Source organism: Juglans microcarpa x Juglans regia, chromosome 2D (assembly GCF_004785595.1).
Source record: "Juglans microcarpa x Juglans regia isolate MS1-56 chromosome 2D, Jm3101_v1.0, whole genome shotgun sequence".
NCBI classification, from domain to species: Eukaryota; Viridiplantae; Streptophyta; class Magnoliopsida; order Fagales; family Juglandaceae; genus Juglans; species Juglans microcarpa x Juglans regia.
The window spans coordinates 11747391-11890428 of record NC_054596.1 but is presented as its reverse complement, the minus strand read 5'-3'; the positions used below and the strand labels follow the sequence as shown (position 1 = coordinate 11890428).

Below are 143038 nucleotides of genomic sequence, written 5' to 3'. Positions count from 1 at the left end.
ATCGTCGATGAAGAGGCATTACTAGTCTGGTCATGCTTTATGCTTTTTTTGAGTATAAATTAATCCTAGTTTTAATGTAGCGGCACAAATTAAGTGAAAACCACAAAAACTACGTGCACTCCGCACAACTTTAGTATAAATGCTAAAGATAATGGTCGTGATTAGTGTTGAAAAACTGACAAATTAATATTTGAGTTTTGCTATGTACAAGCAAGTTTGCGTACCAATCTGCGTACTAATGTTGTTGCCTTCATATTCTAAATTCAAATTAGCACTGTTTTCAATAAAATCTACTTTCTGACAAATCATATTAAATGAGTGCGCGTATTAGTGCGCAGAATCGCTTACAATTAGATTTTTTCTTAATATTTATGCTCCTGCAGCCTGCTTCTCATCATGTATACTGTATGTATAATCTGGACCAAACTTCAACTTGCCATGCATCCTCGATCTCAGACTGTAGTCTTAGATAAATTAATGCTAGCTCCAATTCCATGCATCCCATCTGATCAACTTGTGAGCTGCCACATATACAAGGAATCTCATGGGAATCCCACACGTTGACGTGGCATAATGCCATATACATCCCGCCTAGAGAAAAGTGAAGGCATAATGCCACGTCAATTTTTTTTTCCTCTCCAAAAAGTGATCTACCAGATACTAGTGAAAAGTGAAGGTGTTATACACGCGCTGTAGAGTTCGTAGCGTCCATGCCATCCTTTTTGTAGAGTTCCCTGCATCTTTCACAAGTTTTCATTCTCGCCTAATAACATCTTCTTCAGCAAACCAGGTTAGTAGGTAACTCTCTCTCTCTCTCTCTCTCTCTCAACCTTTCTCTGGTTTCCTGTTTCATCATTCTTTCTTTCTTTTTTCCTATTTGGTATCGCTGGCGTTGTCCCTAACGTTGCCGGAAGTTACATTTTAGATCGGAGACCTCGCGGGCAGGTATACACAAGATGGAATGTGAACAAAAATTTTTACACATTCCTTTTACACAAAGTTAGAAAATATTGAAAAAATGACATTTTTACACATCAAAATTTTACATATTCAGTATGTTATGGCCCTACATTTTTACACATTTAGTATCCTTCCCAGTCTTGTTATGGCCCTGCATTTTTTTTTTGTTATGGCCTTGTGTTTGTTTTCTAGTTTGAAGTAAGTATTTGTGTTCCAGTTTAAAGTGTGTTCTAGTCTGAAGTGCATTTTATGTCCGAAGTCTGAAGTGTGTTCTAGTATGAAACCATCTTTATAATACGAGTTTTAAAAAAAATTTTGATTATATAATTTTGGTTTTGTATAGAACTGTTTTATATATATTTTTATTATTTATTTTATAGCTATAATCAAGATGGAACTGCGTCAATTGATATTTTTCGAGAAAGAACACAACAATGACGGTCTTGACACCCAATGAGGTTAGATGTTAATTATTAAATTTTTAATGGCATTGTTTTATGGACTCTTTTAAATATTGATTATTTTATGACATGCTTAACGGATTCTAAATAAATCATGTTTTGCTTAATGTAGACCAACAATAGCAAGTTGGATCTTAGTATATCGAGAATCAAAATGTTGAAGAACCGAAGGTTGATATGATATTTGTGATTCAAGCAGATATTATTGAATACTACACAAAGTATGCTAAATAGGAGGGGTTTGGAGTCTCGAAAAGAATATTGACTACTGAAGATTATGGGAGATAAAATACTTCACCATAGTATGCAGTCGCCATAACAAGCCAATAAGCAAGTCATCAAAAATTAATCAGCCAAAGTTGGTAAGAGGGACACATTGCAAGGCTAAGATTAATGTAAAGCAAATAGCTGATGGAAGGTATTAGTTATCCAATGTCGTCCTCTAACACAATCATGCAATGAGCCATAGTAAGTCAAGACATATTGCTCGCCATAAAAAATTATCAAGTTGGTCGAGAAAAAGAATTGCGATGATGGATAAAGCTAGAATCCGTCACGCTAAAAATTACAAAACTATAATTGTTGAAGGGGGTGGATATGAGAATCTTACTTTCGAAGAGAAAGAGTGCTAGAATCATATCAACAAAATTCGTAATGAGTTGCTTGGAGAAGGAGATGCAGAGCCATTTCACAATTATTTGGTGTGACTGCAAGAGAAAAATAATGGTTTTTTTCTATACGATGGATCTAGATGAAGAATGGAGGTTGAGAAATGTGTTTTGGGCAGATGCCCGAAGTAAGGCAGCATTTAAGTCATTTGAAGAGTCATAAAATTTGTCATAATGTATTTGACAAATAAATATAAAATGCTATTTGCCCCTTTTGTGGGAGTCAACCACCACGGCTGATCGATACATTTTAGATGTGACCTTATATCGAATGAGGACACATATACATTTGTGTGGTTGTTCGACTCATGGTTAAGGTGTGTGTCAGGACGGGCTCCGAATGCAATTGTGAAATAGTTTTAGTTGCTTTAAAAGATTATGAAATCTACATAAAGTGGAAGAATCATATGCACAAGTTTAAGGAGGTAGAGTTGAGTCAGAACAGTACGAGTGAGTATGATGTGTGTTAGAATGGTCCAAGTGAAACAAAACAACAAAATCATGAGGTTCGTAGTTTTGTTGGTTTTAAAAGTAAGGGTAGAGTCTCTACAATGGAGAGAATACTGAAAAAGTAAAACTTAAAAAAAAAAAAAGATAGATAAGGTATCGTAAAATTCTGCAACTAGAAACGTTTTATTCATTGTCATATCTAAGCCTTTCCTTTAACACTCCACTAATAGTTTTTTTTTGTAATCCGTAGGTGAAAGACATATATGCTGGGGTAAGGAGTCAAGTAGTATACTTAACCAACCATGAGTATTTTGTAATCTTGGGGTTTTAATGTAATTAGGTGGTTGGACTGTAATTTGGTATTTGAATGTAACTTCGGGGTTTAAATGTAAATTTTAGTGATGACATTCCAAAAGTCGACATTGAATAGAAAACCAAGGAAATATATTTAGCTGTAGTGGAGACAACTTATTTTAGTATTTAAATACTGATTTTTGTTATTCATGAAAACAAGAAAATAATTCAACAAGCATAGTACAACTTCCATAGTACAAAATCTCATTTCTATTTAAGCATTACGAATTTTTGTACAACTTGCGTAGCTACAATTATGTCTGACATACTTATGAGCAAAGTACTTTGTCAACAACTTCTAACATTACAACTCAAAGTACTTGACAGCAAATACCCAGGACAACAAAATGCCTATCCTAGACTTTGTAATCTGTAACTTCTGTTTAAGGCCTTGATTTTTATTTTAGCTTTGTGATTCATCAACTTCTGCTCAAGATTCATTAAGACTGTCTTTGGAGAGACTTGCAGAGGTGATGGATTTGTTGGAAGACGGGTTTCATTGTTGGGCTGCGTGGTTTGCTCTAGAAGCCACTTTACATCCTAGATTTGCAACAACCAGATTTGCAACAACCAGGTCAATTTTGGTCTTAAGTTCATCAGATGAATTTAGCATTGCAGTAACAACAATTCCACTTGGTGCTTCAATGTGTATATGAATTTGCAAAAGAAATTTTTTCATTCAATTCTTTATTGATGATCAAATTTCAAAAAAATTAGAATGTACTTGAAATTAAACGCTGAACGAAAATGTGCAGGCAAATCTAACACAGACTTCAATGTATATGAATCCATAATCCTACTTGTTTCCAGAGAAGTTGAGAAAAACAAATAACCTGAAAACTAAAAAAGGATATATTTCATCAATTAATATATAAAAGATAACAAAGTTAATATACTCCTGAAACACGATGAGGATCCAATTGTTCTTTAATCATGAATTTTTTGATAGGCCTTTTAGGTACTCATCCAGATGGAGGGGAAAGTGTTATACCTGAGTGTCAATGAAAAGCATGTTTGAAAGAAGCATGTTTTTCATAAAATAGATCATTTCTAAAATTTTCAATAATATGAAAAACTGAATCCTATCAAACAACTTGTCCTGCTAATACCTTTTATTGTCAAACATTCAAATAGAGTTTTGTTTTTTCAAATTTTTATCTACCACAAAGAGCAACTAATTTTGTAGCAAGGTTGTCTTTGCATGCTAAGGAACCAACAGTGTAGAATCAACCAGGGGCATTCACCCACCAATCACACAGCAAAATCAAATAATCCAGAAACCACACACCAATATAAACCAATACGTTGACCCACGCAGCAACCACACACCAAAATCAAACAATCCAAAAACTAGGGCCATTGAAGTAATTGGAACCATACAGAAAGAACACTTTACAACCCTATCCTATACAAAATAAGCCATAGACAAATGTCCTCTTACCTTTATAGCGGGAATAGATAACTAATGCTAAAAGTGTGCTAGTTCCAATTTGTATATAGAAATCAACCAACTGAACACCTAAGTTTAATGTGGAAATTTGAAGTCCCTTTGTTTGTGTTCTGTGTTAGGGCAACTCAAATCGAACTGAGAGAGAGAGAGAGAGAGAGAGAGAGAGAGAGAGAGAGAGAGATACCTGGCATTGGTGGGATGTCGGTGACGGTGATGGATGTCAATGATGGTGATGGATTGGTCTTTGTGTAGGGGAAGGAAAATGGGGGAATGAAGAAAAAGGGAGGAGAGAGAGATAGGTGTATGGACAGTGGGGGAAGAGAGAGTTGGGTTGTAGGCAAGGGCAATGGTGGAGGAAGAGAGAGTTCGGATGTGGGCGGTTTATTCTGTCTCTGGTTTCTTCTAATTTAGTTTGGGGGAGGGGGGGAGAAGGGAGAGAGTGGGGCATCAGTTTCTTCTGAAGGAAAAGAAAAAAAAAAAAAAAAGCTGATGTGGCAGAATACCACATCAGTGTGTGGATCCCTCTGTATCCCTTTTAGTTTCTGATCAACGTACCTCCTCTTTAGCGGGCGCGCGCGCACACATATATATATATATATATATATATATATATATATGAGTATATATAGGATTCATTCTGCTGACCAAAAATCTTAGGCTTTAGACCCATGATTGTTTTATGGTTCTTGACGACTCCTGCCATTATTATCCTGGTTTTGTGCCAGTACTTACTCTTCTTCCCTCCCCTCATTATTATTTCTTTTTAGTACAATCATTCGTACCAAACAAGACCAAGTCACGGAGAATTAATTCCACCTGTATAATGAGATGTGATAAAAAAAAAATTTAAATCTTTCCCATAAGTTTTTAGATCTTTTCAAACACCTAAAACTTTTCTATTTTTAATTTTTAATTTTTTATATAATTATTATCTAATCATTATAACTTTTACAAACTTAAAAGTAAAATATATATAAAAATCGATACAACTTTTTTAAATTTTAAAATAAAAATTATATTTAAACAATTTTTTAATTTTATAATATTTTTAAACTTTTTATTTCTCATTCTCTAAAATTCAATAAAATATTTTAATTCCAACTATTTTACTATTATTCAAAAAATTCTGAGATATTCCAAATGTTCATATCAAATTGTTCGCACGGTAGCTTAAAGAAAGTTTGGTCCCAATTTGTAAAGAGATTGGTTTGGACACCATTGTTTTTATTTCCGTTTGTTCCGTCTGAAATTTGCTATGACAGAACAGTAACCGGCACAACTTAGGTGGATATTCCATTCCAGGTTAATTTTTGGTCATTTCGACTTGTTTCGGTCTATTCCAGATGGATTTCAATATTTCAGCCAGATTCTGGCCAGTCTCAGAATTATATGCAGCTTTCTGCTTGCAGAGCTCTTGAGTCTTGTTGTGCTTGGGTAGTGGAGTGATTTGAGATCACTGTACTACTATTCAATATTTTATTATTACATTTGACTTACTTTTCACTATTTTTTACTATTATTTAATATTTTATAATTATTTTTTTACCACATTTTCACTACTATTCACAGATCATCTAAAATTACCTAACCACCCAAACGTAGATTTAAAGTAATGATAATGAGTTGAGATAAGATGAGTTAAGATGAAAGTTGAAAAAATTATTGTTAAAAAATTATTTTTTAATATTATTATTATTTTAAAAGTTGAATTGTTTATTATATTTTGTGTGAATTTTTTTTTAAAATTTAATAATTAAATAAGATGAGATAAGATTAGTTGAGATTGAACTCTCATTCCAGAGTTTGTGGTTCTCATACATTTCTCCCACCACAATAGATTTTGACTATTGTGCAGATGAAACAGTCACAAAATATAAGCAAACCGAATGTTACATTAGAGTATCTTGTCTTTTATCCTCAAGCCGAATTCAGAACAAGCATTTTTTTACGAGCTTGTGTTTTCACTTGAACTTTGAATGATGTGCATGGTTAAATGTTGTGCCCATTATCCTTGTGGTTTAACTGTTTTAAGTATCCATTGCTTGAGACAACTAGGCTTGGAGTATGTGTTTCTCAAATGCTTGATTCAAAGTGTTTTTTTGTCCCCCTTCCATTGGATCATTTCTTAAGCATGCGCAACTGTTGAACTTCAATATAATTTATGTATTCTTTTTTCCTGTTGGACACATATGTCTATTACCCACATCCATCTAACTGAAATATAACTTTCACAACACATTCCAAGCAACTCAATTATACAAAAACTGCCAAGGGACCAGATGACATAAGGCCTGATCTCTAAATGGGAGAGCATCTCTTTGGACCTGTTTGGGATCAACTAGTAATGTACAATCTCGCTGAGAGATTAGGCTTGATTGGTTGGAGCTAGTCCTACACCCTCTTCTCGTGAATTTCATCAGTCACACACTTTGCATTAACCTTTTTTTCCCCTTTTTGTTGGGTATTACAATATACAAGTGTTCCTGATCTGCTCTATTTTGAACACATGATTCAAGTAGATATGTTTTGATTGAGACTTTCTAGAACCTTTTTGTTATGTAAGTTGATATTGAAGCCTTGCTTTATCGCAAGTAATTTCCTTAATTATAACTACACTATCGTATTTGTCGGCACCCAATTTTCAGTTTTCTTTTAACTTTAGGAGATCTTTTTCTGAGTGAAGAATAGACATTAATTTGTAAGATATATATTTGTGGCTATAGGCATATACCAACTTCAAAGTCGTTGTGGAAATAGCATAATCTTCTCCAAACGATCGAAAGTAATACATCAATTCAAACACATTAAAGTAACAGGGTTTCACAATCATTCAAGACAGTAATACACATTGGATATAGCTAGCAGAACGAAGCGTACTAGAATTGAAAGGGAACACACTAATTTCACGATTCAAATTTCAATGTGGCGGCTATCTACCACGACTGTAAACACTGCGGGGCGCATTTTTATTTTTATTGTTGGACCTAGAGATGCATGAAGAATATTGTGGGTTGTCCTGGGGTGTCCCACAAGAAATGGCTGGTTTATTAGGATCGCCGGGGTTGGTCTGAGGCTTACCATGACTAGCAAGGATCCGGCTTACGTAGGGGTTGATCAGGATCCCCAACTCCAACTCCAAGTCCTCCTCGATCAGGCATTCATCTAGGTGGCCGTCACTACATCGGAAACTGGTGTTGCTCTTAGCAAGGATAGCAGCACCACAACAATATGCGTTAAGGAGCATCATGATCATGATCATCAGCAGCAGCATTGCTGGGAATGCAGGAGCAGTTGTTCTCCCTCCCTTAGGATTACACAGCTCCATTTCAGTATTCCTTAATCTTTACTCACTCTTGCGTAGGTGATCTCCCTCCCTAGCCTTCTCCACTCACTCACAGAACACGACTGTGTATATGGAGAGGCCAGGTAGAATATTTATATATAGTTGAACATAAGGAAGAAAGTGAGGACCTGATGACGAGAGGGATTAACACTAGAGATGCGTCACAAAGGCATACATATATTTAGTTTACTTAATTCTTCCGTTTGCGATGGCTAATCACATGCCACCGACTGAAGATAATAATTGCAGATTGATAGCATATAGTGGTGGCCTTTTTGGAGGAGAAGCCAATAGAAAATTGTCGGCAGAAAAGGTGTTTGTCGCTGTGCATGTATATGCAGGCTTAGGTGTAAGGTGATCGTGATGAGGTCTCTCGCTCCAATAATTAATTATCTAGGTTCTAACAAATCATGAGTCCGGCTTGGGTGCTTTTCGATTTCATAAACTTTCTTTACTATTATTTTATCATCTACTTATTTTTTTTTTCTTTTGTTAATTGAATGTGGATAAAAAATCTCAAATCATAATATTTTTGTATAATTTAAAATAAATTCAATTTAATTAACTAATATAATCATATAAAGTCAATTTTTATAAAATTGAATTTATTTTTAATTAAATTATATAATTACATTAATTGATTAAATTTATTTTCTTTTAAATTATGAAAAAAGATCATGTTCTGAAATTTTTAATCTAAATTCAAATAAGTAAAGAAAAAAAATAAGTAGCTGAAGAAGAAAATGGTATTCACTATTCCTTTCCCCAGGAGCTGAGAAACAGTTTGAAAATAAAAAGATAAGAATTAGCCTGTCAAGGGAAGAGGTATAAATAATGGTGGTATTGGAAATTTTTTGTGGATAACACATTTAGGATGAATGAACTCAACCGACTCTAGTAAATCCATATACTCATCTCAGATACGAAAAATTTATAAGTTGGTGTGGATAACGTATTTAATAAAGTATTTACATGACATAATTTGATTTATAAGAAAAATCTTAAAATTTGAATCAAATAAATCAAATCTTACAATTTAAGTGATGTGGATGATATGTTTTACATACTGACGACACTACTGTTCATCTCTCTTCTGGGACTTCTTACGTAAAAATGTGCCCACCAGTATACTTTGGACATTCTAACCCTATCAACAAGCCCAAACCCCATCTCTCCTAAAACCCTTATCTCTCTTTCTCATCAATGCTAGGTGTGGTACTGAATAGAACAATTGCTAAAATGGTAATTGTTGACGACGTGTTTTGCACATCGGGAATGAGCCTCGGTCACTTGCAACATAGAGAATTTGGAGGGCTTGGGGTTGTTTTAGCAAACCTCCGATGCCAAAGTCAGTATATCTTCTTCACAGGAATTCTTTCAGTATAAAAGAATGGGTTTGTATGTTTACCTGGTGTTCGACTTTTATGCTAGGTATCTAGGAGACATTTCGTCCCTTGTGTCAGGGTTTAGCGTCTCGCGCACATGTACCAAGCCATAATCTTTAATGTGGTGTGGTTCCCTGGGTAGTGTCTTGACGGCAGGTTGGTGGAACGGTCACTTCCAGTGCACTTTGACAGGGGCAGGAGTGTCGTCCGCGATCTCCGTTCCCAGATCTAATCCTTGAATGCGAGACAGGGTCTTTCCACAAGGTGTTCCTGCACAGGGGTGTCAAGGTTGGCGAGTCTTGTCGGTCCACATCGACATGTTTCTCGCACAAGTATGACCCCTCATTCTTCTTGTGCAGATCGTGGGCCGGCTCTATTGATGGTTCTCGGGCCCATTGGATGGGCGAGACTCGGGCTGAGATGGGGCCTTAGTATCCTGATCAGGCCCAATCCAAAGGGGATGTGAATATCCCCACCAGTAATAGTCTCTCTCCCCGTTTATATATAGAGTTTTTTTTTTTTTTTTTTTTTCAAATTTTGGCGACTTGGATTTGCTGTTTGCACGTGGTTATATTTACGTGAAAGAACTACGTGTATTGATTAATTAGTAACGTGATTATATTTGAATTGTGTAGAATGTCACTGGATAATTTCACCATGCTCTTAGCCACTCGTGCATGATAATGGGTTTGGACCGAAAAAGTTATGGGTTTGTGTTCAACTTTCAATTTTAAAAAGTTTTCGAGACGAAAGTTATCATGGGTAGAATTGGTCTTTGGTGACTTCTTCTGTTTGCAATGCAGGCCGAGGACCATCTTCTTCTATGATCAAATCTGACTTTATATTGTTTTCGGAAGTGGCATTCTCTTTGCCTATACAGTTCATGTTATTCAAACATTTGTTTAAAGCCTTTTTATATTAAAGAGTAATATTAGGTACAATCTTATAATGTGTATGTCTTATATACTCTCTTGAATGTGTAAGACTTGCACACTTTATGATTGTAAATATCATTTTTTTTTAAATATTTCCTAGTAAAATTCTAAAATATTCTCCATAGGCGCGTACTTTTATTATAAAAAAGTAAAATCTATGTGCTTTTATTTTTTTAAAAAAAGTAATTTTTGAGCATAATTTCAGGGACCAAGAAGAAAAACTGTACAAATGAGTTTCCTTAGTTTCCTCCTAATTGAAAATGAACATAAATTATCCTCAATTGTCTACCAAATTAGATGATCCAATTTTAGAGAGAGAGACAATATTATGTGGACTCTACAAAATTTAATGCTACTAATATCAAGTTTTTGGACAACATGAATCTCACATAAGTATTTAATGTTATGTTTATCCTTATATACTACACTATTCAATTTGCCTAGATCCTTTGGACCATATGGCATAAGGTCTGGTCTCCAAATAGAAGAACCACATTTGAACCCCCCCACCTGCTTATAAAATAAAAAAGATTCAATTCGGCAAGCGATTGGAGAAGATCTCAATTGATTGAAAATTAAAAAAAAAAAAAAAAAGATAATAGTTTTAAAAAACTCCTGTATCCATTCTCGCCACAGGGAAATATTGAATAATCCCATACTCCCCAATTCCTTTGTTTGGTAGTAGTTTTGAACATTCCCTGATATAAATTGTTGTGTCCTCACTGAAGAGATACCAAGCACATCTTTCGATTCCAAAGTGGGGCCAAGATTATATAGCTCACGACAGAAATTCAAATGCCCAAACACAGCATGGAGAACAGAGCTTGCCAATAGGAGTGAGTCAATCTCACCTTATCCACACTCCCTCCACTATCCATTATCGCATTCATTATCATATCACTCCTTATCAAATATCCATAACCCCATAAACAACCACTAACCACCCTCTCTTCACCTTTGTTCAGTAGCTCATTGGAATGAAAAAGTGAACTTTGATTTCCTAGTGCAATCAGAGTTTGCAGCAATGGCAGCCATGAACTCTACTGTTTTGGCATGCAACTATGCCATCTCGGGCGCTGGATTGCCCGAGATTAATGCAAAGCTTGCTTCCATGCCTTCTGTGGCATCCCCAGTTGTGGCTGGTCACAAGTTGCCTGTGATCAGGGCCCAACAGGTTAGAGTTTCTGAACCAAAAGAATCCAGTGGGAGGTGAAGGAAGAAGGGCTGCACTGCTTGGCCTAACAGCCGCCCTTTTCACAACTGCTGCTGCCGCCTCCAATTCCTCTGCCAATGCAGGTGTCATCGAAGAATACCTTGAAAAGAGTAAAGCGAACAAGGTATATTATGCAGCTTGTTTTAGTGCTACTTATATTGGTTTCTAACACGAAACTTAAACTAAGCACGAATGTTGTAGTAGGAACTGAATGACAAGAAGAGATTGGCCACGAGTGGTGCAAACTTTGCACGAGCTTATACAGTTCAATTTGGCACATGCAAGTTCCCCGAGAACTTCACCGGCTGCCAAGATCTTGCCAAGCAAAAGGTTAGTCTCGTCAATGACTAGAATCATTTTTTTCTGGGTTTCCTTTTACTATGGGTTTTAACTTTTCTTTGACTGGTTCTCCTCCATTTGCTTGGGCTGATGCAGAAAGTGCCATTTCTTTCTGAGGATTTGGCGCTGGAATGTGAAGGGAAGGACAAATACAAGTGTGGTTCCAATGTTTTCTGGAAATGGTGAAGAGGAAAATCTTATTCCCTTCCGTACCATGTGCTTTCCTCTTAACATGTACCTAAATTTCTGTTAAAGAAACGCTACTACATTCGTGTCTTTTGCAATGTGCTTTCTCAAATTCAGATCTTTCCAAATACCCATTGTTTATTTTCATGAATGGACAGTAAAAATTAAAGCGATTTCGTGTCCATAATCAGATGCGTGATTGTTTTCTTTACCAACCCCAAGAGCCACTAATGGTTTAGCTGTTGGAAGATTATTTAGGGGCAGAGATTAGTCCACATGGAAATTTTAAAACGAATTACTCATCGAAGCGAGGTGAAGGTTAGAGCTATCATTCCAGATTGATTTCCAAATTATTTCCAAATTGTGTATGTAGGCATTTATCAATTTTTCTTTTCAATAAGCCTAATCCACTTGGTAAATTTTTATGTTCCTATCATGAAAAGTTTCCTCAAGTTTTATCTGCAGAAGCTGAGACAAATTTCTGATTAAGTTTTGTTGAGAAAATATACTTCTCAAAGTAGCTACAAGCCAAGAAGCATAAGACTATCTTTTGCTGCTCCTCTCCCCACATATCAGACTCCTTGGAAAGTGAACCAGAAGGAAATGAAATGGGCAACTTTTTTTTTTTTTTTGTTTTGTTGAGTGAGAGATGAAATGGGCAACTTCGAAATAATAACATGAACTTCGTATCAGTGAAAAGAATTATCAGTGCTATACATGTTACATTTCTTCTATGCATTTTCTGTACAAGTTCAGCCTAGCTCTCTCTATGTGTCTCTCTCAATGTTGAATGTGTAGTATGTGGGTAACAGCAAAACAACAATAGAATCCAAGAAGAAATTGCAATTGGAACTCGCCATAAAAAACCCAGATATCATCAGATAAAACCTTCGAAGGCTGACATTGAATCTTCAGTGCTCTATCAAACTCTTTAGTAAACCAGCAGGATATCTCACCGTACCCATATCAGGAAAACAAATTCATATGAACTGCACGATGCAAATGCAGTCATGCCCAAAATGAGATCGTTGATTTAAATCTCTCAACGCAGGATTGCTGAGTAGTTCAAGTGAAACCCCTTCAAATAAACCTAATTTTTCTGAATATACGAATCTGGAAGTATCCAAAAAAAGCTATGAGTATGAACACCAAGATGAAGATCCCTTGTGCTGCAACTGAGCACATGGCACTGGGAACACTTCACTGGCAAACCCTGAAACAAATTCACACTTCCATGCTGTGGACCGAGAGATACCAAGAAGCGTAACATTTGTTAAGCATATATCTTCAAATGATGCATGCTCAATGCCCTCCAGCACGGGGGCTTTTGTTGAATTTAAACTAACCATGTTACTTATGAAAATGCCCTTTACTTTAGGAACAGCTTTGGGATCCCATCCTTCACCAGGGTGGTCATTAGAGCCTCTGCTAAATCTAATGGGTATCTTGACTCTTTCCAGGATTATGTTACTAAAACTGACATTTGCTATATATCCCCTCTACCTTTGTCTGACTTTATACGCACTCCAGCAGCTGAATCCCAAACATGCAAATCCTCAACAATTACATTTGAAATTCCACCAGACATCTCACTACCTATTCCAACCCCAGAGCAGGTTGGTGTGGTGCCGGAAACTCTCCTGACAATGATGTTTGCGCTTGGACGGGCAATGGCGATTCCATATTGGTCCCAACCACTCTTCACTGCAACAAGATCATCCCCACTCTCAATGTAACAGTCTTCAATGCACACATTGTTGCTCGAGTCTGCAAATTGGATGTTAATGCTCAAGATAAATTTTTACGCCCTTTTGTTCTAAAAGGATCGGTAATCCACTGCATCAGGAATATAAGAAGGAATATAAGAGAATGAGGAAACGAGTAAGATACCTGGATCGATACCATCAGTATTTGGTGCGTTGAGAGGAGCCAAGATTGTCATGCCTTTGATAACAACATTACTGAAACAAATAGAATAAATAGTTAGCACATCTGAAGTATAACATATCAAAGTAGCAGGTCAGAAAACAAATCAATACTCTCTATTTTATATGAGATTACATCAGTGTTTCAAATTGCATCCAATATCCAAGTGTCCATATATCAAGCTCATAGTAAAGAAAGCCGGAGGGGATGAGCCATCTGGGACACTTGGTGAGATTTGAAATGAGTCTTATATAACCATATTTCTTATATAGAGAAAAATATAAACAACATGATAATAAGAAAACATATGGTGACATTGAACCTGCAGTAAACGGGATGAATGGTCCAAAATGGAGAATTGAGGAAGGTGAGATTTGAAATGAGAACGTTGTTAGAGTTCAATAGCTCAATGAGGTGGCCTCTTGTGTGCTCTAATGTTTTATTCCACCATAGGTCCCACCACATCTTCCCTTGGCCGTCAATTGTTCCATTTGCCCCTGCAAGAAAAAATAATCAAGTGGTCAGATACAAACAATCTGTTTGTTGGAGACACGAGATAGCATGCATTCAAAACTAAATAATGAATATATGAGGAAAAATTCTAATATATTTTATAACTTGCGATTGAATGAATGATGCTGCAAATTGTGCGCACACACTATTTCTAACCTGTAAATGTCAATAGCCCCTTGATGGAACAGAAGCAATTTTGAAGGAAACAAAGGATAGAAACGAAGAGTTTGGTTGCTACACTGACAACTTGAAAAAAAAAAAGATGACATAACACCTACCAACATTATATAGTAAATCGTTCTTTTCAAAAAAAAAAAAAAAGACATAAATTAAGAAAGGATAATGGTTCTTTAGATCCTCCATCACCACCGAAATTATATATAAATGGAAAATAAAACACTAGTTATTTAAACAAATAATTTATTTAAGAGTGATATCATTTCTTGGCAAGTTCTGCTGTTCATTAGACATATAGGCATTTTGCCATCTACTACCACAGAGACATGGAAACAAAACGACATGAAAATAATTACATTACATTTTCCCCCACAACGGTTTCGAGTGTTAGTAAATTACATAAATCTTAATCAGCTTCATAAATAGTAGATATTCAAAATGACTCGTTTTTTACTCAAAACACAAAATAAGTCCTACTTGTTTTATGCATGTACCAAATAAAATTAAGATAAATTATTTGCAAGAAAAAAGACGGGATTTCATTTTCATACATACTTCAAATATTACTGATAGCACCAGAATAATAAGAATTTCATCACAACAGGGAAAAGAAGAAAGGAGTTGTTCGTTACCTGTAATGACAACATTAGTGAGACCATCTCCATGTACGAGGCTTATATGTCTTCCTCCTAGTCGCTCTCTCCCTCTTCCATAAGAAGGCAATGGCGCTATTATAGGCCACTCTTCTGGGTCCTGTACAAATGAGAAATAAGCTGATTACCAACTTACTAAAATCCAGCCTGTTTGTTTTCATAATTCATCTCATCTTATCTAATCATTATAACTTTTCAAAATTTTATTACAAAATAAAATAAACAATTCAATTTTTTCAAATCTAAAAATAAAAATAATATTAAAAAAATATATTCTAATAATATTTTATTTAATTTTTAACTTTCATTTCAATTCATCTCATATCTAAAAACAAAACGAGACAATGCATTCGGTAGTAAGCATTTGAGCTTGATTAATTATTGTCCCCCCGTAGAAAATATTCCTTCGGTATTAGTACTAGAGGCTAGAGCCCACTTATTCTTTGGGTAATAATTACACGCATTAAGAACATGAGCACTAGACTCAAACTATAAAAAAAAATGGGGATACGTAGTACGTACGGTATCATAGAAAAAAATTATGGGCAGCTCCCTTTAGTTGCCCATTTCAACTTTCTCATGGAAAATAGTCTCCTTTTTTTCATGGAAAAACAGCCATTAGTAGACTACCTTTCTTTGGTCCTGGTCATTCTTAATCACCAAGTTACCACACAGGTCACAGAATATTCCATTTTTCATCTAAAAAAAAATAATAAAAAGAATAACCCTATTTGGTAATTATAAAGAATAACTGGAAGCTTTAATTGTTGAACTATTTACGTGCCTGGGAACCAAGAATTACAGCGCCCTCGTCGAGAAACAGCGTGAAATTGCTCGTGAGGTTGAAGCTCCCCGTAAGCCACCTCCCCTTCGGCACGTTCAGCTGGGACCCACCTTTGTTTCCGAAACCCTGCATGTACCGTACCGCCCTCCGAAACGATTCGGTGTTTGACGTTCTCCCATCGCCAACTCCCCCGAAATCCGCTATCGACATCACTACCTTTCTCCTCGGCACGGCTCCAAAAAACCCCACGCAGCTCCTCTCGTCACCCAAAACGTCACGGGGGCGGGACGATCCGTCGTCGGCTCCAGGCAATCCGGTTATCCACCGTACCGAAAAGACGGTGTCGGTCGAGAATATTTGAAGGGTCAGGATCGCAAGGAGACCGAACAACAGAAGCAACGGCGTCCATGGGGGCCTGATAAAGCTACCCTGAACACGCCGAATAACGGCTTTTCAGAGTTCATTTTTTTTCCCTAATCAAAAAAAAAAAAATCGAAATATAAACAAAGAAGAAGGAAGATGACGTGGGTGTATTGGAGATGGACAGAATAGTGAGTGGACGCACACCGGAGGTGGTGTTAGAAGGTGGTGGCGTGGCGTGGCGATGCGATATTATATGGAGAATACGCGGACGTCAAGGTGGAGAATTTAGCAAAGTGTGGGGTGGTCAAAGGCCCTAGGGGGCTAGGGTGGGGTTAGGGTGGGTGGTGCGCATCGCTCGTGCCGGCGTATTCTAGCGGTGGGGACATGGGATTTTTACGAAGTCGAAAATGTGTGGGGCCCAATTCGGAAAGTCCAACAAAGCCTCGATCCGGTTTGTCCGGTGTGGACAGATCGAGCGAGGAAGAGACCACGGTTATAGAATTATTCTATCTTGAAAGGTTGGTATGTTGATAACTTAATTAATACCGTGGCGGAAGTCTATTGGGTGAAGGGAGTTAAGAACGTGGTGTTGAAAGCAGAGGATTAATGTGGATGGAAATGCGGTGGAGGAAGAGGAGCCGCTCTTCACGGGAGACTTCTGCAAACTCCTCTTGAAAAAAAGAACAAAATAAATTAATGGGGTTCTGACAGGATGTGTGCGCTGCTGAATGGCTGAGTTTGCTGCATCACTGCCACGTGGGAGCTAAGTATCCGGCAAGGACAGCAGTCCAAGACTGCCCACATTTCGACTGTCATTTTTATGCTATTTTAGTTTTCACCAAATTACGTATTCTTATAAAAACATTTTATAGTTAAAACATTTTTTTATAGATAAAATTGTCATTTATCTTCTATAAAAGAAAATTATTACAGAAATTATATAAAAATAAATTTATAAATTAATGTTATTTTATAAGATTTGTTAGATATATTTTATAATAAAAATAATTTTATAATTTAATTTATCACATCTAAGCCTACGAATACATAGAAGTCTTTTCAATGAGAACTGACGTGGCATATAACGTATTAAAAAAAGTTAAACCTTCGATGGGAAGACAGGCACGGAATTTTGAAACCATTTGCTTGTATATATTTGTACGTATGCTTGCTCAATTTGGTCTCAAGTGAAGAGAGAAGGGAAAAGCTGAATCAATAAGAGAAGTTAGATATCTAAAAACGAGTCAAAGAAATTTTAGTTTTTTTAATAAAATTAAATTTATAAATTAATATAATTTATTGTAATATGTTATATATATATTATATTAAAAATAATTTTATAAATTGATGTGCTGTATTAAATCATATTATTTTATAAATTATTTTTGTAAAACTATTTTATAATTAAAAAATTTATCTATAAAAATTGTAGGGCTTAAATAGAATATATGTAGCCAAGCATTCTGCTGCATGGTCATGAGCTATAGAAATATGACTCAAAGAAGCAAGCAAGTACTCCTTCTAACTTTTCCCAACATGATCAGAGCAATTTAACTTTCGCATGAAGATTTATTATTTACTTAGACGTTGAGATGAGTTTAATTATAAATAATAATATTTTATAAATTTAATTAAAATGAGTGTAATTTTTTTAAGTTGAGATTTTTTTAACTTTTTAAATTGAAAAGTATGAAATAGATTAATATGAATTTAATTTTTTTTTATAAAAAGTTAAAAAAATAATATATTATATTAAAAATTAATTTTAAAATAAATTGATATGAGTTGAATTTTATTTGACAACCAAACACAACTTTTTAGAGTAGCACGTGGAACACCTTTAAAAGTTTTATGGACATAGAAGCAAAGTACTGAACCAGATTCTTTTAGTTTTTTTAATCGGCTTTGGACATCCATAAGTGATGCATGAGCTTTTATCACAGGCGTGCCGTGCGGCATGAGAAACGGGACCTTTCGTTTCAGCTGCATATTTAAACAAGATTAATATTAGATACAGTATATTTTTTTCAGAAATATGAAATTTTTTATTGAAAAAATAATTTTTTATTTATATAAAATAGTGGTGTGGAATTCAAAATCCCCTCCCCAAAATAAAAAATAATATATATATATATATTTATATAATTTTTCAGTAAAGAAAGAGGAGCACAGCACATGGATTAAAAGGACTACGTATATAGAGAGGCTTCAGCTTATCTGTTTTCCTTTTAACTGCAGCCTCATTTTTGGTATCTTACCATCTCAGAGGTTAAAATAATTTTAGGATATATATATATATATATATATATATATTTATAAAAATAGAAAAACTCTTTCTTGTATTAATGAGATTTTGGATTTTAAGTGATTTTGTCGCTTTTATCTGCACTCTGTTGTGGCTAAAAGAAAATTTAAACTCTTCAAGACGAGCAACTTAAATTTATCTATTTATGAAAAATACTCTAATCATAAAAAATTTGTATAGGCAGTTTAATATCATTCGATAAAATAAAGTTGATTTGTTATTTATTTTTAAAAAATTCTTCTCATCAGTTATTATTTACCAACCTACACCCTATAAAAAATACACTCGCACCTTATGAAAAAACTATAAATATTAAGTGTGAAATGTAAAAATAAATAGTAGCTGATGCATAACATTATTCTTTCCTTTTGTGCTTTTCTTGATCTTGAAATATTTATTTGTAATAAACTGATTGTTTATCGGTTAACAAAACAGTTGTTTGTGGTAATTTACGTAAAAGAAATAAAAGAAATTATTTTTTAGAAAAAAGAGAGATATATAATAAGGTATAATTTGGATAGTTAGTTGAGATGATACAAAAGTTGAATAAAATATTTTTATAATATTATTTTTATTTTGAGATTGAAAAAAGTTTAATTGTTTATTTATTTTATTTAGAATTTTGAAAAAATTGTAATAATTAGATGAGATGAGATGAATTGAGATTTTTGAAAGGTTTAGATAATGAGTTGATATGAGATGATATAAATTGAAAATTGAATAAAATATTATTAGAATATAATTTTTTAATATAATTTTTATTTTTGAATTTAAAAAAATTAAATTTTTTTTAAAAATTTAAAAAAATTATAATAAGGTGAGAGATAAACTCAAATGAGTTATTTTTTAATCCAAATAAGCCGCATTCAAACTAGGCCTATATGTTATTTTGTACGGGTACTGTTTTCACTCACGGCCCTTTCGGGGGAAAGACTGGCTCTACAGCCGCACATGGGGATGCCGACAGTGTAATTTTTGTTTTTTTTTGGTTGTTTTTGCTTTCTTTTTTTGCTTTAATATTTCTTTTTAAAAATATAATATTATTAAAGAATACTTTTTTAATTATTAAATAATAAAAACAAAAAACAAAAAAACCTGTAGAGAGCCCCACGTGGGTTTAGCATTTCTACTCGTGGAAAAGAGAAGAGGATGCGTAAAGACGTGGAAACATGGAAATATCAAAGGACAGAATGGTCAAACTTAGAGGGCTTTGATTTTTTACTTCCTCGAAGACCATGAAATTCCGAGTTTCTGTTCTTCTTCGTTTCTAAGGACAATTATTTATTTACCCCGTCCCTAATTTCATCCAGAAATTATTCATAAAAAGGCCTTTAATTAATAATAATAATAATAATAATAATAATAATAATAATAACATCAACAATAGAATAAAAAAAATGATAATAGTTATCTTATAAAGTATTTTTTTTTAGCTTCTGTATAATCAATAAATAATTAAATAGTTTTTAGTAATTCACATGAAGACCAAGGGTAGTTTGAGAATTCAAAGTCCACTCCCCATTCCCATCTCAAGTTCTCAACAACTTGAGAAGCTCCTGACCTTGATGTTATGTCTCTCATTGTTTTGTTTGCAGAGAAAGGGGGGGAAAAGAAAATCATGGACAGAGAACAAGAAGATCTCCAGTTTTTGGGCTTCTTTGGGATATTCAAGGAGTCCTTCAAGATCATCTTCTCATGGAGAAGAATCTTCAGCCGAATCACACTCTCCCTCATACTCCCTCTATCCATCATCTTCCTAGCTCACATCCAAATCTCCCACATCCTTTTCTTCAAAATCATGTATAACCAAGAAGCCCAGAACTACACCAGAAAAGATAGCCCAAGATATGCCCAGCTCTCCGATATCATCTCCTCCGAATGGGTAGCCTTTTGCCTCTTCAAATTCGTCTACTTCACCTTCCTGCTCATCCTCTCCCTGCTCTCCACCGCCGCAGTTGTCTACACAATCGCCTCCATATACACAGCAAAGGAAATCACCTTTAGAAAGGTCATGAGCGTTGTCCCAAAGGTCTGGAAGAGACTTATGGTCACTTTCTTATGGAGCTTCGCCATCGTTTTGGTCTACAACATCGCTTCCGGAGTGCTGTTCTTCTTATGGGCAATCAATTTTGGATTGTACGGGATTGGAATTGCCATCTTTGTTTTCCTCTTCATCTTATACTTGGTGGGTCTCGTGTATATAAGCATCGTTTGGCACTTGGCAAGCGTGGTGTCGGTGTTGGAGGATTTGTATGGGATCAAAGCCATGATCAAGAGCAAAGGCTTGATAAAGGGTAAGATGGGTGTTGCAGTCGCCATCTTTTTCATGCTTGTTGTGCTTTTCATAGGAGTTGAGTTATTATTTGAGAATTTGGTTGTGCTTAATTTGGCACGAAACATAGGAATTAGAATCGGAATCGGGATTCTGAGTGTGCTGTTGCTAGTCCAGGTGTTTCTCTTTGGTCTTGTCATCCAAACAGTGATATACTTCGTCTGCAAATCATATCACCATGAGAATATAGACAGGTCTTCTCTAGCAGATCATCTCGAGGTTTATCTTGGGGAGTATGTTCCTCTAACTGCCAAGGATGTGCAACTTGGTGAATTCCAAGTCTAGCAATAAATATACATAGTTGTTCTGATGATATTGGAAGTGCTTTAATGAGATACAATTGTAATTTTGGAGATTAAATTTCAATCAATATACCTATAAAAGTGTGTTTGCTGTTTGCAGTCTGAGGAAGATTGCATACACGATGTTCCTTAAATATTCACATACATGAAATAAATAGCTAGCTAGTTTTGCTTGCAAATCTCTCTATTTTGGTTGTTTATATCGTTTCCTTGACCATCGTCTTATACTTTCTACAACAGCTTAATTGACAATAAATCAATGGATGACTGAACAAGCAAAAGCAATTGAATGGTAGATTTTAATGCATATTGGACATGATGATGAGAGAATTGTATTAATTATTAAAGAGACTTACTTGTTAGTTGGTGGTGTGTCAATTCCAAACGACGTTTGCCCTGACGGCATCGATGACGATGAGGTTGCAAAATTTGTTGAATATCACCCCGCCCAGAATTGCTTTCTTAAAATAATATAAATTTACATCGAATACCTTAAGATCAACAAAAGGATCACGTCAGTCCATGTTTTTTTTTTTTTAATTAGAGTAACATTTCTGATTTATTGGCGAAGAAGGGATTACACATGGACAAACGTATGCTGGAGCCTTTTCAACCCAATTCAATACATCCCACCCAATATTCAAAGTGCTCATTTATACAGTTATAAAGAAATTCTACAAAAGTAATTGTAAATCTATAAATTAATATGGTTTCATATGATTCGTTAGATTTACTTTACAATAAAAATAATTTTACAAGTTAACGTACCATATCAAATCACATGAGTTTATGAATTTGTTTTAATGAAATTTTTGGTGAAAATAAACTATTAATCCTGCCTTATTTGGTAGAAAAAAAACTATTAAATATATCCTATTATGTCATTGAGAAAAAAATATTTTTTTTTCCATTGAAATTATTGGATTAAGAGCACTCTCATTGGATTAGTCAAAGTTAAATGATATTTTTTATAAATGTAAGAGAAATTTGAATTTTAGCTATTCCATTCACATAAATCTCCACATTGGAATAGCTATTTTTTCATTATATAATAATAAATAATATAAGATGAATATGGTTTTAGTTATTCACATCAAATCTTCACATTAAATTATACATTTATTCATTATATAGTAATGAATAATTAATAATTTCAAAAATATTTAATTTTTTAATTATTAATTTATTTTATTTTATCATATTTTACTATTCTATCTATTATATATTAATTAATAATCATATTCTTATTAAATTAATATATCGTTAAATCAAATTAATATATCAATTGTGATAAAATATGTGATAAAAAGAAAGGGAGAGAGAAATAATTAATAAAATATGTATTTGATGTATGTACAGTAACCTTCAAATTTAGAAAAAACTTTTGAAAGTCACTGTAACTAAATTCTAAATATTTAGAATTTGACTAATCTAATGTGAGCATATTTTGCTCTCTAATAACTAAATATTCATTGAATTTAACTTTTAGCTAATCTAATGAGAGTGCTCTTAGAGTTTGGCTTGAGTTGAGTTTAGAAAAAGAAAAAGAAAAAGATAATAATCAACTCATCATTATAATTTTTTTAAATTTCAATACAAAATATAATAAACAATTTAATTTTTTCAAATCTTAAAATAATAATAATATTAAAAAATAATATTTTAATAATATTTTATCATTTTAATTTAACTCAATTCAATTCAACATTTAAACGCAACCAAAAAGTACATAGTAGAATAGTATTTTATGTAACACCCAGGCTCAGGTGACAGAAAATCCAGCCCGTTGAAGTAAATGACACTATTTTGGTAAGAGTCATTCCTCCCTCAGTTTCCCTCTCCTCCCCGTCACTCTCTCTCCTGATTCCCTCTCCCTCTCCGTTACCTTCTTTGCCCATTTTCCCCGCTCTCACATATTCTCTCTCTCTCTCTCTCTGATTTCTGCGACCAAACTCACATAGTCCCACCCAGATTCTCTGGTTTCCCTCTCTCTCGCCGCTTTCTCTTCTATTTTCTCTTTCGGTGATTGGTTTTTCGTCGATGCTGCCAACCACCACGTCGCTCACACCATTTCCAGCCCTCAATCCCTACTTCTCCACTGCCGTCCTCCACGCTATGAGCTTCATCCTCCATGATAGAACCCACAAGAGCTCCTCTCCATGTCAATCCCGAAACTGCAAGCCACTGCACACACACATACATATAGAGAGAGACCTATGCACTACGCTTAGCCTCCGTTAACCAACCCCAGCAACAACTACCACCATCAAAGCACAAAGCCCCACTGTGCGCCACCATCCCTTCCCACAAAAAATCGCTGCACCATGAGATAACTGAGCACCCCAAGACACTGCAAGGAAAGTGCACCATGAAGCCTTATGTCTAACCTCCGTAGCCAACCTTGAATCACCATGAAAATAGCCCAGCAGCTGTGTCCCAACCGCCCAGCAAGCCTCCACGTCTCCTGTTTCAAGCACCTAAACCGGTTTCTCTTCCTCACCATGCACGGTGGTTCCACCCAAGCCACCCAGTCACTACCTTGCACCACCACGCACCCATTCCAATTGCATGCTCCTTCACATCAATTCCGTCGTGAACCACCATGGGAACAACTGACGGAAAACCACGAAAACAACCTCTGTATTTACACCACTGAAACAGAGAAAACTCCTTCGCTGCCGCCCAGTCAGTTCAAGCTCAAGACCCATAATGAATCAGATGTAAAACACCAAGTAGAGCCACGAAAACAACTGTACGTGCCACCTCTAGTCACCTCGTGCCAATTTGAAGCCCACGCCGATCCTTCCCCACAGTCTTCTCTCCATTCTCTCTCTCTCTCTCTCTCTCTCTCTCATCACTTTCTCTCTTACTCCCACAGTGCGTTGCCGCCGCTCCTAGTCGTGTCCCATCGATATTCACCCAGGCTGCCACCACTTATAGCTCTCTCGGTAAGGATCTGTCATACACCCCTTCTCTTCCTAGTGGAGTTTTGTTCAAAATGGGAAGTATGTACTATGTAGTCTCCCGTAAAGCATGTTAACATTAACTTTGGGTGGTATTACATCGGTACCCCTAATTTTTAAGGTGGGTTTGGACTCACATGGGCTTTGTATGATTGGGCTTGATTTTAATAGGAGTGGGGTTTTGTTAATGGATTGGGTTATATTTTATTTACATAACCATTTTATTATCTTATGAATTAATCGAATAAGTACCTTAGCTAGAAACTTTATTTTTACAAAAAATAATTTAGAATTGATGTATTATTTGGAGAAATTAAGTTGATATCAATGAATTTAGAAAGTGACGGTATCTTAGAGGTTACGAGAATTTTAGATTGTTAGGAAAAATAAATTATTTTAGTATTTCAAGATTTAATATCAAAATAGGTATTCAATTGAAAATTTACAGAAGTTATGTGACTATTTTATTGGTGACGACTGTTGTGAGAAAATTTAGAGAAATTAAAAAGTCCAAGAAAGCGAGATTCTTATACTAGACTTTGCATAAAAGAAATAAATTGATGTTAATTTTAGAAAATATGCATGTTTTGTTATGAAAAGAAATTTGAAACAACCTCAGTTATTTGTTCTACATTACTCATAAAATCTGTATGGAAGATAAAAATATTTTTGTCATGATTGGTGTAGATATGAACAAAGTTTTGACATTTTGTTTCTGAACAATGTGAAAATGAGCGAATATGAAAATTTGTATATGTGATGTGAAGATGTTCTGAATCTATTTTTGAATATGTGAAATGATCTGAATCTGTTCAATACTATGTTTGATATGATGTGATATCTAAAAACCTTTGGTATGACTTTCTGATTCTGTACTTGTATCTGATTCTGTACTGTTTCTAATCTATTCCGTTAAGGCCCTGACATGGGTAAAATAGTGGTATATGACCCTGCCACGGGTATAATAGTGGTATATGGTCTTGCCACGCGTGATAGCATTGATATACGGCCATGCCAAGAGAATAATAGTAGTATACAGCCCTACCACGGGTATAATAGTGGTTTATAACCTTACCATAGATGTTAAACATGGTCTTTATTCCAATATGATGCTCTGATATGATATGAAGATGATGTCTCAAATTTTACTATACCAAAGGATTTTTGAATGAGAATGTTTTTTGAAAGTTTTGCTCTGATATTTTGATAATATGTTTTGATTTTGCATTTTGAAAATAAATATTTGTTCTGCATTTTGAACTTTGTAAATGCTCATATTTACATACTAGTATATGTTCTTTACTTACTGAATTGTTGATAACTCACCCTTTACCTGCACAATATTTTTCAGATGATTCGAATGTTTAAGTTGAGGATCAAAATTATGGAGCATGTGTGAGATGATTTAAGCATAGTGGATTAAGCATAAAAAAGTTTCTATAAGTATTGGCAAATTTTATTAAGTAATTTGGTCTTGTTCTAATGACGTGCTATGTTGAGAGGTTGGCATTTATATTAAGACTTTGTGGTGTTTCTAGTTAATTATTTTGGAATAGTTGGATTAAAACATTGAGATTTATGTGTAATTGAGAATTGAGGGTTTATATCTATATGATGAGATATGATTTTAAGTAACAAAAGGTAACTCTCTGACCCATTCGGGACTAGGGCTTTACAGTTTGGATCACTTGAAATCATTGAAGTACAGACTTCATCCTTTAAAGAAATGCTCAGTTAAATATTATGTTTATTAATTTAATTTGATTTGAGATGAGTTGAGATGATTTTAGATGAGTTGAATAAAATATTTTTAGAATATTATTTTTAATATTATTATTGTTTTGGGATTTGAAAATGTTGAAATGTTTATTATATTTTGTGTGAAAATTTAAAAAAGTTGTAATGATAAGATGAGATGAGTTGAGGTAAATTCTGAATCCAAACAATGGCTTTGTCTTCATAGGTCGGCTCATAAGGTTATAAATTAGAATCTTTCTTAAATTTTCTCTTGTTCTTTGCCTCAGAAAAAAAGGAGAAAGGGTAGCTTGATGATTCCAAGTCCCTTCATTTATTTAAATGCCAGCATCCCACAAGCTGCATGCATCACTCACCCTCATTCGTGGTGAAGAAAATAAAAAAGATCAATGGAAAAGAACAGCATGAGCTTCAATTTCTGGGGTTCTTTTGCATCTTCAAAGAATCCATCAAACTTATACTTTCAGGGAGAAAGATCTTTAACAAAATGGCTCTAATGACCATTGTCATATTCTCTTTCATCATCCTTGCTTATATCCAAATCTCCCATCGCCAAATTTTAGGTATTCTAAAGGAGGAAGCCAGATAATTGTCTTAGAACTTAAATGACTAATTCCATGTATCAAGGGGTACGTTTCTGATGTCATCTGCCTTAAATGGACTGCTTATGCTCCTCAAAGCAACCCACTTTAGTTTCGCCTTTTTCCACTACTCCCTCCTGTCAACCTCTGCAATTGCCTATACCATAGCATGCATATACACAACCAAAGAAAGCACCATTACAATCGTTTTCCCAAAGACTGGGAGAAGACTAGCCACTTTTTTCACTGGCTATGCTATTATGTTGCTTTACTGCATTGTTGCAGTGGTACTCTTCCTGTGCACATATATTTTTGTACATGGTACCATTGGATATGAGGTTGCAGTAGCTCTTATGGTCTTATACGTTATCGGGTTCGCATATATAAGCATCATTTGGCTTTTCGCAAACGTGGTAACGGCGTTGGAGGATGTATATAATGGATTTCAATCCATGATTAAGAGCAACTTGCTAAGTTCTAGGCATTAAGGATTTCCTCTCAACTTGCTAAGTTTAATGTTTCTCTTAAGGCTATTGGAAGAGAAGGTAAGAATGAAATTTCAGATTCTGTATGATATATGTTTTATCAATTCTTCTTTGAGTTTGAGACTTATGTGATTCATGGTTTTGTTGAAGCATGAGACGACACCAAACCTCGTTGCTTTTTATAAAGAAACGCACTGGTTAAGGGTGAAGGACAGATTTATAAATGCAACAACAGCACACAATTATGTGAGTTTGGTATGAATTTCATTTCTTTTAGACTATCTATAAACATCTTAAGCATGGCTGAAATGATTTATTATGATTTTTAAAATCTTATGGTGGAAAAATTAAATGAGAAAGACCTCGAAGAGGAAGGTGATGATGCAACCGTGATTGTTTTCAAAGAAATTTTAGGATTTAGATCTGAGTATGCACAAGGGCAGGGACACTTAATCATTCCTAATCCATTTCCTTTGATGCAAAAGAAGAAGACATTTCTTCGCCTAGCTGAGGAGAATGAAAGGAAAAAGACCTGTGCAGAAATTTACATGACCAAGCTAGACCTGATGCAATGTGAAAGGAATTTCCTGAGTATGAGAAAGCAATGAACATTTGGGTCTGAGTTGGGGTCGAATAGTGAGTCTCATAAAGAGACTCAGTAGGATGCTAAGGCATCTTTCTTACACTGATTTTGGACCTTTTGTAAATATTTTGGTAGATTGTATCAATCTTGTTGCCATTGGGGTGTGAAGTTTGAAATGCCTCACTTTTTTTATGTGCAGTGTGAGAAGTGTTAAGGGTGTTAAACTAGAACAATAGGCAGTGGTTAGGGACTATATATTATATAGGTCATCATTTTTTAGGAAGTTTCATGATTGAAATTGTATGTGCTGGATGCTACAAAGAAAGGTGATGGACCATGTTACTTTCCATGAAGTTTGTGGTTGTTATAATGGGATGATTATCTCTTATATTATGGATGGTTTTTAGTGTTGATTATATATCTAACCAATTGGGAGTCCTATCTTTGATATAAGTAATAACTTCATTGATATAAAGTTATTTCATTTGATGCATATTTTAAATACACCTTGTGTAGTTCGTAGTGATATGCATTGTACTTATCATCCAAAAACGTTACAACCATTTCACGATGTCTATCTTTTGTCCAATCCAACACAACGTCCACCTGGAAATTCAAAATATTGTCCATGTTAGTTTTCATTAATTAAATATTAAGAGAAAGTCATAAAATGATAACTTCCGTCATATATAATAAATCTCTATTCTAACATGGTCAATAAGCTCTCGCTTCTTCTCCTTGATTACGACACTCCAACTTGCATGCCTCATTTCTGCATAAACTTTGATGATCCACGTTACTCGACTACTAAAGATGAAGGCATTTGTGGCGCCCTCAATCCCCCTTATATAAATACACAGGGATCGAGACGCCAGGATGGTGACAACACGGTCACGCATCCCAAGGAAGTGCCAGTGGGTGTACATGCAACGGTGTACAAAAGAAATAACGCAGCGGATAGTCAACTAAGTACCATAATTTATTTACAATCAAACATCAGTAAAAATTTGAATAGCAGTTATACAGTCATTCATAAAAATATATTACAATAGTTTTCATATAAACAAACGAGTGATCCCAGATCACTCCTCGGGCAGAGCCGTCTCCTCAGGCTCGCCCTCATCCTCCTCATCTGCATCAAAATCTGCGTTACCACAAAATGGTATCGCAGGTAAGTATGACCCCAAATAACAACGTAATATAAAATGCATTAAATGCAACTAACATGCATGCACATGAAAAATATGCATTTTACTCAACACATTATTTTCCCCGAAAATAATTATTTCAACACATGCCAAAATCCCATTTTGGCCCAAAATATCCGTAAAACATTTTCCCAGAAAATGATTTACCAAAAAATCCAACTCGCACTATTTTCCCAGAAAATAGTGCATTAATTCCATATGCACCAAGCATTAATTCCATATGCACCATGGCCTCCCCTATGGACCATCCGCACGTCCTGGCTTCGTAGCGGTGCTCAGTTCCGCGCCCGGCACGTACATGGCCAAGCACCCACACTACGCAACGAGCGATGCCCAGTTCCGCGCCCAGCGCGTACGTGGCCAGACATCCTCTAGTCCCCGCCAGTGGAAAGACCACGGAGTCGGCACGAGACCATCTCGTCCGATCCCATTGTCGCCAGGCGACAACCCAGGGGACGTTACTCAGTATATTCCGCTCCCGAGTAACCAGAGGAGCTCCACCGAGATAATAGCTCATCTCAGCTTAGGGTCGTGTTACACACGCACCCAAAATCCATTCTCACATGAAAACCCAGTTTTCATAAACACATGAACATGAATGCAATACACGAAAACCCAGTTTTCTTTACAAACATGATCATGCATGAAATAATTATATGAACATGCACCAACACTGATCCAACATCCATCCAGAACCAATCCCAACAAATCCAATCAAAACAACTCATCAACAACCAAACCAAATAAACCAAACCAACCAAACAACTCCAATCACAAATCCATCTGACCCCCGAACTCCTCGGACTCAGTCCGGCATGCCAAAAATACAGTGAAATGGGTTAGTGCAAAAATACATTTAAATTAAGAAAGTTCTTTGGAGAAATACTTACAATGCTATATAATAATTTTTCGAGGATCACGGGTGCGCTCGAAGTGGAAAAATAGCTGTCGAACAGTGTAAAATACACTGTGGCCGTGGGTCACAGATACCCACTTTTCAACGGTGACAAACGAAGACTCAAATTTGATAGAGTAGGGCCTAGGGAGGTCGGTGAAGCTAGTGGTGGTGAAGGTTGGCCGTGGGTGGCGGCGCAATGGGCGGTAGAAGACCAAAATACCCAAATCGGAAATGTAGATGGTGGAGCTTCACCGGTGGCGGATCAGAGCTGGGGTTGGGTCCAATGGGTTGCCAAGAGGTCGAGGATGATGTGGTAAGAAGATGGTGGGCAATGGTGGTGCGACGGCGGCGCAACGGCGGAAAGAGTGCCGCGGCTTTGAAGGGCTGGTGGTGGTTAACGGCGGCGCGAATGGAGGTGAGGTTGGAGGAGTGAGGTCGCCGGCGGCAGGGGAACACAATGGGGTGGGCGGTGAAGGCCACAGCTGGCTCACGGCGGTGCTGGCGTTGAAGGTGACGGACGCACGGGGAGAGAGAGGGAGGGGCTGGGCTTCACGCGCGGGAGAGAGGAAACCTAAGGAGAAATAAGGAAGAAAAGAAAAGAAAGGGAAAAGAAAATGAGGAAAGAAAAATAGAGGGAAAAGAAATGAGGTCCAATTCTCATAACTTTGGTCACAAAAATGATCCAACGGAGATGATTTTAAAACCATAAGTTCAATAAAATAATTCAAACGCAATGGTAAAGTCAAATTGAAATAATTAAATCCCACAGTAATTAATTAAATATGAAAAACAATTTAAATGCACAACAATAAATAAATATTAAGAAATCACATAAAAATTAATTTTCACCAATTAAAAATCCTAAAAATAATCCAATTAAAATCCAATAATTTTAAAACAAGAGAATAATTTTTGAATAAAATAAAAATAATACTTCAATAAAAATATACTAAAATACGGGGTGTTACATCCTCCTCCCTTAAAAAAAATTTCGTCCTCGAAATTAGCAAGGTCAACATTAAGACTAAGACAGGAATAAGATTCAACTAAGAGCAGACTTAAGAACATACCGCCAAAATAGTCCGGTAAGACCACTCTATAAGCAACCAGCCAAACCTTCCCTACGATCTAAAAAAAGGCCAACATATCTTAGGCTAAGTTTTCATTTCTTATCAAAGCGCTTAAAGGCTTTCATACGAGAGACTTTGAAATAAACCCAGTCATCTAATTCAAAGGATACGTCTATTCTTCTCGTATCTGCCTAACTCTTATGGCGACTTTGCGCTTCCGTCATTTCGTCCTTATAAACTGAACTTGATCATTCATTTCTTGAATTATCTCAGGCCCAAACAGTTTGCTCTCGCCAACTTTCATCCCAACATAAAGGCGATCTACACTTCCTTCCATACCCAGCTTCATATGGGGCCATCCGAATGGAGAAATGAAAATTGTCATTATAAGCAAACTCAAATAGCAGCAGATGATTCTCCCAACTTCCATGAATTTCTATGACACAAGACCGCAACATAACCTCAAGAGCTTGAATAGTATGCTTTGATTAACCGTCTGTTTATGGGTGATACATAGTACTAAACTTCAACTTAGTGCCTAAGGCTGCCTGCAAACTCTCACAAAAATGGGACGTAAACCGCGGGTCCCGATCCAACACGATATTCTTGAATACTCCATGCAAACGCACTATCTCCAAGACATACAACCGAGTCAACTTACCCAAAGAGTCAGTATTATTAATAAGCAAAAAAATGAGCACTCTTGGTCAACCGATCAACAATCACCCAAATTGAGTTCTTTCCACTACGGTTCCTCGGCAAACCCACTACAATAACTATAGAAATATCATCCCACTTCCACTCTGGAATAGGGAGAGGTTGAGGTCTACCTTGATGCTCAGCCTTAACTTGACGGCACGTGGCACATTCCTCAATGAACATGGCATTACCCAACATACTCATTTTAGTCCCCCAATGACACATCACGACCAGTATTCCTAGAGTGACTGCTATCCAAAAATCTCATTTCCTCGAGAACCTTAATACAACATCCAATAAATTCCAATGATCAAAAGCCCTTACAATAATATGTGCCAACTGCAATCAACTCCTATGCTCCAACTTCTAAACCTTCATTGAATTCTACTATTGGAAACCTAATAGCCACTTCCAATGTTAACCATCAGTAACAAATTTTGAACAACCAAATGATTAATCTCCAATTACAAGTATCTTCTCAAAATTCAAGTCACCATTAATTCTTCAAATCAGCACAATTTGAACTCCTGACTACAACAAAAATACCACGCTTCTGCTGCGCACTCTGATATTCGCCACATGCATAAAACTTACGTCCTCATGAAACTAACACCATCGAGTACAAGGTGGCTCCATTCCTACTAACCAAAACTCTTATCAAATTTGGTAGAAAAATACTCTCTCCCAAAACCACGAGTTATAACTCAAATTCCTCAATTAACTCCAGCTGCCTTGATCAAAATCAAATTCCATAAAATACACCCATGATCATTGACAGAAAATCAATATCAAACAACCTCAACATCTCAAATTGAAAATAAGCAACTTCAACCCAAAATACATTCATCTCATCTACAATAAGAAGCATACTTTAAAAGACTCAATTCCAACCTAGCGAACCAAAAAGAGTGCCTAGAGACTTCTACCTAACAACCTAAACCTGAAAGCTCATCACCTACATTCTGAACAACATCTAATCTAGAGGTGACTAAACTCATTACAAACCACCATCGACTACACCAAAACATTATCAAAACTTCCTTGGTAACTCGCCCACCTATTTCTACTCCAATAAGCTAATATTAATACAACTAGTTCCTTCAATAGCACATCACTATTAAACCTCAGGGCAAACCATACTGATCAAATCTTCAATCTACCAAAAGCCATTGCAAAGCACCCAAGGATCCTAATGCTTTATTACCCCACATACTTGATCATATTATCCACTGTTGATGCCTAAGCTTCAACTTCGAAGATCTTTTCATACACCATACATGACATCCCATCAATCTCTCTTCAAGTTAAATAACAATGTCCTTCATTCAACCAACTAGATGCTCAAACTCCAAAAGAAAGTATAGCCTCAAAAATTTAAATTCCTAGGTGACCTCAAGTCACAATTAATTCCTGAAGATAATCACAATAACTATTCCCAACCATGATTTCATTGAGTAACCCACTCGACTACACACTTCGATCAACTCACCAAAAACTTCAAGCCAAGGTCTCTTAAATTACTACTATTGTGTCGACTCCTCTTCCACACCTACCAAAACCACTTCTTTCAAACCAAAATGAGACTAGGACCTGAACTCTCCGAAATATGCATAAACACTCACCACTACCATGCATCGATCACATGCACCCTTAGCCAAAACCAAAAATGCTCCAAATGTGCAAGTGATCATCATTACCATTTCCATCACTAAACCTATATCCTCGAAATCAATAAGAATCATTTCTTAAATCATCACCATCTATTATCCTTAAAATTGATATAAATTAAATCCTCAACCTGACACTGTAACCTCAAGCTAAAAACAATTATTAACCGAACTAGATCAACATCTTCCATCTCCAAAGAAATTCTCCCCTAAAAAATTCTCATATCAGTAACTTAACTCAGATCAATCCTATTTTAATTCAGTCATTCAACTCTGCAATTCTAAAACCTTAACCCAGATATTAATCATTTCCTGAAATCCTCAAGATCGATGAACTCAAATCTAAAACATTCGCCTTATAAAACTTGTAAATTCTAAAACCCAAAATGTTATCAAATTGCTTATCGAGGTCGGCAAGATCAAAAACTTTTAATCTAAGTAATCCCTTAATTGCTTGTTGAACCTACCAGCTTAAATCCCATTAACTTATTTCCTAAAAACTATGGGACCACAAACCTTAGATGAACTTCTGATAAATCTAACATTGACATTCGTTGAACTTACAACCTCCTACCCATAGACTCACTACATAAATTCTATAGAACCTAAAACCCCAATTATTCTAAGCAATTAAAAACTATCCCCCTCCTTAGCAGCAACTTGAGTACCTAATCCAAAGAGTTCACCTAGACCCTGATGTTCAAGCCTTGATATTAAAACAACCAATCCCCAAGAGTTCAGACCTACTACACCAATGTTTAAGCCTAACAATGGCATTCTCAGTCGTACCATCTTCCGGTCATAACATAACCCTTAACCCGCCTTTCAATTTCGAACAAAACAAAATAAAATAAAATTCCATAAATAAAATAACATACGACAAAATGCATAAAACCAATGAAGTAGTTCACAATAAAATAAATAAAACAATAAAATAATCCGCCATAAAATAGAACAATTAAATTAAAATGACATACAATAAAATAAATAAACAACAAAATTATTATACAATAAAATAAATAAAGCCAATAAAACCGTACTCAACCAAAGGTAAACACTAATTAAAGCAATAAAATAAAATAAATCAAATAACATCAATTAACATAAAATAAAATAGCAATAAACTCATAATATAAAATAAATAACTTAACTTACACCACTTAAACAAAAATTTTATTATTTTAAAATAATAATAACAATAATTTTCTGGTACTATCCTAAGGGACATGTGGTTTTACCCAGAGCCGAACTACTCTGATACCACCTGTGGCACCCTCAATCCCCCTTATATAAATACACAGGGATCGAGACGCCAGGATGGTGACAACACGGTCACGCATCCCAAGGAAGTGCCAGTGGGTGTACATGCAACGGTGTACAAAAGAAATAACGCAGCGGATAGTCAACTAAGTACCATAATTTATTTACAATCAAACATCAGTAAAAATTTGAATAGCAGTTATACAGTCATCCATAAAAATATATTACAATAGTTTTCATATAAACAAACGAGTGATCCCAGATCACTCCTCGGGCGGAGCCGTCTCCTCAGGCTCGCCCTCATCCTCCTCATCTGCATCAAAATCTGCGTTACCACAAAATGGTATCGCAGGTAAGTATGACCCCAAATAACAACGTAATATAAAATGCATTAAATGCAACTAACATGCATGCACATGAAAAATATGCATTTTACTCAACACATTATTTTCCCCGAAAATAATTATTTCAACACATGCCAAAATCCCATTTTGGCCCAAAATATCCGTAAAACATTTTCCCAGAAAATGATTTACCCAAAAATCCAACTCGCACTATTTTCCCAGAAAATAGTGCATTAATTCCATATGCACCATGCATTAATTCCATATGCACCATGGCCTCCCCTATGGACCATCCGCACGTCCTGGCTTCGTAGCGGTGCTCAGTTCCGCGCCCGGCACGTACATGGCCAAGCACCCACACTATGCAACGAGCGATGCCCAGTTCCGCGCCCAGCGCGTACGTGGCCAGACATCCTCTAGTCCCCGCCAGCAGAAGGACCACGGAGTCGGCACGAGACCATCTCGTCCGATCCCATTGTCGCCCGGCGACAACCCAGGGGACGTTACTCAGTATATTCCGCTCCCGAGTAACCAGAGGAGCTCCACTGAGATAATACCCCATCTCGGCTTGGGGTCGTGTTACACACGCACCCAAAATCCATTCTCACATGAAAACCCAGTTTTCATAAACACATGAACATGAATGCAATACACGAAAACCCAGTTTTCTTTACAAACATGATCATGCATGAAATAATGATATGAACATGCACCAACACTGATCCAACATCCATCCAGAACCAATCCCAACAAATCCAATCAAAACAACTCATCAACAACCAAACCAAATAAACCAAACCAACCAAACAACTCCAATCACAAATCCATCCGACTCCCGAACTCCTCGGACTCAGTCCGGCATGTCAAAAATACAGTAAAATGGGTTAGTGCAAAAATACATTTAAATTACGAAAGTTCTTTGGAGAAATACTTACAATGCTATATAATAATTTTCTGAGGATCACGAGTACGCTCGAAGTGGAAAAATAGCTGTCGAACAGTGTAAAATACACTGTGGCCGTGGGTCACAGATACCCACTTTTCAACGGTGACAAACGAAGACTCAAATTTGATAGAGTAGGGCCTAGGGAGGTCGGTGAAGTTAGTGGTGGTGAAGGTTGGCCGTGGGTGGCGGCGTAATGGGCAATAGAAGACCAAAATACCCAAATCGGAAATGTAGATGGTGGAGCTTCACCGGTGGCGGATCGGAGCTGGGGTTGGGTCCAATGGGTTGCCAAGAGGTCGAGGATGATGTGGTAAGAAGATGGTGGCCAATGGTGGTGCGACGGCAGCGCAGCGGCGGAAAGAGTGCCGTAGCTTTGAAGGGCTGGTGGTGGTTAACGGCGGCGCGAATGGAGGTGAGGTTGGAGGAGTGAGGTCGCCGGCGGCAGGGGAACACAATGGGGTGGGCGGTGAAGGCCACCGCTGGCTCACGGCGGTGCTGGCGTTGAAGGTGACGGACGCACGGGGAGAGAGAGGGAGGGGCTGGGCTTCGCGCGCGGGAGAGAGGAAACCTAAGGAGAAATAAGGAAGAAAAGAAAAGAAAGGGAAAAGAAAATGAGGAAAGAAAAATAGAGAGAAAAGAAATGAGGTCCAATTCTCATAACTTTGGTCACAAAAATGATCCAACGGAGATGATTTTAAAACCATAAGTTCAATAAAATAATTCAAACGCAATGGTAAAGTCAAATTGAAATAATTAAATTCCACAGTAATTAATTAAATATGAAAAACAATTTAAATGCACAACAATAAATAAATATTAAGAAAGCACATAAAAATTAATTTTCACCAATTAAAAATCTTAAAAATAATCCAATTAAAATCCAATAATTTTAAAACAAGAGAATAATTTTTGAATAAAATAAAAATAATACTTCAATAAAAATACACTAAAATACGGGGTGTTACAGCATTCTCGCATGATGGACCTCTATGCCCATCCTTGATATGCAAAACAATCTTACCCAACTTTCTGAGCCATTCAAATTGTGTGTCCTTTCCTGGCCCTTGGCCCCCTTTCTTAGTGGGTGCAATTATATTGAAAAAATATTTACACAAACCATTATATTGCTCACAATAATAACATTATATGTTTCAACCATAATCACTTCTAAAAATTTGGAAATTAACCTAGATATTTATTCTAATAGCTTTCATACCCGTACTTATATTCCCCTTGGCAGCTTGTTCTACATCCATGTTTTCTGGTAGGCCCACATCTTATACTGCTTGAGTTGAATCATTAGAATCTGCGTCCTCATCTCGTAAATTCCTTGTCGGTGGTTGTTTTGCATCTAGGCCTCTACGTGCCAAGCTTGATCCTGCTCGACTGTGTCCAGCTCGTCACCTCCTTCCTCCCTTTACAGATTGCCACATCCTTTTTTTTTTTTTTTTTTTTGTAATATTCACTATACTTATGAAGGAAAGTGCAACCTACAACATAATATTTACAAGATTTATAACATTCTCCATGATAAATGTGTGCTATTAGGCAGTGCAAATAGAAGTTAATAAAACAATAGCAAACTGGATATATATGTGTAAAACCAGTTTATACAATAGCATACTGAATTTGTATTACAATAGTTAACTAACAGGTATTTAATATGGGATTTACTAACGTGGTCATGCCACTGGTTTGCATGAGAGATCTGAAATTTTTTTACCAAGGCTAATGCATACAATTGGTTTGGGCTAACAGCACAAGAGTTATCACATTGGTTGTATAAAATACAAATATTCCAGACTAGATATGTATGCATATCATAGACTTGCCAAATCACAAAAAAAAACCTACAATGCTTAGAATCTGCTAAAGCTATCACAGAGTGTTGTCCCAGGTTAACCATGTTATTCTAAGGGGTGTGATCACCAAACGGTGTACCCCTTGGAATTATATCCTCTAACATGGTGATGGTTCCCATGAGGGGTGATGTTTAAGGAAGTGTCAATAGCATAACCTTTTGATATAGTCAAAAGGTTGTATGTGATTGGTAAAGTATCAAGAGACACAACCTTTTGATTTAGTCAAAAGGTTGTGTCACTCCTTAAGGTTGTGGCCTTTGGGTTACCATTGGTTTACCAATGGTTGTGCCCTTTTCAATAGGTTGTGTCATTTCTTAAGGATGTGACCTTTGGGTTACCATTGATTAACCAATGGATGTGCCTTTTGCCAATCGGTGCATGATGGCCTATAAATAGGGGTCATTGGTGCACAAATGAAATCACTCAATTCCCTTTGTTCATCACCAACTTGTGGGACAAATACCCTCACAGGAGTGTCACCATATTGTTGTAATTCCGCTTCTATTTGTTGTTTAATTTCTCTACAGTGGTATCAGAGCCAGGTCATGTCAGAGGGAATTTTATCACGCATAACAAAGACGATAAATAGGCAAGTGCTTGGTTTGGCAACCACACTTGTATATTTTAATCATCTTCGTTTGCTTGAAAATCCGAGAGAGAAACTCTTTCAGATCACGGTGGGGGGTTTAGAATATACTGGTAATCTTCAAAATTTAGTCAATTGTTACTATTTTGAAGAAAATTATTGGTATTATTTTACACAAAGGAATAGTGAATTAAATAGCCCATTTGCACACAAAGTCACTGTCTCGGCCGGTCGCCGGAGCCTCTCACCGCCGCTAGACTTCGTTGACCTCGGGAGCACGTCGGATTCGTCGTCGCCGGCCATCATTTGGTCGGACGAAACTGAGGACAACGCACGCAGGGTCACTGCAGTGCGCCAGCGTGAGGTTGAAGACAACCCAGGACGAAACGGTACCTTTTCGTCCAACGGTCGTCCAATTCGAATTCGAGAGGGCTAAACGACAGTGTCGTTCAGCCCGTAGATCCAAACGACAACGTCGTTTTGTCCAACGGTAAGGAATTTGAAATTCCACCTGGACTAAACGACATTGTCGTTCAGCCCAAGGAGCAAAATGACAACGTCGTTTTCGGCACTGAAGAACAACAACAGACACCTCCAAACGACATCGTTTCACGCCCTTCGAGCCGAGCCGCAAGCCGAACTCTGAGCCGAGCCGATTACCGAGTCGTTGACCGAGCCGCCTCCAGAAGCCGATCTCCAGAATCCGGCTTGAACCGGCTGAACCGGTTTACCCGGTTTCTTGAACCGGTTCAGGGCAGTTTTGTACAATCGGGCCGTTCGAGATCATTTCAAGCCCGATTTGGTCCGTTCAAAACCCGTTGTGCTCCAAATTTCAAGCCAAAATATTACAAAGCCCCCGTTGGTCGAAATTATCACCATAAATTCTTTGAAAAAGGTGAAACATCAAGGAAAGGTCGTGGATATCCTCAATCGGGGCGTCACTTTCATTATTCTCCTTATATAAAATATAATAGGAGAATTTCTAGGCTGCCACCTTGGATTAAATCCAAGGGTTATTATTACTAATTAAGTTTGTAATAATTTTAATTTTTCACAGTTGAACTATTGTATTTAAATAGTACACATTTATTATTTCTACATTCTTCTTGTTGATTAATTTTTTAAGGTTTATTATTCATGGCACCGAAGAAAAGTATTGATCCCTCGGGGATAGAAAAATTGAATGGAAGAAATTTTCGGGCCTGGAAAAGGCATATAACTTTTCTTTTAACCCATGAAAAGACCTTATATACATTAACAACACCAAAACCATGGGAAGAAATTGTAGAAAATGATGAAAGTAAAAGTGGAAGCAGCGTTTCAAATGTAGATAAATGGATAGAACACAATGCATGGGCAAAAGCTTTAATTTTGCATTGCATGAGTGATCACATTATTCTTTTATTTGAAGACTATGAAACTGCTAAAGAAATTATGGATGCAGTTGAAGCAAAGTATGGTTTAAGGTCGGATACTTATATACAGTTATTATTGGATAAGTATAACCGGACTTGTATGAAAGAGAATGATGATATTGGCGATCATGTACTTCAAATGGAGTTGATGGCAAAAGAATTAAATGATGCCGGTCATCCTCTCACTGATAAAATGCAAGTTACAACCATATTAAATAGTCTTCCTTCATCTTGGGATCACATTATTACTTCTTTAACACACAGTGAAAATGAAGTAACAAAGATATCGCTTCCAGTACTTTTAGTACTTGAAAGAGAAAGGATGAAAAGAAGGAATAAAGATGGTGAATCATCCAATTTACTAATGGCTCAAGATAAGCGTTCTACACAGAATAAGATGAAGCCAAAACAGTTCAAGAAAAAGAAATGGTTAAAAAGAAAACAAAATAAACCATTTTCTGGAAACTGTTTTAAGTGTGGAAAAAAAGGGTCAATACAAATCACAATGTCCTAACAAAGAAAAGCACAAGAAAGGAAGGAAATTGTGATGACAATCTCAGAAGTAATGCTAGTGGAACCAGTGACAGATTCATGGTGGGTTGACTCTGTAGCTACAAGACATATATGTAGGAACAAAGATATGTTTATCAAACTTGAAGATAAACAAACTGGAGAGCACAAAGTCTATATGGGCAACAATACATATTGCGATGTCTTGGGGCAAGGTACATGTAAATTCAAAGTGAATGGTTCCATTATTTTACTTAGTGATGTTCTATATGTACCTAGTATTCGTAGGAATTTAGTATCTGTGCCTGTACTAGATCAGAAAGGCTACACAGTTGAGTTTAAGTCTGGAACCATTGTAATAAGTAAGGAAAATGTGTCAGTGAAAGGCGTGAAAGATCACAATATGTATGTACTGAATGTTGATATTAATAAAGTACTTATTTCTGAGTATTTGAATGTGTCTACAGATTGTGCATATTTATGGCATTTAAGATTAGGTCATATAAATAAAAATAAGATGATCAGAATGTATAAAAGTGGATTAATACCACAAATAAACTCAGATTATTTTGATATATGTGAACCATGTATCAAAGGAAAAATGAGTAGTAAATCTTTTTCAAAAAGTTGAAAATCCACAGATTTACTAGAAATTATACATTCTGATGTGTGTGGACATTTTAAAACAAAAACTCATAGAGGAATGGAGTACTTTATTACTTTCACTGATGATTATTCAAGATATGAGCATATCTGCTTACTCAAGCATAAATCTGAAGCAATTGAGAAATTTAAAGAATTTAAATTAGAAGTAGAAATCCAGTTGGGTAGACCCATTAAAAGTTTGAATAGTGATAGAGGAGGAGAATTTGAAGCTTTAGACAATTTCTGCAAATTGAATGGTATAAGACATATTTATACTATGCCATATAAACCTCAACAAAATGGCATTGCAGAAAGGAGAAATAGAACTCTATTGGATATGGTGCGATCGATGATGGCATATACTGATCTACTAATACATTTTTTGGGAGAAGCATTATCGACTGCTACATATATATTAAATAGAGTTGAAACTAAAGCGAAACCTCTTACACCTTACGAATTATGGACGGGACATAAACCAGACTTAAGTAAGCTCAAAGTGTGGGGTTGTAAGGCACAAGTGCTTATCCCAAGGCCACTAAGGGATAAATTAAAAAGTAAAACCTGAGAATGCAGGTTTATTGGATATGTAGAAAATGGAAGTGGCTACAGATTTTATCATTCTGAAAAAGGATTGGTGAAAGTAGGGATGCCGTTTTCTTGGAAAACACGAACCTTGTTACTCCTGTTGATCAAATAGATTTATTAAATGATTTAGAGAATCAACGGATCTCCACAGAATCTGACAATGAAAATAATGATATTATTCAAATCCAGAATAATAAAAGAAAGTCAGATGAAAATCAATCTTCAGGCATTGATGTTGGACACAGTGGGAGTAAAAGATCCAGAAGACCATCAATGTTATTTCAAGATCATTATGCACTAAATACCAGTTTGGAAAATTTAGATAATGATCCTGAAAATTTTTTTGAGGCAGTCAATAGTATTGATTCAGATAAATGGCTTGAGGCCATGAAAGATGAAATAGAATCAATAAACAAAAATAATGTTTGGGAGTTAATAGATCTTCCAAAAGATAGAAAAGCTATTGGCTGCAAATGGGTTCTCAGAAGAAAATTTAAAGTTGATAGCAGTTTGGAAAGGTACAAAGCAAGGTTAGTGTCCAAGGGATATACTCAACAACCAGGTGTAGACTTTGTGGATACATATTCGCCTATGGCGAAGTTCACATCCGTAAGGATCATCATGTCCATTGTTGCCAGGATGAATTTGGAATTACATCAGTTAGATGTAAAAACAGCTTTTCTCAATGGTGAATTAAAAGAGGATATCTTTATGATTCAACCAGAATGATTCCAAATTAAAGGACATGAAGAGAAAGTCTACAAGTTGAGAAAGTCACTGTATGGACTTAAGCAATCTTCAAGACAGTGGTACTTGAAATTTCACCAAGCCATTTTGGAAATGGGATATGAAATGAGTCCACTAGATCACTATGTATACATATGGAAAAATGATAATAAATTAACATTATTATCATTGTATGTTGATGATATATTACTGGCAAGTAATTGTCTAAATATGATGCATGCAACAAAGGAATTCTTGAAATCTAAATTTGAAATGAAAGACCTGGGTGAAGCCGCTTATATTCTTGGTATAAGAATTTCTAGGGATAGAAATTCAAATCTATTGTATTTAGATCAAGAAAAATATCTAAAAAAAAGTGCTTAAAAGATTTGGTATGGAAAATTGTAAATCTTTAAGTACGCCTGTTTGCAAAGCTCATATTTTAAATAAAAGTATGTGCCCAAAAGATGATGAGGAAATAAGTGAAATGCTTAAAGTTCTCTATGCTCAAGCTGTGGGAAGCCTCATGTATGCAATGACAAGTACCAGACCAGATATTTGTCATGCAGTTGGATTGGTAAGTAGATTTCAATCCAATCCAGGTAAAGAACATTGGCAAGCAGTGAAGCGTATATTAAGATATTTACAAGGTACCAAAAATTTGAAATTGTGCTTTGGAAACAGTGATCTAGAATTAATCGGCTATAGTGATGCTGATTTTGGAAGTGATGTTGATTTTGGAAGTGATGTAGATGATAGAAAATCTATAACTGGATATATATTTCTATTTGGTGGAACAGCAGTTTCTTGGTTAAGTAAGAAACAGGGCTGTGTTGCTAAGTCTACTATGGAAGCAGAGTATATTGCTTGTAGTACTGCAGTGAGTAATGCGGTGTGGATAAAACGCTTTGTTGAAAGCTTAAATTTGGGTACATCCACAGAACCAATCAATGTGTTTTGTGATAATCAGTCTGCCATTTCTTTGATAAAAAGTGGAACACAGAGTTCCAAGGGAAAACACATTGATGTGCATTATCACTATATTTTAGATATAGTGGAAAGAGGTGAGGTCAAGGTTAATTTTGTTTCCTCGACCGAGATGGTAGCAGATCCAATGACCAAAGGTTTATCTCTGGAGAAACTCAGAGAACATATGACTAGAATGGGATTGAAAGAAACCTAGGTGAAGAAATCTTATGGTCAACATGCATAACTCAACAAATTCTGGGGACGCCTAGAAAATTGGAGTTATGAAGATACCCAAAAATGAAAATTTTGGTCATTTGTAAAGTCACTGATAAGGTGATCAAGAAAAACCTTAGGAATGGCCTTAGGGTGAGTACTTGATAAAATTTCAGTGCAGATTGATTAATCAAGTAAAAGGTTGATCATGGTAAAGTCGCTGATAAGGTGATTAGGGAAAGACTCAAGTGAGTAAGTACTTAACGAATATTCAGTGCCATTCACTAAAGATTTAGTGAAATGTGATTTGATTACCCAAGTAAATGGTTAATCATTTGCAAAGTCGTTGATAAGGTGATTAGGGAAAAACCTCAGGAATAGCCTCTAGAGGAAGTACTTAACGAAAATTCAGCGCAGGTCGATACATGTGTTATGTATTCGGTTGAAGTCGTCAATTGTGACAGAGGTATGGATTGTTGATCCAGTCATGGAGAATTGATGCCGTTCACTAAAAAATTTTTTTTTGGTGAAATGTAGTCACTCCTAATATGTGATCAGTGGGAGCATATATGGTAAAGGGTGCGGTCAGATAAGGTAATGACAAAAATGTGTGCACGTAGAGGCTTGTTATGCTCTGACGCCGATCTGCAAGAGTTGCAGATGAGAGTTGAGTAGTGGAAAGCTCATATTGGTACCAAAGTAAAATACTCAACTGGATCATCACTGTTTTGTGTGATCAAGTGGGAGATGTTATTCTAAGGGGTGTGATCACCAAACGGTGTACCCCTTGGAATTATATCCTCTAACATGGTGATGGTTCCCATGAGGGGTGATGTTTAAGGAAGTGTCAATAGGCACAACCTTTTGATATAGTCAAAATGTTGTATGTGATTGGTAAAGTGTCAAGAGACACAACCTTTTGATTTAGTCAAAAGGTTGTGTCACTCCTTAAGGTTGTGGCCTTTGGGTTACCATTGGTTTACCAATGGTTGTGCCCTTTTCAATAGGTTGTGTCACTTCTTAAGGATGTGACATTTGGGTTACCATTGGTTAACCAATGGATGTGCCTTTTGCCAATCGGTGCATGATGGCCTATAAATAGGGGTCATTGGTGCACAAATGAAATCACTCAATTTCCTTTGTTCATCACCAACTTGTGGGACAAATACCCTCACGGGAGTGTCACCATATTGTTGTAATTCCGCTTTTATTTGTTGTTTAATTTCTCTACAAACCAGACTTGCACAGGCAGTTGGAGAATATACTAATCTGCTTTGAGAACTTTTTTAGTTTATTTGCAGGAGAGACCTCTATCTTTTTCCACTTTAAACCAGAAACTTGTTCTCTGGTTTTCTATTACAGCACAAGGCTATTCACATTTAATGTATAAAATCACTTTACAAAAACTCTGGCACCTCTACATTTTAGATCACCAACTAATCCTTACAACATAAAGTGGCTGAAAAACCCTCATACGATGCTAAAATTTCACCTCCCTGGGTGAAGCAAGCTAGAAAGAAGAATTCCACAACAAGAAGTGGCTGAAAAATCCTCCTAGAACTCTAAACTTTCATGTCGCTGGGTTAAGCAAGCTAGAAAGAAAATCCCCACCAACCACGACCTCGCTGAAGAACTTATGAGACTCTAAAATTTCATGTCCCTGGGCTAATCAAGCCTCATTAGAAAATTATTTTTCCATTTATACTAACTCTAGCACCGACAGTTTCTTTTTTAAACCCGTACTTTCCATTCCTGGCACATTTGTGTCTTTTTTTTTTTTTTATAAGTCTCAAGAAACCTTAAAAAAAATATTCTTGAAGCCCGCTGCATGTACCAGGAATTCCCAAGATAATAACAAGAAAATCATCCTAGCTTTTCAAAATGAAGGAGAGTAGTGGGAGAGCTCATCGTAAGTAAAAGCATACTGAAATGAAGCAGAAAACCAAGCTGCATGTCATCTGAACAATCTTACCCATGGTGTGGAAATTACCTGGATGTCTTTGGGTTGGGTGAGAGAGGTCAAAGTTTGCAGCTTGCAGCCCAGTTCTCGTGTCTCTATTCTCGGCTGTGGCCAGGGAAGCCCAGGTTCGAAAACTCTACAGGTTCCACTATGTGGAATCAGTCAAATGCTGAAGGACTCAAGGAAAGAGCGATCTTTCATCTTGCCAAGTGGGTACGATCAAATAAAATTAACCAAGTTCCATCCATAGTAACTGGGATAGGAGTGCTGGCGTTGTCTAATGTCCTATCTCCGACCATGCAATGTACTTTCAGTTGTCCATCACCCTTCCCTTAGCGCCATCTCACATTATTCCCACTAAACAATCTCCCGCCCTTATTATTCCATATTCCGCCCATGTTGTTGCGCATGTTGTCTAAGTTCCATCGATTTAGTTCCATCCATAAATCGTGCGTGCATTAATCTCAACTAATATGTCATCCATAATTAATGGCATACGTTTACGATTCTCTCCATAGAAGAAATCATTAATATTTGACATAGACGTACGATTCTCTCCACGCTCATCAATAATTCTGCTTCAACCTTCGACAGTCATGGGGTTGATTGAGGGCTGATGGAAACCACTCCATCTGCATACAATAGTAAAAGCTGATGAGTCACTAGCTAATTTTATCAAAGGCACATGACTACCAAGTTACTGTCACACTTATAAGCACTGCCACATTTATAAACACTAAGTTATAAATGTTATAGGCACATGTGTAATGTCCAAAGCTGGTAATTTATTCGTATCCACATTTATAAACACTAAAGTTTTAAATGTTATAGCTGGCACGTGCAATGTCAAAGACATGACAACTAAAAGTTTGATAACGCACATTCCAGATGTTTGTTTTCAGAGATGAGATTGAAATGAGATGAAATAAGTTGATATGAATGTTAAAAATTGAATAAAATATTGTTAGAATATATTTTTTTAGTCTTATTTTTCTTTTGGGATTTGAAAAAATTAAATTGTTTATTTTATTTTATATAAGAATTTGAGAAAATTGTAATAATTAGATGAGATGAGTTGAGAAATTTTGTGAAAACAAACGTGACCTTATCAAGAACTCCACATCCACTTCATGGCATCTGATAGTTGCATTATAATATATATGGACATTGTGCATTGTGCATTATCAAGTACTGTCATTTTTTTTAAAATATATATATAGAGAGAGAGAGAGAGCATCTCTAATTATGATAAAAAATTGGGAAGCAATGTCTTTCGAAGATAATTTATTGATAATGAATTCTGTGGATCATTCGTTGACAACTTATTTTTTGTAATTTCTATGTAATTCCCACAAAATATAATGCATTGTACCCAAAATGCTAGTTATGTCTCTGAGGGGGTTGTACCAAAGGCTTGGAATTCATTCCTTCATAGCTTGTTTGTTTGTTTGTTTGTTTGTATTTTTTTTTTTTTTTTTTTTTTAAGCAGCCACATATCATAAATGACAGACAACAGTAAAACCTACCACAAGCCAAAGGAATTTTCAAGATGAGAGGCCATGAGAGTCCTCCTTAACTCATCAAGATGGAAGATCTAAGATTCCATTAATTTGTTAAAGTCAACAAAGATGATGACAAGTCCATCTTCCTTTAAGCCAAAGAAAGAGGAAAATGTCTTGGTTGCTTCTTAATAAAAATGTGTTTTACCATTCAAAAATTATAATCGTAGTGCCACCCAAAGTCAAATTCTATGGCTTTCTTTTCTCATACTCTCTCAATTTCTATAAAAGATTTTTTTTTTCTTTCCAAGGTCATGAACTAGAAAGAAGAAAAACATCTCTCATGTGTTCAAGAGACGCATGTTAATTTGATAGAAAAACTCAATTCGAAGAAGAAGTCACTCCATCTTTGAATTATGAAAAGAAAACTCAAATTGTTGGTATTAATCAAACCTATGCAAAGAGCATTATTTTTTAAGGTATGTAAAGAGCATTAGTTGTTTGCTACTGTTATTTTGCAGTTTCTAATTATGATCTCGGGCGCATGCAACAGATCCTATTCCAAATTTTAATTTTTTGATAATTTGGACTTTTTTACGTAAGATTTCTACCTTATTATAAGATATCCAATTAAATATCTATTCAATATATAATAAGACAATTTCTGAGAGTCAAAAGGCTAATAGCAAATAATTAAGAAGTTCTCAAAAAACGAGACCCAACCCCAATGCATGCCCTTCAATAGCCAGCCCCTTCAATTTTCAAGTCCAAGAAGACTGATGCCAATGGTATCACACATTAACTGGATTTTTTGACTTATCTCTTTACTCTTATGTAAATATCCTGTTTAGGTGTGAAAAGCACTAAAATCAGCAAATTAAAAAAATAAACCAAACAAGCATGTGCAGGAGGATTTTGTTGGTATGACAGTTATATCTCTGAAGAAGATGAGAGCAATTGTGTTAGTTAATTGTCAATCCATGGACTTCTATGCCCTGGTTATTAGCCAACACTATATATGTCCTGAATAAGTAGGAGTAGGTCTCACATTCCAACCTTTGCTTACCAAAAGAGTTAACTCAATAATATAATCAGATATTACGTAAATCTATGCCCTAGTTAGTTAAGAGTATGGGGAACAAAAATCTCCAGAAATAAATTATGAGGGCCCACGCCACCAAGAAACCAGCATAAAACTTAGAATTCAGGATAACAGACAATACAATAAGAAAGGGTTCAGCTTCTGAAGCTGTAATGGTTAATGCAGAGCATTCACATGGTCTGGACAATGGACATGGAACAAAGTACACTTCAGAACTAATGCAGAAACTGATGGCCATTCCAAACTTCATTGACTCCCATCACGGTTAATTTAGAAGATGATTATTTCTTCTCAGAGAGGAAGTCACTGATTAATAAGGTTTTAAGAAGTTGACATTCTACCTGGAAAATTGCTCCTTTGTTGGCCAGCTTTTATATTTTCGTTGCATGGTTTATGTTAATTTATGACGAAGGATTGATTTATTTTTTATATCATTTATAAATGTAAACTAATTAGTAATGTAAACTCCCCTGCCCCACCCACCAAAACAAGACAGAGGAATACAATCCCATCGATTGGTCCCAACGGAGATCACTATCTTATCAAGGTAAATAACAAAAAACGGATCTCACCTCACAACTGAAGAAGAAATTCAGATTCTAAGCGACGAGTTTTTGCACTCCCTTCTATCTTCATCTTCTTCATCCTATGCACAAATTCACACCAACTATGCACAATCAGCATTTTGGAATCTTAGGCCGAGTCTTTTGGGGTTGATTGAGGTCGGACGATAGCCGTGGGACAAGATCCGACGGCCAGTGGACGCCGACGAGTTCCTCCGTGTCTCAATTATTTTCATTGACCAAGCACGAGTAACAGGGGAAGATTGGGGTTGAATGAGGGCCGTGGGCTGGATATCGGAGTTGGGCCAATAATGGGCTTAACGCTAGTAATATGATTTAGTAATGGATTCATGCATTAGTTATCATGTAAGACCCGTGGGCCAAGTCAGGTTTATTGTTAGTTGCATTTACATTTATGTCCTTTAAGTCTGTTAGTAGTTTGAATTACGATTTTGCCCTTTTGTTTGTTAGTCCAGTTTGTTACAAGTCTGTTAGTGGCAGGCATGCGTTAGTAGCAGGTTCCCTAAATAGGAATGAGACCATTTTCTGTAACTCATCTAAGAAATCACAAGAATATTCTCTCATCTCTCTCTTTTGTCTTCTTCCCCATTTTGGAGGACCTCACCCGCTAAGTGAGAATACTATTACGTAGTAGGCTACACTTGGGCATGTGACAAATCTGGTATTAGAGAAATCAATCCAGACGTGTGAAAATTTTCAAGTGCAATGGCTGAGGGAACAAAGATGAGTCAATTACAGGAGGGGATGGCACCCCTCAAGAAGGCCACAGATTCATAGTTTAAAACTACACAGACTGAGATCTTGGCCTTGAGAAGACAATTTGAGGCAGTGATTCAGCAACTGGCAACTCTCACAATTGAGGTGCAAAGAAGGAACCAAGAGGAAACTCTGGAGGAAAATAATCGACCACTGCAACATTATCAAAGAAGAGAAGAGCACCATGAACCTGTAGGAGATCAATTTCCAAAGTCAATAAGGATTGAATTTCCATGTTTTAAAGGGGAAGACCCAACAGGCTGGCTATATAAGGCCAACCATTTTTTTTTTCATACTATAACATTTTACCACAACATAAGTTGAGGCTAGCCTCTTTCCATATGGAGAGGTAAGCACTGGTGTGGTTCCAGGACCTAGAGGAATCCGGGAACTTGAGGAGTTGGGAGGAGTTTTCAGAAGTCTTCATAACTAGATTTGAACCAAGTTCCTATGATGACCCAATGGAGGCCCTAACCAGATTAAAACAAACTGGTTCTATTGAGGATTACAAGTCTAAGTTTGAAGCATTGTCTAATTGTCTCAGGAGGTTATGTGATTCCTATAAATTGAGTTATTTCCTAAGTGGCCTCAAGGATGATATTAGGCTGCCAGTCAGGATGTTTAAGCTTGATACACTCCTCACGACCTATAGTTTTGCTAAACTTTAGGAGGAATACTTGGGATTAACAAAGAAGGGGTGGAAGAGTCCTACTCCAACCATGGATTTAGGATTGCTTAAAACCCCAAACTGGCCCCCTTTGGCTAATCAGAAAGGGGGACCCAAGGCCTTTGTACCAACTTAGAAAATAAGCTCAATATAGATGAAACAAAGGAGGGATAAGGGGCTTTGTTACTGCTGTGATTTCAAATGGAATCCAGGGCATAAATGCTCTAATTCCAAGTATTTTTAATTGAGGATGTGGAGGAAGAGGCAGAAAAAGAGGTGGAGGAAGAGGAGGAACCCCAACTTGAAGATATAGTGGAGAATAAATTGAAAAATACCCAACCTGAGATCTCCCTCCATGCTTTGGTGGATTCTCAGGGACTTAGAGCTATGAGGGTACAGGGAAGAGTGGGAAGTCAGGAGGTTACTGTCCTGATTGATTCAGGCAGTACAGATAATTTTTAAAACCTTGCTGTAGTGAAGAGAGCCAATTTGCCTGTTGACAAATCTGAAAAAATTAGAGTGAAGGATGCTAATGGAGAGCACATAACTAGTGAGGGAAAATGTGAAGAGTTGAGGTTTAGAGTGCAGGGGAGTGTATTTACAACAGAATTACATTTCTTGGTACTTGTTGGTTGTGATATATTGTTGGGTGTGCAGTGGTTGAAAGGGTTGGAACCAATCCTATGGGACTTTGTGAATCTGTCCATTGAATTCCAGTACCAAGGCAAAACAATGAAGTTAAGGGGCCAAAATCCCAGCATGCAGATTGAAGAGAGAAATCTTAACAAGAACAATAAATTGGAGAAAAGAGAACTGCTATTGTAGTTAGTTGAGGAGGAAAGAAACACCTGGCCTAATGACCTGCCAAAACCCTTACTAGACCTTCTAAACCAATGTAGTGATGTGTTCAGAGAACCTAAAGGCCTACCCCCAAACAAAGACCAAGACTAGGCAATTAACCTACTCCTAAACACCCAAAAAAAAAAAAATTATGTCAGACCATATAGATACCCCTATTTCCAAAAAGATGAGATAGAAAAGATTGTGAGAATGCTCCTGAGTACTGGAGTGATTCAGCCTACCTAAAGCCCATATTCATCCCCCGTGTTGTTAGTAAGAAAGGCTAGTGGGTCTTGGAGAATATGTGTGGACTATAGGGCATTACATAAGGTGACAGTAAAAGACAAATACCCCATCCCTGTAATGGGGGAGCTACTGGATAAGTTAAATAGGGCTGAATGATTCTCTAAGCTTGACTTACGCTCTGGTTATCATCAAATCAGAGTCAAGGTTGAAGATATCCCCAAAACAGCATTTAGGACCCATGAGGGTTACTATGAATTTTTGGTTATGCTCTTTGGGCTAACCAATGCCCTATATACTTTCCAAAGTCTCATGAATGGGATTTTCAGGCCCTATTTGAGGAGGTTCATCCTAGTGTTTTTCAATGATATACTTATCTACAGTAGTACAATAGAATATCATTTTCAGCATCTACAAATAGCCTAGGAGGTGCTGAGACAGCACCAGCTTCTAGCAAAACCTTCTAAGTGTAGGTTTGATTGTAGAGAAGTGACCTACTTGGGGCATCTTATCTCAACTAAGGGAGTTAGGACTGATCTTGAAAAGTTGAAGGCCATGGAGGGTTGGCCCTTCCTAATAACCCTTAAGGCCTTGAGAGGGTTCTTACACTTAACTGGGTATTACAGAAGATTCATTAAGGGTTGAGTCATGCTATACAGAAGCCTCATATTTTGCATACTACTTAAAAACATGTGATTTTACTTTTTTATCCTCATATTTTATATTTCATATGTCATAAAATATGAAGATAAAATGGTAAAATTATATGTTTTTAACTAGTGTGCAGGAGTGTGGAGCTTATGTTTAGAATTTTTCTTAAGGGTTATGGAGGTATTGTTGGACCTCTTACTGCTATGCTAAAAAAGAATCAATTTATATGGACTCAAGAGGCAATGGAGGCTTTTTGTGAATTAAAGAAGACTGTTATAAACCCACCTGTCCTAATACTACCTGATTTTTCCCTACCATTTACAATAGAATGTGATGCCTTGGGGACAGCTGCAGGGGCCGTATTAATGCAGAAAAACAGGCCAATAGCACAGTCAAGCTTTTAAGGGCAGGGTCTTAACTTGGTCAACCTATGAGAATGAGCTTTATGGTCTGGTTGCTATTGTACAGAAGTGGAGACCCTATCTCTTGGGTCAACCATTTGTTGTGAGGACTGACCATCAAAGTTTAAAATACTTACTTGAACAAAAAGTGGGAATAACTTTACAACAATAGTGAGTTTCAAAACTTTTGGGGTATGATTTGGTGGTGGAGTTTAAGAAAGGACAAGAGAACAAGGTGGTTGATGCCTTTTCCATAAGAGATGAAGGAAGTAGTCCAGAGGCTGAGGTCAAACTTTTAGCCATCTCCATTGATATTATTGGGTGGCGGGAGAGAATTAAGGTAGATTATAGCGAAGAACCCTATACCTCTAAACTAATAACCAAGCAATTTGTGAGGACCCTACCTCAGCATTTCTCGAGTAAGGGGGACTACTACTCTATAAAAAGAGGATAGTAGTGCCTAACTCTAGAAATCTCAGAGTGGAACTTTTACAGCAGTTACACAGCAGTGTTGAAGGGGGACAATCAAGGTATGACAAAACTCTTCAAAGGGTGAAGAGCGAATTTTTCTGGCCAAGGTTGAAGGCAAACATTAAAGTATTTATAAGGGAGTGTGACATTTGTCAGTGTGTAAAATCTGATCAAACCAAGCCAAGTGGGCTCCTACAACCTCTTCCCATACCTTCCCTTCCATGGACCCATATCACTATGAATTTTGTGGAGGGTCTACCCACATCCCCTGGGTACAATAGTCTGTGGGTGATAATGGATAGACTAACAAAATATGCCCACTTTATACCTCTCACTCACCCTTTTACAGTCAAGTCAATGGTTCAATTATTTGTTAGAAATATTCTAAAATTACATGGAATGTCCCAATCCATAGTTTCAGATAGAGGAAGTATTTTCACAAGCTCTTTTTGGTAGGAACTTTTTAGGTCTCAAGGGACCCAATTGGACCTTAGCACATTGTACCATCCCCACACAGATGGCCAATCAGAGGCCGTGAACAAGTGTGTTGAGAACTACCTAAGGTCGTTTGTTGGTGATAAACCTAAAAGTTGGGCTCAGTGGGTTCCATGGGCTGAATGGTGGTATAACATCACCCAACATGCCTCTACTCGACTCACCCCATTTGAGACCTTATATGGCTACCCCCCACCACGGCTAACACCCTATTCTCCAGGAACAACTTAAATGGAAGTAGTAAAAGAAAATTTGAAGGTTCGGGATTAGATTTTACAGTTTATAAAACACAATTTATTAAGGGCCTAAGAATGCATGAAGAAGTACGCATATTTGAAGAGAAAGGAACAAACTTTTGAGATAGGGGAGTGGGTTTACTTGAAGTTGCAGCCATACAGCCAACTATCAGTGGCTCACCGAAAGGAGTTCAAGCTAGCACCACGGTTCTTTGGACCGTTTCAAATCACTAGCCGCATTAGGGCCGTGGCGTACTGCCTTAAGCTACCTCCATCATTGTCTATTCATCCAATATTCCACATCTCACAGCTGAAAATGAGAGTGAGTCAAAAGGTAGCAATCATCCCAACCTTCCTTCATGTTGATTCAGAAGGCGTAATGAAGCCCGAACCCGAGGAAATACTATCTAGAAGAATCGGGAAATGGCATAACAAACCTGTGGTGGAAGTTCTCATGAAATGGCAAGGGCAAAATCTTGAGGAGGCAACATGGGAACCGTACAACCAATTGAAGGAATCATACCCCCACCTTTAGGACAAGGTGTTCTAAGGGGAGGGGTTCTGTCATCTACCAAGAGCTAGGGCACAAGTAAGAGGGGAAGACTGGAGCTGGATGAGGGCCATGGGCTGGATATCAGAGTTGGGCCTGTAATGGGCTTACCGCTAGTAGTATGATTTAGTAATGGACTCATGCATTAGTTATCATGTAAGGCCCATGGGCCAATTCAGGTTTATTGCTAGTTGCATTTACATTTATGTCTTTTAAGTCTGTTAGTAGTTTAAATTACGATTATGCCCCTTTTGTTTGTTAGAAGTCTGTTAGTGGCAAGCATGCGTCAGTAGCAAGTTCCCTAAATAGGAATTGGAACATTTTCTGTAATTCATCTCAGAAATCACAAGAATATTTTCTCATCTCTCTCTTTTGTCTTCTTCCCCTTTCTAGAGGACTTAACCCTCTAAGTGAGGATATTATTGCGTACTGGGCCACACTTGGGCGTGTGACAATTATCTCTTAAAAAATAGAAGCCCTAATTTTTGCATACCCACGGAAGCGTTGATGAGAACGAGATGGAGCTATGCGCAGGGGTGAATTAACCACTGTATTTTGGATTTGCGGTCGATCTAATGAATTCCCCATCAACACCCAGATGTTTCAGAAAGCCTGCAGGAATGGTTTGTGTGAAATAACCAATCTCAGCAAAAGCCCTAATTCCCACCAAGAAATTCCATCCCAATTCATTATCGAGTTTTACTGAATGGGAATTTAGTGAAAAAAATTTTGCGGCGACTTATTCTCACCACAATAGGACTAATTTTTCAAATTAAGCCGTCGGTCGCTATGTCATGGCAACAAGTTCTATCTTTTCCTACAGATAGACTTGGTGCCATAAGCCAAGTAGTTCCCACCATGTAGGACTGTTCAATCGGGCCGGGTTTTTTTCCAGCCTGGTCTGGAACCCGGGTGTACCTAGTACCCTTTTATATATATATATATATATATATATATATATTCATTTGAATGTCTAATTCCTAAAAAGAACCTAGAATCTGCCACTACAATGCCAACTCTTTTTCAAGCATTAATCTATCACTAGCCTCCATCTGCAACGCCAAGAAGCGACAGAAGCTTGAAACAAGCACAAATTTTCCGCAAATATTCCATGACAACTTTGGATCTTACCATTTGCTTTCTTGTAGACTTCAGACAGACTAGTACTCTTATAGAGAAATAAGGCTTGCAAATATTGATCCCTTAAGTCAGAAGACGCGATGCTTCTATAGATGGAGAGAAAATAGCAGAAAAGGTAAGCTCGACAAGCTTACTTCGAACACGCTTGTATAGGTAGAATATTGCCTCTCGCATTGGTAGATCATTTCCCCTCTCCACAGCAACAGAGTAATTAAAAGCAAATACATAGATATTGAATTCCCACGTTGTGAAAAAAAAAAAAAGAGAAGGTGGTTGTAAATCTGGGTTCTGGGTTTTTCATCCGGGTTTCGGCTCGAGTCTGACTCGAGCTAACCTGGTCTGGGTTCCGGCTCGGGTTTGAAACCTAGGTTCCGGTCCAGGTATACCCTGGTTTCTGGGCTGGAACTCGGATGGACAGTCCTACCACCATGGTTGGCCTTAGGAAAGAATTTTGTGGGAAAAAGTCATATTTCTTATAGTGTAATTCAATACACATTTATTCAAGATGAAAACATTTATAGAATAATGCAAAAAAATGGCTTTCGAGTAAGCTTGGGGGGATGATATTGGAAGTGCCTGAGATACAATTTTTATTTTGGAGTTCATACTCCAATCAATACATAAAAAGTGTCTGCATTAATTCGAGTAGGGCTGAGCACCGACCCTTTCGGAGTGGGAGGGCCCATCCTCCGACTCCTACTCTAACTATGTTGGAGGTCTAATCCGACCTCCGACTCCAACTCCGAACTGTGCCAAATCCGCTCTGACTCTAACTCTGACTTGTCGGAGTCGGAGTCGGAGTTAGATTTCTGGACTTTTTTTTTTTTTTGTCTTTTCTAACTTCATATTTGACCCACTTTTTTTAAAAAAAAAAAAAATTGTGGGCTTTCAAATTTCAATTTTCTCAAAATTACAATCTAAACTTATTAAACTTTTGATTATAACAAAAAATACAACTAAATAAAACAAGTAATATATATTAATACTATATATTATACTAATAGTGATATTAATACTATATATAGTTATAGTGATTAGTATAACTATATTAGTATTAGTTCTAGTGATTTAGTATAACTATATTAGTATAAGTTATAGTGATTTAGTATAGGTATAATACTATAAGTTATAACTATAGTCTATATTAGTATTAGTATTAGTTATAGTGATTAGCATAACTACATATTAGTATTTGCTATAGTGATTTTAATTTAGTATAACTATATAATAGTACTAGTATAAATATTATACTAACTATATCACTGATGGTATTAGTATACTAGTAGTCTAATACTAGTATATCACTGATTCACTATAGTTAATAGTATCATATAGTAATATAGTATTAGTAATTAATACTATAGTGATTTATATAGTAATTTATATATAGACTTAAAGTGGATTACTAATAGTATTAGTATTAGGCCATAAATCTAATTATTATACTAATGTATAGTGTGTATTAGTATTACTAATATAGTATTACTAATATATTTATCAAAAGGAATATATTGAGAATTTATTAGGTCAAAAAATATAATTAATACAAGATATTGTTATATAAAATTTATATGAATAATACTTTAGTTATTATAATTTATACATTAGTATTATATGTTATTATAAATTTATAGATTAGTGTTTATCCATTAGTATTACATATTGATGTTATTATGCATCTTAGTGTTTATAGTATATTATATATACATTAGTATTACATGCTATTATATTTATACATTAGTAATTTAGTGTTACATGGTAGTAAATTAGTAATATTGTAAATTTGTAATAGTATGATATTTACATATAGTCATATACTAAACTATTATTAGTCAATTTAGTCTATATATTATAGTATAAATATATTATTTAACTAGTATATTATTGAGTTTAACTAACTATATAAGATATAGTTGTATAAAATTTAAATGATTAATATATAGAAAAACACATTTTTTTTTTATAAAATATGTATAAAATCGGAAGCGGAGTCGGAGGGCCAAGTCGGAGGAGGAGGCGGAGTCGGATTCGGAGGCGGAGGGTCGGAGTCGGATCGGAGCGGAGTCGGAGTCGGTTCATCAATGACTCCGACTCTGACTCCGACTTCTAAGAGGAAAAAAACTCTGACTCCGACTCTGACTAGTCGGAGTCAGAGCGGAGCCGGTGTGGAGCCTAAGCGGAGTTGGATTCGGAGTCGGATTGTCGGATTTTTGCTCAGCCTTAAATCCGAGGAAGATTACATACTCGATATTGTTCACATGCATGCGTATATACATGATGGCTAGTTGTGCACTCCAAATCTCTCTATTTTATTTGTTTTGGTTCTTTCCAGCTTGACCATGCATCATCTGACTTCCTGTCACACCCTAATCAACAATAAATCAATGGATGACTGAAGAAGCAAAAGCAATTAACCAGGAGTTGTCAATTATAAAAGAGACTTTTATATATAATTTGTTAGTTGGTGGTGTCAATTCCAAAGCCTTGCCCCCAAGGCACTGAGGTTGCACGACTTGTTGGATATCTCTTGGGCTCAAATTTCTATAGAACTAGCTTAGATTAGATTTAGATAGTAAATTGAGATGAGATGAATGAGTTGAGATGAAAGTTGAATAAAATATTATTTTTAATATTATTATTTTTTTAAAATTTGAAAAAGTTAAATTATTTATTATATTTTATGTGAGAACTTGTGAAAGTCATAATAATGAGATGAGATGAGATGACATGACATGACATGGGTTGAGAGTGTTTCTTTATGTGTGGTGGTTTTCATCAGGGTTAAGGATAAAGAAACAATATTTTTACTATCATTTTATAATTTTATTTTAAATTACAAGTACTTTTATAAAATAAATTATGAAATAATTATAGAAATATCATTATTTTACAAAAATGCATGTCCTCCATTCAAAACAAATTTATAAAAAGATCGTTGTAATAATATAAGTTAACTTTTAATAAATCCATCCATTCATTGCTTTTAAACTCAAGGTACAATTTTAAATCCAATACACTAAAAATGTAGAATCCATATTTGTTAATTTAGATATACTATACATCAACCACTATTCACCCCATACCCCATACCTGATGTGGTTTTTTTTATTATTTTATTATTTATTTTTTATGTTAGACCTATCATTATCTGATTTCAATCTCTTCTCAACTCTTTCACCGAACCCATCTCTCTCATCGACGTCTCTTTCTCTCATCAAGCTCCCTCTCACCAAGTCCTCTCTCTCTCTCAATTTTGGATTGGTTTGATTTTTATTTTATTTTTTTAATCAAATTTTCTACACGCAAGGCACTGGGGGGAGATGAAGGGGAGGGTTTCATGGAGGAGATGAAGGGGTTAGGGCAGAACCGTTTCATCTATTAGTGAACTCGGTTTGCCACGTAGGGTGCATGTAGAATAGTAAACCGGCTGATGGGTAGATTATTTCTTGTTAATTAGAGAGAAACATGTACGATTTATTGGTGGATAAAGGATGACTTGATAGACCGTGGTGATAAGTTACAAGATGTTGAGGTGTGCGATCAAGTAGAGAGACAAACGTATGATTGAGGCTCGAGCTTCTTCTACTCGAGACAATATATCCTAGTCACCTGATCAAACTGCTTAATAAATAAGATGCCATCATAGATTTAATACTACGACATAAAGCCCTGCCTTTTGGGCTGACATTCACTATATTATGGGTTTTGAGATTAAACTTGTACAGGACCTTGTGCCCACTCTCCAACTTTTTCTAATTTTTTGGCTCATGGGAAAACAAAGTTTTTGTAACAAATTTTTTTATAATTTACTTAACAAAGAGTCTACCCAGCCTTCGGTTCGTGGATCGCACACCACACACCTTATGTGGCGAACCCGATTCTTCACCCATGTCACAGTTCAGTCGCCCACTTCTCTCAGACTTCTCTCACTCGGCTCCCTACTTCTCCCTCTTCTTATAACCAAGATCTCCTAGATCTCCCGCATGCTGACGCCCCAACAGATCACTCATCCTCAACCTAGCCCCTTCATGTCTCTCACCCACGAAACCCTAGAAGATTTCGTCTTCACCTCTCACCCCAACCCCTTCTTCACGTCTCTCACCCTTGAAACCATCGATCTCGCTCTCAAACTCCATGCGGTGTGTTGAGCTTCTGTTGCAAACTCCAGACGTTGAACACCAACGCTCACTCCGTCCAGATCTGCCTCCTCACATCACGGTAACACATGTTAGCCATTTTTTCCAAAATATATTACACGAATTGGAGAGGGCTTACTTTTATATGATTATGTAGGTTGAGTATCGCTTCTTTTCCTCTCTTTTTTCGGGTTTTTATGGTTGCTGAGAAGGAAAAGGGCAAAATTTGGTGGTGGGTATTGTTGGAGCTTGGATTCGTGTAGGATGGAGTATATTAATTTTTTAATAAGTTAAGCCTTATTAACCATTGACAGAGGGTTGTTTAAATTATCACCATCTTCAATATCATTATCATTTGCATGTCGTGAATGGAAAATATTTAATTTTAAGGTGGCCTAAGTGTCTCTCTTCCTTTTGTTGGTTTATTTATTAGGTGAGAAATGAGGAAAATTTTGGTGACTGGAGACTTGGAGCTTAAATTATATGTTGAATAGATATAGGAGTTGATGAAAAGTTCACATTTTAGAGGTTAGTGTAATTGTTTGGTCTGAAGAGCTAAACTAATCTTTGGGTGTTTTGTTTGGATGCTTTGGAAGTGATGATATATTTTCTCAATTTTGTAATTTAAATTTAGTGACTGCTTTAAAGAGTTTGGTATAATAAGATCTCTACATTTTTCAAGAGTGCGCATGTGTTTTAGTATCTTGTAAATGGACTTTAAAACTCCGAGTTATGACTTTAAAACTCTACATTTTTTGTTTATATTCTTTTCATTGCATTCCTATTAGTAAGTTTGGTCTGTGAAGAAGGGGGGAGGTGTTTTGCAATGAAATTACTTCAGTTTTCAGAATGATTCATCACCCTCCCTTGATAAGAGACTTCATAATTGTTGCAACTTATTTCTTAAATGTTAGATTCCATGGCATATACTAACAAGCAGCATGTAGCAAGAATGATTAAGAATGAGGGTTCAATTCATTCCTATTCATGCTAGAAGATGAGAAAAAGCGGGAGTGGTGAATGAAGAATCAGAAGATAAAATTCAGATATATAGAATTTTTCTTATTTCGACTACCATGAAATTCTACTTTATTAATTTGTTAAACATATCAATTTACCTCTTCTCATGATATATTTTTTTTGTTTTTTGGTTCCATATTTGTGATCATTGTTATAATTTCTAATACCTTTTGTATCAATGCTGATTTGGTCTTTAATTTTGTGACAAAAACCAAAATAACATTCCAAGAATCTTTTTTTTTTTTTTTTTTTTTTATAAACAAACTTTTATTAATAAGAAATCAGTACATAGCAACTTGATCAAACTAAAGTGCATGATCCACAAATGCTGGGACATGTTCCCACCACATAAGAATATCATCAACATTCCAAGCAAAACGTGCCAAACTATGTGCTACCCTATTACCTTCCTTATAAACATGTTGAACATGCAAATCTGGAAAATGCATCATCAGTTCCTTAGAATCCTTTATCAGTTCCAAGAGTCTAATACCAAACATATCTAACAAATTTTTATCCAAAGAAAAAGAATTTTCATTCTCATTTGCTCACTTTCACAAAATATAAAAGTATACCGATGAATTTTAGTTATAGAATTATACAGTGCTCTCTATTTTACACTACACGATATAATTCATCTCACTTGCTAAGCGTTCAATCATATCCAAAATTTCAAGCGAAATGAAAATGAAAATAATCATGTTCCAGCTTGGCGACAATTGTATAAGAATTCATGCTTTTTATTTACTTAAAAGACAATATCAGCAACCATTAAAAGACAAAATTCCTTCAGAGGATGGAAACACAGACAATAAATATGAGCAATAGGTAACTCAAAGGAGCTATATCTGTATTAGACATATATAGCAAACACCAACACGTTATACAAGTTTAGACAGAAGCATAATACATGCCAAACACGTCCATATGCAGTAAAAAAAATGTTGAAGATAATTTGTAATTTTGGTTTTCTAGCTTACATGGTGGAGGCACTCCTATATACATACTGTGATGGGTTAAAATGAAAGTAATGAAACATTTGAGAACCAAAATGCATAGATATACTATAAAATGAGCTAGGCATGTGGGAGATTACATTGCAGAAAAGTGAATTATTGATATTTTTTGTTGGGTTAAATATTTACTTGAGTACCTGAATCTCACTCGCTTATAATTTTTAATACCATCTCGAAGTAGAATGACTGTAACATAAACACTAGGTTCAAATTGTTCAATAAATTCATTTTCTTCATTTCTCGTTGTTGAAGAAAGCATGAATCTCACCCAAAATCAGCAACCATTAAAAGACAAAAAAAACAAAGATCCAACAAACACAAAGCCGCAGATTCAAAAAACACAAAAACATACAATATACAGGGTGGTGGAAAACAGAAACGGAATGGAGAGAAAAATATAAACCCTTCGATGGGAATGGACCAATGTTGGCAACCTTAGACGGTGTCGTTCGAAAGATGAGCGGTGAGAAGCAACACTGTGGACAATGCGATGAAGCCTTAAGGAAGAGAACGCTAGGGGAGGGGGGACGATGGTGGGGAGGGAAGTTGCGGGGCATGGAATGCTGGGGGGTTGACGATGGTGGGGAGAAGCTGGGGGTGACGATGGGGGGGGGGGGGGGGGGGGGACGATGGGGAATTAATGCAAAAATTAAAAACCCACTTTTTATTTCATTAAAAATAACTAAAAACAAATTCCACTTAGGCAGTGTTCAGAGGTTGCGGGAGATGGGAGGTTGTATAGCAGAACTCTTTACTTAATATATCATAATCTGAATAAAACAATTTAATAGACAATTATCATGCTTTTTCTCTAAAAAAAATATGGTATTTTCTTTTCGTCTAGAGTTTAGATTTGTTGAAAAATGAATTATTGGATATATTTTATTATGTAAGTTCAATATATTAGGATTGCAACCCGACCAATCCAAGCTGGTTTTGTGCTCAACCCAATCCGAACCGTATACTCTTAATGCACCAAACTGACCCGACCCGACACTATGAAAGTGGGTCAAGCTCATTTTCTCTCTCTTCTTCTTCTTGTCCCTTTCTTTTCCTTCTTTTCCTTAGGGTTATACGCTTGAAATATCTCACAATTTTATGAATAGTAGTAAAATAGTTTGAATCAAAATTTTTTTTTAAGTTTTGGAAAATGAAAGAGAAAAAATTGAATAAAAATATTTATAATGATTAGATAATGATCAAATGAAACAGTTGAAGATTTGAAATTGAAAAATGTTATGTGTTAGAGTAATGTTTGAGAAGGAAATTGCATAAAGTTTTGAAATTTTTTCATCTCATCTCATTTACCAAGCATACCCAAATCTATGAATAGTAGTGAAAAAATTTGAGTTATGATGTTTTATGAGATTTTGGAAAATGAGGGAGAAAAAGTTGAATAAAAATATAATAAAGTTAACATATTATTACAATATAAGTTTTTAATATTATTCTTATTTTGAGATCTAAAAAAGTTGAATTGTTTTTTGTATTTTGTTTAGAAGTTTGGAAAAATTGTAATGATTAAGCAACAGTTAGATGAAAAAGTTAATTATTTGAAATTGAAAAATTATTGTATTTAAATGATGTTTAATGTGATGAGACAAGATGAAATGAGACAAAACCTTCCCATCTTCCAAACAAGCCTTAGAAAAATGTTTGGTCACTTGAAATCATCGTAGTGCAGACTTCATCCTTCTAGGAAATGCTTAGTTAAATATTATATTTATTAATTTAACTTAATCTGATAGATCGGCTCATAAGATTGTAATTTAGAATCTTTCTCGTGATCAATGTCTCCAGAAAAGTTTCTCTTGTTCTTTGCCTCGGGAAGAAATGACAAAGGGTAGCTTGATGATTCCAAAGTCACTCATTTTTACTATTTAATCAGCGGCGTTCCACAAGCTGCATGTACCACTCGGCACTCACACTCATTTGTGGTGAAGAAAATAAAAAAGATCATGGGAAAAGAACAGCTTGACCTTCAGTTTCTGGGTTTCTTTGGCATCTTCAAAGAATCCATTAAACTCATACTTTTAGGGAGAAAGATATATAACAAAATTGCTGTAACGAGCATCATCTTATTTTCTTTTACCATCCTTGCTTACATTCAATTCTTCGATCGCCAAATTTTCGGTGTTCTAAACGAGGAAGCCCGCTTGTCTCAGACCTCAAAGAATGATTCCAAGCATCGAGAGGTTTTTAGTGTCGCCTCCCTTGCATGGACTGCTATTTTGCTCCTCAAAGTAACCTACTTCAGTTTTGCCTTTTCGCCCTACTCCCTTTCAATACATGAAATTGCCTATACCATAGCATGCATATACACAGCCAAAGAAAGCACCATTACGAAGGTTACGATCGTTGTCCCAAAGATTGGGAGAAGACTTGCCACTTTTTTCTCTGGCTATGCCATTATGTTGCTTTACTGCATTGTTGCAGCAGTACTCTTCCTGTGCGTATATATTTTTGTAGATAATACCATTGGATATGCGATCGAAGTTGTTCTTATGGTCTTATACGTGATTGGGTTCATGTATATAAGGATCATTTGGGTTTTGGCGAACGTGCTAACAGTGTTGGAGGATGTATATGGATTTCAAGCCATGATTAAGAGCAAGGCCTTGATAAGGGGAAAGATGGCTGTTGCTATTGCTTTGTTCATCTTTCTTTCCATTTGCCTCGCAACAATTGTAGTGGTTTTTGAGGATTTTGTCGTGCTGAAGATGGCACCCTGTATGGCAATTAGACTTGGGGTTGCAAGTCTTTGCTTTTTGTTTCTGCTCATGGTGATTCTGTTTGGTCTTGTTGTCCAAACTGTGATCTATTTCGTTTGCAAATCATTTCACCAGGAAGACATTGATATGTCCTATTTAGCAGGTCATATTGTGGTTGATCTTGAAATGCATGTTCCTCTGAAGGCCAAGGATATCCAAGTAGGGGAGCTTCATGTGTAGCTAAACTTGTTTTGGTGAAGAACATCAGTCCATATTGTTCTTTGGAGCTTTATGCAGATTGTGACTATGTTTGCCTTCAATCGTCTGTATATTTCTTGCTCAAATCATAATAAATAAATGACTTTTCATCAAGTAGTTTATAATGTCAAACTTGGGATTTCTATTATTATATATAGAGTGATGCTAGGCTGCTGTTTAGCAGTGATCGCCTGACATGTTGTCTAGGCAAAATTTATCTTTTTTATTTTTTTTTATTTTTCCTTTTCACATTTTTCCAATATCTTTAAATATTTTTAAAAAAATAATTAAAAAATATCAATATACTAATAGTCACTTTCTTAATCAATAATTAAAAAAAATTAAATACATGAGCAGTCAAAATAAGGGGACAAAATGAGAGGGCATACTAGCATACATTATTCTTATATGTAATAGTTGAAGAGGATGACACCCAATTTATTTAATAAATCCACGTACAGTTGTGGTGATCAGTATATACATTTACAAGCTGTTTAAGAATCACAAAACTCCTAAAATCAAACTCTCGTATAAATAACTAGATTACAAAGTTTAACGCCTAAAACTAGGTAGTTTTGACTTCTCAAGAGATATATATTATACTTAATTACGAGTTGCTTAGGGAGTTGGGATACATTATATGAAAGAAGGAAAGAAAAGAAAAAAGACACGTGTCTTGTAATTGTTTTTAAGCACTTCAATACGCATTTATTGATCAAGATCACCAAAGCATTTATAGGGTAAAGTTAAGCGAAAATGGTCTCTCGAGTGAGCTTGGGGAATGAATTATTGAAAAATTGGTAGTTTCTTTTAGTCTTGAGTTTAAATTTGTTGAAAAATGAATTATTGAACATATTTTATTATATAAATGAAAGGAATCAAATCAATTAAGATGAGTAAATTAGGCCCACAACCCAACCAGTCCAAACCATTTGGGCCAAGCCAGTCCGAACCGTATAATCCTAGTGTACCAAACTAACCTGGCCCTATACTATGAAGTCAAATCAGGTTTGGGATCTGGGTTTTTTCTTTTTTCACCCACTCTTATTTTTCTTCTTCTCTTTTCCTTTTCTTAAAAACATTTGAAATATCTAAATATATTTTAAATAGTAGTGAGATAGTTTAAGTTAAAATATTTTATTAGGTCTTGGAAATGAGAGAAAAAGTCGTAGAAAAATATTATGAAGTTTAAAAACTAATTAAATCTATTTTTTGTTTTAGAATTTGAAAATGTTGTTTTAATTTGTGTGTTTTGTTTTGAAGTTTATTAAAAGGTAATAATTAAATAAAAAAGTTAAAAATTTGAAATTAAAATGTATTTTGTATTAGAGTAATGTTTGGGAAGGAAATTGGAAAAAGTTTTGACAATTCTCATCTCATTTATCAAATGTACCTTAGGCTTGTTTGGGAAGTGAGATGATCTCATCTTATATAAAAATTTATCATAATTTTATTTCCAAACATCACTCAAACATAAATACTTTTCAATTTTCAATCTTCAAAATTTTTATCTAATCATTACAAATTTTTTAAACTTTCAAACCAAACACAAAAAACATATAACATTTTCAAATTTCAAAATAAAAATAATATTAAAAAATAGTATTAAAACAATTTTTTAATTTTATAATATTTTTATTCAACTTTTTTATCTAATTTCCCAAAACCTAATAGAACTCCTTAACTCAAAATATTTAATTACTATTCATAAACTATTTCAATACTATTCACAAAAACCCTCATCTACTAAAAAAAAACATTAACATCATCTTTCCTTTCCTTAAGCTGTCTAAAAACCCACCAACCAGCAGCCACTTGTTCCTTTTGTCTCTCTCTTTACCGACCCTTCTCTTTTTTTCGTCCAGGTACTAATGGCATTGTTGCTACAAAGACAATTCAACCCATCTAATATTATGCTCTTAACAACTTGAATCCAGTGAATTTCGTAAAGAGAGAAGAAAGTGCCGCCATTTGTTGTAGAGTATATGAAGTCATGAAGTTGTTGCACAAAGTAAGGGAGTTTACAGGCTAAGGGTGACTTTCACGTAGCCCTTAAATATTTCACTCAGGTACCCACCTTGATTGTTTTCTGGGTTCTATTATGTTGCTAAAAAACATGTTGATAAACAAAGTGAACAGTTTTTGAAGCTAAAAAACTCGAAAGACAAAGGATAGAGTCTTGAACAACACAAAATGGAAGTGCGATTAGAAAAACACCTTACATTTCCTGAAAATTAGACAAGAGAGTTGCAAGTTGCAATGGATTATCTCTATATCTCACTTCTGGTGGTGGATTAATGCAAAAGACTTTGCCATTTCAGACCATGCAAGAATGGGGAGAGAATTGAAATTGGTAGTAGATGGTAGAGTTTGGCTTGAGTTGAGTTCACTAAAGAAAAAAGAGAAACATAGATCATATAGTAAAAGAATGTTTGGATCATCATAATGAAGACTTCATCCTCCAAGAAAATGCTCAGTTAAATATTATGTTTATTAATTTAATTTAATTTAACTGCATAGGTTAGCTCATAACGTTGTAATTAGAATTTTTCTCGTGATCAATGCCTTCGAAAAATCTTCTCTTGTTCTTTAAAGTAGAAAATAAATAAGGTGGTATCTTAGAATAATTCACAATTACACGTGAGAGTGAGAGTCTTCTATATTCGTAACAAACGTTTGTACAATTACAATCAATTACGCATGAGTTGCAGGATATACAAATATATAGTCTAAAATAGTATAGAGATATGAAGAAGGAAACTCTATTAAAGGAACTAGCTAGCTAGGTTGGTCTGTTATCAGCATCTTATGTAATCTTGGAGATCTTAGAGATTTGTGTGGTTGTTGTAATTGGATTGCTACCATCAGATTAGTCAACTCTGTACCACCTCGGGATCTTGTTTGGTTGTTGAGATGAGATGAGAAGAGAAGAAATAAGACAAGATGATAAATCTGTTGAGATAAGATGTTTTATTTGATTTTGATAAAAGAGAAAGAATAAGTTGAATATAAATATTATAAAGTTAAAATATTATTAAAATATAATTTTTGTAACATTTGAAAAAGTTGAATTGTTTTTTATGTTTTATTTAGAAGTTTGAGAAAGTTGTAATAATTAGACGATGAAGTTGAAGATTTGAAATTGAAAAATATTTATGTTTGAATAATATTTGAGATGGAAATGAGATGAGATGTGTTGAGAATAGTACCCAAACAAGGCATAAGTCGTGGGACAAGTCTAAGTTTGTCCATTAGTTGAAGAAGAAACGTGTTGAGTGTGTAATGCCTTCGTGAAGCTATCCGCAAGTTGGGAAGAAGAAGAAACATGTTGAGTGTGCAAGAGATCAAGAGCAACACACTCTCGTATATAATGGTAACCAAGCTCAATATGCTTGCTCTGATAATGAAAAATAGAATTAATGGTCTTGTAGAATGCACTTAAATTGTCACAATAGAGGGTTGGTGGAGAGTGCAAGGGAACTCTAAGATCCTAAAGTAAGAAAGTGAGCCCAGTTAATCTTAACAGCGGTGTGAGCTATGACACGATATTCAGCCTCAATGCTAGACCGAGACACACTTAGTTGCTTCTTGACATACAAAGAAATAAAATTGTTGCCTTGAAAAGTGCAATAACACATCAAAGAGCGACATGACATAGGGCAACTTATCCAATCTGCATCAAAGAAGGAATACAAATCCATAATACTTGAGGAATAAAGATGTATGCCTAAAGTGAGATTATCATGAAGATAATGAAAAATGCATTTGACCATTTCGAACTACTCATCAATGGGTTGTTGCATGAACTAAGAAACATAATTACCCTGAAAGCAAGATCGAGACTAGTAAGTGTAAGGTATTAGAGGACTCACACGAGATTGTGGTAGTGAGCTAGATTAGAATCAGGAGTAGTGTAGACTGACTTGCTCGTTTTGGGAGATAAATAGGTAGATAAAGGTTTACAATTAGTCATATGTGCCTGAGCAATAATTTTCATTGCGTATTTTGATTGTGATAAGAAAAAACTCTGATTAGTAGAAATCACCACAATACCCAAAAAATAATATAATGCCCCAAGTCCTTCATAGAAAACAAGGACAATGAAGTTGTCAAGTAAAGGATCACTAGACCACGTTTGGAGGATGTCGTCCACATAGAGGAGCACCATTGAGCTGTGAGATTGATGACAAATAAATAATGAGGGATCAGAAATGCTACAAAAGAATCCATAGTTAAGTAAGAACAAGCTAAAACGATCAAACTAAGCTCGTGGAGCTTGATTAAGGCCATACAAGGCCTTATGAAGCTTACAGACATGATTTGGTCAAGATTGGTTAATGAAAACAAGAGGTTGTTCCATGAAGACAATTTCAGACAAATGCCCATGCAAAAAGACATTTTTTACATCAAGTTATCGAATGCTCCATTTCTTTACCAATGCAAAATATAGAACAATCTGCATGGAACCAAGTTTAATGACTAGGGAGAATGTCTGTGAAAAATCAATTCCATCCACTTATAGATAGCTCTTGGCGACTAAGCAGGCCTTGAGGCATTCAACCAAGCCATCAGCTTTGAATTTGGTCTTAAAGACCCATTTGCACCCAATAACATGAATCTTAAGAGTTCGATGTACCAAATCCCAGATATGGTTAGCATGGAGAGCACTTAACTCCTTACGCATACCTTTGCACCACCCTTCATGTCGTATGGCAGTGCATGTTATCTTGTGTTCTTGAGGAATAAAAATGGATTGATGAAGGTCGGTATAGTTGGATTTTGGCTTATGAATCCCAACACCACTACGAGTGATCATAGGATGTGACAATGAAGAGTTATTACTGGGGTTAGGGACAACCACACGGTCGAGAGATGGAGATAAGTCAATGGGAGCACTTATGTCATTATATTTGATAGAGATGCTCAAAACCAAATCACAGGAGCCATCTAGAAGGTTCGTATCATGATCTAATTGTGATGGAAACAAGGCATAATCCAAGAAAGACAACAAGTCGTGGGTGCAAGCTGGAGCAGAGTTAGGCATTATAGATGGCATATCCGGAGTAGGAGAAGGTAAGCATGCATAATCGGTTTTAGGCAAATCATAATTATTAGCAAATGCATCACCATCTTGTACAAGTGGGAGACTAGATAGGAAACAACGGGAGATGGATCCAACCAATCATTAAAAGTTTTTAGTGTAGTCGAGTTGGATGTGGTGTAAAGACTTGTTGGATTCTTGAATGGAAAAATCTATTAATCAAACACAACATGACGTGAGAAAAAAGTACGTTGTGTGGGAGGATGATAACATTTGTATCCTTAAAAGTGTTCACTGTATCCAAAGAAAATAGAAGACAATGACTTTGGATCAAACTTATTCATCTTGACATCCCAAAGTGTAAGGAAAACACTTAGAGGCAAACAACATAAGGAATAATAATCTAGATGTTTTCCATGTAATGCAAAGTATGGAGAAATATTGTCAATTGGTCTTGACGGTAATTGGTTGATGAGAAAGGAAACTGGGGCAAAGGCCTCCACCGAAAATTGCTTGGGTGTTCCCCTGTGATACAACATTGTTAAGCCTAGCTCATGAATAATTCGATGATGATGCTAAATGAGGCCATTTTTCTCTAGTATGTATGGGCAAGATATGTGATGTAGTATGCCATTTTGATGAGGATGGTTTTTAAAGACATTACTAATAAATTCTCCTCCACCATCCGATTGGAAAAACTTTATTTTCTTGCTAAATTGTGACTCAACATACTTCTCAAACCGAACAAAATAAGTATAAAACTCATATTTGCACCGTAATGGAATGAGCCACATGAAGTTAAGCTAATAATTTGGATGAAGTTATAATTAGACTTCTAATCAAGCTGGCATTGAGATTTTACGACATGAGCTGGACCTGGAGAGTATGACTACGAATACTATATGTACAAATGTGAATACCTAGGAGAATAAGAGCTATGTGAGGCATCGGGCGAAAATATTAGATAGTTGGATAGTTAGAATACTAGGTTAGACATAATGATTGAGGATTAAAATAAATATGGAATGGATGAGATGGATAAATATTTTTAGACTTTGTTTTGGATGGAATAAATTTCGAGGACGATATTTTTTTAAGGGGGAGGAATGCAACACCTAACCCAAGCCCGTGGAAAAGCCCAGCCCACTTGAAGAAACCGCGTCGTTTTGGGATCAAAATTTAAGCTTTCTTTTTCTTTCCCTTTATATCTCTCCAACCAATCCCACGCAGAACAGCCTTTTCTTTCACAAGCCAGTGTGAATCAAGTCAACAACCACCTGCATCCCATGCTAGTGTGCACTTGTCGGAGAGAAACCATAGAACACACAACCCTGCTGAGACCCATAGAAAACCCACTCAACTACTCAATTTCTTCCCACAGCCCACGACAAACCAGTAGTTCCATGGTTTCTCTCTGACAAGTGCACACATGTTGCACATTCGTGAAGACACTTGCTTGCCACTATCTGTCACTATCTCTACACCACCAGACCCCAGGGTGGTTCATTGTTATTTTTTTTATATCTTACTCATTAATCTTCCAACTTACTGTATATATTATATAGTTGTTGTAATATTGGCATTGGTTTATCTATTTGTAAATGCAAATACATATTTGCATAACTAGACCATTAAATTGTCTATATTGAATTATGCATATGGAAATATTTACATAGCTATGAACAGTGTCACTACATCTTTGGAGATGCACCATTTACTCCTCAAATGCTATTTTATTGATTTTTTTCTCTCTCCTCCCACTCTCTCTCTCTCTCTCTCTCACAACCCTTTCATCTTCTCCCTCCCTCAACAACATAGAACTTTCACCTTCAACTTCATCTTCATTTTATTATTATAATATATTATATTTTTTATCTTTTTATTATATTTTTAATATAATATATAAACAAATTATATTTTATTATTATTATATTTATATTATTAATGACAAATGTATGTAATTAGTGCTAATTGCAAAAAATATATAAAAAATTAATAATAAAAAATAATAATATTTTATTATTATTCTAATTCAAAGATACATAATCCAATGTGAGAGATTTCTTGAATGGCAAAGACAATCTCCAAAATATGTGATTTTACATTTACATATAGGAAAACCAAAGCTCTTAGCATTGGCAATGTTAGAGCCAACTCCAAAATTTGACTAAAAGTTGAGGTTTTGACTTTTAACCAAAACCATTGGAGTGATTAATCCATATTGGACTATTCATCTAAAAGTTAAAATAATAATATAATATTAGATATTTAATAATAATTTTTTAATTTTTTTTTATATTTTGCAAATACACTCCATACATTAATTAATAATTTAATTTTTATTGAAAATTATTTTTTCTTAAATATTTTTTTCCTCAACCTAATTATCCAATAGTTGCCATTTGAAATATTTTAAAGTAAAATATTACTTTGGAGATGAATATTAGCTAACAAAATTTGGAGAAATTGATGAATTTACTGTAGTTCAAAAGTGGAGCATTGGAGTTTTGACTACTTCAATGCAGACCAATTTTTAGCTACTTAGCCAAAATTTGGTTAGTCACTATTCATCCCCACTCACTCCTCCTATATCATCATTTATTTTTAATACATATCCACTATTAAAAAAGGAAAAACTGAGTGCCACTAAAAAAAAAGAGAGAAATATAAAATGAGTCGTATAACACTTATTAAACATTTATTATTATTCAAAAAATTTAAAATGACAACAACAAATATTACAAAACCCGCCTCATATATCTATCTCTCACACTTGAGTCTTTAAATTTAAGGATGAACATCTAGCTAGTAAGTTGAATAGGAAATACTTGTTAGAAAGAAGATTCATAGTACTAGTGTCCTAGGTACCTGAAAATAATGATATCTCGGTAAATTATGTAAGTACAAGAGAATTGTAAGATATAAATAAAATTATTGTCAACAATATATTTTTATTTAAAGTTTCAATTGACATTACCAGAAGTAATGATGAAATTGAACCATAAACCGTTGGAGAATGTCGACGTATAAATGATTGATCAAAATGAAAAAATGTAATTAATGTATAATAGAATTTACTTGCAAAACGTGAAGTAATTGAATTTGTAATCCAAACATCTAAAGGTGTTACACCTGTTGGATATAAGTGGGTATTTGTACGAAAGTGTAATGAGAAAAATGAAATCGTGAGATATAAAGCACAGCTTGTTACACAAGGTTTCTGTAAAGAAACCTGGTATTGATTTTTCAAAAAACATATTCTCTTGTAATGGATTCAATTACATTTAAATTTTTTATTAGTTTGATAGTAATATAAAGTTTAGATGTGCGTTTAATGGATGTGGTTACCACATATTTATATGGATCACTGGATAATGATATATACATGAAAATCCCTAAAGGATATAAACTGGCCGAAGTATATAATTCAAGATCTAGAAGTATTTATTCAATTAAGCTACAAAAATCAATATATAGTTTAAAGCAATCTGAACGCATGTGGTACAATTGTCTTAATGAATATTTATTGAAAAAAGGATTTGAGAATAATCCAGTTCGTTCATGTGTTTTTATTCAGACGTCGGAGTCTAGATTTGCAATTATTGCAGTATATATGGATGATTTAATTCTTATTGGGACTTTAGAAGAGCTCACAAAAACTGCAACTTATTTGAAATGAAAGATTTTGAAAAAATCAAATTTTGTTTTGGTTTAAAAATTAAACATCTTTCAAATGGAATTTTAGTTCATCAGTCTACATATATAGAAAAAGTCCTAAAATACTTTTATATGGATAAAGCTCACCCTTTGAGCACTCCAATGGTTATTTGATCATTTGATGTTAAGAATGACCATTTTTGTCCTCAAAGGAAAGATGAAGAAATTCTTGGTCTTGAAATACTATATCTTAGTACAATTGGTGCTTTAATGTATCTTGTAAATTCTACAAAACCTGATATTGCATTTTCAGTTAACTTACTAGCAAGATATAGTTTTGCACCAACTTGAAGACATTAGAATGGAGTCAAACATGTTCTACATTACCTTCGTGGTGCGATCGACATGAGATTATTTTATTCAAAAGAATCAAGCACATAATTAATTGGATATACACATGCAAGTTATCTATCTGATCTGCATAAAAGACGTTCTCAAACAGGATACATATTTACATATGGAGGTACAACTATTTTATAGAAGTCTGTCAAACAAACAATAGTAGCTACTTCTTCCGATCACTCATAAATTATTGCAATAAATGAAACAAGTCGTGAATACATTTGATTCAGATCAGTAATTGAACATATTCAAAAAAAGTGTGGTTTACCCACAATCAAAGGTGGCCCAACAATATTATACGAAAATAATGCGACATATATTATGCAAATAAAAAGTGGCTACATCAAAAGTGATAGGACCAAGCATATTTTACCAAAATTCTTTTATACACACGAGTTTCAAAAAGGTGGTGACATTGATGTCAAGAAAATACAGTCAAGTGATAATTTAACAGACTTATTTATTAAAATTTTACCAACTGCAACATTCAAAAAGTTGGTTCACAATATTGAAATTTGACGGCTCAAGGATATTTCATCATGAATAATTGAAGATTTGCATACCTACGAGGGGAAGTCAATTATTATCTGTATTATACTTTTTCTCTTTTGCTATGGTTTTTTCCATAAGGTTTTCCTTTATAAGGTTTTAATAAGACATTCCTAAAGAATTCAAAAACACATTAGAATGTTATTTTTTCTATTAGGTTTTTTTTGGCAAGATTTTAACGAGACGTATTTTTTGTATATGGTCATTTAAGAGGAAGTGTTGTAAATACATGGAATGTATTTGATAGATGACTATTAGAATTCTCTCATATTCATGTATCCATATTTCTCATGTTCTTATATCCTTTTGATTCATGTATTGTCATTTCTTAAGTTCATATACTAATTTAATATCATATATCCTCTATGCCTATAAAAAGGTATATTGAAGAGTATTTATAGTAGACTTAAAATAAAGAAGTTGAGAAAAATAATATTTAATTACTGAAAAACTAATTTTATATATTGTAATCTTTTAATTCTATTATTATTTTTCTTTAGTTTTACAGCAGTAAGAAAATAATACATAATATTGTGTACTTTTACATATCTGGGAGGAAGTGTCATTTTGTTCTAATAAAGTATGGTCAACTTCGTCATGTTGCTATATATACATATCAAAGTAGCCAAAACGTGACGTCTACTCAACAATGTACACTTCATAGAAAAACTACAGACATATATATATATATATATATATATGAGAACAAATCCTTTTCGAAATATGTCAATAGTTTCTGCTGGCGTTTGCGTGCCGAAAGGTTTAAAATTTTCTTTTGGTCTCTTCTCAATCTTCCTCTGTATATCCGTGATCTCTTATTTTAAATCTTAAACTTTGAATAAAACAATTTTTATATAACCAATCTCACGGAGGAATTTTCAGGCGTTGCGATTTGGGCTTTTTTTTTTTTTTAAGTCTCATTAATATATAATATATAATAAATATTTAGAACATTTATCTTATCTCATTTTATTTTTTTCTTAAACATTATTCACACACAAATATTTTTTAATTTTAAATTCTTAACTTATTCGTCTAATTATTTTTTAATCTAAAATTGTTCCAAACAAGTCGTCTCTGGAGACCTACCCGGACGACCTGGCACGACTTTGCAGCAATCTTGACCCGTAGAGCGGTAGAGGTAAAGGGGTCCCATCTTTTATTGCCGGGCCCCAGGAAGAACATGGGTTTCATTACTAATTTACCCTCTTATTATATAGTTTTTTTTTTTTTTTACAATTAATTATATCTTCATATTTGTCATCAAAATCAAGGCGAGATTTACTAGTATTGAAGCACATAAAATATCAATATTTAATTTATTTTCAGGTTGATAATTGACACATTCCGACACATTTATTAATATTTGTGTGTATATATCCGGCTATAACGAATGAACAGAAATGAATAGTCTTTTTTTTTGACATTTTTGAGCCGCTTATGCCCTGTGTGACCTGCTGTAATTACGGTTGAGCCACTGACGATTCTACTTTCTGTTCTTTGGAGTACAGCCATCGGAGAAAGAGTCCCAGATTCATGGAACGCGGGTTTCGCTCTCAATGTGAGCGATCGGAGATTGGCGTTTTCGAGCCAAGCTTCATTTGACCAAGCGCGGGAGCCTCACACACCGGTTTCAATCAATCTGAACGACCCGACAAAGCCTCTGCTTGCTCGGAGCGTTTCGAGCATAGACATTCTGACTGGGCTCTCATACTCTTTAGATGAAAGCAATAAGTATTCTGGTGAAAGAAACGTATCGGCCCAAAAATTCTCGTTGTTGATGTTTGTATTTTCGATTTTGCAGATCATGAGGTCCGGAAATAGGTACATGAAGAGATTGTTCGTGATGATTTCGCTTAACGTGGCGTATGTATTCAACTGCAGAGTTAGTTATCGGGGTTGTTTACGGGCCGTGTAGGTGAGAACGCCTTTTTGCCTTCGTATTGCAATTTCTATATGATTATTCTGCGTTCCCTAGCAGATTATTTACACACTCGAGACGTGTATATCATGTTCCTATAAGGTATGATTTTCCCTTCGTCTGAAACTCCAGTTAGAAGACATAGGAGAAGTAAAATAAAAACACAATTTGGGTTCTTCTTCGGAGTATGAGGCTTCCCCATCAAGCGCCTATTAGCGCAGCTCTTTTTTATTTGGAGCGGTACGAGCAGACCACTTAAGCAGATACCTAGACTTCCATTTTGAACTACCAAGAAAGGTAGTTGTATAGGCGGAATTGAGTATCCGTCATCGAATCAGAACAAACTGAAGGAAGGAGACATGCAGCACCAGATCAGCTTTCAAGAGAAAGCAAGAACCACTGAAAGACCACTCCAAAAGGGACGAAGTGACTCTCTAATTGGAGAAGATTTGATAAAGTGACCAATGGCTAGCCGGATAAGATCTTTATTTGATTAGGACCGGTAGGGTGGATGGAAAGCCTTACTACTTGGGGGGTGAACGAAAGAGAAAAAAAGTAGATGGCTTGCTAGCTTTCCCAAGAAGATAATCCGCTATCCCCGCTTTTTTTTTTTTTTTTATACAAAGCATGTATATATTTTACAACAACTTTTCATTCAACCAGGCAAATGTGCCTTGCACATTGCCCACTACTGGTATATATATATACTAGTGCAGGACAAACGTGCTAAGCACGTTTGCCTAGTTTACTAAAATGATTAATTTTAAGAAATAATGTGATTTTTATAAAAAAAAAATATAGATTTCAATCAATAAACAATTTCAATTTCAATAAATAATTTCATTGATTTCTACACTGAACAATACAAGCAATCAAATTATCTATACTTTAAATAAAAAAGAATCTAACATGACACAATAACATATCAAATCAAAAAATATCAAGAAAATGAAACCTATAAAAGAATAGATCAACATTACATATGAGAATTCTTAAATAAAATATTTACTAAAATTTATTTATTCTTCAAAGCAAGGGGCGAATAAAAATTATAAGTAGACCAGCTTATTATATTTTTTAACAATAACAATAACAATACTTATTATAACATTTGATTAGCTGACATTTCATAATTTTAGAGTTATGCTAATAATTAACTAATTTTTATTTATGTATTCACAAGTATTGCATGAACTTTTTCTATTAGATAGACTTTTATGAAATCATATTCTCCTTATCAATTGATAATTTAGTCATTATATATATTGGTAATGGAAAAGTTAAAAGTCTAATTGTCTTAAAATATTGCTAAAAAAGAAGTATTGATAAAACAATTATTTGACTTAAAATATTCTCTCTTTTTTCCTTGACCCGTACTGCTTTCTTGGCCATTAGAGGCTTGGAGCATGTTCATGCAAGTGCTTGATAAGGGTGGTCTTGAAAAAAAAAAAAAAAAAGGAACCACATTGGTAGTGTTGCTCTGTCTCGCAGATAATTCTCGAAGACATACCTTGCTTTAATAGTTTTGCTCGCGACCCAAGAAAAACATCTCCCTATATTTAATGCTGCAGTGAAGAAACATGAGGGATACTCTAAAAGTCTGGCCACATTCGTGAACAATGATCGTACGATTTCAATCCAGAGCACACAAAATAATCATCACGATCTTGGAGATCCTACTATATCTTCTCCTCAAACGCCAACTGGTCTGCAACGAGATAATCACTCCTGCTCTTAGTGCCCGTCAATATCTTGTGTCGTTAATTTCAAAATCCTGGCCAACTTCATGATCATGTGGAGAATTTATTAGGGTGATATAATAATAGTATTCTTTGTTAATGGTCATGTTCATCTAGCTAGCTAGAATGTAAATCATCAGAAATTATATATAGACTTGTATATGAGAAAGACCATGATGGCTTGCAACTTGCTTGCCAGAGATCAATATCAACATCTATTATTAATTATAAAATAAAAAAACAATCAATCGTCATCAGTTGTGTCAGTGATAATTTGTCATCAATTGTGTCAGGCTAAGTGATTGATAGAGGACACTTTGTTTGTATGCTCGATCGCCTCTTAATGTGAATAGGTAGTAGCTGGCTAGAATTTTGGGCGAGTTTTTCCTATTAATTGAGATAAGTTTTTATTTTTTATTTTTTGTAGTAACATAAAACAATCAAATTATAAATAAATAATAAATGTCATTAAAATAAATAAATAAAAGTATGATTGACCTTTCTTGTGCTCAACCCGGGGAAAAGATTTTTTTTTTTTTAAAAAAAAAGAACAATTATGAAGCTAGTGTATATCTACTCCATTATATATAAGCTAAGAGTAAGATGATATTGGATTTGGCACAATGCAAGTCTACTCCATTATATATTTATATGTAATACATGTGTGTTGAGATTGAATTTGAATTTTTAATATAATTTCCGGTTAATTACATTTTATTTATTCCTCAAATTTTCATTCAATTCTGAAACTACTAATTGCATCAAAGTGAACCTTCGAATTTTTAAAACTTTTCAATCTTCCATTCTGTCTACCAGCAGCTTTAAATCTAACGAAAATTCACTGAACGTGCTGCTTATTAACATAATATTCACTATAAAGATATAATTCTTATCTAATTTATTATCATTGACTATATAAAATATAAAATAATATATACTATTAATTAATAATAAATCATAAATCATAAATCATTAAATAATTTTTTTTATTAATTTATATATAGTTAATGAATATCAAATAATTTCATTGTGTATATAGATTATTCATACTTACTTGCAACTCATGTATAAAATAATTTTATATATATGGTTAATGATTAATGATTTATTATTAATTGATAATATATATTTTTTATATTTTATATTGTCAATAATAATAAATTAGATAAAAATCACATCTTTATAATGAATTTTTGTTAGATTTAATGATGCTGGTATGCCGAAAGGGGATTGAAAGTTTTGAAAATTTGAGGGTCTACTTTAATACAATTAGTAGTTTCAGAGACATATTATGAATTGAGTGAAAACTCAAGGGAGTAAAGTGTAATTAATCTTATAATTCTGGTGAAGTTTTGTGCACTCAATTTCACATAAAATATTCACCAAGATTTTTTTATTTTTCTAATAATACATTTTGTCATAATATTAAAACGCTAGATATGAATCTGCCTAAAATTAACTAATTGAGGTTTATTGGACCATTGGTTCGAAAAACAAGAGAATTACAGAGTACTAGGGTAGTTTGGTAATTGGGGTCATAAACTTTTGCTCCGCGCTTTCCAGGAAAGAAGTTAGAACGAATGAATACTTCCGGTAATTCAAGCAAAGACAAAGGGTAGTCTGATAATTTCTCGTCAATTCATCCCTGCTATAAGATGAGAGGATGAATTCATTCTTGGTGTAGAAGAAAAACAAAATCATGGACAGAGAACAGCACGAGCTTCAATTTCTGGGGTTCTTTGGCATCTTCAAAGAATCCTTCAAAATCATATTTTCATGGAGAAAGATCTTCAGCAAAATCACCCTAGCTCTGATCGTCCCACTCTCCTTTATCTTCCTTGCTCAAATCAAAATCTCATACCTCCTCTTTTCCGATATTGTAGACGAGAAGTACAGCTTGGAAAACAACCCAAAGAATTCTTACGAGCATGATAATCTCTCTCGTATCATCTCCTCTGATTGGACTTATTTCTGGCTCTTCAGAGCAGCCTGCTTCATCTTCCTTGTTATCCTCTCCCTCCTTTCAACCGCCGCAATCGTCTATACCATCGCATGCATATTCACAGGCAAAGAAACTACCTTCAAGAAGGTCATGCGTATTGTCCCAAAGGTTTGGAAAAGGCTTCTGGTCACTTTCATATGGAGTTTTCTTTTTGTTGTAGTGTACCACATTGTTGCAGCAGTATTATTCATCTTGTGGGCGGCTTTTATTGGAGCTTCTACAGTTGGATTTGTGATCGTAATAGTTCTTTTGATCTTATACTTGATTGGGTTCGTGTATATAAGCATCGTTTGGGATTTGGCGAGCGTGGTATCCGTGTTGGAGGATGTTTATGGACTTAAAGCCATGATTAAGAGCAAAGCCTTAATAAAGGGAAAGATGGGAGTTGCAGTTGCCTTCTTTATCCTGATTTCTGTTTGCCTTGTTGCAATTGAAATGATATTTGAGTATTTTGTTGTGCTGGAAATGGTACCCAATATAGCAATTAGCATTATGGTTGGGATTCTTAGCTTCTTGTTTCTAGTCATGGTGAGTCTCTTTGGTTTCGTTGTCCAAACTGTTGTCTACTTGGTCTGCAAATCGTATCACCATGAAGACATCGACAAGCCCTCCTTAGCGGATCATCTTGAGGGTTACCTAGGGGAGTATGTTCGTCTAAGGGCACCCAAGGATAATTTCCAACTTGGGGAGGTTCAAGTCTAGCTAAACCTGTTCTAGTATTGTACTTTGGAACTGTATGAGTTCCTCACTTGCTCTCATGTATATGTTTCTGGCTTAAATTGTAATGAATACATGAAGCTGTACCAAGTATTTTATTGGGAAGATATTGTTACATATGATGACGTTTTGTTACTTTATTTATATTCTGAATATTAATTTTCTAGCTTAGGGGCTTATCTTGGTGATAGCATCAGCTTCATGTCGTTAAACATGAGCTGAAATTCTTGCCACAATGCCACAACATGATTGGCAATAATGGATGATTGAACGAGCTTGAAGAATTTGTAATATGTAATCATTTGTTTTAGTAACAAAGGAAAAAGAAAATCTACCCCTATACAAAGCTCATTTACATCTTAGTTAGGCAAAACCAACCCTTTCCAACCTTAAAAATCCTATCACCACTTTAAACATGTTGTGCATCTGCTACAAGTAAAGAAGAACCCCTAGCACACTTGTTTGAATGCTGGTTTTGCCTATCTAAAATGTGTGTGGTAAATGTGGATGGCAAGGCTTAGCTAATTTTGGTAAATGTGGATGGCAAAACCAACCCTTTCCAACCTTAAAAATCCTATCACAAACCATACATTTGTTTTTTAATTTTTTTTTTTTTTAGTTTTATTCTTCTTAAATTTGTTGAATTCTTCTATTTATCATCTATATATTACACATTTGATAAGAAGAAGAAGAAGAAAAAAAAAAAAAAAAAAAAAAAAAAAACGTGGTGTATTTGGTGATGAAGAACAGAATTTTTCAAGCCGAGAAAGTGAAACAGACGTGCTACTCTAGCTCTATAGGCGTTCACTTTCACTTCACCGTCGCTCTTTTGAGCAGTCTCAGGTGTCTTGACTCTTTACCACTCGAGAGACCTTTAACTTGAAGCCTCGACTGGAATATCTTCCTTTTTCTTTTTCTGGGTTTAAGTTTTGTATCTTTTGTGTTTCCTTTTCTGGGTTTGGATAGGGTACACTGTTTCTGGTGTGGTGTCGGTGGAAACCCTGTTCTCTCTGTTGGGTTAGGCTTTTCTTGAGAGTGAACCTGGAGGGTTCATCTTTAATCCATTACTTGTTCAAGTTGTCGATGATTGAGGACTCTAGGATTGCTTGATATTCCCCCTCGACGCCCTGTAAAGAGTTTCGTTGCAAGTGACCACGCCCCCAGCTCCCAACTTCAAACTCTTTGAAACCAAAATCCACCATGGAAAGCACTTCTGACAGTCACCTCGTTGAGACTCGGAGGGTCGTCGAGGGACTCGTCAGCCGGATGGATGAGCGGTCGGTGATTGAGCTACGGTTACAAAGCCAACCCAGCCGGGGAGAGGCTTGCATCTTCCGGAGTGATCGCGTCGCGAAGGGCCTGTGGCCTTGTCCTCGGATTGTCTCCATCGGGCCCTTGAGCGACTGCCTAATCAAGACGGAGGAGCAAAAATGGAGGTACCTCACTTCCTCCTTGAGCGATAATAAATATATAGCCTTAGAGGACATTGTAACCAGCATACGCCCACTTGAAACGAAAGCCAGAAAGTGTTATGAATCTGATGACTGGGAACACGACATGGAATCCGTTGATTTCCTCCAAGGTTTGGTTCTTGACGGTTGTTTTATAATAGAATTGTTTCTCAGGGTTAATTCTTTGAAACAGTTCGAAGCCGACGACCCTCTTTCCAGGATGTTATGGACATCTCCAGATCTCTACGGTGATCTTCTTCTGCTCCACAATCAGATCCCCTTCTTCGTTCTGGAGAAGTTGTACGACACTTCCGTTTACAGCAAGTACCGCGAGCCGTTGCCCTTTCTTGCTATGCGATTCTTCAACAAAGTGTTGCGCCGGCCTCAGAAAGTTGTAGATAGATATCGCAATTTCAAAGATAGTTGTTTGCACTTGCTGGACTTAGTTCGGTCAAGTTTTATCCCACCCGAACAAGAGCAGGCACGGAAGAAGGGCAGCGGACGGGACCTCCGTATTATTCCCTGCATCTCGAAGCTCGTCCGTTCGGGAATTAAGGTCAATCCGGTCAAAGAGGACAGCTTCTTATCGGTGAGATTCAAGCGCGGAGTGATTGAGATGCCCGACATAAGCGTCGACGATTTCATGATCAGTTTCTTGATTAACTGCATCGTATTCGAGGAGGAACGCAACAACACCACCAAGCACTTCATGTCGTACGCTCATTTCTTGAATTGCCTTGTGAACAGCGACAAGGACGTCGAGTACCTTAGCGAACGCAGAGTACTCGACAATTACGTTGGGTCGGACGGCGATCTTGAGAAATACGTCAGCCACTTGGGCAGGTCCTTGTTGTTTGGTTTTGATCAGTTTTATCTGTCCAATTTGTTCAATGGCGTGGAGGACTATTATAGGAAGGACTTCAATTGGCAGTGGGCGAGCTTCAAGAGTACGTATTTTAACACGCCATGGACGTTCATCTCAGCAATGGCTGGCTTTGTGCTCCTAGTGCTCACGTTTTTGCAGACCTTCTACACCATCTATGCCTATGTGCATCCTAAAACCTAAATTCTCCCCTTCGCTCCACCTCCCACTGCACTCAGTACAAGTTCTTGTAGTGATCTGTTGGGCAAATTTCAACTTGTTGTAAACAGGCCGCCATTGTCAAGGGGTTAGCTCAGCGCATGCAAGGCAAACATGAAGTGAAACTGGATATGCTGCAAGAAGATGCCAAATTCGTGGATGCATATGCTATTTGTGTTTTGATTTTCTCTACAAATTCTCGTCATTGTTATTGTCTTTTTATTTCCAAAATCTTGTTTTCAGTGCACTTTGATCTTAGGTCTTGGTGTGTGATTAGTGGATCTATTAAATGTTGACTTTTTAAACGAGCCAAAGATGAATTTATTTATTTGGACTGTAGATCCATGGACTGTTTAATTTTAGATCTGAAAAGGATGAAGGCCCTTTTTTTTTTTTTGTCAAAAACCTTCAATTGTTATTTTATTTTAATTCTGTAATCTTATTATGGAAATTTTCACTATCATTCCTCATTCGGAATTGTAGAAGTTGTGACAGGTCAGAAGGCCGACCATGGTGAAATGGATCCTCCAGTGGTAATAAAGGTCCCATAGAGTTCTGAGCGCTCAACAAAGCCATCTTTGGTAGAAAGGCTAGAAGCGACAAACCAATTCATTTGTAAAGTGCTTAATTTGTTCGAGGAACTGTAGAAAATTATCAACAAGAGAACAAGGCAAAATAGAGAAGGTCTTGTATGGGTTTTTCTTTTTTGGAAGAAACATGGAAATTTCTTAAGAGGAAAGAGCTATAGATTTTTTTACCCTCTTGTATTTTGGACGTTTATATTTAGTATTAATGGTGCCTTGAAAATTGCCCTCAATCTTATTTAGAATCATATGAATTTGCAGCTCTGCGATTTATTGCATATTACTAGAAATATTCTAGGAGCAGACATCTTAACTGTCATGTACGGAAGTATGTAGTCTTGAGTTACATATCTCGACACTTCAATCACCGTCTAATCTCAAGCAAGGGTTGGGGTTGTCATAAATGGTAATATCAGAGCAATTACGTCTTTGAGTAAACCCACAAATTATCCTAGCTAGAAGAGACATGGAAATTTCTTAAGAGGAAAGGGCTATAGATTTTTTTGCCCTCTTGTATTTTGGATGTTTAAATAATGAAGTTGTTTTGAGATATTTAATGGTACCATGAAATGATTTTGGTAAATTGCTCTCAATCTTACTTAGAATCATATCAATTTTCGTTGTGATTTATTACATACTTCTAGAAATATTCTAGGAGCATGCATCTTAACTGTTATGTACGGAGGTATATAACTTTGAATTACATGTCCCGACACTTCAGTCACGATCTAATCTCAAGCTTGGGCTAGAGGCTTCACAATGGGGCACCATTTTTCATGCTTACTTTGTGTTAAAATAGCTAGTGCAGTCACATTAGAGACCTCAATCTCCATCCTGCTGATGGTTGCACATAATGAGTGTCCAAGTCTCGTATGGCAAGACCACCTCTGCAAGATCATGACTACAAGCCTCCAAACAGCCAGCTTTACAAATCTGAAACCTCACACTCAAGTCAAAACATCAACCACATTTATGTCATCTTTACAAATATTACCACTCAAGTCAAGGCTTACAAATATTACCTTGTATAGAAGATATATAATGTATATATCTTGAGATTGTATTTTTCGATTTTTCATTGACTTATATCATCTACATAATGAATACACAATATATATTGATTTGGTGTGTAAGCCAAAATCATTTATCTGTAATTTTGTTCACTTCGAAGAATGCTAAATTAAGGATTTCTGAATTCATCCTCTTATTTTGTGCAAAATCGAAGATCAAAGTTCTATATGATGAGTATGAAGGGGCTTATGAGCAGAAACTCATGTCACAACTTAAGATCAAAAAATTATGGAGGAGGTTGAAAAATGTTACATATATGTTACATGGACGTTGATGATTATGGAATAGCAATGTTTGGCTAAATATATTCGATTTACTTGATGTCTTTGGTTACTCAAATTTCAGAGCTACCTCGTATATTTGTCCTTTTGTCTGTTTGTTTGTTGATTTGGTGCAATTACAAGATTCAATGCTGCTTCCCTATACCCGCAAAATCCGATTTTGATAAAGAAAAATGATAAATTTCTTATTAGTTTATAATTATTATATAATTCTATTTATAATAAACGATAAAAACTATTTTGTTAATGAAGTAGCATATTTATATTGATTAATTTAAATTGAATTGTAGTTTTGTAGTACAGTTGTAAAAAATTGTATATTTATTTTGATAAAAAGATTTTTTTAAAAAAATAGCAGTCAATAAAGGAAAAATAGGCAAAAAAAAAAAAAAAAAAAGTTCCGACTTGACTTCGGAGTTGAGAGAAGACCCGGAAATTCTGATTCAATTCCGCTTCTACCCCCAATTTTCTTGGTTTTCTACCGGCCTTTTCATCTCTCGCAATATTTGCCTTTTGCTCTCTGCTCTCTCAATCAATCACTCTTTTCTTCGAACTAACACCCCCTTACGATTTCCTCACATTTCAGGTATTAGAGTTACCTGCATACGTGGATATAGGCATTTTTGCATGCGATCTTCCTTTCCAAAAAGGTGTACTGCTACATTGAATTATTGAAGATTTTATATACAAGTTTACAACCCATCCTTTCAATTGATTGATGCAAATTCTTATATTTGATTTTAGGTCTCATGCTTTGACTTGTGTATGTGAAATCTGAATTTCGTTTTGTCTCTCTTTTGAGCAATATCTCTTCTTCTTAAGTTGAAAGACGTATTTGAATCCCATTTAATGTCTTAACTCAGCCATGATTTTCCTGTGTAGTGAGTACAATATTTTTTTTATTTGAATTTTTCTTAACTCGGTCTCTTTCTCTCTTCCCTTTTCCGGTTTAAAATTTGTGTCTTTTGTGTTTCATCTCTAGCGGGGATAGATATGGTTTTGATGTTATTTTTGTTCCCAGATTTCGATTAGGTACACGATTGCTGTTTGTGGTTTTGGTGGAAATCCGGTTCTATCCATTGGGTTGGGCATTGTTTAAGAGTAAACTTCCATGGGTTCATCTTTGAATCAGCCTGAGTTTGATTACTTGTTCAAGTTGTTGATGATTGGGGACTCTGGGGTTGGAAAGAGTAGTCTGCTTTTGAGTTTTACATCCGATACCTTTGAAGATATGTCTCCCACAATTGGTGAGTCATTTCAATCAAAACTTCATATTAGGTGTTGGATTTTGATATTTTTGACATTAAAGCTTATTTATGGAATAAGGAAATGTGTATTTGAAGTGTAATGGAACAATGGGTCAGCATTGCTTTTTTGCTTCAATATTGATGCGGAGAAACTGGAAATAGTATAATTTTGTTTTTGCTCAGTGTAAGGAAATGATAGCTTAGCTGGAATAAGGTGCCACCAAAGTGATAATTTTTACTTTATTTGGCATGATTTTGTTTTTGCTCAGTGAAATATGAATGCGTGATAGAAAATTTGCTTTTCTTATCTATTGGAAATCAAATGTACATACCATGGTTGACGGAAAAAGATTCAATCATCGTTGCCCATTTTATTTTGTTTCTCAGGTCATGACTAATATTCTCTGCTTGTGGAGAACAAGAACATAATTATTACATCATGTTTTATAATGACCCCAAACTCATTAATATAAAATCCACTTATTTTGCTGGTCACTTTTCCTTCTGTCTCTATATACATCTTCTTTGTTATCTTATTCAGGTGTTGATTTCAAGGTGAAATATGTTGATGTTGGTGGCAAAAAGCTGAAGCTTGCCATCTGGGATACAGGTAACTCCAAAATGTGTTCATGCGAATGGCCATTTATCTATTTATTGTGCAAAATCTATGGTTTTGATACACAGATACAGGTCTTTATCCTTTCAAATGTGCATATGGTTGAGCATTTGTGTTTTCATTTTAGACAAATTGTGTCAAGCTCTATTCTGCAAGTCACTACTAGTTTAGCTATATTAATAATGTTTTAAAATGCATTCACCAAATGGCTAATTTGCTATTATGTGAATCCAGAATGAAATAAAAATAAACGGTAGGCTCTTTCTTTATCTTTGACATTGAAGTTGCTGATCAAAAAATGTATTATAGTTAAGTTGGCGGAGGGAGCTCATCTGATAGTATAATTTTAGATTCCTTCACATTTATATATCCAAATATCTTGTAGACTGGAATTAGCATATGCATGCACAAGTCCATTCAGCCTGACATAAAGTTTTATAGAGCTACAGAAAATGAAAGAAGTTGTGGGTTATTATTACATCCCCCTCTTGCATCATTTTGCTTGTGCTTCTGATCAGAGTATTGATGCCTGGCCTTGAGGATCAGAAATATATAATTGCATTATTTACATCACTGTTATTAGAACTAATCTTATAGTTTCTAATAAGAGAACTTATCTGATCAATTAGGTAGGATGCATTATTCTTATCTTTTGTTCTTGTTTTTCCTTATACTATACCTTCGGGAAAGAATTTGGTTTATCACTTTCTCTCATAAGGGAGAAGAATGGGTTTGGCCAAATGTAACTGATGTAATTGTTCAATTACCCAGCTGGGCAGGAGAGATTCAGAACGTTAACAAGTTCATACTACCGAGGTGCACAAGGGGTCATTATGGGTAAGTATCATTTTCCCCATAAGTTCTATGTTATATTCTTTCCTAAAAATGTTTTGTGTTGGCTTTATATGGAGAACTTTCTGGCTAGTGCCTCTTCACAAGTTTGTTAACAGGAGATTGCTTCTAAAGCTCAAAAGTTGCATTGTAGTGTCTTCCTATAAAATGTGTATGTGAAAGAATGCTAGAAACTAAAATGCCAATACTTGTTAGAATGTAGTAGGTGTTTTCTTTTGTATACTCCCAGTGCACTTGGGCAACGCCTATTTCATTCTCATTAATAAAGTTATTTCCTATTAAAAAAGTGCCAATACTTGTTTGATGTGTCCTTGTGTTCAAATGCAATGGACTCAAAGAAAGTCTAGCCCTAGGGACCAAAAATTTGAAGCAGCAACAACATATTATAATTGTAAGATGTGTTCCGATGCAATGGCCTAGAAACTCTTTATTCATGTCATGGATGCTTTGAGTAGAATGATTGAAGCAGCTGTGAGTGGGAGTTTCTTGTCAGGTTTTTTGGTGAATGATGGCTCTCTTGGTAGCCTAAAGGTCGCACATCTCCTTTTTGTTGATGATTCCCTAATTTTCAGTGAGCCTAATCAAGATCATATTCTATCTTTGAGAGCCCTTTTGTTATGTTTTGAAGTTGTTTTTTGTCTAGAATCAATTTATAAAAGTCAAATAGTATCTGTGGGCCCTATTTTGAACACTATGGATTTGGTCGACATATTGGGTTGCAAGATCTCATTCCTCCCTTTGAGATATCTAGGCATTCCCTTGGGAGCTCCTTAAAAATCTTTGTCGATTTGGGATGGAGCAATCGAGAAAATTGAGAGGAGGTTGGCTGGATGGAAAATGATTTATTTATCTAAAGGGGGAAGAATTACTCTGATCAAAAGTATGTTGTCTAATCTTCCAACATATTTCTATCCCCTTTTCCTTTGTTCATTGGGGTGGCTAGTAGAACTGAGAGAATCTTCCTTTATTTTTTGTGGGGCGGTATTGGGGAAGAAAGAAAGTTCCATTTGGTAGGGTTGGGATAAAGTTTGTTCATTGGTTTCTTGTGGAGGTTTGGGGATTCACAATTTGAGGCTTTTCAACAAAGCTCTTCTTGGGAAATGACTTTTTAGGTATCATTTAGAGAGGGATGCATTGTGGAGGAATATTATTGTGTTAAATATGGGAGGGCTTGGGGGAGTTTGATGTGGAGCCTATGGCTGGAAAGGAATGGGCGGTGTTTTGATGATAGAGAATGTTCGTTGGGAGAATTCAGAGAGTTTTTCTTCCGTACTTTTTCTTTGGGCGAATGTTCTTGTATTGAATGCGAATAATCTTCATGATTTTCTTATAGCTTTTTCTGGCTCCTAGTTCCTAGCTTGTATTTAGGCGTTTCCACTTGTATACTTCTTGTATACTTGGGCTATGCCTATTTACTTGTCTTAATAAAACTTCTTATTACTTATCGAAAAAAAAAAAGCTACTCATTTTTGTAGATATATACTCACCTTTCCATGTCTCAAAGAACAAGGTTGCATTGGTATTGGATTAACTGCATTGACAACCAGCGTTTGTCACATAGGCAGAAAGTTGTAATCAATGTGATAGTTCTCTCTTACTTTTTTTTATGTAGTCTATAGTGTAAAGGCATTGCCAGCTACTTAAACATCACTGGTGGTGGTTGTGCAGGGGAATATAGTGGGTTTCATCCAATCTATTTAAAATTTATGCTGAAGAAGGGTGGTTATTCAAATTGAGCTTTAAGTTATATTTATGAATCATACTGGCTGATCATTTCAGACATAATGGCTATCTCTAGTTCTGTACCCTTATTTTATACTGATGGCCATATTGGGGAATGGATTAGGAATGAATACGAAGTGATGAGGAAAAATTGAATTGATACAAATTGGAGTTAGACAATTGTATAATATGAGAAAGATGACCCTGTTAATGGGATTTATATCTCCTTATCTGGGATCTGGTCGTAGATAGTAGAATATATCCTCTATACATTGTTCATTGACAAGCAGCTAAGAGCATGCTTGGCTTGAATGACCCTACCGTCAACTTTGGATTCATGCTTTTTTTACTTTTGCTTAATGTCCTCTCAATATATGGTTGACAGGTATACGCTTGGTTCAAATTTGGTAATATATACTTGGACATAACCTTTTTTTACCTGATTTTGACACATGACTAACTTCCCATCCCTTTTTCATTGTACAAAAATATAAAATACACAACAGGGGGTCTTCGAGATAAGGAATAGCCGACCTTATTGAAACGAAGGGTGACTCGGTTGTTTCGCAAGCCCATGGTGCCTTGCCAAACTAACGAATGGTATCTCATGATTAAGGGGCGGAAATAATTCAATCGTCAAAAGGAATATATGTGTTATTGCTAATGATAATAATAAAAAAGAAGCATGTGTAAAGGCCTTGGGCTTGGGGTTGGCTCCCCCTAGGTCTAAAGTTCAAATTCCTTTAGTTGCAAACAATCTCTAGGGACTATCGGACTGGATGATTTTTCCCTTGAATTACCTGAGTTACACTTGCGGGAAATTCCTTGTTGAGGGCCTATGCACCCCCGGGATTAGTTGGGATGCTGTTCCAGACGGGCCAATAAAAAAAGAAAAGCCTGTGTAAGTGGTGACAATAGCTAGTTAGAGAAGATGTTAATATGTTTTTTTTTTTTTTTTTCGGTAAGTATTCAGAAGATGTTAATATGTAAGCTCAGCAAGTTTAAAGTCGCATGGTTTCTTGGCCTGTCACAATGGCTATTATGACATTACTCTCATATATATATATATATATATATTTTTGATAAGTAGGAAACTTTATTGAACGAAACTAGGCGAAGTCCATGCACATAGGAAGTATACAAAAGAAGCACCTAATTACATTCTAGAAACCTGAAAAGAAAACAAAAACTCATGAGCATTCCCTCCCTTAAGAAACAATAGCCGAAAACCACTGCAGCAAAGAAGACACAAACAATTTCCAGATATCCTCAACAGTTTGCTCCTTGTCGTTGCAGCACCTTTCATTCCTTTCCTTCTTATTCTCTTATATGGTAACTGCTGTTTTTTAACCGTTCATCTGTTTGCGTAAATGCAACAGTTTATGATGTTACAAGGCGAGATACCTTTACAAACCTCTCTGAGGTATGGGCCAAGGAAGTAGACCTATACTCAACAAATCAAGACTGCATCAAGATGCTTGTTGGAAACAAGGTTGATAAGGTATTCATAGGAAGATCTATAGATTTAATTGTTCTTTATAATTTTCTTTCATTTTGCCATTATTCTTTCTCTACCTGAGTGTATTGGTATATCCAAAATTAGATATGGCAGGAAAAGTAGCTAGTAAAACTTTCAAGATAAATTTTTGCAGCAATTGAGGATATCATGCATATGTGGCTCATTTTCCTTCTACAGGAAAGTGACAGGGTTGTAACGAAGAAAGAAGGAATAAGCTTTGCAAGGGAATGCGGGTGTCTATTTATTGAATGCAGTGCTAAAACTCGAGTGAATGTACAGCAGTGCTTTGAAGAGCTTGTTTTAAAGGTATGGATGGTGATAAACTTGTTTTATCTTATTCTTGAAAAGAAATTGAAAGTTGGCGAGCTTGTTTGTTGTTTAGCTTTATTTTATGGTTGGTTAGTTGCATTTTATGTCCAAATATATAGGTAGGGGTGAGCACCGACTTAGTCGGAGTTGGATTCCTGTAAATCTAACTCCGACTCCGACTCCGACTCCGACTCCGACTCCGACTTGTCAGAAGGAGTTGGATTTAAGCTTTTAACTTTGGGCTTCTTCTTTTTTAGCTTCATATTTAGCCCATTTAAAAAAGAATTTTTTATGGGCTTTCAAATATCAATTTTTCAAAAAGATCAAAAACTAAAACTAAATCATTCACTGCTAATTTACCTCTATACTAAAATCTAATTTATTTTTATACTAGATTTATACTATAGTGTCTAATTACATGTTATCATACTATAGTATTGCATATTATTTTTAGTGTCTAATTATATGTTATTATATTATACTAGTGTCTAACTTATTTATAACTTATTTCTATACTAGACTTATAATATTTTAGTAAATTTGTATTATGCCTTATTAACTAATTATACTAGACTTATTAGTTATTTTATACTAGTGTCTAACTTATTTCTATACTTGATTATATATGGTAGTAAGACTATAATGTTTACATATACTAAACTATTGCTAGTCTATGTATAAGTATATTATTTTATAATAGTTAGCTCATACTAGTATGTTATTGAATTTAATTATATAAGTTCTAGTTATATAACTATATAACTATACTAGTAAATATGATAGATATATAGATAAATACATATTTTTATAACATATGTACAATATCGGAGTCGGATTTAGAGGAAAGAGTCGAAGTTGGAGTCAGAGGGCAAAGTCGAAGTCGGAGTCAAAGGATAAAGTCGGAGTCGGTCAAACGACACCTCCGACTAAAAAATTAAAAAGAAATCCGACTCCAGAGTCGGAAAGGAGCCAGATTCGAAGTCGGATTTTTGCTCAACCCTATATATATAGGACCAACGTATGATAGGCAAATTTCCTTTTTTTTTTTTTTTTGGGGGGGGGGGGGTGGAATAATATGTATTTATGATTTTTCTCGTTAACATAATGATTGACAGCATGAATGATGCAATCATATGTAGATATTGGATACACCTAGCCTCCTAGCTGAGGGTTCTAAAGGGATGAAAAAGAACATCTTTAAAGAGAAGCTGCCACAGTCCGATGCATCCACGAGCAGTTGTTGTTGAGACTGATTATGTCCCTAATTTCTCTAAATTCTGGATCTCTAACCTACTTGTTTCCTTTTTCAACTATTTAAAAAATTGTTTTGTTGTTATAATTATGGTCGATAATTTGAATTGCTTTCAAATTACATGTAAAGTAGCGAAGCTAGCATTGGAGACTATATTTCAATATTGAAGTATATTGAGCATATGATGTCTTGGCATGGTATATGATACGTCGATGTGATTCTATACCTTTTGTATCAAAGGGTTGTGATTTCGGTTGGTGACATTGGTTCCAGGTGAGAGGTTAGTTTCAAGGACGATGGCTATTTAATAATGTAGAATCTTAAACACCTCATTTGTACGGAATGTTGGCATACTCATTACCATATTCACCATTATCTGTACAATGAATATATATATTTTTTTGTTAAGCAAGCATTATATAATATAGCAAAAGCGGTACAATAGATCCTGTTTATATATTACAAGATCATGGGAGGGTCTTTCCCACTATGGAAGTTCAATAAACTAGGAGGGATAAAGATTAGAGGGATATTTTTAAAAGCTTGCGTTTAAGCTAGCCATTGCATCAAGTTGTGCGCGTATCGATTTACAGATAGATGAATTTTTACAACTTTCCAATCTTCAAAGTTGCAAAGTTGATGTTTGATATCTCTTATGATAGGCTGCATTTTTCAGTTCAGTGACTCAGTCGGATTGTTGATGGTCTGTGCTACCAAGCTAGAGTCACCTGCTACTAGAATTTTCTTCGAACCCATTGAGATGGCCTCCTCTATAATCATTCTTGCTGCAGATGCTTCTCCAACATTTGGATTAATACTAGGAATGCAAAAGTCAGTAAAGCAATATATGTAGAGCGCTGTATTACCTTATTTCACTCTCTCCAGCCAAACTCGTCAAGTCAAATAACAAGTTGCAGCTCTGCCTTGCCACAGAAAATTATAGAGAAAGTAAGAGAACGAAATAATCAAATTAAATTGCAACAAGTCCAAAATTTGCCTCCAAAACCCTGCAAACATGCACCCATGTGTCATCTTCTTCCTTCTCTTTCACCTCGAAACTCTGTTCTTCCTCTATTGTTCTGTATCTTCTTTTTCTTTTCTTGGGAGGTTGTGGGTGGTCGAAGGACAAGGTCCTTAGCTTCTCCATATCAATGATAACCAAAGACATTTTGCTTCTTTCTGTTTCTCTTTTCTCCTTTCTTTTGGCCCACAGGTGTCTGCCTATGTTTGCCAATAGCACGGTTACAGACTTACTGGTGAACTCAATGATGGAACCACCCAAGTAAAATACTAGTTGAAATTTTTTCCGCCGGGACCAATGGTACCAACAATATTAATTATGATAGAAGAAATTTACTTAGAATTTTCGCGACCCTGGTCCCTGGTTAATCATTCTCCATCTTTACCAACTTATGGTTCCACTCTGTTCATAATCTCTGCCGCCACCCGCCCCCAACCTTCTCTTTCTTCCCCATTTTTTCTTCTTCTTATTTTTTCCCTCTCTTTTAGTGGGGTGCGGGAGGTGGGGATAGGTCGGCTCCCCTGTTGTATATATCAATTAGGGAGTGTGCAGCTTCACTGGTCTGAAAGGCCATAGCTTTTGTCGTGTTGGGTGTGAGAGTTTTGTCTATTGCCACCAATCCTAGCGCGGCTTAACCAATCAGTGTGTATCAAGACAAATCTTTACGTCTGCTTTTGAGTAAAATAAATCGCTGCTTTTGTTATAAAATGAGTCAATGACCATACTTAATATGTCGTAGCAATTTCATTTGGTTGATCACGTGCCAAAATTACCTCAAGCTGGCCGTGTCTTTCCTCTTAAGTTCTAGCAGTACTTTTCACGTGGAAGACCTTTGCGCATGTCTGTAAGTAGCTTAGCCTAAGCTAGTGATCAAGCCCACCAATCAACTAATGTTAATGTTAGAACTTTAGAATTGACTGAAAACAGCAGCAGTGTACTTTTGACCCTAATCAAAAGGTACGACGGAACATCCATTTGGTGATGTACTAACACAGTCCAGTGCGGTGGTGCAAATTTCTTCAGTCTTCACCTTTCACCTTATTCTTGGGCAAAAGGAGGTGACATCTTGCCGAAAACATGGACCATTGTCACACTCGAGTGCATGCCTGTAACCTTTATTCTTAAAGCTAGAACACCCACAATTGGTTCTTGACTTGTATAGCCGTTTGTGGGGTCCTTACAAATGCAGATCAACTATTTTCTTCAGTTAGTCTGGCATACATGAACTATGTTCCAAAATCCAGATGGATTTTTTATGCGAAACAATGTGCGCAGGAATCAGCCTGTGATAGCTTGGTGACGGTAATTAGGAAAGAAAAGCTAGCATACCAATTACCAACCTCCCTCTCTGTGTACGTGTGACTGTAATCCTTCTAAATATCAACTGACAATTGGAATATCCAAAAGACCCAAAAGTCCCATCAACTACCGAAGGATCCGGACAAAGGTGCTGTTGCCAATTTGGTTCTGTTTAGAGAAAATGCCATCCCTACTAGGCAAGAAGAAACATCTTTTCCAGCAATATGGGCGGGTCAGGAGCATGTGCTTTGCTTTCTTGACCAGACATGTAATAATGGGATGAGCATTGAGCAGCAGCAGCCCTGTTCAGTCATGCAATGTCTATCATGATTCATAATCTGCATGTTTAGGTCATTTCTCGGGTAAAGTTGGCACTATTCAGTTTTCACTCCGCTGTACGAAGATGGAATATTGTTCTTTTTACTGTTTTAAAGGCACAAATACATGATTCCTAGGAATGAATATATGCAAGATATTCAGATCGTTACTTCCATAAATAATCGGAAGCTAGGCCTCTAATAACATCACGAAAGTACTACTCCTCATTTGCTTTCTCGAATCCATTTAATTTAATTCGATGAGACTGATACTTCTTGTTTAGTTTAATGAAGTTATTATGGAATGTGTTTTTCTTTGTTTACAGAGGAAAAGCAATAAAAATTTCAATCAAACGTACAGTTCCTTTGAGTTGGCTCGCATGAATATCCAATTTAAGTGGATGCTTTTAAAGTTATTGAATTTTCAATTATTGATGATATAACAGGAATTTGATTCTTCTATATATACACATATGTAAGTTTCAGAGAATCCAATACATGACCACATAGAATATAATTAAGACCCCACATGATAGGCGACAAACGTCGAGTACCCATATATAATTTTATCATGTAATCTAGACCCGATGTGAGTCTTCAGCCCACTTGGATCTAAGCAGCTTGAGCAGCATTCTCGCCTTTGTTTTGGTCCTACAACTGCACTGGCTTTGCAAAAGTAACAGCAGCTGAGTCAAAACTCCAGCACCAATTGCTTCTTCCCGTGCTCGCAAGGAATCATAACATATGATCATAAGCAAGCTAACTGCACTCTCACTGCCTTCGTGATCTGAAACCCTGAAAACCATCCTAACAAGAGCGTTCACCCCATCTGGGTTGTTAATCAATGCTTCTTTTGTACTCTCTATTCCTGCAAGCTTCTCTAGTGTTGCCATGGCCATTGGTGCCAAGTTATTTTCACGTCTTTCAGCACGCAAGATATATGTTATGAGTCCGTCTATGGCACCTTCTCTAACCAAGTTCTGTTGATTAGACTGCAAGGAAGATAATGCTGTTAAGGCTTTGATTCCAGCCTCAGAAGCCTCAGAACCATGGCTAACGAGAAGAACCAATCCATGCAAGAGTTCGCGGGTTCTTCCAAGCATTTCACGAAGCTCTTTTGTCTCCAAAGATGATGATGATGATATTAACTCTAAAAGATGGCACAAACTTATCTTGACCACGTCAGTGCCGTGCTCTAATAAATCTAGGAATGATGCTAACTTAGACTCTTCTTTTAGCATATTCAGAGACTCCAATCCACTCAGATGCAACAATCTTACAGCACAAGAAAGTGCAAGGTCAACAAACTTTATACAATCTTGGGAGAGTTTGGCTTTTACTCTTCCAAAAACTAGTTCTAGAAATAAAGGCAAGAAACCCAATTGGAGCAAACAAGAATTCCCAGAAGGTGATTGTTCGGATAATTCTCGAATCTTTTTGAGTGTTTGGAGCTTGTCTTCCAAGGTGCCTTCATGAGATTCAAGGCTGTATTTGAGAGAAGCTAAAGAATCAATCGTCGCCAAGTAATCGGGATCAAACTGGTCACCCATATGAAGCCACTGATCAATCAAATGGCGAAGAGTGTGATTGGGAACAATGGATGGATCATGGAGCTTCTGCATTGTGACAGGACAGGTGAGATTACCAGCAGCCAGCCATTTCTCTATGCTTGATCTGTCATATGTTTGGCCTGTACATAAAGTGACTGGATCTTTGAACAAGTCTAGACTAATTGGGCATCTGAACAAGTGGGGAATGGCCATGTCAGCAGCTTCTTTCATGAACGAAGAGTAATGGTTCAAGAACACATAAACGAACCCAGCTTGTGAAATGCAATGAATAATCGACTAAATATAGAATCTAACAAGTGGGTGCTACGGATACACAACAAATAGTACTTCTTAGAAAGCAAGAATATTGATATAGACTGCAATGGAAATGTGGGTTTTAAAGGACAAACCTTAATTTGGAAGTCCTTAAGAGAAAAGTTTCGAGTATGAATTATAGCATGAGATTGAGAAAGAGAGAGGAGTACGTAGCTAAAGAAATGCAAGCAGAGAAAAGTAGTGATGAAAAGGATAAGCAGCAAGCGCAGGATTTGCAGTCCATATACTGACAGAGAATGGGAGAAGTGGGAGAGGAAGGGAGTGGTGTCAACTTGCTTGTAGTCCAGACTGACAGACAGCACATGAGAAAGAAATTAAGGGGAAATAGCAAACCAAAGCAGGCAATCTTAGTTGGGAAGAAGCAGAAGAGAACAACAACATACAAACACTGGAAAGGGCCAAAGAATAGGCCTTATCCTATTCCTAGTGAAAGATAGTAAAAGGTTGCAGCTGATAATATAGAACGGTCCCCCCACCTCTCTCTCTCTCTCTCTCGTTCATATCAATTCAGTCAAAACTGGCCCACCATGAGAAAAATATAATCGTTGCTGTCTTTGAACTTTGAATCCACCCACACTAGTTTGAAAGAGAGAAAAAAATAAAACTAAAATCTAGAAGTGGGGAGTAATGATCGATTCTCACAAGGCTCATGAAATTAATATGAAATTGAAAGATCGGAACCACCCATGGCCATTGAAATCACTCCTAATTAGAATTATTTTTACGTGGTTCTCTTAATAATTAATATATAGCTTTTTAATCATTAAATATTACGTAAAATAATGATTAAAAAAATGATAAATAATATAATTTTTTTAAAAAATAATAATATAAGAGTGTTCATACAAGTCCATACAGTTATATTTAAAAAAATTAAAATTACAATAACATTATTTTCAAAATAAATTTTTTTTTATCTCTATTCATCAATAAGACTATACTCACAGTTCTTCACTTAAGACTATAAATAAAATTTCTCATAATATAATATTGTAAATTAACTAGAGTACTCTATTCATAATTCCTTTTACCTGGTCTAGTGATGAAGTCATTATAACTACAGTTTATAGGACTATTACATCACAAACCACTTTGAACACAGCTAGGAAAGAACACAAAATAAAAATGTTTAGGTACAGTACTTTTGAAAAGTCAGTCTCCATCATCCTCACAAAGATAGAAGATTGTTTACGTCTTGGCTATGTTTTTTTTTATCAACTCTTTATAATTTAATGATATATACATGAAATTCTTTGATTTTCTGATCTCTCCTCCATAAAATCATGTACAAGTACAACGTACCGAAACAAAGTACGTAAAACACTTCTTCATTGTTTTTAAAGAGTCAAGAGTTTCGTTTGATTACACAGTTAAGATGAAATGATATGATAAAATATTTTATTAAAAATTATATAAAATATTATTATAATATTATTTTTATTTTAAAATTTAAAAAAATTAAATTATTTATTATATTTTATATAAGAGTACTTTGATTTCGAGCTATTTCTAATTGGAGTATGATCATGATCGATCATCTTTTCCATATATTATTATTCAATATCTAGGGCATCATGCATCTCTGATATTATTGAATCAAGCCCCATAATTTCTTTTAAAAATAGCTATGTATGATTTTTTTTTATAAGGTGTTCGATCCAAAGTTTGGCTGCATCATCTGAACAGACTAATTAGGATACGTTTCAAATATATATTTTGCTAATTAAATACTCAATAATTCTAACGTCGTGTGCGTACTAGTTTTCTATAATAAACGGCTAGCTAGCCGAATTTCTGGTAAAGGTTGGTCCACTTTCTCTCCTAATCTTTTTTTTTTTTTTTTTTTTAGAATTTTGATCGAATCTGGCACTTTAATATATATTTGACTTGATCATGCAGTAGTAGTCTTTTTTTTTTTTTCATCTTTCCAATTTAGCGTGTAATTGAATGCATGCACGTACAAGGGAATTAATATGTGCATGAATCCAAATCATTCTAGGAGGGATTCCTTCCCAACTAAGCAAGCATATATCGAGTCTCGCCTCCATCTAGTTGCTAAAAATTCTTTGACTTTTGACTACGTACTGTTGCTAGCTAGCTAGTGCCAAACTTTAATATTACCATCCTAATTGGTCAATTTATAGCAGCTAGCTACCAGCTTGTGGGGTCAAAAGTCCTCCTACATCCAATATAATGACCATAGGGTCCACCCACAATGCATGTGATGAGCTATATATATATATATATATATATAAAACGAAAGACTTACTACTCTCCTACTATTTATTTATTATTATTTTTGTATTTAATTTTTTTAATTTTTATTTTATTTAATAATTAAGGAAGTGACTATTAATAAAATTATATATTTTTTAAAATTTTTTTTAATGATTAAGGATGTTAAAAAAATATTTAACAGAAAATAATAAAAAAATAAAAACTTCAAATACATTATAAATAATAAATGGATAGTAATTGGTGCCGAAACGAGGCCTATCACTTATAATATATACATCATGTAGTAGTACTTTTTTTTTTTTTTTTTAAATTTCAATGGAGGCCATTGATATTTAGATTTCCAATTAACTTCAATGATGAGCATATATATATATATATATATATATATATATAGGTTGAAATTTTTATATTTTTCTTAAAAGAAATAAATATATAATTAAGTCTCATTTTATTATTGCCATTATATATAGGTGGTTTGAGTCACCTAATTCCAAACCTAACAGAAGTACTGAAATTACAATTTAATATAGTTTATTGAATATCTACATGATATATACAAACACATGCTAATGTGGAAGAAAATGACTACCAAAATTTCTCTCTCTTCATTACATCATAACCCATTATATATAAATCTATATATATATATATATATATATATATATATATGTCAAATAAGTAGTCAAGGAACTAATTTGAGTAGTGTTCCCTCACTAATGTGTAACTTTAATTTGGCAAAAGGAAATTGTAAGGTCGACTATGATGCAGATGAGAGAGAGAGAGAGAGAAGAGTGAAGAGAGAAGAGAAAGAAGACAAAACAAAGTCCAAAAATGAAACTTTAAAACCGGCCATGCATTGATATATATGAAGAAATTCTGGCCTTTGAACACTATCTTGTCTGCCATTAGAACATTTCAACTTCCTCCATTAAATAATAGAGTTTAATTTGTTGGTAATTATCACAGTAAGATGGTGGTCAAATATCATAACCATCTTAAAATCATCGATCGGCAATGTAATTGATGAGGAGCATACGCAATCTATTGAATTTTGATACTCACAAGTCACAACCATATATACCAATATATATAATAAGAAATTATATATATATATATATATATATATATATAATTTCTTATTATATATATTGGTATATATGGTTGTGACTTGTGAGTATCAAAATTCAATAGATTGCGTATGCTCCTCATCAATTACATTGCCGATCGATGATTTTAAGATGGTTATGATATTTGACCACCATCTTACTGTGATAATATATATATATGCTATTGCACGCTCAGATAATTAATGTAAATTATTCTAGCTATTGAGTCCAACCATTCATAATATTCTACACCGGAAATTCCGCAGTATTTAATACTAGTAATATGAAAAATATACGTACGTCGTATCAATTCTTACCACATCAATCATGCAATACAAAATGAATGATGCGAGTTATACTGTATTACGTACGTACGTCGAATATGATACTAGTAAAATTTCTCTATTCTATTTCTCTTTGGTTTGAGTAAATCGGTAAAAAGAAAGAAAAATTCTATTCATAATAAGTTTCATACACTACACACCACTCTTTTTGTTATTTTTTAATTTTTTTCTCTTATCAAATATGTGGTATATGGATAATGAATAGAAGAATTCAATTATTTTAAGAAGAATAAAACAAAAAACAAAAAATAAAAAAAAAATTAGAAAATAAAAAAAATAAAAGAAAGTATGGTGTATAGTGTGTGAGGCTTATGAATAACAAAGTTGAAAAAGAAATATTGATATTTGCAATCTTAAAGTATGTAAGTTTCGTAGATTCCTTTTGAGAAAAGTAGGTAAATATGAGAATCACAAGATGAAATAATTATTTTTTTAATAATAGACCCCACCATTTTTTAAGAGAAGTACGCGAAACTTACATATCTTAAAACTATATAAATCTAACCTTACTCATTAATAAATTATAGATCAAAGTACTTGAGTAGGAGGGTTATTTTATTTCCCTTTTCCTAGATGGGTCTAGTTACGTGGTCATTGATCTGATCATGAGGATCTCTATTTTCTCCCTTCCATTAATTTTCAAAAATCTCATCAATCAATTGATGATAAGTCTTCTACATGATTTATCGAAAGTGAACTTTTACCCTCTACACCAATTATGATGAAACTTTTGAGTTAATTTCTTCATAAATGGTCCATCATCTATTTATTGGTGGGTTCCCACTGTAATCTCAAACCATGTGTTTGTACATGGTAAAGAAATAATGACACTTATATATAAAAATGTGGATATTATGTGCTTACAAAAAACCTAATCCATGGCTATGGTGAGGTGCAATTTATCATTAGAGAGAAAAGTAGGCAACATTAATGATTCAGGTGTTAAGTAATGATAATGAGCAAATCGGGTAATGATTCGCTCCTTATCTGTTTATTTATTGTCTTTTTATATTATATTTTTTTTAAAATAATATTAGATACAGTTATAGAATGCGTAAGCGTAACGCATAAAAAAAACAAGTCTATCATTAAAAATCTAATTTTATTTATATAGATCTCATATTTATTTATTTTTTTTAAAAGAAATATACGATGCTTGCGCAGTCTATGACTGTAAATATTATTTCTCTTTTTGTAATGAGGTGTTTATTGGGATCTTCTACTCACTTCTCTTTGTGTTAATCTTGTGTATTTAATTCTATTGAAATATTACTTAAAAAATAAATTTAGATTGTTTACCGGCCAAGTTTTCACTATCAATTATTTGTCCAAATTTTTATAAAACTTCTCACCATGGAAGCATTTTAGGAGAAAAAAAAATTAATGATCTTTTTGTTTGCTTAACTTATATATATATATATATATATATATATATATATATATATAATATGATTGAAAAAGACACGTATCTTGATACACAAGTATATGTGTAAAGTAATATATATTAAGGTAATGCTAGATATAATTTTAAGATGTATAAATTTTATGTATTTCAATTGAAAAAGGATAATCCACCGACGTTATAATATTGCAAATATCATTTGTTTATATATTATTATTTTTTGTTTCCTTTGTTATAGACTTAATTAAAAAGAAAGATGGATTATTTAAAAGAGGTACTTTTTAAAAGGAACAACTACGACCTCTGACCACAACCTTGAGACAAAGACGAATGAAAAAGAACCCCCAAAATATGGTAGAATCCCTTAATGTCCGCGATGGTATATATATATATATATATACACACTTTTTTTTTTAAGGCAAATCACGTGGTGCATGTAGATATATTAACATGATTAAAAGCTATATAAAAGGTGGGAAAAGGGACCCTAATAATCACCATTATATATATAAGCATCCTAATATAGTTACTTGAGAGTAAAACTATTAAAATGCACCAATTGGGAAATTATCTCCAACTGAGTTGGGTTTATCCCATATCATTAGCATGAGTCCAAGAGAAGGTAATTTACAAGGACGGCTTTTGAACAATCCAATGATAAATTTGTTGTGATTGAGACCATTGATAATAAGTTATTTCTCTCTCTTTTAATAATACACATGACAAATAATCTTTTTTTAAGTTGGTAATTTAAAAAGGAAAACACTATCCATCATCATTTTAATTATTATTATTCCGTCATCTTCGTTGTAGCATCAATTGATTGACAAATAAGTAAAATATAATAATGAAAAAAGAATAGTTAAAAGAACGATAGATAGTACTTAACATTAGTAAAATATATAGTGCTGAAAATGAATAGAGTAGCTCGTAAACAATTCAAACTCAGCTCATGTAAACTGAGTTCGAATTCGGTTAATTTAATAAATGAAAAATTCGTAAATACTAATATAGGTTCCAATATTAAACAAGCAAAACTCGTATAAACTCGACCAGACTCGTTTGAAGCTCATGAACAAAATTCGTATAAACTCGACTTGACTCGTTTATAATATGTTTTATTTATATATATGTGTGTAATATTTATTACATGTTAGTTATATTTTATATATTTAATAATATATCATGCAACTACAATTATTGATTTATTATATTATCTATATGTTTTAAATAGTTTAGTTTATTACATTCATCTTATGTATTAATTTATAAAAATTTATATCATAAGAATTTTGAATCAAAACTATTTGGTTGAATAGTTAAATGGTTTGAGTTTTTTTTTTGTAAATTTTTTTAAAAAAATTATTAATCAAAAAGTAAGATTTAGAAATTTCAAAATAAAAAATTGAGTTCGAGCTAGAGTCGTTTGTTTATTTTTATTCGAGCTCGAGCCGAATTTGAACAACATTAATAGTTAACGAGCCAAGTTTGAACAAGGATATTCGAATTTTATTCGAGTCCGAGTCGAGTTAAAACAAGCAAACATGTTAATAGAGTTCGAATACCTTTATTCGAATTTGACTCAACACAATTCATTTGTAGCCCTAAAAATAGGATTTAACTATATATACATGAATTTTGTCTTTTTTTCAATCCAAAATGGATTTTCTTCTAGTTATCAGATTACATTATACATTTATGTACACACAAGTGTCCATGTGCACATTTATATGAATGGTCAAAACTTTAGACCGACGACCAACATTTGCAAAATCTTGACCCAATTAGAATAATCACCAAATGGATAATACCAAACCAATCTTCAACATTTATGTTTCTTTGCCAATAATTATAAATATTTGGGATTTTTAATGTTTTCTTAAATGAAAGTATTTCATTTGGTTTTCATAAAAACTGCATAAATTGGAGTCCATTGAGCAGGAATCGAATGTAGCTACTATTGCACCAGACAAACATATAGCTTACACATAGAGAGAAGGAAATTGAGTGGAATGAGCACAGACAGTAATCTGTAGGCTGCTTCTGTCCTCTAGCAAAATTATATAGGAAATATTCTTTTGTTGTAAATAAAGGTTTATGTTCCTTTGTACAGAAGTAGCAATTTTGTTTTTTGTTTTTTTCCTTTCTTTTGGTTGTTTTCTCTTTGTATAAAGTTTAGGAAACTTGTAATGAACAGACATAGAAATGAGAACATTTTCTCAAACCTCCATCACAGTGTTCTCTCTATCATTATTTTTTTCCTTCTTTTTCATCAATACAGTTTTATCCATTTTCCAACATGGTATCAGAGACAGGCGCTGTGACCTGTGATCTCTTTTCTTGCTGTTGACCATCCTTTTTTTTTTTTTTTTTTTTTCCAGAGACCTTTGCTTTCTACTTCATTTTTCAATATCATTTAGAATAATACCAACTCTCAATGGCTGAGTCCACTAGTTCTTCTCCTCAAAACTCCTCTCCTTCTAAGGATCCCAATAGCCCATTTTATCTATACCACAGTGACAATGCCAACACTGCAGTGGTCACACCACATCTGACAGGTTCTAATTACCTCTCTTGGCATCTATCTTTTACTCTAGCCATTTCAATCAAGAACAAACTTGGGTTCCTTGATAGAACCATTGAGACACCTGGCCTTGCTAGTCCTTTTTATGTTCCTTGGCTGCGGTGCAACAATCTCATTATCTCTTGGATTCTCAACTCTATATTAAAGGAAATTACATCTAATGTCTTGTATATCAATTCAACCAAAGTAGTATGGGAAAAGCTTAAGGTATGTTTCTCACAACCTGATAATGTTCGCATCTATCAGCTTCAACAACAACTTGAATCAATAGTACAGGGAACTCAATCTGTAAGTGATTATTTTATCCAACTTAATGATGTTTTGGAAGAGCTTCATAACTATAGGCCTCTCCCTTATTGTTCTTATGGACTTCACACTTGTAAAACCTTAAAATCCCTTTGGTGAGACTTAGCAAACAGACTATGTATTCAAGTTTTTAATGGGCCTAAATGACACTTATGATAGTATCAGAGGACAAATTATTCTTATAAGTCCTATGCCTACATTGGATAGGATTTTTTCTCTAGTTTTGTAAGAGGAAAGGCAAAGACAAGCTAGGACTTTGGTAATGCATAGTCATGAATCTTCAGCTCTGGCTACGTTTCACAATCAAGTTAAGAAGAATGAGAGACCTGAAATCACCTTCTACCACTGTGGCCACACCAAAGAAAAATGTTATCGATTGATTGGTTTTCCTCCTAATTTCGTGTTCACCAAGACCAAACCAGGACACTCCTTTGGCACATCCTCAGCTATGCACTCAGCCAACTAAGTGACTTCTCAAAGCCAAGAAAAAGGGTCTCCAAGTGGTTTGCAGTTCCTTTAACTAAAGTTCAAATTCAGCAGCTTGTTGCTTTTGTCAATGCCCAATCTTCTCAGCTCAACCTCAAAGAATCCATCCCCTCAGTAAATCAGCCTAAGACACACACCACCATGCCAACCAATGCTGTAGCTGGCACCTTTCATTCCTAGCACATGGCAGGTATAAGATTCTGCATGTCGACTACCTCTGATACATCAGTTCGTTCCATTTTTTCTGCTAGTCATAATCAACAATTTCTTTCTCTAATGCATCACAAATCTGATGAACCACAACTCACTCCTTGGATTCTTGACATCGAGGCTACATACCATATTGTATGCTCAGTTTCCCTTCTCACCGCCATCACTTGTGAAACTTAAGCTTATGTTCATTTGCCTAATAAACCACAAGTTAGAGTTAGTCGCGTTGGTACCATAAGAATTTCAGATTCCCTCACCCTCACCAATGTTCTTTCCGTGCCTAGTTTCACCTTCAACCTTATTTCTATTAGTAAACTCACTCACAAATCTTCTCTTTGTCTTGTTTTCTTGGAAAAATTTTGCTTCATATAGGACCTATCTTCATGGATGATGATTTGTCTTGCTAAGATCTGTAATGGTTTTTATTTTCTCAACCATCACTCCATTTCCTGCAATGTTGTCAAGAGTTTTCTCTCCTCCAGTCAAACTGCCACTAGTCAAGTCTTCAATGCAAATAAAATGCAGAATTTTGATCTTTGGAACTTTAGATTAGGACATGTATCTCATCAAAGAATGGATGTAATCCAATCCAATGTTCCTAATGTAAAGTATAATAAAGATATAGAATGCACTATATGTCATTTGGCTAAACAAAAGAGAAAACTGTTTCATTTGAGTATATCTTCAACTTGTTCTCCCTTTGAATTAATGCATTGCTACATTTGGGGTCCATACTCTAATCCATCCATTCAAGATCACCATTATTTCTTAACTATTGTGGATGATCATAGTCGGGTCACTTGGTTATACCTAATGAAATTCAAATCTGAAGTTAGAACTCTTTTGCAAAATTTTATCCATATGGTTAAGACTTAATTCAATGCAAAAATCAAGCAAATACGATCTAATAATGGATTAGAATTTCATATGCATGATTTGTACAATTCTCATGGTATTTTGCTTCAAAATCCTGTGTCTATATCCCACAACAGAATAGGGTGGTGGAGAGGAAGCACCAACACCTTATTTCAATTGCTCTGGCTCTTCTTTACCAAGCCTTACTTCCACTCAAATTTTGGGGAAATGCAGTTTTAACTGCAATTCATCTTATCAACTGAATTCCAACCTCAGTTTTGAACAACAAGTCCCCTTACAAGGTCCTCTTCTCTTCCATTCCCTCTTATGCACATCTAAGAGTCTTTGGATGTTTGTGATTTGCCTCCACTCCCAAACACACTATAACTAAACTGAGTCCTCGGGCAAAGAAATGCATCTTTATAGGCTATCCACCTGGTGTGAAAGGATATAAACTCTATGATCCCGAAAATCACTCTTGTTTCATTTCAAGGGATGTTATATTCTATGAATCTATCTTCCCATTCCATAGCTCAAGTTCAAATATCACTCATCCTGATCATACAATGACCTGGTTCTTTCTCCTATCCTACCAGATTCATCATCATCCCCTTCTTATTATCCCTCTCATGTCATGCCTCTACGTCCCAATGAACAACACACCTCACAAGATCAAGCTCACGACCCTCTGTCCAGTTCCCCTCTTCTCCATGAAAATCCTGCTCCATCTTCACCAACTCATGAAAATCCTACTCCTTCTCCTGCTGATATCACACCTCCCATCAATCTTCGAATATCACATAAAACTCACTAGCCACCAACATACTTACATGATTACCATTGCCAAGCTATTCATGTCACTTCCAATCCCTGTGCCCTATCCACTTCTACTGCACATCCTTAATATCAATGCATGTCATATGATCACTTGTCTCCTCATCATAAGTCCTATGCCCTTTCTCTCTCCCTGCTTCATGAGCCCAAGACCTACCATGAAGCTGTGAATTCTAAACATTGGCAAGATGCAATGAAATCTGAGTTGGAAGCCTTAGAGGCAAATGGGACATGGACAGTTACTACTCTACCTCCAAGAAAAATAGCTATTGGTTGCAAGTATGTCTATAAAGTCAAATTAAAATTTGAAGGGACAATAGAGAGACATAAAGCAAGGTTGGTGGTAAAAGGCTACACTCAGAGGGAAGGACTTGATTATCAAGAAACCTTTAGCCCGTAGCAAAGCTCACCACTGTCAAGGTTTTTCTTGCATTGGCAGCCATCCATAACTGGCACCTCTATCAGTTGAATGTACACAATGCTTTCCTTCATGGTGATTTGGATGAGGAAATTTATATGGACTTGCCTCCTAGTTTTCACGGCAAGGGGAGTCATCTTGTGAAAATAAGAAGTTGGTTTGTAAACTCCATAAGTCCCTTTATGGCCTTAAACAGGCATCTAGGCAATGATTCTCCAAATTTTCTACTTTTCTTACTCATTTTGGTTTTCAACAATCTAAATCTGATTACTCTTTGTTTACACAAGAAACTATGAGAATGGATTTATAATCTTCTTGGTTTATGTTGATGACATAGTCATAGGGAGTTCCAATCTTGAAGTTGTTGATAACATGAAAGCTTACTTGCACTCTCAGTTTAAGATCAAGGATCTGGGTATTTTGAAGTATTTCTTGGGTTTGGAAATTGCTAGATCAGCTACTGGCATCTGCTTGTGTTAAAGAAAATACAATCTCGAGATCCTTAAGGATGCATGGCTTATTGGATGTAAATCAGTTAGTACCCTGATGGAAATTAACCATAAACTCACTCACTCTTCCTCAGGTTTATTGGTTGATTCCACGAGTTATAGGAGACTGATTGAGAGATTGATTTATCTTTCAATAACAGACCTGAAATCACCTATGTAGTCAGTATCCTCAACCAATTCATGGACAAACCAGTAGAAACACATATGCATGCTGCTCACCGAGTCCTGAAATATCTGAAAGGTTCTATAGGGCAGGGCATATTCTTCTCATCTCGGTCTCATCCACACATCAAAGTCTTTAGTGATTCATATTGGGCAGCATGCCCAGAAACAAGAAGATCAATCACTAGTTTTTTCACTTTCATTGGTGATTCTCTAGTAAGCTGGAAATCTAAAAAGTAAGCCACTGTTTCACGTTCATCTGTAAAGGCAGAATATCGAGCCTTGGCTCACACTAGTTGCGAAATTGTATGGCTCATTTCTTTGCTAAAAGACTTCAACACTGAACATCCTAAACTTGGACTTCTATATTGTGATAGCCAAGCAACTTTGCATCTCACTAAAAATCTAGTGTTTCATGAGAGGACCAAACACATCGAATTAGTCTGTCATTTTATTAAAGAGAAGGTATTAGCCAAGGTCCTCACACCAATACATATATCTTCGAAGTTCCAACTTGCAGATATTTTTATTAAGGCATTGTCCATCGCCACCTTTCATTTCCTACTGTCTAAGATGGGCACTTTGAATATCTATGCCCATCTTGAGGGGAGCCACAAAAATTACATAAATTGGAGTCCATTGAGCAGGAATTGAATGCAGCTATTATTGTACCAGACAAGCATACAACTTACACAGAGAGATGGAAATTGAGTGAAATGAGCATATGACAGTAATTTGCAGGTTGCTCCAGTCCTTTAGCAAAATTATATAGGAAATATTTTTTTGTTGTAAATAAAGGTTTACATTCCTTGGTACAGAAGTAGCAATTTTTTTCCCTTTCTTTTGGCTATTTTCTCTCTATATAAAGCTTAGGAAACTTGTAATGAACAAACATAGAAATGTGAATATTTTCTCAAGCCTCCGTCACAATGTTCTCTCTGTCATTATTTTCTTCCTTCTTTTTCATCACTATAGTTTTATCCATTTTTCCAACAAGTTTGTCCAAACTTAAATAAATATTCAAAATTTCAATTGAATAATTTAGCTCAAGTTTTTCTTAGGTTTTTACGCCAATTTTTGCTTTCATAAAAATGGATATTTACATTTGTTTTTAAAAAAATCAAGATCGACTTTAAAAAATCAATTATTTTACAAAAAAATCTAATATTTTTTTAAAAAATTGTGCGAGATATATGTAATTTAAACTTATATATAACATTAATTGCTTAACCTAAACATCATAGATAGTCCTTACAAATTTTCAAAAAATTGTAAAATAATAATCATCAGCATTAGCTTATTAGCTAGACTTTTTATGTTCTTTTTTTTTTCTTCCTATTATTTTTGAATAATTTTAAAGCAATTTATCAACATTTGTATTTAATTTCTTTTTGTTCGGTTTATGCAGTCCGGGAAGTCGACAAGCTGGGAAGCCCAACTTGAAGCGGACGGTGATGGATAGAGAGTCCAATGAAACCTATTTATGCAGGATATTTGGAAGTCCATAACCACATTCATTTCGGGCTGGTTTCAGTGGATTTACACGTGCAATAATTTCCACCTTTTGCACGTGACAGTTCCAAACGAGCCGACCTTTTCCACCATCAAGTCCAGCACTATGCATAAATCATCGCTGTCTGTGTATTCAATCATAGACTTTTCAAGAGTTCCAAATACTGTTTTCTGTAGTGGAGCCTTTTTGCAAAGCTCTACGGACAAAAGCTCTATTACTCGCAGTTATCCCAAACAGGCACTTAATCTCCACCTTATGTCTTTGTTCCCTAGGTTTCTGTTTATAAACATAATGATTTTATAGGTATTTTACTGCACATCACCTGTTTGTTGAAGTGCCTCTTTAAGCAGTTTCCCCTGCCATGTTCTTGATGTGCACAGAAACACTGCTATATCATTATGTGTATGCAGATCTGCTTTTCCCTTCATTGGTATGTGCTTAGATCATGCTTTGAAGTATTGAGTCTTGATGTTTTTCTTTTTTCAAGCTATGCAAGTTCTACTCTATGAGAATTGACGTACTCTGCCAGTAGAAAGAACAATGCGGCTTGTGGGGTTACCAAGTGTTTACAAAGCAAACTTGCTGAAATGTGCCATACGACCAAGTGCGAACGTTACTCAGATTATTTCGTCGTTTTTTATCAATATAGGTAACTTCTTATTTTTGGCTTCACAGCTATCTTCAAGGTGTTCAAAAGCCATTGCATACCATAGTGCTTCATACCGTTGCTTAAAGTTCAGCTTGTGTATTGTCTGTCGCAGAAAATTTAGTTGAAAATGATATTTTTGCACCTAAGGATCACTTTTTAAGATTTGAGACGTAAAACTGTTTCATCTATACGAACTCCTCTTGTTGCATATTTGGAGTTTTATCCTTTGCAAAGCTGACCTTTGGGCTTATTATACATGTATGCATACGAATCTTGAAATTAGTCTCCTCAGGTTATTGGGACAATACTCTTTTAAGTTGAACTGGTTTGTTATGTTATGTTAGTTCCCATGCTCTCATTTCAAATTTACTCATCATTCTGACAATTGTTCTGGCTATCATGCCAGTAAATGTTGTGGGAACAAGATGCAGGTATGCTTTCTATATATTTCTGTCACCCCTCCCTCTTTATGCCAACATGAATGGTTAAGTTGAGTTGAATCGTTTGATGTGGCTATAATTCCAGGCCATGATTGCTAGATGGCGTTCTTGTTGAATGGGCTACAACACAAGCCACACAAAACTATGGGATTCTAGTATTTAGATATTTTTCAGTTGACACTAAATTTCATGAACTAATACAATTAAAACAATAATAATAGAAAAAAAAAAAAGAAAAAAAAAAGCAGGCTTCCTTAAGTTTAAGTTATTGAGCTTATTGCATGAGAATGTAGACTGTCATGACCAAATAAGGACATTCATAACTTGTAACAGGTGAATCTTCTAAAACATCACAATCTTTCAGAGATTATTCTTCTGCTACAGCAGTTAATGATGACTCTAATAAGGACGCTGGAAAGATGACATTGGCAATGAACCTAGCATGTGTTGTTGAAGAATCTTCTTGTGTTGATGAGAGAAAACCCAAGAGTCGAATGGAGCTTAAGCGGTATTGTGAACTCCGCATAAAGAAGAGGGTGAAGGAGCAATACATGGATGGGAAATTTCAAGACCTAATGACAAAAGTGATTGCCAATCCAGACACTCTTCAGGATGCTTATAATTGTATAAGGCTAAATTCAAATGTAGATATATCAATTAATAATGATAGATTCGATTTTTCATCCATGGCTGAAGAGCTTTGTAGTGGGAGTTTTGATGTCAAGGTCAATACCTTCTCTATCTCTACGAAGGGTGCAAATAAAGAAACCCTTGTCCTTCCCACTCTAAGGTTGAAGATTGTCCAGGAAGCCATCAGAATTATTCTTGAAGTTATTTACAAGCCCTACTTTTCTAAGATTTCTCATGGCTGTCGAAGCGGGAGGGGACACTCATCAGCACTGAAGTACATCAGTAAAGAGATCTCTAATCCTGATTGGTGGTTTACAGTACACATAAATAAAAAGCTGGATGCTTGCGTCCTTGCTAAACTCATATCTATAATGGAGGGCAAGATAGAAGATCCCAGCTTGTATGCTATCATTCATAGCATGTTTGATGCCCAAATACTCAATTTGGAATTTGGGGGTTTTCCAAAAGGCCATGGATTGCCGCAAGAGGGAGTGTTGTCTGCTATACTAATAAATATATATCTTGACCTTTTTGACCGTGAATTTTACAGATTGTCAATGAAATATGAAGCTTTGGATCCCTCTATTCATAGCAATCGTGATGGGTCCTATTCCATGCTGCGTAGTTGGTTTAGGCGACAGCTGAAAGACAATGATCTTAACTGCCACAGTGAAAATAACATTGGTATAAGAGTTCATTCTTGTCGCTTCATGGACGAGATATTTTTTGCAATCTCTGGTTCTGAAGAAGTTGCTCTTAGTTTTAAGTCTGAGATTCTAAACTACTTGCGGAATTCTTTGCACTTGGACATTGACAATCAAACAGAGTTATTGCCATGTGAGGGACCTCAGGAGATACGATTTCTGGGATATTTGGTTCGAAGAAGTATAAAAGAAAGTCCCGCTGTAAAAGCGGTTCACAAGTTAAAAGAAAAGGTTGAGTTGTTTGCTCTACAAAAACAAGAGGCGTGGAATGCTGGGACCATAAGAATTGGGAAGAAATGGCTGGGCCATGGTTTGAAGAAGGTTAAAGAGTCTGAAATCAAGCATTTGGCTGATAGTAATTCTGTTTTGAGCCAAATTTCCCATCTCCGTAAGGCTGGGATGGAAACTGATCATTGGTACAAGCACCTACTAAAGATATGGATGCAAGATGTTAAAGCCAAAGCTGCAAAGAGTGAAGAAATTATCCTTTCCAAGTATGTTGCAGAACCATCACTTCCCCAAGAACTGAAGGACTCCTTTTATGAATTTCAGAGGTGTGCAGAAGAATATGTTTCTGCTGAGACAGCTTCTACTCTTGCTCTTATGCCGAATTATAGCTCGTCATGTGACTCTGAAACAACCACTGAAATTATTGCTCCTGTTAATGCCATAAAGAAGAGGCTTTTACGATATGGACTAGCCACAAATGATGGGTACCCCCGTACAACTACTCTGCTTATCTTACAAGATAACATCCAAATAATTGACTGGTTTTCTGGTGTTGTCCGCCGCTGGCTTAGATGGTGGAGTGAGTGTGATAATGTTAATGAAGTAAAGCTCTTAATTTCTGATCAACTTAGGAAATCTTGCATTCGTACTTTAGCAGCCAAGTACCGGATACATGAAAATGAGATAGAAAAACGGTTTGATTCAGAATTGAGCAGGATTCCATCTACCCAAGAAATAGAGCAGGAGATGGCATATGAGAAATCAAATAACCAAGTTTTTGATAATGATGAGGCTTTAATGTATGGGATATCTTATAGTGGCTTGTGTTTACTTTCTCTAGCAAGAATGGTGACCGAGTCACGGCCCTGCAATTGTTTTGTTATGGGGTGCCCTTCTCCAGCACCAAGTGTTTATACTCTTCATGTGATGGAGAGGCAGAAGTTCCCAGGCTGGAAGACGGGGTTCTCAAGTTGTATTCATCCTAGCTTGAATAGAAGGCGGATTGGGCTGTGTAAGCAGCATTTAAAAGACTTATATCTCGGTAATATATCACTTCAGTCCATCGATTTTGGTGCCTGGAACTGAAAACTCAGTGAATTCAGAGAATTGTCCAGCTGCAGTATATATGGACTGTTGACCATTCATTGATGTAGAAACCATAAAAGAGGATTTGAGGTGCCAAGGACTCTGTTGGTGTGCCAGTTTCCAATTATTGGCAGGGAAGATCAAATGTTTGATATGCTACCCGAAGAAAATGTGGAAAACATCCAAATCTAGGTCACCTTCTTAGGTAACTATTTGGATCATATACCTTAGAAGCATAAAAAATGATATGGTTTCCGGTAAGATCTTTTTTTTTTTTTTTTAATTAGTTTCCAGTAAGATCTTTGTTTAGAATTTTGAGCATTAATGATTTCCTGTTATTCTCAGTTTTGAAGATTTGCATATAATGTGAAGTATAATATTCTTGGCATGGCTAAAAATTTTATAGGCATGTTAACATATTGGCAATGCAAAGCAAATGAAACCCATCAATTGCATACGCACTTGTTCTTATGACTCCTCGCTACGACTCCTTTTGGCATCAAGTTTCAGAGCAGATGGCACACATTTTTGCTCCATTATCTATTTGGGAAGGGCTAAAAAAGCACAAGCAAGAACAAGGCAATCCTGCCAAGCCCGGTGTTGATGACTTTGAGTTTTTCAAGTGTACGTGCAAACTTTTGGATGGGTATGACAGGGAGGGCAATGCCAAGAGGATAAGTTCCTATTGTCATGTTTTTTCTTTCCCATGCAAAATGAGAGAAACGAGCGTCCAAGTTTGAAGTGCAGCGGAAGAATGTATGAGCAGAAGCTACGACCATGACCTTTGTATGGTGAGGGATAACTTTATTGTCTATCTTTAGCTCAACAAGGAACGGGGTGAACAAGACACCTCTACCGTTGTCTGGAGCACAATCATACGTATAGGGAATACTGTGTAGAAAATAATCTAACTTGTGATATTGTCTCTCTCCCTATAGAGGATATCAGAAGCAATTGTCTTTGATTTATCGGTAATGCTTGGATTGTATAACTACTTGTTAGTACTGCTATTTGTAAATGCTTCTTGAGAAGGATAAAACTGTTTTATGATATTGATCCGTAGAAGGAAATACTTAATTTTCAAAGAAATTGAATGATGAAAATTAGAATGATGAGAAGAGAAATGATTGTAAGTGATGCCAAAATGTCCAATGCCTAATTTTCTTCTGCACTCTTTTAGTTCGATGTTTTCAGGAGACTGTGTTTGGACCTAACATGTTTTCAAGTGTTTGGCACAAAAACTATATTTATTACCTCACTGGAAACTTATCCAAAATAAAATGATTTACAAATATTCAACTATGGGTAATAAATTCACATTATTTTAAAACATTTTTTCAATAAATATGAGTTTAGAGAGAGACAAAAAAAGAAAATACTTTAAAAATAGGTCAAGTGTTAGCCGTGAAGTGCTAAAATAAAAAATGAAAATTCTATATACCATATTACTATCTTACTTTTATTATACTAAATAAGATGTGACATATTTATCACCATTAAATGATCATTTATTATATACTTTTCTATTATTTAATAATAATAAATGTGTCATATACCACTTAGTATGATCAAAATAAAATAAATGTGTGGTGTATAACATTACTCAATAAAAAAAATTCTTTACCACGTACTTGTTACTGTTAGCCACACCTCCCAAGTATTAATGGGTGAGTTTTTTTTTTTTTTTTTAAATATTAATGGGTTAGCTTAGAATCACACATTCTTTCCCATTGCTCTAGAGTTGTTGTTTTTTTTTTTTTTTTTTTTTTTTTTTTTTTTTTTTTGTGGAAAGTTGCTCTAGAGTTGTTACCAATAGGATCCTACGCACCTGTGTTAGCCACACCATGAAAATCCCAAAGTATTTTAGGGTGGGCTTAACACAAAAGTAGAGGGAAGTTATTAGAGAGAGAGACAGACAGATGGTCACATTAAATTGCTCTAGAGTTGTTCCCAAAATCACCTCTTTATCAAGACCCAAATTCCCAAACACGCAACCCCTTGTTTCTCCAGTCTCCAGAAGGGCCTCTCGAGCAGTAATAGTAGCGGCAGTAGCAGTATCTGCATTTTCCTCGATGTCTTACGACAAAGAGCTCGCCGCTGCCAAGAAAGCTGCCTCTCTCGCTGGTCGACTCTGCCAGGCATCTCTTCCCCCACACTCTCTCGCTTTTCTTAAATTTGGTGATAGGCATACAATGTTTCATGTTATCTAGCCTGGTTGATGTGTGTGATTTTGTCTGCGTTCGGAAAACAGTTCATTTGAAGATATGGAATTGTTATTCGAAAGGAACCCAGAAGCTCAAAATCATTATTTGAGCAAAACTCGGTGCCTAGGAGTAGGGGTGTTATTTGAGAGAAACCCAGAGCCTAAGAATCGTTACGTGAGAGGAGTAAAGCCCTGATCTGAATTTCAGCAACATTCTGAGTATGGTATATAACTTGAGTGATTCCCAGAACCTACAGTTATTATATTAGATGAGTACAGGATATGAATTACTATTTTGGCAATATTAAAACACTGCTATTACTGTGGTATTTTTTTTTTCTAAGCTACTGTGGTATGTTGTTTTTGGAGCAGAAAGAGAAAAGAAATTGGTCATTCCTACTATGCATTTCCTTCCCCCAATTTTTTTTTTTTTTTTTTTGGCGGTGGGGGAGGGGAATCGCTAATTATATTTTTTTGTAATTATGTGTATGTTGTAATTTGACCGCTGGAAATAATTTATTTGCTTAACGCTGAAACTAAAATTGTTACTTATGCCCAGGCATTGCATCGAGTCTTACAACTCCTCTAGTTTTCTCAGCTGCGAGTTTTACAACTCTTTTATTTATTTTCTCCCTTTGGTAATGGCATATTACTTGTGTATTTCTTGAGGTACGGAAATATACACTCATCTTTATATAAAAGGTTTTCATGCATGACTACATGGCCTATGCTTTTTTGGGCAAGTAACTCCTTTTTTTAAACAAAGTTATATTTCACTCCCTAAATTTGCCAGATGCATCACGCATGTGGTTTGTTGGCAAGAAACTTTAAAATGCTCAAGAAAGAGAAGAAAAAATTGATCTTTAATTTGACGCTGTGAACTTTATTTGACACAGTGCAGCTTAACATTACGGGTTTGTTGCTTACTTTCTCTTTGTATCAGGTGTAAAGTTCTTCCCGGGTTATATAGGAATGTGGGATAGAACTGTAGGTTTCTTAGAATTAAATGAGGAGCACATTGGGACATATCCCTATCATGCTTGCCTATTTTGGTCTGCTTTGGTGGCAATTCTTTACCTTTTTAGTATATGCCTTGTCAGTTGATGCCACAAATGGAAGTTTTCTGCTGTTTTATTTTAAGAGTCTGTAAATACAATATATTTGTTACAGTAGGGTGATTCCTTTGGGTGCTTTTATTTCCTCCAGAAGGTACAAAAGGCACTTTTGCAATCAGATGTCCAAGCAAAATCAGATAAAAGTCCTGTCACAGTGGCCGATTACGGTTTGTTACCAAATTCTCCTCTTGTGCATTGCATTTATCTGATGTTTTCTTCTTTGGAATCCTTACAGATGAATCTTAATTGAAAATGGGTGCACACATTTTTTTTTCGGTCACATACTTTTGCCTGCAAATTGGCTTATCTCGTGGGCATAATAGTGACAAACAGTAGAGTGATCTCTTACCATAATTGCTTTAATTTTCTGAACATTTCTTCATGTCATTGATCATGTACTCCTAATTCAGATGACCATGTTGACTTAATAATTGTGAGGTAAGCTTGTGCATGAGCTTAGTGGTGATTATGTTTTGATATTGCTATATATTTTCAGGGGTTATCTTATAAGCAAGTTCCCTTTTCTTTGCCTGAGGTTTTGACTGGATCTATCTGCTTACCCTGCAAATTAATTAAATTCTAATTGTTTTGTTCCAAAGCAAAGATATCCATGGGGCAGTTTGTGTTGTGCTGAATCTATACCACCCATGAATTGTCTATGAACTGAAAAAGTTATATCCGTACCTGAAGCACTAGTTCTTCTGGTGGATTCACATTAACTCATCTGATTCTTCCCCGTTTGAGTAGTAAAGTAGTACTCAAATCCTTGTTCAAGATGAGATAAGTACAATGTTGTCCATGGTCATGTTTCTAAATTAGTAGACTGTCTATGTAATTTTCTTTTTGTGTGTGGATGTGGCATGCACTTGTGGTTCAAAGTTTCAGTTTTGAGCATTTTTCGATTAAAGGCTATGTTAAAAGGCATTCATATTATAGATTATTCCAGTGCTTGTTATACCAATTTCAGCATTTAGAATTGACATTTACTGGAACTGACTGCCATTCTGTTTTTATCGCTTAACCGCGATTCCCAGGTTCACAAGCTCTGGTTAGTTTTGTGCTGGAGAGGGAACTTCCATCTGATTCATTCTCCTTAGTAGCTGAGGAGGCGAGTGTGTATGCTTTTGCTTAATTCCCAGAGACATGCAGATGACGTCTTCTTTTCTTCCCTTGAACTGTAAATCAAGTTAAACAAGTTTTTAAATATTTCTAGGATTCGGGAGATCTTCGCAAGGAAAGTGGCCAGGAAACTCTACAGCGCATTACAAAACTTGTGAACGATACTATTGTCAATGATGGATCATTTAGTGTTCCTACATTAACCACGGAAGACGTGCTCATGGCCATTGACAGTGGCAAATCTGATGGTGGTTCTCATGGTCGGCACTGGGTTTTGGATCCAATTGATGGTACTAAAGGGTAAGCTTTCATAACTTAGAATTTGCCTAGTACCTGGGCTTAAAGGATCAGGTCTCTCAAATATCTTGTAGTCGCCATATGCATTTAGTTAAATGTGTATATAAATCTTTCTGGATTCTTGTGACAGTATGTCAGTAACAGCGCAGAGACAATAACTAGCAAAATAGTTGAGTTTCATGGTTTAAAAGTTTGCAAAAATTATGTCAAAATTTCATTTTAAAATGGGTCTTTGCACTCATAGATTAATATTAGCTCTTGAATTTGATTATTCTTGTCTACATGCATCTTGGCATGAAACTATTACTATATGCGCATAAAGCCGATACTAGAATGGGAAATCCATGATTTATTGCATCTTATTTTCTCCTTTAGGACTTTTTTGATTTTCTGCTTGATGACATGTCACTGAAACTAATATGACATGCATTCACTTGAACTAATAAATCCTTTATAGATGCTACCAAATTCTGTCAAATTCGTTTCTATCCATTCCCATTCGGCCCATTGGAATAAGAAGGCTACCGAAGATGGTGAGTCGGTGTTCTAATTCTTCAAGCTGACATACCCTTCTTATTTGCATCACCCTTCATAGTGATCCCAATTGCTTGTAACTTTTGGTGTTACTTGGAACTTAAGTTGATGTATGGAAATGCTTGATATGAGTAATATTAAGATAAATTTAACCATGGTGATGTCATGGTAAATCTCTTTTGATGAAACCTCCATTTTCCACTTCTGTTGAAGGTGGTTATAAATTTGCTGAAAAGAAAACGACAGAAATTTTCATTGCTTACTTTCTACCTCCTGTTTCCCGATTTAAATTTTTTTATCATCGATTCTCTTACTAACTGAGTGCTCCTTAAATTTCGATGCACTTATGAGTGAACCATGATGAAATAGCTTATACTTTGTGAGATGGCATAATAGATTTGTAAGGGGAGACCAATATGCAATTGCGCTGGCGTTGCTAGATGAAGGGAAAGTAGTATTGGGCGTTCTGGCTTGTCCAAATCTTCCTTTAGCATCCATTGGTGGTAATAGACTGCACTCCTCACATGATGAAGTTGGTTGCCTTTTCTTTGCCAAAGTTGGTGCAGGAACATATATGCAGTCACTGGATGGTTCTTCACCAATAAAGGTTTGCAGTTATAGGAAAGTAATATCAGTGTATGCTTTATTTCTATAGGTATTCCGCTCTTAAAATCATTTTTGTTTTATTGCCCTTTAGGTGAATGTCAGTACTACTGACAATTCAGAGGAAGCTTCGTTCTTTGAATCCTTTGAAGCAGCACACTCCTCACATGACTTGTCTAGCTTCATTGCAAAAGTACTGTGTTATTTTTTCCTCTATCAATAATATTCTCTGCTGTTCCTTCAAATTTCCTGTCCTAAGTATCAATTCATGAACAGAAACTGGGTGTCAAAGCACCACCAGTTAGAATTGATAGCCAGGCTAAATATGGGGCACTGTCCAGAGGAGATGGAGCCATATATCTGCGATTTCCTCGTAAAGGATACCGTGAGAAAATCTGGGATCATGCTGCTGGGTGCATTGTTGTGACTGGTAATGATAAATCTTTCTATTCTTCTTCTTCTCTCCACTTAAAGCGGGCCAGGGATGGCAACAGGCCTTTCTCTTTGTTATTTTTTTGTGTCCTGGTGCAGGTCTGTCTCTCTCTCTCTCTCAAGTTAAAATAAAGTGCTGGTCTCTCTTCTCTGGATAACCTGCCCTTGTTGGGATGGGTATGGTTGGGTATTAACAGAGATCAGGTTGCATTTGGTATTGTCATTGTGGATTGATGGGTGTGCGTAGTGCATACTGAAAATTAACGTGTATATTGCAAAACATTAGGTAGTTCAGGGGATATTACAAATAGATAGGTCCAGGTCTTGGGTTGTCTAGTGCCAGCGCATGGGTTGAAGTCTTAAGAGTGGCCTTTCATGCTGAGCACTGTACCTTAGCCATTTCTTTCAAGATCCCACTTAAATGGGATCTTGAAATTTGGAGATCCTATTCCATTTTTGTTTCCTCACCAATTGGAGACAAGAAAAGCCTCTGAAGTGCAGTCCTTCCATGCATCAAATACATGACTAAATTATGAAATTTCTTAGGTTTGGGGCATAAGACAAAACACAAAATTCTCATCTCATCTCATCATTATACATTTTTCAAATCCCCATACAAAATATAATAAACAATTCCTTTTTCAAATCCCAATACACCTTTTTCAAATCCCAAAACAATAATAATATTAAAACATAATATTTTAAACTTCAAAACAAAACACAAAATTCTCATCTCACTCCCCAAACCTGTAGGATGTTCTAAAATGATTGCTGAATATGCTCCTATTCTAGGGCATATATCTACTGGACTTCTTGTGAGTGCTATACAATACATTGTAAGTGCTTTGCAATGCTACATGAAGCACGTTTTTTTTACATTTATTGATCACGACTAAACCAAAATAGTGACAGTAGATTGCATTATGAGATCATTACATGCTCAATGATCGTGTATTTTGACTTGCATAGGCGGGCTAGCTATAGGAAAAATGTTGGATTGGAGGATTAAGCATAGTTAATGGATGGAAGATCAAATTGCCAAATATGCTTATATGATGGTAAATCCCATTAGTTTCATCACGTGTCTAGGTTCTAGAAAGAAACATACTTTTATACTGATCCAAAAAAAGAAGAAAGAAACATAGTTATGTGTTGGGGTAGCTTGCAAAACTGAAGTGCATGGATGAACTTTCTAATTACTTACGTTTTGAGGAAATTTTCCAAAAAAAAAAAAAACTCTTTTTCTTTTCTGACAAGAATGCATTAGGCATTATTGGATTCCCTGAATACGATGAGTGTCTCCTTGATAGTTGTGGTGATGCTAGTTGATTAAATTTCGCATTTAGTACCTGTTTTTCAGATTTATCTTAAAGTGAATTTTGCAGAAGCTGGGGTGTGGTGGCAGATGCTGCAGGGAACCCTCTGGATTTTTCCAAAGGGAAATACCTTGATCTTGACACAGGCATACTTGCTACCAATAAGAAATTGATGCCATTACTCTTGAAGGCAGTTAGAGAATCCCTGGAGGAGACACCTTCAGCCTTGTGATTACTTTTGGCCGCATGATTCGGTTGTTTCCAATGCTGATTTTTTTAACTATTACAATAATCTATGCCTTTATCCTATCAAAAATGCAAAAATTCTCCGATATGATGTAATTGACTATTTGATCAGATCCTCGATGAGTTCGAGAATGCTTACATCCAGCCACAAGAATAAGACTTCTATATCATATGTTTTTCATACTTTTCCAATAAAGGTGTGATGCTCGTAACCCTTTGTGATAATTCATTAATTAGTTCTAAAATGATTACCCTGCATTCTCTTCCCTGAATATGCAGACACTTTGCAGGTTAAAGATGTAGGAATAGTAGACTAAAAATTTCCTTTCCGAAATAATATAATGAGGTCCGAACAAGCAACATTAGCGGTGACATGAACTTCTCAAGGATTTTTCTAACATAGTGATGGAGAACTTAATATTCTGGACCTGTGATAAAGAGATTCGAAACTGGAAAAGGAAAAAATTGACTTTAATTTTTTTTTAAACGTAGTTTAATATTCAAGTATAATCTCTCTAATCAGTAGCAGATGGAGTGAGTACTCATTTAGCTTGAAGTGTTTTCTTTGCCAAATCCTTCAGAACAACCTTTAGCTGAGACGCAAAGCTTGGTGTGAGGTATTGTTAATTGCGACGCACTAGATTTCATGTAATTTGAATGATCATAAACTTATTTGCTTGGTTTGTGTGCCTATATGTCTTCCCACGCCACAGCGGTGAACTGGCCACTGTTCCTCTGTGGCCCTTCCACCCACTTCACAAATCACAAATCCCATGCACAGGAACAAAATTAGAGACTACTTCTTTTGTAGTTATATATTATTATGAAAAAAAAAAAAAAAAAACTATATGCAAACCCATGTTAACATACCAAACACTCAACTGGTATGAAAGCAGAGCCTACCACATTATACAACACTTTTTACAACACATTATAAAATAAGGGTATTTTTGTAAAATGATGTTAGTTTTATAAGATATTTTACAAAAATACCCCTCCTTTTAAAACATTGTTGTATAAAGTGTTGTGTGTTTATCATTTTTCTTAATAAAAAGCTTCGATCTTTTCTTATAATTGTAATGAACTCCATAATAAGTATTGTGTTACAAACCGGTTTGTAAATAGTAGAAGTCTATTAGTTGAAACAGAGTTTGTTCTCCTATTTCGGTTGGCTGGCTTGGAGTTCGTAAGTTGAGGATTTTCATTAAGGCGTTAGTTGGAACAAAGTTTGGTTTCCTATTTTGGTTGGAGGGTTGAGAGTTTGTAATCTTAGGATTTTCAATAATGCATTACTGAGAAAATAGCTATGGAGATATCAATTGGAAGGGGGGTTGCTTTGGATGGAGGTCATTGATCGGAAGTATGGTAGTGCTCGGGGGGTTGGTGCTCTAATTTAGTTCGGGGGACTTATGGTATGGGGCTTTAGAAGTTCATTAGAAAGGGTTAGGAGAGCTTTGTTAGTCATGTGAGGTATGCTATGGGTGAGGGATTTAGGATCGTTTCTGATTTGACATTTAGTGTAGTGATTGGGCCCTCAATAGTGTGTTTCTGGCTATTTTTCGATTGGCTTCAATTTGCTGCTGTTTCATATTTGCTTTATCGTTCTAATGGTGCGATTCAGTGGAATATTTGTTTAACTCAATCTGTACAAGATTGGGAGATTGATGAAGTTTCAACTTTCTTCAGCTTTTTATACTCATTGAAATTTAATAGTAATGCTGTGGATATGATGTTGTGGAGGTCGAAGGGGTGCAAAAAATTCACTATTCATTAGTACCATAAACTATTGTCTTTTCTGGTTAGTCTTCCTTTTCTTTGGAAGCGTATTTGGAGGTCTATCTTATGTGGTGCATTTGGATGGAAATGAATCATCGGTGTTTCAATGACAGAGCAGTCTCTCGAACAAATCTGGAAATTTTTTGTAGACTCTTTGTTGTTTCGGTTTTCAAGCACTAGTGAATGGCAGATCATCCATTCATGATTTTCTGATGTTGTTTTCAGTATCCTAGAATGTATGTAGGTGTTTTCTTTTGTATACTTCATCTCTATATGGGCTTTGCCTATACATTCGTCTCTAATAAAATCTCTTATTACTTGTAAAAAAAAATAGTAGTAGAACTCTATTAAATAGATTGAACACAATGCTTGCATGATTTCCCATCTTTGGAGAAGCAAGGAATCACCATAGAGAAAATATAGCTTGGAGAGGGTCAATTGCATATTACATTAAGGTTGGGGAACTGTATGCGAGGGATCTGCTTTCAATTACTAGGGCTGAAATAATCGTTAATACAAGATCCCATGCCATATAAATGCATAATCATCCAAGTCTAGGAAGGAACATCTGAAGGGTAGTCCTGTAGGTGTCTCTTGATCGTCTCTTTCAGCAATTTCTCCTGCTCCTGGAGATTGGATGGGGGAACATCATATACATCTGTGAAAATGTCTGCCACTGGAGGTTTCTCAAGTTTCTCTGCAACTTGAATTGCATGCAGTAGCTGTACTAAAGTATAATCAGTCAAGAACTTTCTTTTTTGATCAACAAATTCTTTTGTCTAAAACTTTCAAAATGTAATACCATTTGGATGCGACTCTTAAAAGCTGTGATCAGGATGCTCATGAATCAAGGACTGTATAGTGCAGAACTTTATTATACATGTTATGTTGATGTTTCTTTGGAAGATATGCAAATTTTACCTGCGTCCTCACACTGCTCCTAAACTCTGACTCGGCTTCGCCACTCCACCAACCTTTGCTTTCAATCCATTTTCTAAATCTAGTTACAGGGTCTCGTGCGAATTTCCACCATTCAATCTCATCGATTGGACGATACTTGGTGGAATCATCAGATGTGGAGTGGTGTCCCACTCTATATGTTAAAGCCTATCAATGAAAACGATCAAACCAAAAATATATATCAGACCAAAAATCTACTGTGTAAGCATCTGGGGCTCAACATGATGCCTTTCAAAGGCCAGAGAGTAACAAACCGATCCTTACTTTACCTCAATTAAGATTGGTCTGAGTTCACTTATTGCCATCTCACGTGCAGCATGAACGGAACTATAAATGGCAAGTGCATCATTACCATCTACTCGGATACTTCGGACTCCATAAGCCTGGCCTCTGACAACTGCACCATCACCTGGTAGTAAATAGAAGTGGAAAATTTGTAAAGATAACAAGAAACTCTTGGTAATGATAATTGTCGAAATAGAACAATTCAAAAGAAAAAAGAATACTTCGAAACTGATCTGAAGTAGGGGTACTGATAGCCCATCCGTTGTTCCGACAGATAAATATAACTGGGGCCTCCATGACCGCCGCAAAATTCAAAGCAGCATGGAAATCTCCCTAACATTACTTGATGTATTAGAAACTAAACAACCAAAAGTGACACCCCATTGAAATAGAGGAGGCTATGGAAATGCTAATAGAAATAAAATATTTCCTTAGGTCTTCCATAGCCATTGGAAGCTTTTGTCTGTTGTCTACCTCCCAAAGAGTCATTCCAAAAATGCTGTTTACCAGAATCAAAAGATTTCAAATATCTTGTTATCCTAGTGATTCAAACAGTAAGCAGATTTTTACCTCACTTGTGCCGCCATCACCAAAATACGTCACTGCACATGCTTCTTTTCTATCCATCTTTAGAGAATATGCAGCACCAACCGCATGTGGAATTTGTGTGCTGGAAAAAAGTAGGCAACATTTGTGGCATGACTATGATGATTTTTGCTGTGAAATCTCTGCACAACAACTCTTACATAGACAAGGTTCATCATATCTTACGCAATTGTTGATGATACAGTAAAGTAGTTGTGCTTGTTAGATCCATAATGGATAGGCATCTGCCTGCCTTTCCCATAATCAAATTTGTTTCCGAAACACTGGTTTGCAAATTCTTGTAGGGTGAAGCCACGCCATAGTAGCACTCCTGGTTCTCTGTACTGCATAGTATATCATTAAAATGTTCTTCTCAACTCATTTTCAATATTGCATATGTCAAATCACAAGCATTGTGAGAACTCGAAAGGATGGAGATGGTAATGAATGTGTTTGTGCATACTGCTTGGAGGAATTGTAAGGAAAATACATATCAGCATGTGAGTGCTTGTAACCTGAGGGAAGACATGGTCATCAATAGAAAGTGCTGCAGCAGTTGCAATATTGATGGCCTCTTCTCCAATTGTCGTCAGATAAAATGAAATTCTTCCTTGCCTTTGTGCTTCATAAAAGATTGTGTCCATGGTTTGAAGGGTAACCATGTCAGTGTACATTTTTACAGCAAGTTCCTTGCTGACCTAATTAAATTGGTCAACCATAGTTCATAAGGATCTTGTGTGTCAAATATATACATTCAGGAAAACAAAAAGAAAACTCCCATCTTCTGGAAATCCGGAGAGGGATGGGAGAGTCCAAGTCAAAGTACCTGTACAAAAGTGCTGCCAATAATCAGCTGACCTTCTTCATCAAGGACACGATAACAGCGTGTCCGCTCCTCTGGGGATTCAGATATAAATCTCATCTCAGGAGTGAAACCGACCTTTCCTCCTGGAAAATCCAAGACCTGTTATTGAAGATAGCTTCAGTGAGTACAAATAAAAGCACACCTGCATAACAATATGATTTGATATCCTGTTTAAACGTTCGAGGGCTCATTTGGGAGCAATTAAGATACACAACATTTTGAATAGATTAATCTTTCATATAAACAGTAGAGTGATAAGTCATCTTCCCTCACATCCTTCCCGGAACACTCAAAAGTCATATTTATTATGCACACAAGAACATGACTTGAAGAACTTATATCACATCCCGGGACATCATCATCCGATAAATTAACTTTTTTTCCGAAAAACGTGTAATATTTTAAAGTGTTTATCTTCCTGGTAGCCCGCCCTAGCTCTTGAAAACATCTAAACTTCACTATCACTAGAGTGCTTCCTTCAAGTAGTCGTCAATTCAAGTACGTACCTAATACACCTAATTACACATAATTCTACACTAAAATTTTTTAAATTGAATCTGCTTGAGAATGTTTATAGAATAGCACATTAAATGAATGTAGATCCACTATAGAAGGTGAGCCCCCAGGACCTTAATGGGACAGCAAGATTCGTTGCTGGTTTGTGAGTTCAATTTACCATTTTGTTAGCCAGCGATCTCTTCAGCCACCAAAATGCATGCCTGATAAACATCTAAAACTCAGGCCTTATCTACTCAACTAGAAACATCGAATTTATTCAATTTACAATATCACATCATGAGAGTTCAAATTACGCTAATTCAATAATAAAAAGCATAATTAAGGATCAATAATTAGTCTGCTTGTTAAGAGTTTCAAGAGGCATGGGACACAACTAAATTGCCAAACCCATACAAAAGCAACACGAGAACGATGCAATGAAAAAAAGCTCCAAGTTTCTTTTTTTCTAACTACACGTTCCATTGTAAGCTTACTAATATACCTTGTTATCATCATCATCATTGCGAGAACTCAACTGTTTTTCGGCTTTTGTCCATTTGAAACGGCGAGAAGATAAAACGATTGCTTTCACAATCCAATCTGCATCCGAGTTCCCCAGATTTTGAGTAGTTGGTGCTGGAACTGGAAATTCATGATGATGGGATAAAGTAGAAGCCCAAGGACTCGGATTGATTGTACCCAACAAACCCATCTTGGATTTGAGAAGGTTGATAAGGTTCAGTGATTTTCTCATGCAGAGAGCCATGAGAGGAAAGACTCCACAATACGAAGAAGAAACCGAAATGGATATGGAGAGACGGGAGAGCTCTGTTTGTCAGTTAATGCCAATCCTAGCATATCCCTTCCGTTTTTTTTTTGTGGGGCAGAGGTGGATCAAAGTGACACGTCAGCTTTTTAATAACGTTTAGTAGTTTACTCCTTGAAGACAGGATAAGTTCCTTCTTTAACAATGAAAGTGTTTTTTTTAAATAACAAACACAACGTATGGGCAAAGAGAAGTGAAAATCTAAATTTATAAATTGACGGTATATTAGATCTAATTTATAATAAATATAGTTTAAAAAGTTAACACACTATATCAAAACACATTAATTTGTAAGTTTGATTTTGTAAAATATTGAAGTAAACATGTTCCATATGTGTAATTAATTATGGAAAAACATATATTATATCCGCAGAATATTGTACAGGTTTTATGTTTTAAATAATTAAATTACCAAAATTTATACATTTTATCAAAAATTATTAAAAAGTTATATGCAATATTTACATCGCCTATTAGTAATTTTTGAGTCCTAATAAATTTGTTATAAAAATTCTATATGCAATCACTTTTAATTTTACGTATTTTTTTACGTACTCTACTAATATGATTGGTTGTGTTATTTTTTAATATAAAATAATTATTTTAGCCAATCACATCAGTGAAGTACATAAAAAATATATAAAAATAACTGTATATAACAGAACTTACTGTACTATATCCTTTCAAATGAGTAATTTTTTGTTTGGTTATCATTGTCCACAGGTACTTCTTTAATGGTACCTCAGGCTCTACTATGACGTCTGAGATTCAGCAAATGAAAATCATATTGCCATCTAAGAGCCTTTTTTTTTTTTTTTTTTTTGTCTTCCTAAGCAAGCTTGCATATTATAAATAAATAAAAACTATTATAAACTACTAAAGAAGATCCTTTCCATTGTCAACATACAAAATAGCATAGGGAATAATATCTAAAGGAATGCTACTAAATAAAGAGTTTGTAGCTGCCTATTGCACAACCGAGTGCGCGAATCGATTTTGGGATCAATCAATCTTATGAAAGCTCCAGCCTGTGTGAAATTTCAAAGAGTTTGCGATATCTTCCGAGATAGGTGCTATTTGCCATATCTATTATTCCTCATAAATATAAGAAATTACCAACTAAGAGTCTCTAGCTAGGGAGATAAAATGATGGTTTAGATGTCCTGCCATTTTAAGAGTTAACTTAGCTGCAAGTGCCTCTACCATTATCGGAGTCGTAGATAAATTTTTCTCAATCCAGATTTTGATGACCAGAGCTTACGTGCGTATAGTTAATTACATTTCTATTCCTAGATGACTCTACGATTGGAAATTATAAAAGGGTTATAATTTATATTCCTCCATAAATAACTCATTTCCATATTTATCATAGCAAACAATTTATTTAGCAAAGTATATGAAGGCATGCATTATCCGTAGAAAAAATATATTTATTTAACTAAATAATTAAAACCAAAAGTATTTAACCTGAATTGGATGATACCCTCTAGTAGTTTAGAAAAAGGAAAATGATATGCATACAACCATTTTTATTCTTATTTTAAAGTATGGATATTTTTGTAAAGTAACTTATAAAAGTAATATTATTTTCCATAAATACCCTCAATTTAAAGCATAATTAATAAAAGGTTATAAAAAAAGATTGTGTACGTCATGTAGAATTTTACATTTGGTTTTTATGGTTTTATTTTGAGGAGCAAATCTACTGAGAATTGTTACAGACACAGAAATTATATAAAAATAAACCTATAAATTGGCATAATTTCATACTCAGAAGCCATGAGCTTTACTTAATATATACATAAATCATGGCGAGAATTTTACTACTAATGGTAGGATGAATGACTCAGCATTGCGGCTTAGCGCTATCAAATTCAATGATGTAATAAGGAGTATGGCCAAAAGGATAATCATGTGACCATAATATATAGGAGGAGGATGGGTATTTGGCCGTTCAAAGGTCAAAACAATGGCAACTCGAACATTGTCTTGTCTTTTAGATGCGTGGATAATCAATCCCATGTGAGAAAGGGATTGTTCAACAAACATGGTAGGCTAAGATTCAGACACCATTCAGTGAAAAGGTTTTTCCAGAGCTAGCTTGCCAATACAACGAAGTAAGAACCCCTCCATGTCAAAACCAGAAAAATAAGGACAATATACATGGTTGTGCTGAGAAAACAGTTTGTATGTGTGTGTGTGTGTATGCAGATCATAGGGATGAGGCCAAACAATTTATAGCAATCTAAAGCTTAGAAAACAATAATAATTAATTAAATTCATTGATATCTGCTTTTTATAAAGTAAATCATCGACTTATACTAATGATACAGATCAACAATAGCATCATTGGAGTAGTTACAAGAATCCCTTTAGATATAACAAGTTGAGCAGGCTGATTAGTCCGAGGGAGAGGAAAGAAAAAGACTTCAATTGTATTTAGAATGTCTAATCTGAAGTTTGTTACTAAAACTCCTTATGAAAAATTGATTTCATCAAGATCATCATCTATAGTTGACAGATACATTTCATCTAGGCTTGAGAGCTCTGTTCCATTATCTTCGTCGTCGCTGCAGCAGAAACATTCAGCAAAATTGCCCTTTCTCTCATGAACTCGGCATAAAACCCATTTGGTACGGTCCTATGTTGACCAAAAAGAGGGATGAAAATAAGGTGCGAAATATCATATATGAGAAATAACAGTAGAATGGAATAGTTAAAAGAGTTTAGTCAGTAGTACTTTTCGTTTTACTCTTCTGTTGTAGAATGCACCACTCACCCCATAGTTACAAAGGTGATATTCTTGCATTATCCAAGCAGTTTCATAACCCTGATCTGGAGCTTGACCAATGTAAAAAACAAGATGTTTCTTGATTCCCACTTTCTTTCCAGCACTTGTGAGTACAGGTTCATCAATATCTAAATCCATCCAATACCCTTTCTTTGTGAATCGATTTTCTGTTACCTTGCTGAAGAAGTAGAATGTACTTCCACTTGATAATGTCTTGCCTGTGCATATATAAACGGTAGAAATAAGTTAATAGTATACACGATACCTGAAACTTTGAGCAGAAAATATATACGAACATGAGATAAATTTTGAATATAAACATACCATTGATGAAATCCCAAGGATCATACAGACAAAGATCAAGATCAGGAATTATGTTGGGATGGAAAGGTAAGAGTGAGGCCTTGTGATAGAGGAAGTGAAGGACAAGTTCTTCATCGGTTGGGCAGAATCGAAAACCAGGAGGAAGGTTGACACTGTAATCTCCCATCTTCTAAGTATAAAGCAAGCAAGCTGTCCAAAGAGAATAATGTCTTGGCAATTGAGATTCGAAATTCTTGGTCAAGTATATTATATAGCGTTGGGGGGGGGGGGGGGGGGGGTGGTGTGGAGAGAGAGAGAGAGAGAGAGAGAGAGAGCCTGATTTCTGTTCAAGAATTGAATTGACTCAATTTTGTTAGGTGAATAAGGGCGGGCGCATACTGTATGTATGGTGATCATCAGCTAAATTAACTGGTCCTTTAACTAAGCATAACATAAAAAAGGATAAGGATTAACATCATTCTTCCACAGGAAGCAATGTTAGGTTAAAAAGAAAAAGAATTGTTTCAAAATACATTTTATGTGCACGTCATGATTGGGTTATGATATTTATTTACATATATATATATATATATATCCCAATGACAGAGGGAAAGTTTTCAGACAAGAAAAAAACGACACAGGAAAAGAAAAAAAAAAAAAAAACGATACCTAAAAAAGTTTATGAATGATGCTAACCTGAGGACAGCATGACATAGCTTTAGTTACTTTCTTCTCTGCTATTGCAAATTAGTAGTATCTGTCTCCATACAGATTGGTTTAGTACTCAAACCAACATTTCTCCATTAATGCTTCTACTGTCACAGTATACCTCTGCCGACACACTAATAATGAGATGCCTACTTAAGGTTAAACTCTTCTTGGTTTTGACAGCGACGAGAAATATAAATATGGGAAGGCATTTCCTTTTTCCTACAAATTCATATCTAGTGTCAGCATACAATCTAGAGATCAATGGAAGATATAATTATGTATGTTGTCATGTATCGTCGTACCCTCTGCTGCTGACTTTTTTTAAAAAAATTCTTGGAATTTATGATTGCTAAGTCGACATTAATGAATGACGATGATCTATTTAAATTGAATATATATATATATATATATATAATTTATGATTGCTAAGTCGACATTAATGAATGACGATGATCTATTTAAATTGTTTCTCCCAATATATATATATATATATATATATATATATATATATATATATATATATATATATATGTTCTTGCGAAGAGCCACTTATTACTGAAAACTCATTACATGATATCATGACCTGTTATTGATTTGGATTTAAACGACAACAAACTTAATTGATATGCATGTCAACCAATATGCAGTGTGGACTAAGTGGCTCTTCGCAAGAACATATATATATATATATATATATATATATATATATATATATATATATGTTCTTGCGAAGAGCCACTTAGTCCACACTGCATATTGGTTGACATGCATATCAATTAAGTTTGTTGTCGTTTAAATCCAAATCAATAACAGGTCATGATATCATGTAATGAGTTTTCAGTTATTGATGTTAGGTTTTATATTTGTAGGATGGGGCTGGTGCACTACTGTAAGATCAGAAGTATATATATATATATATATATAGAGAGAGAGAGAGAGAGAGAGAGAGAGAGAGAGAGAGAGAGAGAGAGAGTTTTGGAGCCACTTAAATTGAAAAACCTCACTTACTCAACAAAGATCTCGTGCATTTCTTTCTTATTTACTACATGGTTCAGCTTAATTATGTCTTACAGAAAGGCTAGCACTATTAGTACTGGTTGTCCTTAAGGGACCCCATGGGACATGCATCCTCGTCATCCCTTGTTATGAGGTTGATTATGGGTCATTTTCTTGCATCTAACCCCCGGCCCTTCAACGTACGTACCTTTGTCTTATTCTTATATTTTTTAGACAAACATGAGTTAGCAAACCAACTCGATCGACAAACACGTACAGACCCATGCTTATGCAGTTAGCCATGGCTTAATATATCTTTATCACAAAACCATCATTACAATTTGCTAAAAGTTGGAATTTTATGTTCCCTCTATGCAGTTGGCAGGTCACCTTTAAGCATGGCTTATGATTTTTTCCTGTGAGAAAAAGGTGGGGGTATAGCTAGCTTATAACGTAGCATGGAACTCCATGTTTATCCCCCCCAAGCTAATCATGACTATCTGATGTTAGAAACCCATGATGCATAGAATTTTAATGATCTCTGAGTTCTTACTAGCTAGCTAGAGATATATGTTAAAGCTACTTCATTTCTCTGCAACTTGCTTTTCCCATTTCAAGCTTTAGTTTGTATAAGATATGCATGTTTTCTTTCTCCCAACCCTACTCCATAGATTTTTTCTTCATGAGAATGATTAGAAAGTACAGCACATACCAACTAAAGTGCTAAAAATCTGAGTTTTTTGTCATTTTCTTCTATCCATCTGATATAGTCATTCATGTTGTTCGAGACTAGTTGTTGAAGACGAGAATTGAACAGCTCCTTAATTTGGTAAAAACTAATGATAAGACGTCCAAATGACAGCAATTAAATTGTTCATATTGACCATGCATGATCTTTAAAATAATCAACCTAAATTGTATATAGTATGGGTACTTAGTGAACGACCGAAAGAGGAGACATATCTTTTGGGAAGTGACGTCTATGACGTTCCACGTGCGACATCATGAAGAATACTTTTCCAACGTTCAAGGTTCAAATCTTATGATCATTTGTTACTACGTTCGTACGTACACGTCTTCCATCGAGGAGCGATTAATTGATTATATTCAAATTATCATTTATCTTTTATGACGTCATGTGATTAATAATTATTATGTAATATAAACGATATTCGATATAATATTAATATTGATGTATAGACTTCATGAATATAAGATTAGGGTGTGGAAGGGCATCAATTAATTCTATTGAAAGGGTTTAACGACATTTAGTATAAAAGTTCTATTACACCACGTGTGATTAGACTTCAAGGGATAACTGGAAAGGGTTTTAATACCACCATAAGGGCTCGCAGGGTGCCATCCTGGGCTTGGGTCATGGGGGCCCGACAAGTCACTCAAGGCTCAAACACTTATGGCCCAATAGATCAGCTCAGGTCAGTTTGTTAAAGACGGGAACGCCTGCCTGCTTGCTTATCCTGGGACCATTAGGATATTCACTCATTCAAAATGAGTGGATAGCTCAAAGGTTTTGGGGTTCAAATTTCAAATAGTAGGCAATGCAGTTAGTCCTGGTGATCCAAAGAATGCAAGTCCTTTATTTAAAGGACATAGGTACTCTAATGAAAGCTCTCGAATAGTTTGTTCTAAAAAGACTTATATCGTTACTGACTTAGGCATTGGAGGGACCTCATTCAACCCCCCAAGCCATCTAATTACTCTTTGGTTGTAGGAGTTCAGGAGTGCGTAGCAGTGAAACACGTCCTTAACAGAGTGAGTTCAACTATCTATCTTGCATGAGCGCATAAAGAGATTATTGATCAATCAAAAGCACAGAACATGACCACCTAAATCTTCATTCTTTTCATTTTTGTAACCATAGTTATTTTTTACAACTTGCAAGACATACAACCATTTCCTCATTTGTCACTTCAGATTTACTAGACATATAGTAACTAGATAAAACAGGACCTCCAAAGAACCAACAATACTCCTAGATGGAAATTATAGATCATTTCCAATTGTCTGACCAAATTGGATGATCTAGTTCTTGAGAAATAAACACATTACGTGGGTTATGTAACTATTAATGTGTAACAATTGTGTACCAATTAAGAATAGATAGACTCACTTCGAGAGTGAGGAACCTCCAAAATTTGAGAGGAAGAAGCAGAACTTTTCATTAACATTTTGCATAAAAGAAAGCAACAAATATCTGACATCTCTAACAAACTTCAAGTAAAATGACTACTAAGCCTTCAGGTAACAACCAATAGGTGATTACTTAATAATTCATTTATTACAATAATTATAAGAACGTAGCCTTCTAGAACTTCAAGTTTTCTTCTCATCCCTTAAATGTGCTGACACCATCTACACCATTCCTCATATCAACTGCCTTCCTATCCCACGTCCACTTCATCTTTCAAACCCTAACATTAGACAAAACACTTCACTCCTTCACTGCCTCTTCAGCCCAATGTGTAGCAGAGCCCCTTCGATTTAGAACACCTTGCCCACAAGGTGTGGGTAGGTGTTTTGCATCTTATGGAAAGTTTCTCATGTCGCATCTTCGCCTTTCTATCCCTGCTAGCAGAATAGGATCTCTGTAAAGCCTCTTTCTTTTTCATCCTCCGATCTATCACAGCTTTTGGTTTGGGGCTCAGGATCCTCAGTGCATCTACTGGTGGAAGATGGGATATGGGGTTCACCTCGTGACCTAATCTTTTATTCAGTAGAAAAATATGAAAGACAGGTGGATCTAGGATGAGTCTAGTAGATCCACTCTATAAGCTACCTCCCCCACACGCTCAATCACCTGGAACAACCCATAGAAGTGAGGAGACAACTTCATATTTTTTCGTTGGGCTAAGGACTTCTAGTGATATAGTTGTAGCTTCACATAAACTCAGTCCCCAATTTCTAAAGTTTTCTCCTTTCTCTTTAAATAGACATATCGCTTCATCCTGTCTTGTGATTTTTGTAGGTTATGACGCAGCAACTGCATTATCTGGCCTCTGGATCAGAGGGACGAATCAACAACTTCCATAGAGGAGGTTCCCGACAAGTAGTTTACTAATTTGGGGTGAGGGTATCCATATAGGACTTCAAAGGGTGTGAGTTGGGTGGAGGCGTGCTTGGTGATATTGTACCACCATTCAGCCAAGGGAATCCAGAGTGACCAATCTTTGGGCCGATATCCTACAAAGCAGTGTAAATAGTTTTCAAGAGCCTTGTTAACACCCTCAAATTAGTCGTCGATCTGTGGGTGATAGGTTGTGCTATAAGCCACTTTAACTCCCTGCTGCTTAAATAACTCTCCCCAAAATCTGCTTGTGAAACTCTTGTCTCTATCAGACACGATAGAGTTGTGCAGGCCATGGAGTCTGAATATATATTTGATAAAGAGTTAGGCTAGTGTGGTTGTTGTGTAAGGATGAGACAATGGAAAGAAATGGCTAAATTTTGTCAAACGGTCCACCACTACCCAAACACAGCTATACCTCTGAGAAGTGGGTAGGCCCTCTATAAAATCCATGGTATGTTGGCCCATGGTTTAGAGGGTATAGCAAGGGGCTGTAAAAGTCCACTGGATAGTGTATTATCTGGTTTCATACACTGAAACACATCACAGTTTCAAATATACTCCTTCACATCAAACTTGAGTCCCTGCCAAAAGAACTCCTTCCTCACTCTGCATGTAGGGTTTTATCAAACCCTACACGTCCCCCTGTTGGGTTGTTATGGAGTGCATCTAGCAGCTTGATTTTGAAGGGTGTGGAACTAGGTATGTAGAGCTTGTGTTTATAATACAACAACCCATCCCAAGAAGTGTACTTTGGGCCCAATTCCCCCTTACTCAGCTTCTGCATCAACTTCTGAGTCTCTATGTCAACATAATAGAGCTCTTTTACCTTATCAGCCAATACCAATGTAGGTACTCTACTCCTGGGTTCCACTGAAATCCATCATTCCTTAGTAGGTCTGTCAAAGGAGCAACAATAACCCCATACCCTTTGATAAATCGACGGTAATAACCCGTCAGGCCCAAAAACCCCTCAATGACTTGATGTTAAAGGGTCTTAGCCATTCAGCCATGACTATTAGTTTCTCGAGATCAACCTTGACACCTTAGGCCGATATGAAGTGCCCTAAGTATGCCACTTATGGGCTTTCAAAACTGCATTTGGACCTCTTTATAAACAGCTGGTGCCCCCTTAGAGTCTCCAAAGTCACTACTAGATGTTGTAGGTGCTCTTCCTTTGTTTTGTTGTAAACTAATATATGTCATCAAAAAATACAAGGATAAATTTCCTTAAATAATATTTAAAAACAACATTCATTAAACTTTGGAAGGTAGAGGGAGCATTGGTCTAGCCGAAAGGCATGAATAAAAACTCATAATGGCCTTCGTGAGTGCGAAATGCTGTTTTAGGAATGTCTTCAGACCTAACTCTGATCTGGTGGATACCCAAACCGTAAATCCAGCTTTGAAAAAATTGTGGCCCCACATAATTCGTCTAAAAGTTCCTCCACCACAGGTATAGGGTATTTGTCCTTAATAGTAACATTGTTAAGGGTTTGGTAGTCCACACAAAGTCTCTACAATCCATCAGCCTTCCTTACCAACAAGACAGGTGAGGAATAAAGGTTTTTGCTGGGTTGGATAATCCTTGAGGCCAATAATTCTTTTACTATCTTGTTGAAAAAAAAAAAAAAGAGATAACAATATGGCTTAACTGAGATAGGTTTAGTTTCATGATGTAATATAATTTAGTGATCATGTGATCTTTGAGGTGGAAAGGTTTTGGGGTCAGAAAGCACATCCCAAAACTGATGGAGAAGGTGTTGTATGTTTGCAGATGGAAGTTATTCATTTTCTGCCTTGCTCCTCTCCAACAGATGCAAAACTACTCCATTGTTTTCTAGACTGTTGCTGTTAGGTACTCTTCCTTCCTTAATTAATTTGGAATTGGTCAAACCCTTGAGGGTCACCTTTTGTCCTTCTAAAGCAAACTGCATGGTCAGTTCTTGAAAATTCCACAAGATAGAGCCTATGGTCTGTAACCAAGCAACTCCCAACACCATGTCACAACTAGCTAAGCTTAAAATATAAGCTTTTGGTTCAATGTGTATGCCCTGAATGAACAAAGGCACTTTTGAAACCCATCCCTTATTACTTACTGAATCTCCATTAGCCACTTTTACCTGCACCTTCACATCCCCTTCTATGGGTAGCAAGGTCTCCCTCAACACTACGGGGTTTAGAAAATTATGTGTATTGTCTGTGTCAACCAGTACCACAACCCAACAATTCCCAATCAAGGCCTTAATTCGCATGGTTCTGGAATTCACTAAGCCAATGATGGCATGCAGTGATATTTCAGGATTTCCCTTGAAACTCCCTATATCCACCAACATGCTTTTAGACTCCTTCTCCTCTTCTTTTTCCTCATCCGGAGTTTCATTCACATGGGCCTCATAGATTTTTTCAATTAGGTATAACTTGGATTTTTGACATTTGTGGCCCGAATCCACTTGGATTCACAATAGTAACAATAGACCTTTTTTCCTTCTAGCTCGCATTTAATGCTGGTTAATTTTCTGGACTGGTAGGGTTCTTTGTGGCTGTTTGGGAAGGTCAAGGGGTTTAGTGGGGGGTTTAAGTAATCCAGGCTCGGGGGTGAGGTTGAAGAATTTGGGGGATTTTTTTGTAAGGTTAACTGTTTCTTCCTGGATCTTGGCTAGGCTGTATGCAGTGAGTAGGTTATGTGGATTAAACATGCGCATAGGGAGGCGAATGTGATCACGAATTCCGCTAAGGAAAAAGCTCAATTTGTAATTCTCGGACAGTCCCCATAACCTGTTGGAAAAGTTTTCAAACTGCAACTTATATTCTTCTACCGATCCTGTTTGTTTCAACCTAGTTAGTGTTTCCATCAGGTCATCATAACAACTAGGACCAAAATGAATGAGTAAGGCCTTCACAAAAGAATCCTAATCACCTAACACTCCAAATTCACCAAGGTTCTGAAACTATGTAAGTGCTTTCCTTTCCATGTAAAAGGAAATTAGTCATAGTCTATGCTAGGGTAGGGTATTATGGAAAGAGAAAAACTGTGATACCTTATACAACCACCCGTTAGGGTCTTCCCCATTGAAGGTTGGAAAATCCAATCTGACTGAACAGGTCAGTACATCACTAGCAGGTACTAAGGATAGCTCAGGTGAGACTGATTACATGATGAAGATTTCGCATTGGTTTACTGATTATTTTTTCTTTGCAGCTCTAGGGTCAACACAACCATCTATTGGTGCATTACCTCAAACTGTTGTTGCATCACTGTCATTTCAGATTCCAGGGACTTAAATTGGGTTTCTGTATGTTTGAATTGAAATTCGGTGGATTTCTTAAGGGAATTCAATCCCTCTAGTAACTGTGTAATACAAGTACCTTCAACCATTAGGATTGGGAACCCAATGTAATGGGGAATGAAAGGCTCTGGATACCACTTGTAACAACTGTGTACCAATTAAGAACATATAGACTCACTTCGAGGGTGAGGAACCTCCAAAATCTGAGAGAAAGAATAACTTTTCATTAACAATTTGCATAAAAGAAAACAACTCTGTCATGAGCAACAAATATCTGACGTCTCTAACAAACTTCAAGTAAAATGACTACTAAGCCCTTAGACAACAACCAATAGGAGATTACTTAATAATTCGCTTATTACAATTATTATAAGAACGTAGCCTTCTAGAACTTCAAGTCTTCTTCTCATCCCTTAAATGCGCTGACACCATCTACACCATTCCTCAGATCAACGGTGTTCCTGATCTCACGTCCACTTCATCTGCCAAACCCTAACATTAGACAAAACACTTCACTCATTCACTGCCTCTTCAACCTGATGTGTAACATAATGTTGCCTGCATTATATTTTCAAGTAGGGCAGGCCCCCACTAAAGCATTTAATGTTGTGTTGTGTCTACCTCTCTCTCTGTATTAGACTATCCAATTCGTTCAAGAAATTAGAATGACATTTTCCAAGGACGAGATACTTTGGTAACTTATGCTTTAAGCTGTCAATCAAATATTTGAAAATGCAATAAAAGAAAATTTTCTTCTTCAATATTTGTATACCAATTTCCAGAGTTGGAAGTGAGACATTGTTATGGGAATATCGGATATAGACAACTTCCGAATGTACATGGACCTAGGTGAACAACTTAAAAAGTAGTTAATACATATCATACAGGTTTGGACATCCTCACAAGGAATGTATATGTTTCACCCTCTGAATCGCTTGCTTAACCTTGGTTGATGGTTCCTCATACAAAATGGCAGGGTTGTCAAACTCGGACGCCAAGCTCTGCTCCCCAAGAAAAGCGCGGAATGAATCTGCCACCGAGTATGAAAGTGACTCAAGGTTGTATCCTCCTTCCAAGAAAAACACACAGCGACCCCCACATAGATCTTTAGCAAGGAGTTTGATTTTGGATGCAAGCATGTAGTATGTTCCTGTGGTGAACTGCAGACTGGCCAGTGGATCCAATACATGACCATCATACCTAACAAGTTCAGTTGCAAGATATGCAAGTGTCAAATCCCAATTTCAATACTGGTGAGTATCTAAAATGTCTATCCAGAGCTAAGCCTAAGCTTCATCTCTCCACCAGCAAAGTCAAGAAAAGGAGGAAAAGGCGAGCCATATTTTGAAAACTGAGCTACTTAGTGCATGTGCCTCAGATGTGTTCATTGTCATTGAGAAAGAAAAATTAAAAGTTAAATTGCAAATTCAACACAGCCATACAACTTCGAATCAGATGGCATAGGATAAAAAGTATACTTAATATTAACTTTGTTAAACACATTGTAAAATTACTTTCCAGAAATTTCATTATCCGTTGTTATTTTTTATTTAAGTGCAGTGGTTAGAATTATTTTCCTTCAAGCTCTTTATAATTAGATAGGTTAGAAGTTGGGGTATGAACAGTGGTTACTAACAGACGTTAATTCAATGAATCAATCCACCATCCTCCCTTCTTTACGAAGGTTCTAGCTCCACCTATAGCCTCCTTTTGGGATTTCTCCCGTATTAATGGGTCAACATGTACAACAGTTTATTTTAGATTCAATGAAATAGAAAACGAAATAATTAAGAAATTCCTTCATACTGACATGACATCTACAACTCAACAACAGACAGTCAAATATTAAAAAAAAAAAAAGGATGGTGGATTGATTAGGTCTTTAAGCAAACATTGTTTTTCATGAGAAGCATGCATTTCTTTCAAAAGAAATAGGATTCTCACCCAGCAGAGACAAGAATTATGTCTGGTTTAAACCTTTGAGCACAAGGTGCAATGACTTCATCAAACACAGTTGTCATGGCAATGTCACCTGAGCCTCCTGGTAGAGGCAGATTTAGTGTTGTTCCTTCACCATCTCCGCGGCCTACCTCATCAACTTTACCAGTACCAGGGTAGCTTCCGTCCTGTATTAAACAAGACCAAAATTGGACTAAATTGGTTGGTGAGAAATGAACTTTCAAGATGTTAGCCATCCAACGGAAATAGTAATTATTAAATAACTGAAAACAGAACATCTATTATGCAGTCTTATTCGGATCTGGATAGTATAATAGAACAGAAACGTACAACAGAAAAGTATTTTGAAGACGGAATCTTTTGGAGTCAAGAAGTTAGCATGATCCTTTTCACTAGTCACTCAAAGATGCATATTATTTAGACTCTTATATATGCATAGCTACATATGTACCATTATCAAGGGTTGATCCAGATATATAGAACCTTCCAACAAGATAGTACCTTTTCAACTCTCTCAAAATAGAATCTATCTAAACACATATGACATGGTTCCTTACTTTGACACGGTACAAATATCTTTCCTATTTTGGTAAATTCCAGGCTATATCTATCTAAATGGATACTTTTATGTACTTTTTCTTGCCGATACTAAGAGACAGCCAAATTTTGGCATTCATTTTTTCACATTAGGCATGGAAAGATATACCATGGAGAATTCTTCACAAAAAGTTGTCTTCCAGAATGGAATCTGGAATTTCGAGTTAAGTGTTAACATAATCTTCTTCTGTTAAAAGAAATGATTCATCGAAATAATGACTTCAAACAATGGCCCCTCTATGGACACATACAAATATATTTAAGTCCTATCTAAGAGTCTTTAGACACTGCAACTGATGAAATTTCATAATTGGTGAGAAATATGAAGTTGCTCAAAGATTAAGCAAATTATGAAGTTTGTGACCAAATGGCAGGGCAAAACATAAAAAACGGTTCAAGGCCAAATTATTGCTTACTTGGTGAGTTGAAAGGAAAAATATATCTGGATCGTCATAAAAAGCATCATTTGTCCCATTCCCATGGTGAACGTCAAAATCAATGATAAACACACGCTTTAACCCATGTGCACGTTGGGCATAACGAGCTGCAATGGCCACATTTCCAAAAACACAAAACCCCATAGGCCCCAACGGAATAGCATGATGTCCTGGAGGTCTTATCAAAGCAAAGCCCACAGGTGGATCCAGGCGGTTCTTTGATGCAGCAACCTGAAATAAGAAATATAAAATTTGGAAACATTGCTAGAACTAAACTGTCCAACAATCTAGAAGAACTTAAAACTAGAAACTACTTCCACAATCAATTAAACTCCAGTGCAAGTATAAACATTTGAAGGAGCAAACATTAAGATTTCATCCCCTTCTCCTAAACCACATTGCATTGAAGCAAAAAGAATGCTTTGTTTCAGCGGAGCGCATAAAATTTTAAATATAATCAGTATCATTAAGAGACTGACGTGCCAGGTCGAGACATCACCACTGAATCAACTAAGGCAATTCCTGCTCCAGCTGCAACTAATGACTCGTGAAAAGTCTGCACCAACAATTTCATCATAAGAAAGAGCGGAATGAGCAACATATTGCTTGCAAATGCATGCATCAATATTCAACTCAAACATACACGAAACAGTTATCAATAAAATCACAAACCATTGATATCAGAATTTTCAAATTCATGGAAAGATTATGGACAAAAAGGAGATGCTTAAAACTGAATATGTTATCAGAACTTGCTTCCAACAGCAGCATTTTTTTTTTTTTTTTTATCTGAATATGTTATCATTGGGAAATGCTTAAAACTGAGCAAACCAATAAGAAAACCTCGAATCACACAAAACGCAAATATACATCATAAAGTAGATTACTTCCAACCCTTGAAATAAAAATTGCAGACCTGCCTCCCAAATATTGTGAGACACTCTTTTCAATGTGTTAATTCTACAGAAAATTATTACGCTTGTAAATCTACTGATCTAATGTAATCCTCGTTGTTTCAGCTCCCTTTGAGATTGGAGTGCATGCTTCTTTAAGGGAAAAAATCACTGGTATTTGATGTTGAAGTACCTTTGTTTTTGTTTTTGTTTTTGATGACGGGGAACCTCTCCAAGGCAAGACCCTTCGGACCCACCCCTGCAGAGTAAACCCCGGTCCCGTGCACCGCACCCTTGGAAGTCTCCCTACACAGAACCAGTTAAATTGCTGGCATTTCACCAGGGAGTGTGACCCCAAAGGATTGTTTGCACCTATGAGGTGTTGAACCTTGGACCTTGAAGGGAGTGATACCTTAAGACCAAGGCCTTCACCACTTGGGCCAACCCCTTGGGGTTATGTTGAAGTACCTTTGTAAAAAAGCTTTGCGGCATTAGTGTTCTAGGTTTCTCCACACGAGAGAACTCTCTCTCTCTCTCTCTACTGTAACAAAGATACAATTACATATTGGGAAAGCATGAGTTTTTTTATCCCAATGATTTCAAGGGGCCATGACAAAAGCCACTCAAGAGTTTGTTGCTAGAGCATGACTGCAATACAATTGTAAGTTAATATTTCAATAAAATTTAGGGATTTTGAATCAGCTTATGAAGTTTGATTGTCAAACCACATGGCAGTACAGTTTTAACTCATTTTCTTTTTAATATCTTCACCAGTTTTTTTTTTTTTTTTTTCCAACATAAATCTAATATATTCTATTCAAAACATTCACTTTTCCAGGGATTGATCATAAAGTTTAACTCAATTCATACTGAAAAAAGTAGTAAAGTTCATCAATTTAACCACATTTCCTCTTTGAGCTCCATTATATTTTTAACTGCAGATACATTTTCTAGATAGAGAATGTTTGGATCAGCTTTTCTAGGTTAAGAAGAAACATCATTGAATTTTAAAATGAACAGATGCCTAATTTATTGACTTGTGATTCATGTGTAATAGGAATGATGAGTTTGTTGATCATCTTTTACATCATTGCAAGATTGTTTGTGCCTTGTGGAGTGACATCTTCAGTCGGGTTGATTTGGCTTGGGTCTTGCCCAGAAGAAATTGTGGACCTGTTTAATCCTGTAGAAGGTTAGGTGGAAGCCCACAGTTTGCAACAATATGGGAGATGGTTTCTATTTGCCTCATTTGGTGTATTTAGAAAGAA

The 143038-nt window shown here is 35.6% G+C and overlaps 13 protein-coding genes and 1 long non-coding RNA gene across 23 annotated transcripts in view; 8 read left to right on the top strand and 6 right to left on the bottom strand.

Annotated features, from left to right (window-relative positions):
• Nucleotides 1-10803: 10803 nt before the first annotated feature.
• Nucleotides 10804-11917, top strand: LOC121250637 (photosystem I reaction center subunit N, chloroplastic-like). Its single transcript, XM_041149815.1, is given in 4 exon segments — nucleotides 10804-11210; nucleotides 11212-11343; nucleotides 11424-11549; nucleotides 11655-11917. Coding segments are annotated over 4 exon segments (528 nt in total). The 5' UTR covers nucleotides 10804-11030; the 3' UTR covers nucleotides 11745-11917.
• Nucleotides 11918-12410: 493 nt separating this feature from the next.
• On the bottom strand, nucleotides 12411-16250 carry LOC121250636 (probable polygalacturonase; the record flags this gene model as incomplete). Its single annotated transcript, XM_041149813.1, is given in 6 exon segments — nucleotides 12411-13242; nucleotides 13245-13511; nucleotides 13635-13705; nucleotides 13993-14167; nucleotides 14993-15113; nucleotides 15798-16250. Coding segments are annotated over 6 exon segments (1452 nt in total), but the record flags the coding sequence as incomplete, so codon positions are not given.
• A 3761-nt stretch (nucleotides 16251-20011) lies between these two features.
• LOC121250677 lies at nucleotides 20012-21278 on the top strand. Its single transcript, XM_041149860.1, has one exon. The coding sequence runs from the start codon at nucleotides 20036-20038 to the stop codon at nucleotides 21080-21082; it is 1047 nt and encodes a 348-aa protein (XP_041005794.1). The 5' UTR covers nucleotides 20012-20035; the 3' UTR covers nucleotides 21083-21278.
• A 6300-nt stretch (nucleotides 21279-27578) lies between these two features.
• Nucleotides 27579-37457, bottom strand: LOC121251224. Of its 2 annotated transcripts, none has more exons than XR_005937931.1 (2): nucleotides 36775-37457; nucleotides 27579-28072 (listed from the first exon to the last, which is right to left on the bottom strand). It is a non-coding gene; the product is annotated as an uncharacterized LOC121251224 (long non-coding RNA). The 2 variants fall into 2 exon arrangements; XR_005937930.1 differs by having other exon boundaries at nucleotides 36781-37457.
• Nucleotides 37458-62797: 25340 nt separating this feature from the next.
• Nucleotides 62798-63790, top strand: LOC121249260. The gene has a single exon (XM_041147973.1). It carries the CDS (start codon nucleotides 62798-62800, stop codon nucleotides 63788-63790), a length of 993 nt encoding a protein of 330 aa, XP_041003907.1.
• Nucleotides 63791-78816: 15026 nt separating this feature from the next.
• On the top strand, nucleotides 78817-79821 carry LOC121249259. Its single transcript, XM_041147971.1, has one exon. The coding sequence runs from the start codon at nucleotides 78817-78819 to the stop codon at nucleotides 79819-79821; it is 1005 nt and encodes a 334-aa protein (XP_041003905.1).
• Nucleotides 79822-81036: 1215 nt separating this feature from the next.
• LOC121249258 (UPF0481 protein At3g47200-like) lies at nucleotides 81037-82353 on the top strand. The gene has a single exon (XM_041147970.1). It carries the CDS (start codon nucleotides 81037-81039, stop codon nucleotides 82351-82353), a length of 1317 nt encoding a protein of 438 aa, XP_041003904.1.
• A 2385-nt stretch (nucleotides 82354-84738) lies between these two features.
• LOC121250796 (ras-related protein RABC1-like) lies at nucleotides 84739-92003 on the top strand. Of its 3 annotated transcripts, none has more exons than XM_041150014.1 (7): nucleotides 84739-84890; nucleotides 85326-85551; nucleotides 86093-86161; nucleotides 86939-87004; nucleotides 90121-90242; nucleotides 90438-90566; nucleotides 91709-92003. In XM_041150014.1, exons 2-7 carry the CDS (start codon nucleotides 85416-85418, stop codon nucleotides 91814-91816), a joined length of 630 nt encoding a protein of 209 aa, XP_041005948.1. In that variant the 5' UTR covers nucleotides 84739-84890; nucleotides 85326-85415; the 3' UTR covers nucleotides 91817-92003. The 3 variants fall into 3 exon arrangements, with proteins under 3 accessions (XP_041005948.1, XP_041005949.1, XP_041005947.1); XM_041150015.1 differs by having other exon boundaries at nucleotides 84773-84890; nucleotides 85337-85551; XM_041150013.1 differs by having other exon boundaries at nucleotides 84789-84954.
• Nucleotides 92004-94860: 2857 nt separating this feature from the next.
• LOC121251190 (U-box domain-containing protein 26-like) lies at nucleotides 94861-96815 on the bottom strand. Of its 2 annotated transcripts, XM_041150552.1 has the most exons (2): nucleotides 96419-96814; nucleotides 94861-96198 (listed from the first exon to the last, which is right to left on the bottom strand). In XM_041150552.1, exon 2 carries the CDS (start codon nucleotides 96078-96080, stop codon nucleotides 95037-95039), a length of 1044 nt encoding a protein of 347 aa, XP_041006486.1. In that variant the 5' UTR covers nucleotides 96081-96198; nucleotides 96419-96814; the 3' UTR covers nucleotides 94861-95036. The 2 variants fall into 2 exon arrangements, with proteins under 2 accessions (XP_041006486.1, XP_041006485.1); XM_041150551.1 differs by having other exon boundaries at nucleotides 94861-96815.
• A 12584-nt stretch (nucleotides 96816-109399) lies between these two features.
• On the top strand, nucleotides 109400-114118 carry LOC121250559 (nuclear intron maturase 4, mitochondrial). 3 transcript variants are annotated; one of them, XM_041149700.1, is made up of 4 exons: nucleotides 109400-109741; nucleotides 109841-109960; nucleotides 110734-113253; nucleotides 113553-114118. In XM_041149700.1, the coding sequence occupies exons 2-3, from the start codon at nucleotides 109852-109854 to the stop codon at nucleotides 113046-113048; spliced, it is 2424 nt and encodes an 807-aa protein (XP_041005634.1). In that variant the 5' UTR covers nucleotides 109400-109741; nucleotides 109841-109851; the 3' UTR covers nucleotides 113049-113253; nucleotides 113553-114118. The 3 variants fall into 3 exon arrangements, with proteins under 3 accessions (XP_041005634.1, XP_041005635.1, XP_041005633.1); XM_041149701.1 differs by having other exon boundaries at nucleotides 109400-109960; nucleotides 113559-114118; XM_041149699.1 differs by having other exon boundaries at nucleotides 109400-109960.
• Nucleotides 114119-114881: 763 nt separating this feature from the next.
• Nucleotides 114882-121125, top strand: LOC121248723 (SAL1 phosphatase-like). Of its 3 annotated transcripts, none has more exons than XM_041147269.1 (8): nucleotides 114882-115186; nucleotides 116458-116533; nucleotides 117401-117474; nucleotides 117580-117785; nucleotides 118713-118923; nucleotides 119014-119112; nucleotides 119196-119349; nucleotides 120737-121125. In XM_041147269.1, exons 1-8 carry the CDS (start codon nucleotides 114968-114970, stop codon nucleotides 120838-120840), a joined length of 1143 nt encoding a protein of 380 aa, XP_041003203.1. In that variant the 5' UTR covers nucleotides 114882-114967; the 3' UTR covers nucleotides 120841-121125. The 3 variants fall into 3 exon arrangements, with proteins under 3 accessions (XP_041003203.1, XP_041003205.1, XP_041003202.1); XM_041147271.1 differs by lacking the exon at nucleotides 120737-121125 and adding an exon at nucleotides 120325-120717 and having other exon boundaries at nucleotides 114904-115186; nucleotides 118686-118923; XM_041147268.1 differs by having other exon boundaries at nucleotides 114907-115186; nucleotides 118686-118923.
• Nucleotides 121126-123075: 1950 nt separating this feature from the next.
• LOC121248720 (2-oxoisovalerate dehydrogenase subunit alpha 2, mitochondrial-like) lies at nucleotides 123076-126759 on the bottom strand. Its single transcript, XM_041147266.1, has 9 exons — nucleotides 126385-126759; nucleotides 125346-125483; nucleotides 125035-125217; nucleotides 124706-124863; nucleotides 124505-124604; nucleotides 124156-124267; nucleotides 123919-124058; nucleotides 123611-123796; nucleotides 123076-123411 (listed from the first exon to the last, which is right to left on the bottom strand). The coding sequence occupies exons 1-9, from the start codon at nucleotides 126646-126648 to the stop codon at nucleotides 123244-123246; spliced, it is 1449 nt and encodes a 482-aa protein (XP_041003200.1). The 5' UTR covers nucleotides 126649-126759; the 3' UTR covers nucleotides 123076-123243.
• Nucleotides 126760-128974: 2215 nt separating this feature from the next.
• On the bottom strand, nucleotides 128975-130084 carry LOC121248724 (NAC domain-containing protein 104-like). Of its 2 annotated transcripts, none has more exons than XM_041147273.1 (3): nucleotides 129824-130084; nucleotides 129488-129717; nucleotides 128975-129349 (listed from the first exon to the last, which is right to left on the bottom strand). In XM_041147273.1, exons 1-3 carry the CDS (start codon nucleotides 129987-129989, stop codon nucleotides 129185-129187), a joined length of 561 nt encoding a protein of 186 aa, XP_041003207.1. In that variant the 5' UTR covers nucleotides 129990-130084; the 3' UTR covers nucleotides 128975-129184. The 2 variants fall into 2 exon arrangements, with proteins under 2 accessions (XP_041003207.1, XP_041003206.1); XM_041147272.1 differs by having other exon boundaries at nucleotides 129449-129717; nucleotides 129824-130082.
• An 8538-nt stretch (nucleotides 130085-138622) lies between these two features.
• Nucleotides 138623-143038, bottom strand: part of LOC121248722 (histone deacetylase 14) — a 12675-nt gene continuing 8259 nt past the window's right edge. Inside the window, exons 6-9 of the mRNA XM_041147267.1 lie at nucleotides 141377-141433; nucleotides 140857-141108; nucleotides 139829-140010; nucleotides 138623-139084 (exon numbers count right to left, since the gene is read on the bottom strand). Of these exons, the coding sequence (XP_041003201.1) occupies nucleotides 138784-139084; nucleotides 139829-140010; nucleotides 140857-141108; nucleotides 141377-141433 (792 nt within the window). The 3' untranslated portion in view covers nucleotides 138623-138783. The remainder of the gene's footprint in view (nucleotides 139085-139828; nucleotides 140011-140856; nucleotides 141109-141376; nucleotides 141434-143038) is intronic.

Bases quoted from the DNA above. Each gene is read 5' to 3' on its own strand.
- LOC121250677 (XM_041149860.1), top strand. From the start codon at position 20,036: ATGTCTCTCATTGTTTTGTTTGCAGAGAAAGGGGGGGAAAAGAAAATC.
- LOC121249260 (XM_041147973.1), top strand. From the start codon at position 62,798: ATGGGAAAAGAACAGCTTGACCTTCAGTTTCTGGGTTTCTTTGGCATC.
- LOC121249259 (XM_041147971.1), top strand. From the start codon at position 78,817: ATGGACAGAGAACAGCACGAGCTTCAATTTCTGGGGTTCTTTGGCATC.
- LOC121249258 (XM_041147970.1), top strand. From the start codon at position 81,037: ATGGAAAGCACTTCTGACAGTCACCTCGTTGAGACTCGGAGGGTCGTC.
- LOC121250796 (XM_041150014.1), top strand. From the start codon at position 85,416: ATGGGTTCATCTTTGAATCAGCCTGAGTTTGATTACTTGTTCAAGTTG. The intron at 85,552-86,092 runs GTGAGTCATTTC...TATCTTATTCAG, and splicing joins AGATATGTCTCCCACAATTG to GTGTTGATTTCAAGGTGAAA. The intron at 87,005-90,120 runs GTAAGTATCATT...TAAATGCAACAG, and splicing joins TGCACAAGGGGTCATTATGG to TTTATGATGTTACAAGGCGA.
- LOC121251190 (XM_041150551.1), bottom strand. From the start codon at position 96,239: ATGAAAGAAGCTGCTGACATGGCCATTCCCCACTTGTTCAGATGCCCA.
- LOC121250559 (XM_041149700.1), top strand. From the start codon at position 109,852: ATGCGGCTTGTGGGGTTACCAAGTGTTTACAAAGCAAACTTGCTGAAA. The intron at 109,961-110,733 runs GTAACTTCTTAT...AACTTGTAACAG, and splicing joins GTCGTTTTTTATCAATATAG to GTGAATCTTCTAAAACATCA.
- LOC121248723 (XM_041147268.1), top strand. From the start codon at position 114,968: ATGGTCACATTAAATTGCTCTAGAGTTGTTCCCAAAATCACCTCTTTA. The intron at 117,786-118,685 runs GTAAGCTTTCAT...ATGATGAAATAG, and splicing joins CCAATTGATGGTACTAAAGG to CTTATACTTTGTGAGATGGC. The intron at 119,350-120,736 runs GTAATGATAAAT...TGAATTTTGCAG, and splicing joins TGGGTGCATTGTTGTGACTG to AAGCTGGGGTGTGGTGGCAG.
- LOC121248720 (XM_041147266.1), bottom strand. From the start codon at position 126,648: ATGGCTCTCTGCATGAGAAAATCACTGAACCTTATCAACCTTCTCAAA. The intron at 124,605-124,705 runs GTAAGATATGAT...ACTTTTTTCCAG, and splicing joins ACTGTATCATCAACAATTGC to CACACAAATTCCACATGCGG. The intron at 124,059-124,155 runs GTATTCTTTTTT...ATTTACTACCAG, and splicing joins TACTTCAGATCAGTTTCGAA to GTGATGGTGCAGTTGTCAGA.
- LOC121248724 (XM_041147272.1), bottom strand. From the start codon at position 129,989: ATGGGAGATTACAGTGTCAACCTTCCTCCTGGTTTTCGATTCTGCCCA. The intron at 129,718-129,823 runs GTATGTTTATAT...ATATATGCACAG, and splicing joins TCCTTGGGATTTCATCAATG to GCAAGACATTATCAAGTGGA. The intron at 129,350-129,448 runs GTACTACTGACT...TGGTCAACATAG, and splicing joins ACAGAAGAGTAAAACGAAAA to GACCGTACCAAATGGGTTTT.